The 144179-nt window shown below is 41.3% G+C and overlaps 3 protein-coding genes across 5 annotated transcripts; 1 reads left to right on the forward strand and 2 right to left on the reverse strand.

The window, feature by feature from the left end:
* Positions 1–24392: 24392 nt before the first annotated feature.
* On the reverse strand, positions 24393–120186 carry LOC109423081 (E3 ubiquitin-protein ligase RNF181). Its single transcript, XM_029859921.2, has 3 exons — positions 119699–120186; positions 24767–25097; positions 24393–24650 (listed from the first exon to the last, which is right to left on the reverse strand). The coding sequence occupies exons 2-3, from the start codon at positions 25073–25075 to the stop codon at positions 24516–24518; spliced, it is 444 nt and encodes a 147-aa protein (XP_029715781.2). The 5' UTR covers positions 25076–25097; positions 119699–120186; the 3' UTR covers positions 24393–24515.
* On the reverse strand, positions 78303–104842 carry LOC109423080 (serine/threonine-protein kinase OSR1). 3 transcript variants are annotated; one of them, XM_029859919.2, is made up of 2 exons: positions 104682–104842; positions 78303–89361 (listed from the first exon to the last, which is right to left on the reverse strand). In XM_029859919.2, exon 2 carries the CDS (start codon positions 89188–89190, stop codon positions 87616–87618), a length of 1575 nt encoding a protein of 524 aa, XP_029715779.1. In that variant the 5' UTR covers positions 89191–89361; positions 104682–104842; the 3' UTR covers positions 78303–87615. The 3 variants fall into 3 exon arrangements, with proteins under 3 accessions (XP_029715779.1, XP_062701473.1, XP_029715780.1); XM_062845489.1 differs by lacking the exon at positions 104682–104842 and adding an exon at positions 94931–94952; XM_029859920.2 differs by lacking the exon at positions 104682–104842 and adding an exon at positions 89750–89774.
* A 20796-nt stretch (positions 120187–140982) lies between the features above and the next one.
* Positions 140983–141528, forward strand: LOC134285717 (small ribosomal subunit protein eS10B-like). Its single transcript, XM_062847041.1, has one exon. The coding sequence runs from the start codon at positions 141029–141031 to the stop codon at positions 141482–141484; it is 456 nt and encodes a 151-aa protein (XP_062703025.1). The 5' UTR covers positions 140983–141028; the 3' UTR covers positions 141485–141528.
* Positions 141529–144179: the final 2651 nt, after the last annotated feature.

Genomic DNA, 144179 nt, shown 5'->3' on the forward strand with positions numbered 1-144179 from the left:
GGGCAGTTTTTGCCAAATGACCTTTTTCTGGTTGGTGACTCTTATACTAGAAAACATTAAATATTCGAATAAAAATTCTAGAACATAAAATTCGAACGCTCCCCTTATTTTGATGCCCTTGATAGTTGACTTGGGGTCTAAACTAAAGATTAAGGCCGGGGACATAAACTTTCTCTCGGGCAGTTTTCGCCAAACCACCTTTTTCTGGTTGGTGACTCTTATACTAGAAAACATTAAATATTCGAATAAAAATTCTAGAACATAAAATTCGAACGCTCCCCTTATTTTGATGCCCCTGATAGTTGACTTGGGGTCTAAACTAAAGATTAAGGTCGGGGACATAAACTTTCTCTCGGGCAGTTTTTGTCAAACCACCTTTTTCTGGTTGGTGACTCTTATACTAGAAAACATTAAATATTCGAATAAAAATTCTAGAACATAAAATTCGAACGCTCCCCTTATTTTGATGCCCTTGATAGTTGACTTGGGGTCTAAACTAAAGATTAAGGCCGGGGACATAAATTTTCTCTCGGGCAGTTTTTGCCAAACCACCTTTTTCTGGTTGGTGACTCTTATACTAGAAAAAATCAATTATTCGAACAAAAATTCTAGAACATAAAATTCGAACGCTCCCCTTATTTTGATGCCCTTGATAGTTGACTTGGGGTCTAAACTAAAGATTAAGGCCGGGGACATAAACTTTCTCTCGGGCAGTTTTTGCCAAACCACCTTTTTCTGGTTGGTGACTCTTATACTAGAAAACATTAAATATTCGAATAAAAATTCTAGAACATAAAATTCGAACGCTCCCCTTATTTTGATGCCCTTGATAGTTGACTTGGGGTCTAAACTAAAGATTAAGGCCGGGGACATAAACTTTCTCTCGGGCAGTTTTTGCCAAACCACCTTTTTCTGGTTGGTGACTCTTATACTAGAAAACATTAAATATTCGAATAAAAATTCTAGAACATAAAATTCGAACGCTCCCCTTATTTTGATGCCCTTGATAGTTGACTTGGGGTCTAAACTAAAGATTAAGGCCGGGGACATAAACTTTCTCTCGGGCAGTTTTTGCCAAACCACCTTTTTCTGGTTGGTGACTCTTATATTATTTAGAAAAAATCAATTATTCGAACAAAAATTCTATAACATAAAATTCGAACGCTCCCCTCATTTTGATGCACTTGATAGTTGACTTGGGGTCTAAACTAAAGATTAAGGTCGGGGACATAAACTTCTCTCGGGCAGTTTTTGCCAAACCACCTTTTTCTGGTTGGTGACTCTTATATTATTTAGAAAAAATCAATTATTCGAACAAAAATTCTATAACATAAAATTCGAACGCTCCCCTTATTTTGATGCCCTTGATAGTTGACTTGGGGTCTAAACTAAAGATTAAGGCCGGGGACATAAACTTTCTCTCGGGCAGTTTTTGCCAAACCACCTTTTTCTGGTTGGTGACTCTTTTACTAGAAAACATTAAATATTCGAATAAAAATTCTAGAACATAAAATTCGAACGCTCCCCTTATTTTGATGCCCTTGATAGTTGACTTGGGGTCTAAACTAAAGATTAAGGTCGGGGACATAATCTTTCTCTCGGGCAGTTTTTGCCAAACCACCTTTTTCTGGTTGGTGACTCTTATACTAGAAAACATTAAATATTCGAATAAAAATTCTAGAACATAAAATTCGAACGCTCCCCTTATTTTAATGCCCTTGATAGTTGACTTGGGGTCTAAACTAAAGATTAAGGCCGGGGACATAAACTTTCTCTCGGGCAGTTTTTGCCAAACCACCTTTTTCTGGTTGGTGACTCTTATATTAGAAAAAATCAATTATTCGAACAAAAATTCTAGAACATAAAATTCGAACGCTCCCCTTATTTTGATGCCCTTGATAGTTGACTTGGGGTCTAAACTAAAGATTAAGGTCGGGGACATAATCTTTCTCTCGGGCAGTATTTGCCAAACCACCTTTTTCTGGTTGGTGACTCTTATACTAGAAAACATTAAATATTCGAATAAAAATTCTAGAACATAAAATTCGAACGCTCCCCTTATTTTGATGCCCTTGATAGTTGACTTGGGGTCTCAACTAAAGATTAAGGCCGAGGACATAAACTTTCTCTCGGGCAGTTTTTGCCAAACCACCTTTTTCTGGTTGGTGACTCTTATATTAGAAGAAATCAATTATTCGAACAAAAATTCTATAACATAAAATTCGAACGCTCCCCTCATTTTGATGCACTTGATAGTTGACTTGGGGTCTAAACTAAAGATTAAGGTCGGGGACATAATCTTCCTCTCGGGCAGTTTTTGCCAAATGACCTTTTTCTGGTTGGTGACTCTTATACTAGAAAACATTAAATATACGAATAAAAATTCTAGAACATAAAATTCGACCGCTCCCCTTATTTTGATGCCCTTGATAGTTGACTTGGGGTCTAAACTAAAGATTAAGGCCGGGGACATAAACTTTCTCTCGGGCAGTTTTTGCCAAACCACCTTTTTCTGGTTGGTGACTCTTATATTAGAAGAAATCAATTATTCGAACAAAAATTCTATAACATAAAATTCGAACGCTCCCCTCATTTTGATGCCCTTGATAGTTGACTTGGGGTCTAAACTAAAGATTAAGGCCGGGGACATAAACTTTCTCTCGGGCAGTTTTTGCCAAATGACCTTTTTCTGGTTGGTGACTCTTATACTAGAAAACATTAAATATTCGAATAAAAATTCTAGAACATAAAATTCGAACGCTTCCCTCATTTTGATGCCCTTGATAGTTGACTTGGGGTCTAAACTAAAGATTAAGGCCGGGGACATAAACTTTCTCTCGGGCAGTTTTTGCCAAACCACCTTTTTCTGGTTGGTGACTCTTATATTAGAAGAAATCAATTATTCGAACAAAAATTCTATAACATAAAATTCGAACGCTCCCCTCATTTTGATGCACTTGATAGTTGATTTGGGGTCTAAACTAAAGATTATGGTCGGGGACATAATCTTTCTCTCGGGCAGTTTTTGCCAAACCACCTTTTTCTGGTTGGTGACTCTTATATTAGAAAAAATTAAATATTCGAATAAAAATTCTAGAACATAAATTTCGAACGCTCCCCTTATTTTGATGCCCTTGATAGTTGACTTGGGGTCTAAACTAAAGATTAAGGCCGGGGACATAAACTTTCTATCGGGCAGTTTTTGCCAAATGACCTTTTTCTGGTTGGTGACTCTTATACTAGAAAAAATCAATTATTCGAACAAAAATTCTATAACATAAAATTCGACCGCTCCCCTCATTTTGATGCCCTTGATAGTTGACTTGGGGTCTCAACTAAAGATTAAGGCCGGGGACATCAACTTTCTCTCGGGCAGTTTTTGCCAAACCACCTTTTTCTGGTTGGTGACTCTTATACTAGAAAACATTTAAATATTCGAATAAAAATTCTAGAACATAAAATTCGAACGCTCCCCTTATTTTGATGCCCTTGATAGTTGACTTTGGGTCTAAACTAAATATTAAGGCCGGGGACATAAACTTTCTCTCGGGCAGTTTTTGCCAAACCACCTTTTTCTGGTTGATGACTCTTATATTAGAAAAAATCAATTATTCGAACAAAAATTCTATAACATAAAATTCGAACGCTCCCCTTATTTTGATGCCCTTGATAGTTGACTTGGGGTCTAAACTAAAGATTAAGGCCGGGGACATAAACTTTCTCTCGGGCAGTTTTTGCCAAATGACCTTTTTCTGGTTGGTGACTCTTATACTAGAAAACATTAAATATTCGAATAAAAATTCTAGAACATAAAATTCGAACGCTTCCCTTATTTTGATGCCCTTGATAGTTGACTTGGGGTCTTAACTAAAGATTAAGGTCGGGGACATAAACTTTCTCTCGGGCAGTTTTTGCCAAACCACCTTTTTCTGGTTGGTGACTCTTATATTAGAAAAAATCAATTATTCGAACAAAAATTCTATAACATAAAATTCGAACGCTCCCCTCATTTTGATGCCCTTGATAGTTGACTTGGGGTCTAAACTAAAGATTAAGGCCGGGGACATAAACTTTCTCTCGGGCAGTTTTTGCCAAACCACCTTTTTCTGGTTGGTGACTCTTATACTAGAAAACATTAAATATACGAATAAAAATTCTAGAACATAAAATTCGAACGCTCCCCTTATTTTGATGCCCTTGATAGTTGACTTGGGGTCTAAACTAAAGATTAAGGCCGGGGACATAAACTTTCTCTCGGGCAGTTTTTGTCAAACCACCTTTTTCTGGTTGGTGACTCTTATACTAGAAAACATTAAATATTCGAATAAAAATTCTAGAACATAAAATTCGAACGCTCCCCTTATTTTGATGCCCTTGATAGCTGACTTGGGGTCTTAACTAAAGATTAAGGTCGGGGACATAAACTTTCTCTCGGGCAGTTTTTGCCAAACCACCTTTTTCTGGTTGGTGACTCTTATATTAGGAAAAATCAATTATTCGAACAAAAATTCTATAACATAAAATTCGAACGCTCCCCTCATTTTGATGCCCTTGATAGTTGATTTGGGGTCCAAACTAAAGATTAAGGCCGGGGACATAAACTTTCTCTCGGGCAGTTTTTGTCAAACCACCTTTTTCTGGTTGGTGACTCTTATATTAGAAAAAATCAATTATTCGAACAAAAATTCTATAACATAAAATTCGAACGCTCCCCTAATTTTGATGCCCTTGATGGTTGACTTGGGGTCTAAACTAAAGATTAAGGCCGGGGACATAAACTTTCTCTCGGGCAGTTTTTGCCAAATGACCTGTTTCTGGTTGGTGACTCTTATACTAACTTAAGTCTATGCTTGTACTAGAGAAAATTAAATATTCGAATAAAAATTCTATAACATAAAATTCGAACGCTCCCCTCATTTTGATGCCCTTGATAGTTGACTTGGGGTCTAAACTAAAAATAAAGGCCGGGGACATAAACTTTCTCTCGGGCAGTTTTTGCCAAATGACCCATTTCTGGTTGTTGACTTCATTAATAATATATGTAGTTAGAATTAATATGCAACACAATAGGGGTAGTCACTAAACAGATTTAATTGCTGCGTAAGCCATGATTTTCTGTTTATTTGAAGTGTTTCATGATTTCGTGAATGAAATAATCAAAAATTTCCTGGGTGATTGCATCGTTTAATCAGTTTAATCAGTTTACGCTATTAAGCGAATACCTTTAATAATTTTCAAGCCGTGCCACATTTAAACCCACATTAATGAGATGGCATTTGCAGATATGCAACATTTTTCATGCGATGCAACAATTCTCATGTTTTGTGCTGTGCAACATATGTGTTTTTTGTGTTGTGCAACATTTGTGTTTTTTTTGTATTGTGCAACATTTGCAATACTGGACGACATTCAAATGACATGAGTATTTTACTAGAAACTTTTTTTAATATCGTGCAACATTTTCAATATCACGTGACATCCAACTTCCGTTGGTATTCTAATGCTGGTGATATTTTTCATGCAATGCAACATTTTTAATATCACGTGACATTCAACCCACTTCAATATTCTTATGGAGCATATTAGCATTCTTATGGAAGTGACATTTTATAGTTATGCAACATTTTTCATGCAATGCAACAATTCTCATGTCATTATTTCTCAGGAGATGGCATTTTGCAGCATGCAACATTTTTTTTGCGGTGCAACAATTTTCATGTCATGCAACATTTTTACCATCGCATGACATTAAACTTGCCGTACTATTTCCCAGCAGGTGGCGTTTCGCCTCGCGTTTTGCAGCATGCAACATTTTTTTTGCTGTGCAACAATTTTCTTATCATGCAACACTTTTAATAACGTGCGACATCAAACCCACATTAGTATTCTACTTGAGGTAACATTTTGCATGTCGTGCAACAAGTTTCATCTCATGCTTCATTTTCCATATCGTGCACATTTTTAATATCGCGTGACATTCAACCTATGCCAATATTCTCATGGAGGAGATATTTTACAGGCATGCAACATTTTTTTGGTTGTGCAACAATTTTCTTATCATGCAACATTTTTTATAACGCACAACATTAAACCTGCATTTGTATTCAACTAGAGGTAACATTTTGCAGGCATGCAACATTTTTCATCTGATGCAACATTTTCCATGTCGTGCAACAAGTTTCATCTTATGCTTCATTTTCCATATCGTGCACATTTTTAATATCGCGTGACATTCAACCTATGCTAATATTCTCATGGAGGAGATATTTTACAGGCATGCAACATTTTTTTGGATGTGCAACAATTTTCTTATCATGCAACATTTTTTATAACGCGAAACATTAAACCTGCATTTGTATTCAACTAAAGGTAACATTTTGCAGGCATGCAACATTTTTCATCTTATGCAACATTTTCAATGTCGTGCAACAAGTTTCATCTTCCATATCATGCAACATTTTTTAATATCGCGTTACATTCAACCTAAGTTGGTATTCTCATAGAGGTGACATTTTACAGGCATGCAACATTTTTCTTCTGATGCAACATTTTTCATGTCTTGCAACAAGTTTCATCTTATGTTTCATTTTCCATATCGTGCAACATTTTTTGATATCGCGTTACATTCAACCTATGTTAGTATTCTCATAGAGGTGATATTTTACAGGCATGCAACATTTTTTTGGCTGTGCAACAATTTTCTTATCATGCAACATTTTTTTATAACGCGCAACATTAAACCTGCATTTGTATTCAACTAGAGGTAGCATTTTGCAGGCATGCAACATTTTTCATCTTATGCAACATTTTCAATGTCGTGCAACAAGTTTCATCTTCCATATCATGCAACATTTTTTAATATCGCGTTACATTCAACCTATGTTGGTATTCTCATAGAGGTGACATTTTACAGGCATGCAACATTTTTTATGCGATGCAACATTTTTGCCGTCGCGCAACATTTTCAGTTGTTGCAACTGGTCGGGCATATGATTTACATGAATAATCGTCTTATCGGTACAAAGTCACTCCATTGTTGAAGTACGGTACAAAAACTGGTTGTTAGATTCACACCAACCAGTAAAAACACGGAAAAATAAAAAAGGTTGTTGGTTGCTGGATGTTAGATTCACGCAAGTGCAAATCGCGAAAACAAAAAGCGAATCACTTCGCGTCTAACAACACTCACGGCGACGGCGGCGTCACTAACCTCCAAATAAAAAACTTATGCGGAACGAACTAACACCGGCGGAAACGGCACGGAATCCGGATACGGTCACACGCGTCGGGTTGGTAAAATTCAGAAGAAAAGATTCGGCACAAACGCACGGAACTTTTTGTTTTGAGGGAACGAAATTCGAGCGAATCGAGCAAGCGAGCTGCGCTGCGGCTAAACAACAACACGAAACGATGAAAGGTTACCGGCAAACTGATCGAAGGGAAGGAGGAAATCCGTCAGGTGCCGGGCGGGAGGGGAAAGAACGAAAACATCGATGAACGCGCGTGTGTGGTTGCAGTGCTGCCAAGTTGGTTGGATTTATTTCGAAGACGTGGAAAATCAAGAATGAATGAAAATCTCGCCGTTTTCTTTTTTTCTGTACACCAACAAATCAGATTTGATTATAATTTTTAAAATATATTTAATTTAATGCAAATATTATTATTAATAATATTATTTTTATCGATCATGCACACTAAGATCAGCTCGGTATTTTTTCAATGTTTTTACTGAGTTCTCAACAGCAGATTTAACTCGGTACGCTCGGTTGTTTCTTTTGCAGATATTCTGTAAATGAGTTACCGAGCTCAGCTAACAAACTGTCAAAAGTTGCTGATGCACGGTAAATATCGTTACTGGTGAACGGTAAATACGATTACCGAGTGTACCGAGATAAATCTGCTGTTGAAAACTCAGTAAAAAGATGAAAAAAATACTGAACTCAGTGAAAAAATTACTGTGCTGGAACATCTGAATCTTAGAGCAAGTTTACCGGGGGCTACTATCTGGGTGAGTAAAATGATTGCCCACAGAGTTGTCATTTTAGTTTAGTTACTCATTTCCACACCGGTCGCTACTATATTTAGTTACCGGATTGCGTACCGGCCGTTGCCAAATACTGTTACGGTATAAACAAAATATTTTGGAAACCTATTTTGGAAAAATGTCTTCTGGGATTCCCCAGGAATTCCCTCTGATATACCAGCATGAATTTTTACTGAGTATCCTCGAGCAATACGTACTAAGATTTTCCCAGGAATCTCTTTCGGAATTTTACCTAAAATTTCTACTGGGACTTCTCATTCTTTTCGGGATTCCTCCTTGAATTTCTCCGGGGATTCCTCCAAGAGTTCCTCCGGGGATTCATTCAGGAATTTCTCCAGGGTTTCTACCAGAAATTCCTCCGGGGATTACTCACGGAATTCTTCCGGGGATTCCTCTAGGAATTCCTCCGATGATTCCTCAAGGAATTCCTCCGAGGATCCTTCCAAGAATTCCTCCGGGGATTCCTCCAAGGATTCCCCCACGAACTCCTCCGGGGATTCCCTCAAGAGTTCCGCCGGGAATTCCTCCGAGGATTCCTCCGGGTGCCTCCGAGGATTCCTCCGGGAATTCCTCCGAGGATTCCTCCGGGAATTCCTCCGAGGATTCCTCCGGGAATTCCTCCGGGAATTCCTCCGGGAATTCCTCCGAGGATTCCTCCGGGAATTCCTCCGAGGATTCCTCCGGGAATTCCTCCGAGGATTCCTCCGGGAATTCCTCCGAGGATTCCTCCGGGAATTCCTCCGAGGATTCCTCCGGGAATTCCTCCGAGGATTCCTCCGGGAATTCCTCCGAGGATTCCTCCGGGAATTCCTCCGAGGATTTCTCCGGGAATTCCTCCGAGGATTCCTCCAGGAATTTCACTGAGGAATCCTCCGAGGATTCTTCCAGGAATTCCTCCGAGGACTCCTCCGGGAATTTTTCCAAGAATTTCTCCAGGAATTCCATTAGGAGTTTCTCCAGGAATTCCTCCGGGGGTTCATTCAGAATTTTCGGATGTTCCTTCAGGAAATTCCTCCGTGGTTTTTTTTTCAGGAATTCCTCCGGGGATTCCCCGAGGATTGCCCCAGACATTTCTCCAGGAAATCCTCACGGAAATTCCTCCGGGAATTCACCTGAGGAATTTTCGGATGAATTTCTAGGGGAATCTTCGAAGGAATTCTAGGAGGAATCTCCACAGAAATTTTATATGAAATTCCCGGAGGAACTGCCGGATTAATCCCCGGATAAATTCTTGAGCAATCCTGGAGGTTTTTCTGCAATAATCTCCGTAGGAATAACCGGAAGAATTGCTGGAAGAATTGCAGGAATGCCAAGAGAAATTAAAGGAGGAGTTTCTTAAGGAATCACAGGAGCAATCGCTACAGGAATCTCTGGAAAAATTCCTGGAGGTATCTCAAGAGAAATACCCGGACCGATTTCTAGATTAATCTCCGGAGGGATGCTTGAAGAAATTTCCGAAGAAATTCCTGGAGGAACTCTTTGAGGAGATTATTGAGGAATCCAAGGAGAAAATGCTGTAGGTTTCTCCGGAGGAATTTCTGAAGAATTTTTGGAGAATCTCCCGGAGGAGTTCCTGGAGAATTCCCCGGAGGAATTCCTGGAAAATTCCCGGAGGCATTCCTGGAGCAATTCCTGGAGGAATTCCTGGAGGAATACCCGGAGGAATTCCTGGAGGTGTGTGAAGAATTAGCAATAAGTTAAAATTCACAAATACAAAGAAATTAAAAAAAAAATCCTGGAGGAATACCCGGAGGAATTCCTGGAGGAAACCCCGGAGGAATTCCTGGAGGAATGCCCGGAGGAATTCCTGGAGGAATTCCCGGAGGAATTCCTGGAGGAATTCCCGAAGGAATTCCTGGAGGAATTCCCGAAGGAATTCCTGGAGGAATTCTCAGAGGAGTTTCTGGAGGAATTCCCGGAGGAATTATTGGAGGAATCCCTGGAGAAATCCTCGGAGGAATTTCTGGAGGAATTCCTGGAGGAAACCCCGTAATTCCCGGAGGACTCCCCGGAGGAATTTTGGTCAGGATGGCCGTTTGACCTAAACCTGTTCCGGGTGGACCGGGTTCACCGAAATCCCCTCGACGTGCAGAGCGAGATTTTCCGTTTCTCGCTCACGCCCCGGGAGACATCCCACAGCAGTGACACTCATTTCTTCCGGCTTGTCCTCCGGTGATTCTTTCGGTGGTCGTACTCTGCCCCGCTTTGACGGAGAGGCTTCCACTCCTCCTCCTCTATTGTGGTGTCGTGCTTCCTTCGTAGAGGCTGTCCCTTCCGTTTGGGAGTGATATTTTCTTTTGATTCTTCGAACACTTCTCTCACCCGAACGCTGCGACGGGTACTCCTGGACATTTTTGCTTGTGATATTCGCAGCAGATTTTATCTAACTGCAAGTGTTTACCAAATTTGTTGCTTACCACTGGTGCGTTTTGTTCGAAACAAACAAATAAAAACAATACAGCACTTTTGACATATATGAAATAGCAATCGTTTCCCGCGCAACTATCGGGCGCCTAAATTTGTGCGCCCGATGTTTCCCGAAAGCCTCGCTGCTATTTTACTAGCCCGGTTAGTAGCCCCCGATAAGGTATAGCGCTATGATACTGCGCTATGTAATTTAGTTTAGTCGCGCACCGGTAAAGGTGCTCTTAGTGTGTGCTCCAAAAAGAAAACGTTTGAATTTGAGTTTCGCTTAAGGGTCTCATTTTTTCTTCAATTCCGGCATCACTTCTTCCGTCATTGCGCAATTTCGTCGATTTTTTTTTCAAAGCATACTGTTCACATCTCATTTTGAAAGAGCTGGCATGAGAGAAGATGTGAGTCACTTGAATCAAATGCGCGCCAAAAATTTAATGATGAAAATTCGAAATTCAAATTTTTAAAATTAACAGACGCAAAATTCTGAACAAATATAGTTGTATTGCAATATACTATACATCATCTATGCAAAGCCGTAGCGTGGGGTTGGCCAGGTTGGCCCCCGCCAAGGGCGCCAGCCTCTAAGGGGCGCCGAAAAGGTAAAAGGCTAGAAGGAATATTATGATGCTATTGTTTTCTTGTATGTTACCAAGACTTCAAAATATCTAAGATTGATCGAGTGTTTTTTACATTACGTTATTCTCAAAAATTCTTTCGCTAGATTATTTATCATGATGTTACCTGGGAATTTAGCTTGTTTTTTTTTCAAAAACTATTTCAGAATTTTCTCAAGAAATTTCTTTTAAAACATTTCAAAGAATTTCTCCAGAAATTCTCTCAAAATCTTATATTAAAAATTATTAAAAAAAAGCAAATAAAGAATTCTTCTGGAGATTCTTACTAAAAATTCTCGAAGAATCCCTTTAGAAATGCCTTCAGGGAGGTTTTCAGGAAGTTATCTAGGGATTTATTCAGGAATCAGTCAAAGGATTCCTCTCGACATTTATACATGGATATTTAATAATTTCCTTCAATGGATTCCTGCAAAAAATGTGTATAAGGATTACTAAATAACCCTTCAATAGATTTCTTTAGTAATTCCTCCACACTCAGAAAAATTAACATTTTGAATGTAAGTGCCATGCACTTAGATTGTGACCAATTGCTTTTGCACTTAAAAAATAAGTGCAGCCCTATCGAAATTTTGTCAACTCAGTCAAGATGAATTTTATGTGCGAACCTTTTGCTTTTTAAAAATCAATCGATTAGATTTCAATCGTCCGGCACATGATTTCTATTAATAAGAATATCAATTTTTTGCCTTGGAAGTTGGCTTTTAAACCATAATAAATGAAAATTTTGGATTATTCGCGATCAACCGATATAAATAACTTTTCAGACCGAGTTTCAGCCCATTTATTTTCTTGATTTAATAGTAAAATTAAGTTTTATTTATAAGTCCTTGGGTGCCAGCATGTATACCGGACACAATGTGCCCACGCCCAGTGACCAATCCCTTGTTGCGTATACTCAATCCGCCGATGCCACGGCCAAGGAAAATAACAATCCATGGAGATCCGGCGCTGCCGCGGTCATTGGAGATGATCATCCTGGAAGGTCCACCGATGTTGCGGCCTATCCGTGACCCCAGATTCACGTTCGCGCGTCTTTTTAAACTCCATCCGGCAGCTCCGAAGTCGTTTAAGTGTTTGCCCTTGATGACGGTGGAGGAACGGTCGACGTTGTGCAACTCTAAAAGAAAGTTAAAGAGATGTACGTAGTTTGAAATGATTTTTAAAGTATGAATAACAAGTTAACTACTCACCATCAAAAACACCAAGCAACTCGGTCGGCTAATTTCATCCTTCAAGCACCCGTTTGAAAGAGAAGTTTTCAATTTTCCGCGACAAAATGATCGTTTCCAGCGCGCGCCATGCTCGTTTCACGTTGTTATGTTAGTGTTTGGATTTTATTTGAACACGGTTGATTTTTATGTTGCCACACTCTAAATTTATTACAAAAAAATTGAAATTCAATAAAGTAGTTTTAATTTTCATTAGCTGCACATATAATGGTTTTTTTCTCTCTCGTTCGTAATCTATGTGCTTCCTGCACTTAGATTCTATCAGTAAATTAGTTTGAGTGTACATACCTAGCCCGCCATATCTCTTGGATCTGCGATTCTTAAGACATCTGGTTTACTACTTATTTAAACATTTTATTGACTTTAAATTGATGTTTCAACTTATTCACTTTTTTCTTTCCTTTCCTTTGCATCATAAAAGTCACAAAGATCTACAAAACAAAGCACGCAAAAAATCTAAAACTGAATAAATAATTAAAAATGCACGGAAAAATAATGTTTCGGAAAAGTGAATGGTTCAAACGTAAGAAAAACAGTATAATATAGTGTTACATAAAAATCGAATGTAAATGTATAGTAGCTACAATGTGCGAAGCTTTTAGTGAACCATTTCATTACAATATACATTATTTTAGCTGGTACACTGTATGGTGCACGAATGGTTTTCACCAAACACCCTATGGTTAGTTTTTATCCGGGTAGGCTTCGCGACTCCGAATTACAGAAACGACTGGTACGACGGCGAATGTGAACAGTTTAAAAACGAGAAGAATGCAGCATGGGCGAGAATGCTGCAACACCGTACGAGAGCGAATGCGGCACGTTACAGACAGGCGCGGAACAGGCAGAACTCAGTCTTCCGGATGAAGAAGCGCCAGCAGAAAGAATGAGATCGCGAAGCGATGGAAGAGCTGTACCGCGCTAAGGACACACGAAAGTTCTACGAGAAGCTGAACCACTCGCGCAAAGGCTTTGTGCCACAAGCCGACATGTGCCGAGATAATCACGGGAATATTCTCACGAACGAGCGTGAGGAGATCGAGAGGTGGCGACAGCATTAGGATGAGCACCTCAATGGCGACGTTGCAAGCGCCAAAGGTGGCGCGGTAACAGACCTAGGAGTACGTGCGCAGGACGAAAAACTTCCGGCACCTAGAGGAGGTTGAGCGGTTGAAAAACAACAAAGCCGCTGGAGCAGATCAACTACCAAGCGATCTTCTAAAATACGGTGGAGAAGCACTGGTGAGAGCACTACAATGGGTCATTGCCAAGATCTGGGAGGAGGAAGTATTACCGGAGGAGTGGATGGAAGGTATCGTGTGCCCCATCTACAAAAAGGGCGACAAGTTAGTTTGCAGGAACTATCACGCGATCCCACTACTGAGCGCTACCTACAAGATATTCTCCCAAGTTTTATGGTACCGTCTATCACCGATTGCAAAAGAGTTTGTGGGACAATATCAGGCTGGATTCATGGGTGAACGCGCTACAACGGACCAGATGCTCGCTATCCGCCAGGTGTTGCAGAAATGCCGCGAATACAACGTGCCCACGCATCACTTGCTCATCTATTTTAAATCGTCGTATGATATTACAATCGATCGAGACCATATATAGCAGATAAAGCACGAATACGGATTCCCGGATAAACTGATACGATTGATCAAGGCGACAATGGAACGAGTGATGTGCGTAGTTCGAGTATCAGGGACACTCTTGAGTTCCTTCGAATCTCGCAGAGGGTTACGGTGGTGATGATCTTTTGTGTTGGCTATTTAACATTATGTGAGAGGGTGTAATAAGGAGAGCGGGGTTAAAAACGAGTGGAACGATTTTCACAAAGTCCGTTCAGCTGCTTGATTTTGCTGATGATATTGATATTATCTCAGATATTATAGCACGCAAATTTGAGACGATGGCGGAAACGTACATCCGACTGAAGAATGAATCCAGGCGAAACGGATTAGTCATTAATGTGTCGAAGACAAAATACATGATGGCAAAGGGCTCGAGGGAGGAATCACCGCGCCCGCCACCCCGAATTTATATTTATCGACGGTGATGAAATCGAGGCGGTTGAAGAATTCGTGTACTTGGGCTCACTGGTGACCGCCGACAACGACACCAGCAGAGAAATTCAGAGACGCATTGTGGCAGCAAATCGAGCTAAGTTTACGATCCACAGAACTCTACGATCGAAAAAAGTTCGCCGTCACACGAAATTAACTATCTACAAAACGCTTTATTAAACCGGTAGTCCTCTATGGGCACGAAGCATGGACTCTACGTGCAGAGGACCAACGCGCCCTTGGAGTTTTCGAACGGAAGGTGCTGCTTACCATCTACGGCGGAGTGCAGATGGAAGACGGGACTTGGAGAAGGCGAATGCACCACGAGCTGCATCAGCTGCTGAGAGAACCAACCATCGACCACACCCACCGTGAAAATCGGGAGGCTACGGTGGGCGGGTCGCGTCATCATGATGACGTATAGCAACCCGAATAAAATGGTTCACGAGAGCCATCCGACCGGTACAAGAGACGTGGTGCACAGAAAGCTAGGTGGGTCGATCAAGTGGAGGATGATTTGCGGACCTTGTTACGGGTATAAATATTTGTTACAATTATAAGACACAATAATTGTTTTATGTGTTATAAGTTTATTATTCGTGCGTTTCTTGTGTTTATTTTAACTTTTCCCATAATTTGCACATTTATAGGGTTCTGGAAAAATAGAGGCCCATGAAATGCAATTCCACTTTGATTGCCAACTTTCAGGCTATTTCGGGCAGCGGTCAAATACTAGAGATGTAAACCTTTCCCTGCCACGGACTTCAAGTTGTTGAGCTCAAGTATCGAACCCTGAAACGGGATGCCCGATTAGGATTAGTTTTCCTAGACAAAACCAAGCTATGAACACAGCATCAAATGCTGTGAACTAAAAGGCAAACTGCCAAATAAAATACAATTCCAGGATGACTGATGGACCCAAACCAATGCATGAAACCTCGTCATCCTGTAATCGGAAGATGTTATCCATCCCGGTCAACCATTTCTTTAAAAATCTTTACATTTATTCTTCATAACGATCTTTAAAGACGTTCATATCAGAAATCGATAGCGATCGTCATCGTTTCTTAAAGATATTTAAATAAAAGCAAAGTCACATCGTTACTTACTTATTTACTGAGTCACACGCTAGTATGATTATTATGGGTGACCAGAGGCATTCAAGTATCGAACAAATTACTAGCCTTTAGTTTCCGAAAGCGCAACAGAACTATTTAAAGATTATCTCTACATTGATAAACTGTTTCTTCGTTGGGCAACCTCAATTGGGCCAATAAATCAGGCTTCACATTGTTCACAAGGATCCCGCCCGGTCAACCACGAGCGCAGGAGTTAGTTTTGCTGGAAGACGGGAATGATCCAACGCCGCGGTGGCGTCCTACTGCCAACAGCAGTAACAAATTTTGAAAACGACGTATAATCAATGCTACACCATTGATTATACGTCGTTTTCAAAATTTGTTACTGAAAGTACCTACCAACAGCATGAATTCCTTCTTATGTTGCTGTTCCGGGGAGCAATCCGGTGAGATGCGGCCTAATCCGGACCTAAAAAGCATTATTTCGCTGAAAGAAACGCGTCGAATAAACCTTGATTTCATTTTTTTCTAATTCGAGCAAAATCAAAACATTGCTCATGTCATTAATAAAGTATAACAATACCTTTGCTCAGCTTCATCCAACGATACCGAGTATAACGGTAAAGAAGCATCGTGACCAATCTTTGTGTTTCGATATCAATATGGAAAGTTACATTGATATCGGAATATGAATATATGTCGACAAACATTCATGAAGAAAACCAAAGTTCCAACGACAACATGGAATTTAACGAAATAAAGTTACTTTTCGGTAAAGGTTGTTATCTTATTATCGATAACGGATATTTTTTAAGTTTGTTTATCAATCGATGAAGTTGATTGAATATATGTGAAGAAATAAGCAGTAAATAATAGTCGACATGAATCTTTATATTTTGGTAAAGAACTTTAACGCAGCTTGTGAAATGGTTGACCGGGATCTGGATAACAGTAAAGACACTGTATGCTTGACAGCATTGACAGCAAATTTGGAATTCCAATTGGAACATTTCGTGTCTTTGCATATATAATCACGAACTGTAAATGCATTGTTTCTCATACTGTATGTGACCATCAGCAATTGTCATTTAACCATTTCTCAGACTGCCGGAGATAACAGTAAGCTAACCATTCCATGTACAGATTTGCCTATTTGACAAACGGTAATCCGCCAAATTACAGTATGTGGAATAGGCGGTTAAGATAGGTTACCATAAAAAATCGCCCATTTTCCCGAACAAATTTTTCGCAAAACAGTAAAGCATACGGTCAATTTATAATCCACTTTTTCAGACAATTCACTGCATAGCAAATGGTTAAAGAGCAGTTAAACAATGAACCATAAAAAAGAATGAACACTGTATGTGGTATTGTTGATTTATTGTCGTCTATGGTATTTGAAATGTATGGTATATGGTTAAATTGTGTTGAAACCGTTAAAATAAAAAAACTAATTATTTCCAGTGATTTTTTTTATTCAATCAAATTTTTCATATTTATTCTCGTATTTATTATCGATCTCATCCGCAAGACCTCGTCCAAAACGCATTACTTTTGTTGAATGTCCTCAACGCATAAATCCAAGCGGTGGATTCTGTGTGCATGAAATCCTCCTCGAGCACCTCGGGTGATTCCGATCGGATGGCCAAAGATGATCTGCTGGAGCTGGAACTATCCGACTTGCGAGGCATCCATATCTGGACCCAGTAGCATTCTATGGCGATTAAAGCCCACTGGGGATCTGCCTCCGATGGGAGCCGATTTCCCATACAATTTAAACATACAGCAGGATGACTGTTTTTCATCTCTCTTTTGCGGAACCCCGCGAAGTTAGCGAACTCTGTAAAATAACTGATTTCATACCAACAAAAACAAAATAAAATAATCACGCAAAACCTACCCCTGTTTAATGCAGACCGCTCCGCAGGCGCTTCAAACCGTTAACCGCAGCAAACTCCAGATTGTTTTTCACCCAGCTGGCAAGCGACCTCACGAAAGATTTTGTATTTTTTTTTTCAACAAATCTGAAAACTGCAAAGTCCGGACGTTACAAATACCAATGTATGCAACTATTTGGCAAACTGTCGAATTTATGTGGCATACAGTGAAATACACATGTGTAGGTGTGTTGCGCAAATATGATCACAAACCGTTTGAGAAAAGGTTATTCTATATTGCCACCATGCCTCCCAAGTTTTCATCCTTTTATTATTTGACAATTTCTGCACAATATGATATGTTGTTACAGATTGGAATGGATGACATAAACCGTTCTTTATGATCGAACACTTCGAGTTTCATAGTTTCAACAGAAAAGCAACAGTTCGTGGTACAGTAATAGTAACAGATAAAGGAGACATACTGTGTGGACTGTAATACAAATTGTATTTCTCTATGCGGGTAGTGTCTTTAGATAACAGAGCAAATTTATGTTGTGTCGTGTTATGTCAATGTGTGATGTTTCTTGTTTGTGCATTTTTAAGGCTCTATGTGTTCGTGATATGTTAATCCTTTGTAGTATATAATTAATTTCTTTTATTTTTGTAATATGGCACCCAACGTAGGGCCCTTGCATTTGTAGGGTTCCATGTTGTGTTTTGTAACAACCTTTCGCAGAGTGCGGAACTGGAGACGCATAGCCATACACCGAGTAGAATGGAGACGACTCCTACGTACACTGCCTATGATCGCATAACTGTCCCATATGAATAGGTAACCCAGCAAATATGGAACTGAAATGCGATCATAGGCAGTACAGCAGAGGGCACTCAGGCCTTAGTCTGACCGGTAAGGTAAGGTATCATTCGTCCATATGTCCGTGCTTATCTTCTATCTATATATATATAAATAAAAATGGGAATGGTGTTTGTATGTCACAATTTGGCATAAAACCAGGCCAATGGATTTACCTGGTTCTTTCACTGTTGTACTCGCCCAGAATTCCGACGTGTTCGTACGGTGAAAAATAAGAAAATCCACCAGTAAGGCCGGAAAACTGCGAAAACGGCCGAGAAGTCACTTGAAAAAATCTCTGCATCAATAACAGTCGGGCAATTGTGTTGCAAAACCAGAGACAGCTAGTTTTTAATAAAGTATTTTAAGGCCCCTTAGCGTGTCAGCTCAAATTTTGCTCTTCTTATTTGATTCTTATTCCAAACAATCATCAAGCACGATAGTAGTTGTGTAGCCTTTCCATAAACAAACAAACAAAAATAGCGCCTCTTTGTCTCGGTACTTCCAATGTAAACATTTCGAGAATATGAATCATTTGAAAGCAACTAAAGCAGTAAACTACTCTACTTCAATGAATAACAAGGAAACATATCCAAATGTCACGAAAAATGTTAGATTTTTTGTGTAACTAGCCAGAAATGATCGAATTATTTTGGTACGCTCTCTCACTGTATGTTTGCTGCAACAGCAGTGCTGGCGGACCGCTTTGTGAAGATTTCGAAAAATTATAATGCTTTACTTATTTCACTAACAATTGTGGTAAAAAAGTTAAAAATAATCACCCCACAAATTATTTTTGATTTTATGACGCATAACCTATGGGTTTTGACTGGATTTTTTAATTGATTTCGATCAATTTCATTGATGCTTTATCCAGCAGGATCGACATCACTGCGTGCAATGATCGATGATTGTGCATGAGAGAGAGAGAGAGAGAGAGAGCATGAGATGACCGTACAATTCGTAGTTGCTACTCCGTTACTGACCAGAACAGTCAACATTGCACAGGGAACCAAATGGATGAGGCCTGGGTGTAGCTTTCCATCCTCAATGTGCAATTTTGAAGGTTCAAAACTTTAAATTGTCAGTACCGGCGCCGGCCACGTCCTTACGGTCATCGGGGAAGGGAAGGAATGTTGGTGTGACATCCGTTGCTACTAGAGACCGTGTGTACCTCCGCATCCCCACGGTTGTCACAGGAAGGAAGTTTGTTAGTGGGAAGGGAAGGGATAGAAAGTTACATAGATCTGGATTCACATTGGTAAGTGATGTGAGCTATGCAACCCTTGATATGATTTAGTCTTCCGCCAGCCGGCTGTCGGAAGAATACAATAATTTTATTGTATGTTTGTGTATTAAATTTAATTATATACCGGGTATGAATAATTTTTAAACCACGCTTATGTCGGATCAACTCGTAATAACGCACGTTTTAAGGGCTATTCCCATTACACCGGGCCGGGACCGTGCCGGGCCCCGGCCGTGCCCCGGTCATCGATTTCTTACATGCGATTACTATGGCGTGTTTCACATCACACCGTGCCGGGGCTCGGTCGGGCCCCGGCCGGGCTAGTGAGAAGCACGCCATAGATATCGTTAGAAAGAAATCGATGACCGGGGCACGGCCGGGGCCCGGCACGGTCCCGGCCCGGTAAAGTGAGAAGACCGCTTTAAGCTTATCGTTTCTCAGTCAGAAAATGAACTGTATGCAATTCCGTTTAGTGTTACTGCCAATGCTGTAAAACCGAAACTCGCGCCGTAGCTTTAAGAGAAAACTGGACAACTAAACAACTAGAATCGTTGCTTTTGAGTTTCATCTATGTTCTTGTATTTTTTTTTCGCGTTCCCGTGTTAATAAGATTGCGGATAATAAAACCGTTGTACATATTTATTATCCGCGAATGTTCGCAACGCGTAATATAAGTTGAAGGTGTGATGAACAAAAATACATTATCGTAAATGTTCTAAAAAGAAATCGAAATTATGAAACTCGGCACGAATAAATCGACGCGGACGTGGTCTACTTGTCACTGTATCGTACGGTAATCTTGACCAGAGAAGTTGTTATAGAGATGCGCGAAGACTGAAACCAAAGGTTCCAATTGAACCGTCAAACGCGGTCCCAATCGAGCAAATTCAAGGAAATAGAAAAACATGGGAAACAAAGCGCAACATGAAAGCACATGAAAGTGTGTTAGTGCAAAGCATGACGTCACTTGTATGCTTAACATCTTATGGGCAGATCAAACTAACACGCACGCGAAAATATAATTTTGTTCACCACAAAAATTGATTGTTTTTGGGCGTGATGTAAATAAACATAACCTAAATCCTCTTCGCGCTTCTCTATAACAACTTCTCTGATCTTGACCTTTCTAAAGAAAGAGATACTTCGCCGTTTTGATCGCTGATTGCCTGCATGTAAATCTGAAATAGAAAAAAGTATTAAATTGTGATACGTTCTCCACTGTTAGATTTTTGTAAATTGTTATTTATATATAGTTTAAATTTACCTCCATCTCTCTGAAACAAACGGTATATTAGCAGTGAAAAATGAATAGAATAAAAATAAATAAATAAATAGTGTAAAAAAGTACACCAAATCTTGATCCTGGAATGTTCCTGCATTTAAATAAATCAGGCTGGAAAATAGCAAGATCAAAACTTGAAATGGTAGATTTTACACCGTAACGCACCATTCCAAGGTGATCTACCCACATTACGGGGCAATGCAATGATCGATGATTGTGCGCGCCAAAAGACATCACCGCGCTGCCGTCGTCGTCGTTGGTACTGCGGTGGGTGGTAAACACCGCCAACCACATTTTCAGTGCGGTCGAAACAAATCGTTAAAAATTTCTACTTTCGAGTGAAATAATGATTAGTAATCGTGATTACTTGGAAAGAGGCTTGTATTTGAAGTAGTGTGAATACATTTTTATGCCGAATATCTCGCGTGAAATTGATTATTTTATAGAATAAGATAAGTGTCGATTTTTTTACAAATATGTATTGGTGCAATGTTGTGTAAAGTTGATTTCGGTCAATGATTTTGAAGAAGCCATTTTGCGATGACACGCTAAGGGGCCTTAATTGGTGTTGTTGTCGTAATCGGGAGTTTGTCATTACAACATCATGAAATCCACTACTACATGGTGCCTACGGATCAATTCTCGAGCTCACTCGTTTGCTGCAGCAACCTATTCGTCAACAAATTAGTAAGAGCAAGATGCAGCAACTTCATTGAACAGCACTAATGTTCTCCGTTATCAAGTCTGTAATAAAGAGTGATCGGTCAAAATTTGGTCACACAATTTGTTTCATAACTTGAGACTGCGTACACCAAAACAGCTGATTTTTGGACCAGTGCACAATGGTCCGAATCCACGTTTTAGCAGGAATCCGTATCTCTGTTTTCGTTAATTTTAGGCATTTGGTGTCTTCAGAGAAGTTGTTTGAATTTGTTTGCTGCATCTTTTCCACAAATTTTTTATTAGGGTGGTCCGCGCCTTAACTCAAATCTGGAATCAAACTTTTAAATTTCAAGTCATACGCGATCGAGTTCTTCAGCAAAGTTGTAGGCAATGCTATTTTGAGCAACTTTGCCGAATACGCCGTTTATCTAGCTCTTAATTTGAATATAGTAGGTCAATTTTAAGTTTTGACTTAGGGTGAGCCACCCAAAAACGGTTTTTTCGCAATAACTTTTTTATTTGATTTTTTTCGACGATTAGAGCTTCGGCTCGAGCTTCGGAGCATTTGAAGAGCAAGTAATGACGCATATTTATTCTGAACATTGCACATTGCTAGGTCTTGTCATTCAAATGTTATGGGCAGTTTTGACTTAAAATCAACGATGTCTTCAAATGCTTATATCTCGAGGAGCTGGTAAAATAAAAAATGTTCTTTAAGCGGCATTTGGAAGGTCACATATAAAGCCAAATTTGGATCAAATATTACAAGAACGTTATTTTTTAAATTGGAATAAATCGACTCCAAACATCCCCTTGAAAATTGAAAAAACTACTTATAACTCATACAATTTCAAAGATAGAGTCAAACTGTCTTCAGAAAAAATGTAGGTTTTTACCATGCCTACAAGTTTCCCATACACGATTTTTTTGCAAAACGTGAAACAAAAGCTTGAAATTGATAATTTGATTCTTAAGGGTACATGCTATGTTTTTCTAGGAAATCAGCACGATTATATTCTCTAAAAACAAACGATCAATTTCAAGCTTTTGTTTCACGTTTTACAAAAAAGTCGTGTATGGGAAACTTTTAGGTATGGTGAAAACCCACATTTTTTTCGAAGACAGTTTGACTCTATCTTTAAAATTGTATAAGTAATAAGTAGTTTTTCGATTTTTCAAGGGGATTTTTGGAGTCGATTTATTCCAATTTAAAAAATAACGTTCTTGTAATATTTGCTCCACATTTGGCTTTATATGTGACCTTCCAAATGCCGCTTAAAGAACTTTTTTTATTTTACCAGCTCCATGAGATATAAGCATTTGAAGACATCGTTGTTTTTAAGTCAAAATTGCCCATAACATTTGAATGACAAGACCTAGCAACATGCAATGTTCAGAACAAATATGCGTCATTACTTGCTCTTCAAATGCTCCGAAGCTCACATCTTCGAAAAAAATCAAATAAAAAAGTTATTGCGAAAAAACCGTTTTTGGGGGGCTCACCCTAAGTCAAAACTTAAAATTGACCTACTATGTTCAAATTAAGAGCTAGACAAACGGCGTATTCAGCAAAGTTGCTCGAAATAGCATTGCCTACAACTTTTGTCAAGAACTCGATCGCGTATGACTTAAAATTAAAAAATTCTTTTCCAGATTTGAATTAGGGCGAGGACCACCCTAATCAAAAATTTTTGGAAAAGATGCAGCAAACAAATACAAACAACTTCTCTGAAGACATCAAACGCCTAAAATTAACGAAAACAGAGATACGGATTTTTTTCCTGCTAAAACGTGGATTCGGACCATTGTGCAGTGATGGTACATTATATGTAGCTTACACCATAAAATTCATCAAAATCGGTTAAGTATTTGCGGAGATATTGTCAATCCTGAAAACTGCAATTTTTAAATTTTGTACAAAGAGGATTAAAAAATAAAAACACATTTTGACTCTTTTATTTATAGAGCCAGAAATACTGAACCAATTTCAATGAAAATTTTTCTGTATGTAAAGTATATATATCAAAATGTTGTGTAAAAATTTCATTCAATGTGATCCAGCCGTTACAAAGTTATATTTGTTTAGGTGGTCAAATTTTGTCAAGTCAAGTCAAATTTTGGTCACACATTTTTTTTCATAACGTTAGACTGCGTACACCAAAACAGCTGATTTTTGGATCAGTAATGGTACATTATATGTAGCTTGTACCATAAAATGTTCATCATAATCGGTCTAGTATTTGCGGAGATACTGTTGAACCCTGAGATCTGCAATTTTAAAATTTTGTGCAAAGAGGATTCACAAATAAGAACACTTTTTTACTGTTTTATTTATAGAGCCAGAGATACTTAACCGATTTCAATGAAAATTTTCCTGTGGGTGAAGTATGCATATCAAAATGTTGTATAAAAATTTCATTCAATTTGATCCAGCCGTTACAAAGTTATATTTGCTTAAGTGACACCCGGTCAGTTGTTTTCATATTCAAACTGCTACAACTTTGAAAGTATTCATACAAAATGGCTCAAAATTTTACTAAGAACATATTTTCATAATAGTATTATACTGTAAAATTTTGATAAAAATCGGAGCAGTATTGGTAGTTCTATAATCAAAATTGTGCTTCACTGACCTTAAATTTCCGAAAATTTACTATGGAGCGCCTTTGTACAAAATTTTAAAAAGGTAGGTCGATGGTTTTATCTATATATCAATCAATACTTAATCGATTTTGATGAAAATTTTATGGTATAAGATACATATAATGTAGCATTACTGGTCAAAAAATTAGCTGTTTTGGTGTACGCAGTCTAAAGTTATGAAAAAAATTGTGTGACCAAATTTTGACCGTATCACCCTTTATCAACCAGGAAGAATTACTCCAGATGAAGACCTGAAATCTATTCGAAATGCTTTAAGGAAGCTGCCCGAGTTTCGAAAACGTCATACACGGCAGTTTCGGATTAGCGTAGCATAATAGAGAAGACATCTTCCATGATACGTTTAATTTATTGAATCCATGACCTTTGACCACAAACCGACACCGCCTTGTTAAGATAAAACCGGAACCATACCCAAAACAGATATTTCACGCCCTGTTTGGTATTGTTACATCAACCGTACATGGAATTATGCAACTCTTCGATCTCCTGTTCCCGTCTGGCGGCGCGTTCTCGGAATTTCTTCTGCTGTTCGTAGTTTTCGTCATCGGTCAACAGCTCATGTCTGCAAAGTGGACAGCTGTTTGTCTGTAGGATAAAATAAGATGAAAAGGAAAAAGTGACAAGAGTTAGAGTTAGATTTATAAAAATTTGAAGAAAAAGTATTCTTAAGTAACAAACAAAACATGTTATAGGAATTTCACCTTTTCCAACCACGGCATAATGCAGGACTTATGAAAATCGTGCTTGCAGGGCAGCACCAGGAATATCTCGTTCTCCTCTTCGTTCGGCTTGATGCAAATGGTACACCGTTCATCGTCCTTGGTGACGACCTTTTCCGGTAGATTTTTGACCACTTCTTTGGAGGCCGGTGGCGGCAGCGTGTCCGACTGGAACTCATCGGCAAAGAATCCGTTCTGCTGTAGGAAGCGAACCATCAACATCAACTGATGGTTCTCGGATTGTTCCACTGAAATCGGCTCGCAGCCAAGCTCTTCAAAGTAATCGGCCATGGCGGTCTATCGTAGCTTCAATCTAAGGGGGAGAAGACAATCGAAGAAGTCCTAATTAATAAGGGGTGAAATTAATGTCGATCACGTTGAACAACGCAGCAAGGACATCAATAAAGACATCAACCAACCCCATCGAGGTTTACGATTTGGTTAATGAGGCGTGAATAATGACACCGTTGATGGTAACGACCACTTCCAATTAGATGTAGGTGGAACACCTTTGGTGATCTTCAAAGAGTGCATACGCACCTGCAGGACCGGTTAATTACACAACAACCGCGTGCTCATGATTCTCTCACTTTCATGCGTCATCAAACGGCACACAATCGAAAAGGAGAAATCGGTGCATCGCAGCCAGCAGCAGTGTGAAAAGTTAACGGTCCGTGAAATATCCGGCGAAATCGTGATTGCAACTATTAATCTGCGTGGTTTACAACTTGCAGCTGGAGCCACAAATTTACCCGACTGATGCACTTCGTTACGGAGTAGCATCTGGAAATAGACCGCACGTTGTCGTTCTCGCCTCACGTCTACCTGGACCATATTTCAGAGGACCTCGAGGACAGCGTGATTGTTTTTGTGTCATCGTGAAATTATCTTCGTCACTTGAATCGTTGAATCCCATGGATGAGCAGCATGCAGCTATCTAAACCTGTATACATTAACAATAATAGCTGGTTGCTCCATTTGAACCGTTAGACAGGACAGACCTTCAAGGTAAGGTAGTAGAGAATTCCGTCTATCTTGAATGCTTACTGACGGTTGACAATAATGCGGGTCGTGAAATACGAAGATGACACGCCTTCGTATTTCACGACTCACAGTGGAAGTCATGCATTTCATGGGCTCCAAGACGCTGAGGTCGAAAGAGATTCACCCGTCTCAAAATGTACCATGAACAAAACGCTAATAAGCCCAGTGGTTCTTTACGGTTACGAAACATGGATCATGTCCTGCACTTAGAGTTTGCGAGCGACGCGTACTAAGGACGATATTTGGCGGTGTGCTGGAGCATGGCATGTAGCGGAAAAGCATGAACCACGAGCTCCTTGCATGCTACGGCAAACTCAGTATCCTGAAGATGGCCAAAGCTAGCAGGATACGGTGGGCAGGGATGGTTGCAACACTAGTTTTCCCAAGCCAAAATATAACTGGGCAGCCGGGACTGAAGTCCAGGGACTTGACGAACTCTCCCTTCAGCGAGTCAGGTGGGAGACTAGGATTCTTTTCTAAGCGAACCATATCCACACACCAACTAGTGTGTACTTACCACTTTTGGTACCGGTAGATGACCGAGCACCGGGGCATACGGATTGCTGAAGCGGAGTAAGCCTAGGCGTGGCGGGGGCCCAGTAGTGGGCTCTGCTGGGCTTCTTCAGAAATTCCACACATTCGTAAGCAATCTGTAGAAGCGATACGGTACCGCTTCCAAAGTGTCACAGCTCAGCTAGGAGTGCCTAGGACACATCAGGACTGACGCCAGTAATTACCTGATTACGGCATACTGGTCTTGCTCTGACACGGTACACGATATACACGGTAAATACGCACAAGTGAGCTGGTAGCGACGGCATTCTATCCTCTGAGTAAGGTTGGGTGACACTGACTTGAAACGGCGGATGGGCTAATGTCGGCGCTGTTTTCCTTCCCATAAAAACGTGGCGTGGCCTTAAAGTACGTTCCTGACTTGTACCCAACTTAGGCAACTAACTGGGTGGCAGTAGGTTTAGATGAAGACTCCTTATTTGCGCTGATCCGTCTCTGAGCTCAGTCCCCTTAAAGGCTTTTTCCAACACTCCGGTGGCCTCCCTGCTTGCATAGATCAGTATCATTGGTGACTACTCCATTGGCAGTGAGGGATAGCGGCTCTGAGAGGAACTCAACAGCATTGAGTACTAAATTCCAAAACCATGTGTTCGAAAACGAAACAACAGAGGGAACGGCGTCCCGGTGAACGTTGAGGGACTGGTGTACTCAGCAGCGAGAAAGCTGCGGGATGTTCAACAGGAGGAGCACGAGGCGGCGCAGCGCCGGCAGGGGAAGCGCAGATGATCGGCGTGGACCTAACCCCGGTGCGGATCCGCAACAAGAGCGGGCTACCAAAAATGTTGATGGCTGCCGAACAGCTGGACGGGCTAATCGGCTTCACGAGCGGTCGGACTAACATTAGCAAGGACCTGAAACAGGAACTGCAGAAACGCCACGAATCGCTGGCTTTGGCACAGAAGAAGTAGGATCTCCTGATTGAAGAGCGGAGTACGGCTGACGCGAGCAGGTAAGAGCGGTCCACCCAAACGGACAGCATCTTCTTTGCTGGCAACGCGACAATGGCGCATGAGACCATGTATAGCTCGCCGGAGCCGTAGCAGAGAGATCAAATTAACCTGCGGCTCGACCTGCATGGCCGAAACTTGCCGAGGATACGCTGCTCGCGGGAAACACGAAGCGTCCGTTTGGCGGTAAGCCGAACAAAGAGATGGCAAGCGTTAGCAACCAGGGTACAAGGGAAGGAGAACCCTTGGATTACGGTTGAAAAGAAGGTGGCGTTAAGAAAAATGAAACCAGCCCGCAAGCGCGAATGGAGGAACGCGCTATTCTTCAAAAATGAGGTGGAAACATACGCCTAGCACGCGGATGTAAAAAGCATCCAGAGCACCAGCTCAAGAGGTATTTGGTGAAAAAGTGCAGGTGAGAACCCTAACGGCGCAGGCGATTCTCCAGTGCAAAAACCTGGACGAGATCACCGACGCAGCGGAACTCGCAGCCGCACTTAAGCAGCAGCGCGAGGTAGTGCATCGGTCCGCCTGCGAAAGGGTCCGGCAGGCACGCAGATCGCCACGATCAAGCTCCCTGTAGGGCAGGCAAACAAGGCGACTGCAGTCGGCAAGATCAGAGTAGGCTGGTCAGTGTGTTCGCTCTGCATCTACGAGCCGCCAGAGGCGTGTTTCAAGTGCTTCGAGCAAGGGCACAAGACGCGGGCGTGTGAAGTCCCCGACAGGAGCAAACTCTGAAGGAAGTGCGGAGTGGAAGCCCACATCATAAGGGAGTTCAACTCGGTACCAAAATGCCTGATTTGCATGGTGACCAAGGGTCATTCGACGGGCGGGCCTAAACGTCCAGGCACGCGAGGTGGTCGAACCAACCGATGACAATGCAGGTTACACAGCTAAACCTGAACCACTGTGAAGCCGCACAACAGTTGTTGTGCCAGTCAGTTTCGAAGTCAAGTACAGACTTCGCAATACTATCGGATCCATATTACCGCATACCTCCCGATAACGGAAACTGGGTAGTGGCTAAGACCAAGCTAGCGACGATCTGTATAACCGATCGTTTTCCCATCCAGCATATTATTTCCACGTCGCAAGAGGGTTTCGCAATAGCAAATATCAACGGGGTGTACTACAGCAGTTTTAATGCTCCCCCAGGAGGCCGCTGGACCAGTTCTTGCCTACGCTGGATTCGCTAGTGGGATTGAGTCCCGTGGTCATCGGTGAAGACTTCAACACCTGGGCGATTGAGTGGGGTAGCCACTTGACTAACGCGAGAGGTTGGGCTCAACTCGAAGCTATGGCTAGACTGAACGTGAATATCACTAACGTAAGCGACAAAAAAAAAAAAAAACTACAGGGCGGCTAAACTGGCAATGAACAAAGAGATTAAGACACGATAACGAGCGTGCTTCGAAAATCTCTGCTAAACAGCCAATACGACACCCTGGGGGATATGCCTACAGAGTAGTCATGGCTAAAACGAAAGGAGCGTCAGCACCCCGGAACGCTCACCCCAGATGTTGCAGAGGATCATGGAAACGCTGTGCTCGCGCCATGATATCAGATCATGGGCTGCCACGCTACCTGGTCGAACAGACCAAGGGAAGGTAGCACCAGTGACGAACGAAGAGCTCATCGCAATAGCGAAGTCGCTCGAGTTGAACAAGGCTCCGGGTCCGGACGGTATCCGGATGGTAGCCATCAAGTCGGCCATCGAAGCATGACCTGATATTTCAGATTCTAGTTTAATTTAAAAACACTTCACTAATACTTTACTTTTGCAAAAGAAAATAAAAAATGAATAACTCTTTTAAAGAAAAACTAGAAAGGACGAGCAAATTCCTTTTAATTCTACTACTGTGCTTATCTTCGGACAGATAGGCCTATTTCGTCTGTGACTTACAGACTTCTTCAGTGTCAAGTGCTCGACTGCACTTGACACTGAAGAAGTCTGTAAGTCACAGACGAAATAGGCCTATCTGTCCGAAGATAAGCACAGTAGTAGAATTAAAAGGAATTTGCTCGTCCTTTCTAGTTTTTCTTTAAAAGAGTTATTCATTTTTTATTTTCTTTTGCAAAAGTAAAGTATTAGTGAAGTGTTTTTAAATTAAACTAGAATCTGAAGTAACAAGTTCTACTAAAAGCTCTAAAGTAATAGTAAAATGACCTGATATGTTCAGAATGGCTATTCAGATGTGCCTGGACAAAGCCGAATTTCAGGAGAGGTGGAAAAGGCAAAGATTGGTTCTATCGCCCAAACACGGGAAGCCAGCCGGCGACCTGTCGGAATACAGACCTATCTGCCTTCTGGACACCGCTGGAAAACTGTTGGAACGGATCATTCTGTCCAAGCTGATGGTCTATACCGAGAAACCAGATAACTCTGGGTTTTCGGATAACTAGTTCGACTTCCGGAAGGGTCGATCGATGGTGTGCGCTATTAGAGATGAACCAAAAGGCCGAGATAGCGCTTCAAAAGAAGCGAATGGTTATCCATTATTGCGCCGTCGTCATGCTGGACATGGAGATTGCGTTCAACAGCGTCAGCTGGGCCGCCATCGAGTACGTGATACACCACTTAGGAGTCCCGGATAGTCTATGCCGGGTACTGGAGAGCTATTTCCAGAATAGGGTGCTAATCTATGACACCGAGGAAGGGAGAGAGGAGCTACAACATCACTGTGGGTGTACCTCATGGGTCCATCCTTGGCCCGGTGCTATGGCACGCGGCGTATTGAGGCACAAACTTACACCGGGTGTAAATCTGGTTAGCTTTGCCGATGATATTACCCTCGTGGTATACGTCGAGTCGATAGAGGAAGTGAACTGACAGCAATGCACGCAATTTGCCTAGTGGAGGACACGATGAGGTCGAGACAGCTGGCACTCACACATCACAAAACGGGTGGTGGTAAACAACCCCAAGTCTGAACAGTAAGCAGTGATCACCAAAGCCGAGTGCACGATCAACTCCAAGCGCTCACTGAAGCAACTTGGGGTCATTATCGATGATAAGCTGAAATTCGGAAGCCACGTGGAATTGGCCTGCAAAAGGGCAAGCATGGCGATATTGGCATTGTCGAAGTTAATGTCAAATAGCTCGGTAATAGTCACGAGCAAGCAAAAGCAGTTCGCGACAGTAGCGGCCTCCATACTACGGTATGGCGCCCCGCGTGGTCGAGTACGTGAAGCGACTCGAGAGTACTCACAGACTGATGTGCGTTAGGGTGGTCAGCGCATACCACACGGTCTCAAAGGACGCGGTATGTGTGCTAGTGGGCATGATGCCCATAGCACTAGTGGTGGCAGAGGACGAAGGGTGCTTCGAGCGACGTGACATAAGAGTCGCGAAACGGATCGCCAGAACATCGTCTATGTTGAAGTGGCAGAGGGAATGAGATTCCTCCAGCAAGGGTAGATGGATGCACACAGGCTCATACCGAGCGTATCTAAATGGACGAACGAACTATTAGTTCTGAGACAATAGGACTAAAGAATACATACTAAGCTTCCGACTATATTTTGGCTGTTTTCATAGACAGAATCATGATTAGGTTCAGATTTAGAGTGGCATAAGTATCCAAGCACTCGTCATTCGCAATGCTCGGAAACGATTTAGCCTTCAATTGGAACAATCGCCCACCAATGTCAGCTTATGGGAACATCGCGATCATGCATAATTAGTAAGCAAACGGTGCCACCACATGGACGTGTGTGATATCCTTCTCTATGATTTTCGCGTTCCACTTCCATATTGGATCCACACTTGATATGGAAGAAATCGAAAATTCAAACGATCCATTCGCGGAAAACTGTCCCTCGCGAGTTGCGACTATGACAACGATGCACGCGGTGGCATCTGTCGCGACTAGGAACATGTTCGCGATATTTTTACAAAAATGCAGCAAAACTATTCCTTGCTATAGTTGCGAAACGGCTCCCTACTTTCGGATTGGAGCTCGTTGTGCTCCGGCAGCGTTGCCTTGCCATGCCATGGCGTACCGCAGGCAGATAGAGGGCAACTGGACTGGATTTATGCACCCAACACGACAACCTAGTCTAGTGGCTGGAAACAGACAATGTAACATTGAAATTCGCCAACGTGTGCAGTAGTGTCATCTATGATTAATTGCCTTCCACTTTCAAATGAGCGCTGGTCCATTAACAATCCACAGTTAACCGAACTACACAGAAAAACGATTGGTTGTCGGTATTAAAAGTATTGAAGACCGCTCTTATGTTCACGTAAGGTCGTAAGGTGTAGATTTCAGATTTTTTCTGTGTAGAGTCGTGTTTCGAATATAACGCTACCACGTATTCATCAACGAACACGCTGGCACTACACATATTATGTGCGAATCCACTGATGGCTGATGGAACAACAGTGATAATTGATGCGTGTGGTTTAGAATGATGACACCGTCAAATATTACTTTTCCCTAAAGAGCATAGCGAGAGCCAACCACTACTGCACTACATCGTTCAACAAACCGGATTCGCGCAAGCATCGGAGTCTATCCATCTGCCCACCATAAAATCCACCGATCTGTCCGCGGCAGTCATCAATGGATTGAGTGGAGGCACGAACGCGTGAATTATTCGCGGAAATTTCTTGTTGCAAGCAGAAATAGTTTTACAGTCCTTGCAAATTTACGCAACAACCGCCAGTCCTGGATCAATCGCAGGCAGGCCGCGCGCGACCACCGGAGATCATTTGTCAGAAAACGAGCGCCAACGCTGCAACGCGACCACACAGTAGTGCTTTACGGCGGCGGTGGCAGCAAAGAAAACGACCACGTGGTTCTAGGTCGGTTAGTTAGTCGAAATTGAAAGCGGATTTTTGGTAAATGAATTAGTTCCGGCCGGTTTCATTGTGCCGGTTTCTGGCTTAGTCTGGGAGAACCATACTGCGACCAAGCAACCAACCAATAACGGACGCAGCAGAAGAACCTGCGATGCAGTATAGCGTTCAAGCGTCTATGGTTGCATAGTGGGACAGTTGAGGAAAAAAAACGACGGTCAAAACTTGGATAGGTTGGTCCTCGTTTTCTGATCGATTCAACCCAAGTTTTTCAACTCCTATCCTTCTATTGGAGACTCAGTACATGGAATATCAGTGGCCTAAGACTAGTCAGCTGCCGTGACCTTTCCGGAAGCCGAACTGGTTATCCGAGAGACAGCCTCGACAGAATGATCCGTTTCAAAAGTTTACCGGCGGTTTCCAGGAGGCACATAAGTCCGTATACCAACAACGGGTCGCCAAGAGGCTTCCCAAGTATAAAAAAAAGCCTTTTCCACCTCTCCGGAAATTCGCCTCTGTCTAGGTACATCTAAACAGCCATTCTGAACATGTCAGGGCTAGCCTCAAAGACCGTCTTGACGGCTACTGTCGGGATAACGTCCGGACCCGGAGCCTTGTTCTACTTAAGCGACTTCGCTATTGAGATGAGCTCGTCGTTCGTCACTGAGGCGACCCCGCTTTGGTTGGTTTGGCCATAGGGGACGACGGGGCCCATGGTATTGTATCGTGGCACGGAAACCACATTTCCACGATCTTCTGCAGCATCTCGGGGGAGCGTTCCGGGGGTGCTGACACGCTTTTCGTTTTGGCAATGACTACTCTGTAGCCATCACCCCAAGGGCTTGTTCACAAATGTCATAACGCTGGAGGGGGTGGGTGGGTGTCCTTCATGGTGTTACAGCCCGAACAAATAAAATTTTTCCCCATATAAATAGTGTTACGAAGGGGTGGGTGGGTATCAGGAAAGGCCAATTTTGGCGTTATGAAATTTGTGAATGAACCCCAAGGGGTCGTGTTGGCTGCCTGGTAGAAATTTTCGAAGCCCGCCCGCTTGTGCACCTTAATCTCTTTGTTCAGTTCCAGTTTAGTCGCCCTGTAGGCCTCACTTCGCTCATTTAAGGTGGCGGATGCAGCGAGCACGATCAGAGGAATGGTGAAACAAACGGCGGGTGGTGTTCGCCACTGTAAAACCGCACTTAAGACCGAGATAAGAGCAAGCAAAAAGGCCTGCTTTGAGGGTCTCTGTCAGAGTGCCAATGCGAACCCGAGGGGTGACGCCTACAGGATCGTTATGGCCAAGATGAGAGGTGTGATGGCTCCTACAGAGCAATCTCCAGAGATGTTGGAGGGGATCATCGGAGGGCTTTTTCCGCGTCATAATCCTAGTACTTGACCTCCTTTCGTAGGACAGCCGGGGACTGGGGCTGGCGATGAGGAGAGGGTCACCGATGTGGAACTTGCGGGGCTAGCTGAGTCCCTTAGCGTAGGTCCCCAGATCCGGACGGAGTTCCGAACCTGGCCTTAAAAGTAGCTATTGCAGAGGCTCCCGAGATGTTCAGGTCTGCTCTGCAGAAATGCCTGGACGATGGAGTTTTCCCAGAAGCTTGGAAGAGGCAGAGCCTGGTACTATTGCCAAAGGCGGGGAAACCACACGGAGACTCGTCGGTATGTAGACCAATATGCTTGATTGACACGGCGGGGAAGGTGCTCGAAAAGATCATCCTCAATAGAATGTTGAGGATCACCGATGGTGAAAATGGCCTTTCGAGCAACCAGTACGGCTTCCGGAAGGGGAGGCCCACCGTAGACGCTATCTTGTCGGTTACAAAAATCGCCGAGAAAGCACTCGAGCCTAAGAGGAGGGAAATTCGCTTCTGTGCGGTAGTGGCTCTGGATATAAGGAATGCGTTTAATAGCGCCAGCTGATCTGCTATTGCCGATGCGCTCTTGCGTCTGGGGATACCGCGGTACCTGTACAAGATTCTCGAAAGCTACTTTCAGAATCGTGTACTAGTTTACGACGCGGAGGTGGGTCGGAAGTGCTTTCACATAACCTCAGAAGTCCCGCAAGGCTCCATCCTGGGGTTATGGAATGTCATGTACGACGAGGTGTTGAGGTTGCCGACGATTTGCCGACGACATTACGCTCGAATTCTACGGTGAATCGATCGAGGAGGTGAAGTTGACTACCGACCACTTGATCAAGGTTGTGGAGGCGTGGATGCAGTCCAGGAAACTGGAGCTGGCTCACCACAAGACTGAGGTGACGGTTGTTAACAACCGGAAGTCGGGGCAGCAGACGATTGCACTATCCTGTCTAAGCGCTCCGTCAAACACTTTGGTGTTATGATCGACGATAAGCTTACCTTCGGTAGTCACATCGATTATGCCTGTAAAAGAGCTTCCACAGCTATTGCGGCACAGTCCCGGATGATGTCCAATAGCTCTGCGGTGTACGCCAGTAAGCGCAAGTTTCTGACTAGTGTTGCTACGTTCATACTAAGGTATTGCGCCTGGCGTGGGGCACTGCGCTAAGTAGAATGCTACCGACGGAAGCTAGAAAGTACTTACAGGCTGATGTGCCTGAGGGTTGTGAGCGCGTACTGTACCGTGTCACACGACGCGCTCTGCGTAATCTCTGGTATGGTGCCTATCGGCATCCTTATCAGGGAGGACATGGAGTGCTTCGAAATGCGCGGCACAAGAGGCATACGAAGGACATACGCCAGGATGGTCTCTATATGGTCAAATGGCAGCGCGCGTGGGACAGTTCCACCAAACGAAGGTAGACCCACAGGTTGATCCTGAGGGTAGATAGTTGGGTTAACAGGCGCCATGGGGAAGTAACATTTCACCTGACCTAGGTTCAATGCGGTTTCTCCCTAATGCAAGGTTTGTGGAAATTGGCTAAGCACCAGCATGCTACCTTGGTGGACTCCCCAAAGCGAGTAATCGATATTCGTTGCTGCAGACTACGCAGCTAACCTTGAGGGTGCGATGTGCACTAGCCCCTCTCTGAAGCAATGCCTTCTTGGTGGTTCCGGAGAGACGTAGGGTTTGGCGACCATGGGAATGTTGTTTAATCGGTCGAAGAGACAGTAGACCTGGCTTTCACTATTTTTGTAGAAGACGGTCCTTAACCCCACACTACCTGGACCTCCCTGTTGAGCAGATTATTCCCCCATGGTTTAGAAGAAGAAAAATAGGTTAGCCCGGTTGGAAAACCGATCGTGGTCTTAAAAGTAGCAACAATGTTCAAATGCTCCAAAGAACATATGTTCATCAATAGTAAATCGGTAAAACTTAATTCGCATTATCCGAGAATATCCTGATGTTTGATTTTGACCCCGTTTTTCTACATCCATCCCACCGTGAGCCGCGCCGAACCAGTTGTGCTAGCTCGTGTGATAAATTTTATCAAACACAGTCGAAATTCAATAGTTCAATTATCTTCTTTGGCACCCCAGTGCTCTTGCACAGCGTTCCACCGCGCACCGGGTGGCTCGTTCCTGACTCGTGAGGTTCCAATCACCCAACTGCCCGCGACACAAAAAGCGCATCCTAACCAACCAACCAACCAACCAAACCAAGTCCATTGTCCATTTTCCCGATGCCGGTCATCCAAATGTGTACTAAATTAATTAAACAATGTATTGTGTCCTCTTTTCGGGGGCTAGTAGCGAGCATATTCGGTGGATCACCTCGCACCATCCGAATTGGTTTACACAGCAGCATTATCACATCACTGGCTAGGCATAACTCTACAGTCTACAGGGCGTAATCAACCGTAATCGCGGGGCGCTTTGGGGGGTGTTCGTTTTGACCAGTGGGCAGTAGGGTCGTGATGGGGCGTTAAGTAGTGTTTCGACGATGCGGTGATTGACTTGATATTTGCAACAGTTAGCAGTGGGTTACGGGCGGTTTTAGTTGGCATTGTGAGGAGCTATTATTTGATGTGACAATTGGCACCTTTTTGCGTGGAATTTTTAGGCGCCGAGTTGGGCTGCTGTTTCGATGCGTAAACAAGGTGATGGTATTTTTATTATGACCGTTTGTAAGTCGTTCGACTCAACATCGAGCTAAAAGGATTGTCAATATGAATGCATAAAAAGTAGCTCTTTGAGTTAAACAGGAAAACTTCCATTTGAGAATGTGGGGACATTCGGGCTAGAGATTCTATTTTGGACACTTTCCAATTTTATACCGATCGCCTTGAATTGTTGTATGCAGTATTTAGCTCTGTGATAAAATCTAGCCAATTGGTTTAAAAATGACTGAGTTATACTAGGAAAGTTGGATATTATTACTAGTACATTTGGAACGGTGGCATAACTGAAGCAGACAAGGTTGTACTGATAAACGAAGTACATGGTGGAGGACTTCGTCTACCTCGTATCCTTTAACGGCAGACAGCAACGTTAGTCATGAAATACGAAGGCAAATAAGGCAGACGTCGGGCAAAAATCGACCTTCTTCAACACGAACAACCCCCCCCCCCCTATTATCACACGTTTGGTATAGGAGCTCATTACTTTTTGTATGGGTCGTCACGTTCTGTTAAACCCCTCCCTCCCCCTAAAAGCATGGCGTAATTTGTGCACGGTCCCTAACTGCTAAATTGCAATTCGTCCTGATGACAATTCGGCCAAATGACCATTCGAACTAATAACGATTCGGCCTAATGACCCAGCATCTGTTGTGAAAATGCTAGACAACAACCCTGCAAAGCTGGAGTTTACAATAGATTTGGATGGTACAAGGCCTGTACTGGACCGCGGACCAGGTGCAGAACGATTTGGTAAACGTGAGACGCGGCCGAGTATGGAGAACTGCAACCTCAAACCGAGTGTTGTGGGAGGAATTGTTGATTTTATTCTATTGTAATGTAATACTGAATAACTAAAATGGTATAAAGCAAAGCAAAGATAACCGTACACATCGTATTCTACTCCGTGATTGACCAGAACAATAGAAGTTCCACAGAGATCCAATGAATGGTGCTTGGGACTAGCTACACACTCTCAATGTGCACAACTCGAGAGTTCAATATTTTAAAGTCAATAACGGCGCCGGCCACGCCCTTACGGTCATCGGAAAAGGAGAAGGAATGTTAGTTCGACAACCGTTGTTACTATAAACCGTGGAATCCACAGCATCCCCACAGTTGTCTCGGGAAGGAGTATTTGTTGGTAGGGTAGAGTAAGGTGCGGATCTTGGAGCCGCCTTTGATAGGTGATATGATCCACTAGTTATATAAAAATACACGACACGGTCTTCAACCCGATTATGATTTATTTGGTCGCGATAGTAAGGGTAATGCATAATACGTCAACGATCGTTCTATATTAAACGCGTCACCGCATTGATCGTTTACACTACCTTGAAAACCGATCGACTCACGGAAATAGCCGCGCGTTTCCTACAGTATTGAACTTAGTATACGGAGTATACGGTATACGGAGAATAAACTTTCAAGCTTAGATAGCTATTTTCGAATTATATATTTTACCAAGAGTAGTCCCATGTGTTACCTGTGACAGCCGTTGAGGTAATTAAGCCAATTATTTTAAATTTGCTCAATGATTGTTGTGAACTGCAATTACTTTCTTCTAACATTTTTATCGCGTCAATATTAGGCCTACATCAGAACCACAAGATTAATTTGCAAATATTACAGACTCCAGGAGTTCTCATAAAAACGCATAGGCGAAATTACCCCAACTTCTCCTAGTATGTAAAGAAAAAAACACTCGGAATGATATCACCCAGTTCCATGTCGTCAAATGAGCGCAATCACTCCTTAACTCCTTCAATTTTTTGCACTACTGTTTGCTACCAAGTGTGCATCCATTTTTATCACTTCACGAGGAAGGACAATGTTCACCTGCCACAAACACGCGTCACTTTTCGTTTTTCCGTCGATGTCCACTTCCGCTTCCTTTTATCCTCTTCCTATTCTCTTCCACTAAGACTTGACTTTTCAACTTCACATTTTTTTTTGGTTTTCGAACTTTGGTCACTTCTAATCTCTCCAACAGTATTCGAGCAAGTGAACGAGTGGAACTCTAGTCTCTGCCTTCGGGGTTCTTGGCCTGAGGCATCGGTCATTGCCCTTCCATTTGGGGTTCTTGCAATGGCCCCAAATTCGCCCTCCTTATGGCCGCATGAATGATACTCTTCAAGACATCTGGTGGTGGGTTTCTGAAGCTCCTTCAGTGGTAGTCAGGGTGGTTTCGCCTACTAACGCCCTACTTCTATGTCAGGTAGGTCTGCTAGGGAAAACCTGCTCTAGAGCGAAGTCTACTACCTGTCCTATATCCTTTTCCGCATAATCAAACACAAAATCACTTCCACACAACCAATTAACAAATCAAACACTTACAACTATTATCTCTTAATCAGCGAGATACGGCTGCGTATTGCCAGGATGCATCGACAAGAGGAAAAAATCGGGTGCCGGTTCAACACCCGCCAACTGGAAGACGCTGCGTTGAAAAGGTCCTTCGTAGAGGAGCTGGAGAATTGTGCTGCTGATATTCAGGAAGATAGACGCGTAGAAGATCAATGGATAGCCATCATGAACGCCGGCATCGCCACCGGCGAGAATAATTTGGGTGAGCTACGCATTCAGAGAAATCAAAGGATTACAAATGATACCTAGAGGAAGATAGAGGAGCGAAGGAACACCAAAGCCGTGATAGAGCGAACGAAAACATGAGGAGCCAACGTCGTAGCCCGTCTGCGCTATTCGCCTCTCGAGAAGGAAGTGAAACGCTCATGACGGGACAAAAGAGCGTGAGCGGACTCCCTAGCCGACGAAGGCGAGAAAGCCGCAAACACCGGCGACATTCGTTTCCTCTACGATGTTTCACGTTGCCCGTGACTGATCAGTAGAAACGCGCGCTGGTTCGAGCACTTTGGAAGCCTTTTTTAAGTGTCGGCCACGCCATCAACACCTTAGCATGATCCGCCATTGGTTCGACCCGTGTCAACACCGAAACTCCATCAGTGCAGGAGATAGAAACAGCCATCCGTAGCATGAAATCGAACAGGGCCGCAGGGGTCGATCTTATATCAGTTGAGATGCTCAAAGTTGATTCCGTAGTATCTGCACAACTGCTGCATCAATTTTTCTGCAACATATCGAAAACCGCGACATTCCCGGCCGGCTGGATGTAAGGCGTCGTAGTAAAGGTACCCAAAAAGGTTGATTTGACTGTATGCGATAATTGGCGGGGCATCGTGTTATACCCCGGACAGACATGTGATACGAGTGTGATTTCTGTACAACGGTACGCAGTGTCAAGAAAATTTTAACAAAACTTACTTGAACTGAGAGAATTTTCAGTATGGCACTCATTTCAAGCGCAATTGTACAGTGATTCTTGTATCACATGTGTATCATAAGTATTACTGTGTCTCTACTCAAAGTCCTCTGCAAAGTGATCCTTAACCGGATACAGGAGAAGATTGACGTAACTCTACTACGCCAGCAGGCAGGATTCCGCACCGGACGATCCTGTGTGGACCATATTGTCACGCTCCGAATCATCGTGGAGTAAATCAATTAATTCCAAGAATCTCCAAGAATCGTCTCAATCACAAAAACATGTGGGGAGCCCTCAGGCGCAAGGGTGTCCCTGAGAAAATCATCGGCATCATTGAAGCACAGTACGGGGCATTTTCGTGCAGAGTACTGCACAACACGGTGTTTTGTCCGATCCCATCCAGGTCGTTGCTGAAGTGAGGCAAGGATGTATACTAACACCGCTACTGTTCCTCATCGTAATCGACAAGGTAGGTGCGATTGATCGTAAACCTAATCATCGGTTGCTGGGTAAACCCTTCTAGTTTCAGGATAGCTGGACAAGCAGTAGAGAATGTTGGAAGCGTCCAATATCTTGGTAGCCAAATGCGGCCGATGCTGGCACCAAGATCGATTTCATTGCATGTTGTGTCGACGATAGAAATGGAGTAGACGGGAATAGACTTCGAGGAATGTAATCTTATTATTTTGAAGAAATTGTTGTGGTTTTACAACATAGTTGAAAGTTGATTTATGAATTAGTGTTTTGGAATTGAATAGGCCATGAGGCATTGAGAACGATGCAAGAAAATATTTGAACATTATTGGTCGTAGTATCGTACAACGGGAATAAGATCAAAATCATATTCAGATTCCAATGATTAACCTAATCAAATCTGAGACAAATGTGTTCGTTTAAGATCAACTTTACTTTAACTTCGCTGACACCCTCCACCTAGGGACATCAATATTTCTTCATGAAGTAACTTTACTTCCGCCCGTTGTTCTGCACAGTCCGTTGTACTTCACAGTCTGGGCAGGTGTCGTACGGAAAACACCTCTTCGCACGAAAAGTGGACTAAGACGGAGGATAAACGGCGGAGGTTGTTAGTACACAAACATCCCACAGCGATGCGACGATGATGGTGGAAAAATGTCACAAAAAAAAAAACGTAAACATCAGTTGGAAAAAATACGTTGCATTGCTTTGGCTCCGACGCTCCGGCTCCGACCAGCCAGCCAGCAGGAACACCGACAGAAAAGTGACAGCTGCTGCCGGGAATTTCTCCCAGATAACTAATTAAAACACTTTTTTCTTCTGCTCCCCAGCCGCTAGATTTGCTCCCCGGTCCCTAACGACCCACGCTGGCTGATGTTTGAAATTTTGCACCACTTCCATTCGCCGCGTGCGAGAGAGGTGGTTCGGGGTTCGGGTGGTTCATCAAAAGTGCATGTGGATCATTCGCGCAAACGGCAGGCGTCCCGGTAAATATGTCCGTCCATCGACTACACCGACATCCACGACCGACGACGCCGCGCGTTGCCAGTACAAATTAAAAATAGTGCCGCGCCATGGTCCCAAAAAACGACCAAAAGAAACCGAAAATCCATGTGCAGTAGTGGCACCTATCCTTCCTATTCTAGGTTGTTTTGTCCAACCCTTGCACCCCGATTCCGAAACAGCAGCAGCAGCAGCAGCGGAGAAGGCGTAAAAAATTTCCCATGAATCGCTTTCAGATCAAGTGTGCAAATAGAATGATAAATGTTCCGTTTGCAGGACGATTTTCACCTCAATTTTACACGCCAGTCGCTACTGTCCATCATCAGCGCCACGCCACGCCGCGCGCCATCGTTGTCGACGGTCGCCATGTCTCAGAGCCAGAGCAGAGGTCGCCATGAGAGAGGGGATTTTTTTTTTCTGGCCATATGTAGGTGTAGTAGGCATTGCTGCCATGACGGGGTTTGTTTGTAGTCTAATTAGGCAACGCAGTTGGCCGAGCGTGACAAAATTTGGATGCATGGCATACCCAGATCTGGCTAGGTGCTTCCTCTGCGGAGGAAGTGCAATTTGCGCCAAAATAGTGCCCAGCTACCCATTTTGGAAGGAATTATGGTTGCTAGCAAACACGTGAAGGTGGGTACGATCCCCAAAGTATCCAAAAATTCGAATTAAAAGTGTTGTTTTACAAATATGTAGTTACTGAACTGTGTGGGGTGTTTTTTCCTCTCAAAGCAATAGGCTGAACAGTCCATGTCCAGATGGGGTTTAGGACCGCCTCCTGCAGGCAAAATATAAGACAGGGTAACATCCCGGACCACTAAAGACTTTGTCATTGCCGCCAAACCTAACGTCTCTCCGAGACCACCAAGAAGGCATTGCTTCGGAGAGGGGCTAGTGTACATAGCACCCTCCAGATTACCTGCGCAGCCATGCATGACCATCGATTACTCGCTCTTTGAACAGTCCATCAAGGTAGCGTGCCCCTAACAGGAAGATTAGGGTAGTGTGGGGTTAAGGCCGTCTTCTACAACAAATGTTAAAGCCAGGACTACTCTCTCCTCGACCCTCTAAACATTTTCCTATGGCCGCCATACCCTTCGTCTCTCCGGAACCACCAAGAAGGTATTGCTTCAGAGAGGGGCTAGTGCACATCGCACCCACAAGGTTAGCTGCGTAGCCTGCAGCAACGAACATCGATGACCCAGTTTCCCGAGTGGTCCTCGCCACTCCCTTTGTCCTCGGAAGGCGGGCAGGGTCAACCCCGCCCGCGCCCAACTGCTTTGCAGACATCAAGAACTGATGCCCACGTGCAACCCGAACTGACCTGCTGAAGGCAAGGGTATCACTACTCTTCAGGCCCTATGATGCACTAGAAGGTTTCTGACAGCAGGGTCTCCACCTGCCCCGGCCCTTGTCGGGGACCCCTTTCCAACCGCGGATTTGGATCCAACCCAGTAGACCGACGCCACGACAGCAACGCTACAAGGACTTCCTCTCCGCGACCACTTAATCGCTGTAAGGGTCGATCTCGACCGCAGGGCACCGGTATGACCTACGAAGCCGACTCCGAACCCCTGGACCACCTTGTACCGCATCTGAACTAGCCATTCTCCAAGTCTACGCGTCACCTCCTCTGTAGCTCCAAGACGATATGGGTGATAGCCATTGAAACGGTATTCCAGCCAAACTCTTCCCTACACATCCTCTGGACAAAATTGTCCGGAGTTGTGTCCTCTAAACCATTGCACACTGGGCATTCGGGAGAATCCGCATGCCTGAAAAGGTGTAGATACTGTCGGAAGCAACCATGACCTGTAAGGACCTGTTTCAGGTGGAATGTAACTTCCCCATGGCGCCTATTAATCCAACTATCTACCCTCGGTATCAACCTATGGGTCCACCTTCCTTTGGTGGAACTGTCCCACGCGCGCTGCCATTTGACCATGGAGGCCATCCTGGCAGTCCTGCGTATGCCTCCTGTGCCTCACTGATAAGAATGCTGATAGGCACCATACCAGTAATGACGCAGAGAGCGTCGTGTGACACGGTACGGTACGCGCTCGCAACCCTCAGGCACATAAGCCTGTAAGTACTTTCCAGCTTCCGTCGATAGCATTCAGTACTTAGCGCGGTGCCCCACGCCGTGCCGCCATACCTAAGTATGGACGTAGCAACACTAGCCAGAAGCTTGCGCTTACTGGCGTACTCCGCAGAGCTATTGGACATCATTCGGGACAGTGCCGCAATAGCTGTGGAGGCTCTTTTACAGGCATAATCAACGTGGCTACCGAAGGTAACCTTATCGTCGATCATCACGCCCAAGTGTTTGACGGAGCGCTTTGACAGGATTGTGCACTCTCCTACACTGATCTCCGTCTGCTCCGACTTCCGGTTGTGAACAACCGTCACCTATGTCTTGTGGTGAGCCAACTTCAGTTTCCTGGACCTCATCCACGACTCCACAACCTTGATCGAGTGGTCGGTAGTCAACTTCACCTCCTCGATCGATTCACCGTAGACTTCGAGCGTAATGTCGTCGGCAAATCCGACAATCTCCACTCCCACTGGGTACTCTAACCTTAACACCTTGTCGTACATGACATTCCATAACACCGGACCCAGGATGGAACCTAGCGGGACTCCTGAGGTTATGTGAAAGCACTTCCGACGTACCTCTATGGCGTTAACTAGTACTCGATTTTGGAAGTAACTTCCGAGAATCTTGCATAAGTACCCGGGTATCCCCAGACGCAAGAGCGCATCGGCAGTAGCAAACCAGCTGGCGATATTAAGCGCATTCCTTACATCCTTACATCCTGAGTCACAGTAGCGAATCCCCCTTCTCTTACGCTCAAGTGCTTTCCCAGCGGTTTTTGTAACCGACAAGATAGCGTCTACGGTCGACCTCATCTTCCGGAAGCCGTACTGGCTACTCGAAAGACCATTTTCGCCTTCGGTGTACCTCAACATTCTGTTGAGGATGGTCTTCTCGAACACCTTCCCGGCGTGTTGAACAAGCATATTGGTCTATATGCCGACGGGTCTCCGGATGTTTCCCCGCCTTTGGCGATAGAACCAGGCTCTGCCTCTTCCATACTTCTGGGAAAACTCCAGCGTGACTTGGCAGCGTAGACAGGCGCGGCGCAGTTTTCTCCCGTCTCATGTTTGTTCAATAACCAGATGCTATCACCAATCTACCAAACCTACATCACATCAGCAGAATCTCAAGATGGTTTCTGACATTGAATCGTTGCCAAAAAATGATCGATTGTCAATCGGCTGCAACCGAATTTGTAACGCACAAGTTCACTTCCCACGAGACATTCATCAAAACTGTTCCTTCTTCTAGCTAGTAATGACCATCAGACAATAATTTTCAGTAAATATCTACTAGGTACTCTATTGGAACTGTGCTCCATCAGCGCACCATCGCATCGTACCGAATTTCATCGCGCAGCTTCACATCGCTCGTGTCGTGTGGGCGTTAAACCTGACACTCTCTGTCGCTTTCTTTGGTCAACCGGATTTATTCGATGCCGTATGGGTCGGGTGTGGGTACAAGTACACGCGCGAATCTGGTCAAGACATTATTAATTAAAAATAAATAAATACCAACCGACGCTCTGTTGGTTGTAAAGCACAGCTTCTTCCCCCAACAACCACGTTTTCCCTGTTCTACAATCTGGATTTTATCCCCAAACGCTTTCTACTGTCAACTGAGCTGCGAGGCAACAGTGAGAGGGAAAGTTAAATTTGTATAAATATGAAAATGCTCCAGAATCTCAGCCGAACAGTGGAGAATAGAGGTTTTCTCAAAGTATTAGGTACAATTTTTAGGGTCATGTATGGTTTATTGCCTTACTTCAGGAAGAACAAACCCTAACTAAAGGATACACAATATGTACTCATTTTCAGTAGGTTCTATTTATTTGTCTCTGTGGGAAAAAAAGAGTTTATCAAGTTTAGTTAAAAAAAACTTGTAGACCTGACCTATTGAACACACGTGATGGACCGATCGCGCATCCAAAAAGAAAATGCTGTTGTTTTCAAAACGATTTTTGTTTTCGATGGCTGAATATCTTACTTTCGCCCCCGTTTTTATTTCAACCAAGCGAGGTAATCCTGCAGACAAGGATGGGAACACTCACTTGCAAAGAGTTACATTCACTTGCTATTTTCTCTGTTCAGAAGCGTGCCATTAAGAAACGATGTATGGACGACTTTTGCCTTTTGGTTTTGTCTAAAAGTTTGCCGATTAAAGGAGAGGTCGCACACACATATCGAAGTCGTGAGGGAGCTGTGAAGACAACTCTCCACGAGGTGAATGTAAATTACACTCAGCTCGTGGAGAGTCGCTTTCACAGCTCTGTCACAACTTTGGTGTGCTTGTGCGACTACTACTCTATTCGGCAAACTTTTAGACAAAACCACAAGGGCAAGGCAAAAGTCGTCCATATATTCCCGGGTAGAGGCTAATGGCAAACAAAGGACAAAATAATAACTGGTTTTGCCATCATATCTCGTTTTGCCATTCTTCTGTTATTATGAAAAACTAAAAATGGCTAATCAATAGCAAAATATACAATCATAGCAAATCTTGTCATTGATATGTTATTCATGAATAATGCTAAATAACACATCAATAACAAAAATTACTATCATGATAAAACTTGCAATTTAGCACCTTTTATAATGAATTGTATAAAATATCAAAACAATAACATAATTTACATTCCTAGCTAAATTTGCCATTATTTTGATATTGTGCGAAATTATTTATAAACATTAGGCACCATAACATATTTTACTCTTAATATACCATTAACTATTATATTGTATATTTCAAGCATTACGGTGGCTACGTCCATCAAAGTGAATTTGATTTTTAAGTTCGTTTCGTTTTGAGTTTTTAATTTCCACAAAATAAAACTGTTTTTACATTGATTGATGAGCTTAAATTTTATTGAAGAAAAAAAAAGAAATAGCTCATTTTAGCTTTCTTCTGCTACTTTGAATTAATAACTGAATCTACCATTATTTTAAAATTGAATTTGAACAACTAAACCTACCATTATTTTGATCGCCACATAAACAGCTAAATTTATTCTTATTCTGTTATCAATAACTCAAGAATGTCATATTTTGTTATTCACCGATAACAGTTAATTTGGGTCTTATTTTGTTATCAATATCTCAATAATAACTTATTTTGTTCTTCAATTTAATCCGCATGCTTTACCATTACTTTGTTATTACAATGGCAAAATAAGTTATTTTTAAGTTTTTCTGCTACCAAAATTTTGTTATTATTTTTGTTATTTTAACTCTTATTTCAAACAAACAAATAACACATTTTGCCATTCAAACATTCTGTTGCCATTCTTTTGCCATTAAGCTCTACCCGGGTTGTTTCTTGATAGCACGCTTCTGAGCTGAGAAAATAGCAAGTGAGTGTTCCCATCCCTGCCTGCAGGTTGATCAAAAATAAAATGAAAACTAAAACTAGCCAAATTAGGCACTGAATCGACTAATAAAGACTAATTCTATGTACCCGGTCGATAACACAGCGAAACATAAATTAACTATTGGTCTGTCTCTAGAGCAAACTTATGTGTCTCTGACAGATTTTGGGCCGCTGAATCCGAATCCGAGCTCAGATTTGCTACAGCACGTCAATATTTTGAGCTATACCCTAGGGGCGGGACAGTGCCTAATATCGACGCTAATACCGCCTAATAAATATTAATTTAATAATCTTCATGGTTCACCGAATCATTTTTTGTATAGTATGCCATGACTTTTCATACAACAACCAACTGTCACGAATAGAAGAGATGGAGACTAGGATGGAGATACGGTTTGTCGTAGGTTTTTCGTCAATTAGTTCAATTGAAAACGCTAATTTATTTTGAATATGTATTTTAGCTGTGGAAATAACGTGAGTTTTACTGGACTATTGGAGACGGCTCTCGAAAGCCCATGCCGCTGGAATAGAAAAATCAAGAAGGTAGCTTCATCCGAGTCCATCATATGTGATCCGATGCACTTTTATCGCAAGCCTAAGCTCGAGCTGATTGTGGGAAACCGTTGTATACAAACGCATATGCCCAATAAATATAGAAGAAAAACTAAATTGATGAGCTGACTACGTTTTCGAACTGTTCATATTCCCCTTGAATATCAAGAATGTAAAAATTGACATTAACAGAAATGGGAATCTTGCTACTAATGACATTTTGTACTCCAACACCGTTCGAGGCTTAAATGCACTGATAGTTTAAGATTATAGGGCCTAGCTAACTGAATAATAAGCTAGATATTGGCCATATTGAACTGGAGATGGACTCTCGGTAAATTTTAGCTGAAATCATCAGTGTGCTTTTGATGATCGTAGATACAAGCTGTTGGGACGTAGATGTTAATACGAGGTACAACAGTTTGGACAGCGATATTTTCGGATTCGTTGCCCCGGGTGTGAAAAGTACAATAGAATAGCGAAATGCAGTAGATTCCATACAACCTGAAACCAATGAAAGTATGCATTTCTTGTTACTGACATTTCAAATTGAACCGGTTAAATAAGCGTGGCCTACTTCGATCAAAAATGGATTTCGTCTGGTATTAATATTTCTAATACTGTTTAATACCGCTAATGAATATTAGAGCTGTCCCGCCCCTAGGCTATACCTCAATTTATAGGGTAAATTATGCGTTTTAGGGCATTTTTGATTGCAAGCCATTAAGCATGGCAATATATTTTTTTAAGCAATCAAAGGGTAAATTGGCCAATTACCATCTAAACTAACGACTCATGCAAAATATTTCGTTTACAAATTCGAATTTGATGATTTTAAGCCATTTACATATGTTAGGCACGATATTTCCCACACAAGTCATCCTCCAAAAGTTGCATGCAAGTTTACTTACTAACATAAAATATTTAAATCTACCAAATTTGATTTAGTAAAATGAAATATTTTACATGAATCGTTAATTTAGATTAATTTACCCTTTGATTGCTTAAAAAAATATGTCCATGCTAAATGGCTTGCAATCAAAAAAGCCCAAAATCGCATATTTTGCCCTATATTGAGGTATAGCTCAAAACTGTGACGTGCTGGAGCAAATCTAAGCGACCCAAAATCTGTCAGAGACACATAAGTTTGCTCTTGAGACAAAAAAATGTTGCGCTGTGTTTCCGGTAAAATTCCGGGAAGTGTTCTGGGAATAATGCAGAGGAAATCTGTAAAAAAAATATTCTCAGGTGGGTGACTGCAAGAAATCCGGTAAAACTAGAATTGAATGAGAAATATAATCAATAGATCCTGTGGAAATCCCAGAAAGCATTCCGGAAAAAAAAAATTAGAAGAAAGTCTGGGGTAAATTCAGATAAACTCTGAGAGACATCCCAGGACCAACACCGGAAGGAATCTTCTGAGAGAAGTTCCAGGAGAAACTCCGAGTGAAATGCCAGGTAAAATTTTAAAATAAAACCCGCGAGAACCTTTAAGAAACATCCCAAGCGGAAACTACGGTAGAAAACCAGGAAGGCACCCCAGAAGATAGCTCACATAAATTAATTTCTTGAACATGTTACAGGAAAAACCTTGGAAGATATCTCGTGAGCAGCTCATGCAGAAAAATCTTAAAAAGCTCAAAGTTGGCTATCAGATAATTATGCCTTTTTCAAGAATCTTTATAACTTCGTGGAGAATGGCTCGATCTTTCTTTAATTCGGTGTTTTATTTTGTAATCTCATTGTTAATTTGTTCTTGATTTTTTAAAGAAATTTTCTAAGAATTTTCTGAAGGAATTTCTAAGGAAGTTTATGAAGAGATTGACGAAGGAATTCCAAAGAAAATCGATGAAACATTTGTGGAAGGTATTGGTAAAATAATTGTCTGAGAAAATGCTAAACGAATGGTACAATGAATTTTCAAAGAAATTGCCGAAGATTTGAAAAAGAAATTGACGAATCAATGAAATCAGTGTAGTTACTGAATAAATTTTAAAAGCAATTTCTTAAAGAATTGTCTCACAAAATGTAAAGGGAATTTTCAAGAAAATTATTTAAGGAATTTTAAAGATATTGCTGAAGAAATTTTTAAATACAATGCCATTTTTATAGTTCTCAAACGTTTTAATACGAACTTTTTTAAATGAAAACTGGCTGTCCCTGGCAATCATTGTCTTGCCTTCTGCGCGTTATTTTACGTTCCAAGTGCAGGTCCCTGTGTGCAAGTGTATGAAAAATCGAATTTGAAAAATAATCTAAATTTATCCATGTTTTTGCCTCATAAACCTCCCCTGGGTGAGAAATATCAGAATAAAACTAAGGCGCGGTCCCACCCATGCCACTGTATTTTTATTTATTTGTAGATAAGCTGAGATTTCAATGGTCATTTTAGGGAATTCATAAGAATTAATAAAATAAAAAAGGCAAAATTTTCAAAGAAAAAATTCCACAACTACATTAGGCATGTCATTTGAATATCCTTTGAAAGTTTATCAGAAAATTCTTCTGGATACTTATTTTGCCATTTCTAAGAAAAGTATTACCACTAGCCTCTCGGTATATTTTTACGAAATTTCTGTATATGGGTATTTTTTTTTTGAAAATTCCTTCAGTTACCCGACTAGTCGGGAAAACAAAATTGTTACATGTTGTCTCATGGTTAACTCGTTCAACAATTCCGATTAAATATCAGTGGACTTACTAAAAGAATTGAAAAAAAAAATAATGTCAAAAGAATTCTCAAATAAATAGCAAAGGGAATTTTCATAGGAGTTGCTATTTTTTTAAACTGTATCAATCTAGAGTAAACCGAGAAATATGTGTTGTCATTTTTCGCGCTTTACAGATGCAAGAAGCTGAACGTCAGTCACTGATTTCGATAACAAATAAGATGTACTGAGAACGTCAAATGGGCGTGGGCAGCGATTACTTTGGATATGCAATTATTTTAGCAAATGTGGTGTTCCACGCAGCGGACATCTATTGAGTAGTTTGCAAGATCGAAGTTAGAGAGAGATACTGTACCTGCTTTATCTCCGTAGAAATGCCGAATGGTGGCTCCATTGAGGATTATGGTCTGTGCAAGAGGGTTGGTGAATGCAATCCCCGAATTCGGGATAACTCTACGTCCAGCAAAGTCAAAGACACTTTCAGTACAAAAAAATCTTGATTGAATCTAGGCACAATTTGGACCACTGATTCACAACTAATTGGTGAACTTACAGTAAAAATTTGAGAATATTTGATGCACTTTTCGAAAAGTTACAGCTAGGGAACATTTTTTGAAAAATGAAAATTATGCCTGTCCCGATCATTTTGTCTATCCCCTGTACAGACATCCCAACAGAAATTCTTTTAGCAATACCAGAAAAAAAAATCCCAACAGTGAGTGAAATTATATATGAATTCTATAAGGAATTCCTTGAAAAAATCCTGGAAAAAATCTAGCAGCAACTGGTCGACCTGGAGGCATCTCTGCAAAGAAGGCGGTATCTGATATTGGTTGAAAAGATTCGATAGTTAGAAGAGATCAGACATGTGTAGGTTCACCATTTGCCTTGTTTGTCCTTTTCAAATGACATTCCTAGGCATTTAGTATCATCGTGCCTGCCACGCGATATGATAATTGCAAAAGGGTCAATTGGCAAAGAAAGCTCTCAGTCAATAACTGCGGAAGTGCTCATAAAACATTAAGATTATAAGAAGGTTCTGCTCCAGTTGAGACGTAACGCCAGGGAAAAGAATAAAAACAAATAAAATCAATATTAGGTATGAAATGATAATACATAATTAAAAAATTTTTCTTAATCAAAACAAAAGCTGACGAAAACGGGTAATATATTACCTATCTAAAAAGAATGAAAATTGCTGGGGAAAAATTTCAACACGATGGAAACGAAACCAGTCTAGAGTGTGGTGCTGCAATGAACATAACATTTGTCAAGCCACCACAACATGGCAAGACAAGGTTTGCCAGGATGGCTAGTTGTTCATAAAAACTTAAAAAAAGTCGGAGTTGGAGAAAATTGCTTTCCGAATTATTTTAAAATTAGAGATAAAGGACTTCACTTTTTGAAAACAAAAGCTCAAAAATTAATTGCTTAAGTAAAGAAAAACGAGTAATAACGAGTAAGTTCAGATAGATAGACCGATATTTCGTCTGTGATTTAAAAACTTCTTCCGTGATGTCTTCTTCGGAATGAGGACGACTTGACTAGATTTTTTTAATGAATGTATTTTTGAGAGATCGTTTTCTTCCATTATACAATCCAGTGAGAGTTTTGTATCACTGAGAGACGGCTTGCGGTTGGAATTACTATTCTGAAGGCCAATTTAAATACGCAACGCCTCTAAATATGTGTAAATTGAATTTCGTTTAATTCAACAGATTAATGTTGTTAATTTTACCATGGACCCGATTTACAACTAAAAAAAGTTTTTGATAGCAACCGGACTCGAACGCTACTACTCACCAGGCTCGCACGCTACTACTCGGATATCGAACCGGTTAATGTAAGAAAAAAACAAAGAAGCACACAAGAAGCGTTTGTTGGTCGATCATCACCAGAGTTTAAAATATTCATTTTCAATGAGTGAAATTCTTGTTGATTTTCGAAGATTCTCAACTGAGAGATCAAAATAAAATTCATTTTGGTGAATGAATTTTTTCACTTGTTCATTCGTTTTTCTGTCACTGACAATTTTCACTGAGAAACAAAACTAGACCATAACTCCCGATTGAACTTCAAATCATAACAAAACTTGGGTATAGTAATTAATTGGAATACTATCCATCTGTTCCATTTGTTCATTTAGTCAAACTTTGCGTTTGTTAACAGAAATTGATTATTTTACGATGTGCAAGAAAATAATCATGACAGGGAATTGAATGAAAAAAGAGAGGCATTCAGCTGACAATGAATGTGGCGAAGCACGAATGAAAAAATGAGAATGTAAATTTTCATTTTGTATTTTCGAATTTTTTACTCTCTGATCATCACATTTTGCCATGGTAGATTTGAAAACATTTTCATGTTGGTCGGAGGATACCAAACACCCCAAGTAACCACAGTGCTGAAGCCTTATTGCATGCAGATATACGGTGTACTTAGAGCAATCATTACTCTACATGTAAACTTAAGGTTGATTTAAAGTAGAAGTGGGCAATTATAGAATCAAATTAGGATTATACTGGTATAATCTTGAAGCAGTCGCATAATTGCCCATTTCCACTTTAAATCAACTTTAAGTTTGCATGTAAAGTAATGATTGCTCTAAGTACACCGTATATCTGCATGCAATAAGGCTTCAGCACCATAGTTACTTGGGAGCTTAAAAAGAGATAGATGAAGTAAAGCGCATTTAGTTCACCACTGGACTATCGCACTAGTTTTCACGAGTACGAAAACGCAAACGAGAAGTGCGTCCAATCAACTTGGTGTCTTCAGAGCACTTATTCAGCACATACAGGGGATGGCCTCTATGCACTCTATGAAAAGTTACAGCATGTTGAATTTTTTTGTGGGAGTAAAAAAGTTGCCTATCCCAAACATTTTGGCCATCCCTCTCTCTCTCTTCTTGGCGTAACGTCCTCATTGGGACAAAGCCTGCTTCTCAGCTTAGTGTTCTATGCGCACTTCCACAGTTATTAACTGAGAGCTTCCTCTGCCAATGACCATTTTGCATGCGTATATCGTGTGGCAGGTGTGGGAGTCTGGAATACCGCTCGCTAGTGAGAACCACCCAGCATGGCTGCAACGCGGATTACTTCCGTAACTTCCGATGCGTCCGTACCGGCTGATGGACACACGAACAAAGAGGACGTGGAACGGTGTTGCTGCTGCACGGTGACTGCCGCATCGTGCGACTGCATGAGTGTGTGTACATCCGTCTGTCAGTTCGGGGATAACACGCAGATCGCGTTACACATCAAATGTGGATGAATCATAAAGAAGCCCATGCCACACATCCCACTTCTACTCAATAAAAAAAAATTGAAAAAAAAAATCCGCTGCTGTACACTTATCTTGAAATCGCCCTTTTGTAATCAACATGTCTATGTCTGGTACATACTTAAGTATGCATAAGAAGTCGTTGCCTATGCATAGAACATTCAGTACACAGTTATTCTACACACAGAAAACAAGCAACTACACAATACCGTCGGACGGCCAGTATAGATTTACAGCAGTTTCAAGACAATTTCTTATTTTAAGGACAAACGTCTTGAAATTCCGTTTCAATAGTGCATAGGAACTTCAGACGCACAAATCTCAAGAAGCAAGCTTCAAACAACAGTGAATTTCATTATTCTGTTCTTGCTCACTTGTAATAAGCTTCAAATAAAAATATCAGGTACGCTGGTTTTGTTTATGAAGAGATTTGTGCCCTTGAAATCGTGAGTAGGTCCCAAAGTCGGCCATTGTGGCGGCCATTTTGGGATTCTAACAAGTCTGTCCTTAAATACGTACACCAAACTAAGCCGAAATCCAAATTTTGGAGTTTTCAAGTAAACAAAAAAAGAATCCTACAATAAAAACGCAGATTCTGCGGCTACACCCTGAGAAACTCACCTAAATATGAGTATTTTCAAACTCTCTTGAGTTCGCGGCTGTTAGCTCACTGTAAGAATAGGAGATGTGACCTCACATTTTGCTGCTCGTTCTGAGACTCCTCAAGGTAGCCACCATGGTCCACTGATCACTCCTACACAATTCAATGATGCTAATAAGAAATTGAAGGCTCCTCGCTTATCCTATTTTCAAATTAGTTAGATTGCTAAGCCGCTTTCTCCAGTATTAGCTTATCAACTTTGCAGAGTGGCGCGCTAAGAACCGGATGAAGGCAACCCCCAATACGTGTGCCGCTACAACCCTATCGAAAAAAAAAAAACTCTGCTGGACTTCACCGCTATGCGGCATTTGTCTATATTTTTTTTGTTCAATTACGTTATCTCTTTGGGACTTCCATTGAAAGAAGCAACTGTATTAAGATCTAGGCGTTCAGCTGGACAGTAAGCCGTCCCTTCAGCAGCACACATCGTATGCTATCGAAAAAGCGTCCTCTGCTTTCTGTCTGGAAAGAATTCACCTACATCTATTTCCTAAAGCAGCTGTATTGCTCTCTGGTGCGCTCAAGTCAGAGTGTTGTTCGCCGGTATGAAATGTGTGCCCGTGCCCTGTACATCTCAGATGTGTTGACATCAAGGAGCGATTGTCCGGTTTTGCTGAACAATATCCAACTGCATGTGCAGAGTAGAGCTCTACGAAACCACAGGTTTCTGCAAATTTCTATCCGTCGCACGAACCATGCCGCTTACGAATCCCTTAGTGGTCTTCTTAGACTTAGCTTCGACTTTCACTTGTCAAGAGCAGTAATTAGGAATAATTTTAAATTGATTAAGCCTTTTGATAGTAATTGATAAATAAACAAATAAACTAAGCTCGTAAAAATCTGAATTTTCCTTCGCGACAATCACATTTCTGTCATTGTCAATGTTTATACAACGAACGTTTCAACTTGTCAGTATTGTTGCACTTGAAACATGCCCATAGGATAACGTTTCGCATGTCCAGATGAAATGTGATATGTTATGAAACCTCTTGAAATGAAATGAACATCATTCGGCATTCATTATGTATTTAACAACATAGAACTTAAAAGCTTTCAAAATTCAAAACTTGGTCTTAGATAAAAGATTGGCCATTCCAAAGCAATTATTTCAAACATGCTAGATCTTCTCTTGCGTGGCCGTCTCGAACAGAATACCTCTCATGCACAGCCACTCGGGACATCATTTCATGCATGGTCTGAACAATCTTCGGAGGTAGATCATCTTCAGTTCATGGCCTTTCCAAACATGCAACATGCTCAACACGTAAATTCGTCTTTCTCATTTTATGCGTGGTCGTCCCGATCAACACGTGAAACCGTCCTCTTCTGAAGCATAACTCCTGCGATGCATGGCCATCCCGAACAATAAACAACAGCCTTTTATGCGTGGTCATCCCGATCAACACGCAAATTTGTATTCATCTGTAACAGAACACCTTCAATGCAAAACAACTTGCTAAGCTTTTCATGCGTGGTCATCCCGATCAACACGCAAATTCGACTTCCGCTGACTCATAGGCAGAATTCTTTGAATGCATGGTCATCCCGAGCAACATGCAATACTCTTTCATGCGTGGTCATCCCGATCAACACACGAAATGCTTCCTTTGAGACAGAATACCTTCAATGCACGGTCATCCCGAACAACATGCAACACCCTTTCATGCGTGGTCATCCCGATCAACACGCAAATTCGACTTCCGCTGACTCATAGGCAGAATTCTTTGAATGCATGGTCATCCCGAGCAACATGCAATACTCTTTCGTGCGTGGTCATCCCGATCAACACACGAAATGCTTCCTTTGAGACAGAACACCTTCAATGCATGGTCATCCCGAACAACATGCAACAGTCACTCATGCTTGGTCATCTCGATCAGCAAGCGAATCCGTATTTCTTAGGATCATAATATGTTCGAAACATGATAATCCCGAACAATATGCAGAATCTCTTCATACGTGGTCGCCTAGACAGAATACTCTGCACGCATTGTCATTCCGAATAACATGCAACATCCCATCATGCATTCGCATCAAACCTTTCCTGAAATATACCAAACAGCCATCGGAGTGTGCACTCTGTCAGCTGGCGGCACTATCATTACAAAACATATGCCAAAATGGTAACAAACAAGCCACACTAATCGCTAAACTGGGATCCTCGCGACAACCATATCTACCTATGCATTGTCAGCCTGTACAGCATCTCATTCTCCATAGAACAAATAACTCCGAATAGAGCTCAGGAATGGCGGCATATATCACAGAGATTGAAATTTCACAAACTTAGGCACCTCATGCATTAAAAAGTTATTACCGAAGTGTATTCACAACAGTGCCTGCATTTATCAAATTACAATCATCTCTACCTACGCTTAGTGGCTCCAGCATCGTTGCTTTGTAATTGTTTCTATAACCCAAGCGTCACTCTCTGAAACTCATACGATGAAAACCTTACTACATCACTGACTGCTGAACTTCAATCACGTACTGATGTTCAAAGGCGACTGTTCAATTTCAACTGTTATGTCCAATTCAAAAACAATAATCATTACAGATACTGCACGCCACGCAACCGAAACAAACACAATGCATTGATAAGAAGCAAAATTTCAACATCTGCAATCCTAAAACCACGAAGTCATTTCCAATTTCGCAAATTCAAATTTAAATTCGTCAGCTCACCCTAAAGATCATATTCTCAGTTTAGTTGAAAATCGGAGTTTTATTGCGTTTATCGCGACTCTATCGCGTTTTATGCAAGTCACTGTAATGATCAATCCTATTCGAATATCTTCCTCAAAAGGCAATCCAAAAGTATTCATTAGTAGTAAATGTACTCAACCCAAAACGTATTTTTAATAAATACAGGATAACTCGTGGCAACCCACTATAGTGGTAATCACGTTCAAATGTATGCGTGCCTTTTTTGTAGATGTAGTTGTGAAACTGCGAGGAAAACAGTTTTACCCAATTTGATTGGGTAATATTTTCATATGCAATTTGAATAGCCTTTAAATTTGCGTGCACTTTTGTGTGAGGAAAAACTCGCGCTAGTGTTCGTGTGTTGAAATGTCACTTATCTCTATTGACTATTCAATAACATTAATGCTTTGACAATTCAGTTGATAGTCATAAAAAAACGACTACATGCCGAACGAACTGGCCGTGTCCATAAAGAGAGTAAACACACAATGCCATCTTTAATTATGTATCCCTCTGTGCCTTCTGTTACAGCCTCAATGCCACCGCAACACTCAAAAATTTAAAAGATCAACGATTAAGGTGATTTATACATATTACATGGTACCGAACATGCGACACTGAAAATGAATGTCAGGATTCACCTTTGCTAAATCGTCAAGTTCACAGTGTAAACTAGGGTGCATTCAAGTTATAAAGAACTGCAAACACACCACTGCATTCTGCTTCGAAGTCTCGACAGGCTTCATGTATATTTTCAAAATTCATCTATGTTTCAAAGAGTCATTTTCCGAGACGTTTCGTATCACCTGATCGCTTATTTTATGAACAAAAACTTGACAGGAGGCCGCGACATAAGCCAATCCAAATGTCTGTGTGGTAGTGATTTGTGTTCAAAATTCTCCCGTACAGTCAGGTTTTTTTTTTGGATAGGCCTGCATCAGGTTTCGTGAGACATTTTTTTGACAACTTAATAGCCCGTGAATGTCAATATCAATATCAACACTGCTGTCGTTTCGTTAAACAGACTATAATCAGACAAACACAATAATACCATTGCAGTTCATTCTGCTGTGAGCAGGGTTGTTCTTACGATGCCACGAAGCATTTGTAGATCTAAACAACGCTCATGGAGAAATCAGCTTAGTCGAAAATACAAACTTCACAACTAAGAACAAAGCGGCCCTCTTCAATTATGTATCGTACATCTATGGTTTCGAACTACTTGGGCACCCGCGTCAATTCACGGCACCTCATAGAAAAACAAATCAAAATATTTCTTACCGCATATTTTCTAAAACCACTTCCGTGGGTTATCGTCTCCCGCAACATTTTCGCAACGGGATCCACAGTCAATTAGCTACACGTTCACTCTGAAGCCGCACAAGTGCTTAAAACAATCATCACACGCAGGCGACTGCACTTCGTCAGCACAAAGATGGGTGCCGAAGTGATTTCCCATTTGATTTTGCTGGAAGTTCGGCACTGGTGCCGAGAATTGGTACTGGAAAAGGTGCAGTAAACTCGCTCAACTTTCCGGCAGAAAATCTTCGCAACAATCACTGTTAATAAGTTCACGCAATAAGATATTTGATTCAGATGAAAGAGGTGAACGAAAACGGTCGTTTAGTTGTGAATTTAGCTAATAAACAATTTTGTTTACCTGTGGTGCCGGAAATGGGGTCGAAAACCCTATACATGCAGCAAACAGACCAAATTTTCAAAACAAGACGGCTGCTCGTTCTTATTTGACAGCCATCCCCAAACCTTGGTTGCAAGCTGCGCAACACATTGAAAATTCTCATCCACTGCTCTCATAAAATTAATAATTTCTAATTGCACTGATCCCACTTAGACTAGTGGCTCGGACACCAAAATCTCGTCCAAAATCATCATGTTCCCAAAATCGGCGAACTTAAACCGAGTAACACATTCCTCTCCTTTTGTCAACAAACTTCAATGCCGGATCACTGTTCCAGAAACAACCAAAACAAACATCAACTTACCCAACATTTCCGTCGTTTCCGTCAATCATCAAGGCCACGGTACAAAAGAAAACACACACACAGCACTCATAAAGGCGGCCTACTTTAATTTCTCCACTTTCCACTTTCCTGCTCAAAATGAAAACTTTGTTTCGGCACCATCGCGAATTTTGAATCTACCGGGTGGCTCTCACCAGATTTAACTTTCGCGAGTTTGTTTTGCTGCTCTACGGAACAACAAAACCTGGCAGGATCGCCATTGTGGGAGTCTGGAATACCGCTCGCTAGTGAGAACCACCCAGCATGGCTGCAACGCGGATTACTTCCGTAACTTCCGATGCGTCCGTACCGGCTGATGGACACACGAACAAAGAGGACGTGGAACGGTGTTGCTGCTGCACGGTGACTGCCGCATCGTGCGACTGCATGAGTGTGTGTACATCCGTCTGTCAGTTCGGGGATAACACGCAGATCGCGTTACACATCAAATGTGGATGAATCATAAAGCAGCCCATGCCACACAGCAGGCACGAAGATACTCTATACCCAAGGAAGTCAAGGAAATTTCCTTTACGAAAAGATCCTGGACCGACCGGGAATCGAACCCGTCACCCTCAGCATGGTCATGCTGAATACCCGTGCATTTACCGCCTCGGCTATTGGCCATTAGGCCTGTCCAGCTTTTCAAAAATGTTCTCTGATTCTCAAGTCCACCCCCATATTTTGATTGGCATCCTAAAAGAAGTAACTGGTCAAAATTTCAGCCAAATCCGTTGAAATTAAGAGGTGCATCAAATCAATTTTGTGTTTTTCGACTATTTTTGAACTTCAAAAAATCATAACTACTCTAAAACATGTCAAAACTTAATTCTTTCGGCAGAAATTGAAAGCTATACTTGTCTGCTACAACTTCTCCGAACAACGTGTGCCAATAAAATTGAAGGAAACATGTGTAATTATCACATTTGTAATCAGAAAAACCTTAAAAAGTTGATTTTCTGATAGATTTCGTTCTGGAACACCCTAATATACTTAATAAGTTGGATTTTTCAAAACGGCAGCATATTCTCCAATGCTTTTTGGTTATTTGCTTCTTTGACACCAATGCTGTAGGAGTTGAGCAAAAATTACTAAAATTCGTGAAAGTCAAATGTGGCCTAAAAACTAGCTTTTTGGAGGCAATCACGTTGTGGCGCGAAAGTGTACTGAACGTAGTAGCTTTGCTTCCAAGTAGTTTGCCTTGGCTACCCCCTACCACGGGTGATAACAAACAAGCGCGATGACAGGTGTTGGCTATCATATCAGTGCTGACGCGATGCCAATGGCCATCCCCTGTACATCGAAGAAATAGTGCGCCGAAGACATCAATTCGATTTGATGCAATCGCGCAGTTTTATTTACGTTTTCGCACTTATGAAGACTCAGTGCGCAGTCATGTGGTGAACTAAATGCGGTGTTTGTGTTTTACCACTATATTATGTTTGCAGTTCAAAACCGAATTAGCGACATTTTTTTCTTTTGCTTCCGCTGCTTTTGCCTTGCGTTAACACAATGTCGGAAGTGGGGCGCTGTATAGAATACCAGGTGTTCAATACATCGCCCTATTTCCGACATTGTGTTTAACGTAAGGCAAAAGCAGTGGAAGTAAAAAAAATCGCTAATTCGGTTTGAACTGAAAACATAATATAATAATAATAACATAATACAGTAGACGTTCGATAACTGCAACATGTTTACGTTTCAGTTAGCGAACACAATTCGATAACTGCAACGTCAGATAGCTGTCAACAACCCATCAATTGGCGTTAAATGAACGAAAAATTCATTCGATTGTTCATTTGGGCTAACTTGGCGCTCCGTTTTGACGGATAGCGGTGCGATAACTGCAAATTTGTTGCACTTACCGGACTTGCAGTCAAAAAGCATTGCACTTAAACCGTTTGCACCGACCGAACGTCTACTGTATCCCAAGCAACCAAAAGTTCGGACTCCACTTTATGAGCGCACTCCAAAGTTCACAAGTGGTTCAAATCAAGTTGCATACATGCAAACCGAACTTAACGCGTAATAATGTAATAATTGGGATGACTTTATATAATATAATAATAATAACATAATACAGTAGACGTTCGATAACTGCAACATGTTTACGTTTCAGTTAGCGAACACAATTCGATAACTGCAACGTCAGATAGCTGTCAACAACCCATCAATTGGCGTTAAATGAACGAAAAATTCATTCGATTGTTCATTTGGGCTAACTTGGCGCTCCGTTTTGACGGATAGCGGTGCGATAACTGCAAATTTGTTGCACTTACCGGACTTGCAGTCAAAAAGCATTGCACTTAAACCGTTTGCACCGACCGAACGTCTACTGTATCCCAAGCAACCAAAAGTTCGGACTCCACTTTATGAGCGCACTCCAAAGTTCACAAGTGGTTCAAATCAAGTTGCATACATGCAAACCGAACTTAACGCGTAATAATGGGACGACCAGCACTTGTTAGAACTCAAAAGTTTCAAAAGTTTATTTAAACGCTAACCGCACTTTCAATGAACGTTGACCGAACCTCGGAGAAAACGAAAATAAAACACCACGAGAGGAAAAAAAAAACACACAATCATTGGGATGACTTTATATTTTCGCTTCCACGATAATTTGTAAATTCACTCTATAATTCAATCACACCTACCTTTATTGAAGAGCTGAATCGTTATTCTATGAGGAAAACCGGCGAACTGAGCCTTTTTTCTACTGCAAAACACTGAACAAAGGCCGGAAGAATGATCACTTTTCTCGAACAGCAGCCACATCAAATTGATCACCACATTATGCACCAAGTTATGCACAGCCTCCGTGTTGCATTTCTCAGGATGCTCAGTCCTTCAGCACACCCGTTCGGCACCACGAAATCACCGTTGAACACAATTTATCCTCACTGCAACTAATTTTCTTTGCACTTCCAAAACATGAAGAAATATATTATGAAACTGCACCTGCACGAAAAAAAACAATCGGAGAAGGTGCCTGAGGAAGTGTCAAATATTGAAGTTCACTTAGAGTTCGGTTTGTTTAAAGTGAACTTCTAAGAGAATCTCATGTTGTGTGACATTGAATGTGAATAGAATCAGCACTTTCAGTAAAATTATGTGCTGTTACACAACACGTCCATGGAGCGGTGGTAAGAAGCCTGATTGCAACGAGGAAAACTCGAGTTCGAATCTTGGTGTAAGTAAGTTCTTTTTAAGCTGAATAGCTTTTTTTCCAACCACATACATGAACTGATTGTGAACTCAAGTTCGGTTAATTACTTAAAATGTGGGCTGCATATAATACTATTCGTGAATCGTTCATTAGCTGATTAAGCCAAAAAATGAACTTTTGTCCGAACTTTTGGTTGCTTGGGATATAATATGTATACAATGATGTAATGACAAATGTATCACAATACGGCAATCATTTATAATGAGCATTAGGCGTCTGTAGAGTGAAAGAAATTTAAGCGAAGAAAGAATTATAGCGGTAATATGATGCTGATGTATGTGCTAGAGAAGCACAAATTGCTTGAATTCAAGCGTTTTTAAAACACTTGTGGCATTCCACAGTTTTAAATAGTACCCGTCTACCCCCGTTGGATTGAACGATACCTCATGCAAACCAACGGGGTAATTTTTTAATTTGAACTTCTAGTAACACTGTGGGCATCCAAAAACACATTGATGATAACTCTTTTTGCTGTTTTGTTTTGATTCTGCGTTCCGTTTCACCCCGTTCCATGAGTAGAATGACTTTTGAACCTTTTTCAGTTTGAACGATGTGCAGATTAGAGGGGGTCAAATTAAAAAGTGTTCAGATTAGATGAGGTCAAACCAACGGGGGTAGACTGTAGATCGTTTAAGGTCAACAGGACAGTTCTTCAATAGTTTAATCTTAGAAAAATGTCTACTTGGTTTGAATTCTAAATAAAATAAATTCATCAAGGATCGCGAAAGATGTTTTTTTTCCTTCTAAACCATAGGAGGAAAATCTGCTCAACAGACACCCGAACAGGAAGGTCCGGATACTCTCTCTTCGACCCACTAAACAACATTCCTATGGTCGCCAAAGCCTTCGTCCCTCCGGAACCACCAAGAAGGCATTGCTTCAGAGAGGGGCTAGTGCACATCGCACCCTCAAGGTTAGCTGCGTAGCCTGCAGCAACGAACATCGATGACTCGCTTTGGAGAGTCCATTACCAGAGAAGAGAAGGCCATCTCCGGAGTCAGAAATTGATAAATATTTCATGCTGTTGGTCGCGACACCTAGCGGTTGAAATCACACTTTTTACACGGAAAATTCCTACTGTGTTGACACGCAAAAGCAAAGTATTTCGGAGGCAGGTACACCAACTCAAAAACGGATTCGCAAAAAGATTGTGTTTAACTTGAATGTATTTCGGGGACGCAGTCAAAGTTGCTTATCTCTTAAAACCGTAAATATGGTATGCGATACAATAGTGGTGGGAATATGTATAATATCATTATGATAATTAAGAATATTTGGTAAAAACACCATAATTATGCTTTATAACAGCCTGCAATTGCAAAAACGTCTTTGGAACGTCTTTCATGTAATTGCAATAGGGGTCGAAACAACAATTGATATGCTCTCAATGAAACAAAATTTTGAAAAATAAGAGAATTAATCATCGATATGACGTCATTTATTCATTAATTTTGACTATACCTGAAAGTAATCAATACACTTTGAGCCATGGTCTTGCTTTGACGTTTATGCACGATGGAAACGAAATGGGCAGAAACAAAATGAATTGAGTCGATTTTTCACGCCAAAAATTTATCACTTTTCGTGTGGTTGATTTGCAGAGCCGTAGCGTGGTCCCTTGGCGCCCTTGGCAAGCATCCAGATTGGCGCCCCACGTGAATTGGACATTGTTAGTATGCGAAAATTTCTAGTTGTTTATTTTTTGTTCAAAGTTTGTTATAAGTTGCATTTTGGTGTTTCGAAGGAACATATACCCCCATATTTTTTATATTATCTTATAGTGTTAATTTCTAGAGTTTATCTCTAGGAATTTAAATGCATGTAATCCACCAATTTTCCAAAATGAATTTCTTTTATACGAGTATAAAAGTACGAACACATTTTGCATTTCAAGAATCTCATCAGATTCCTAACATAAATGATGCATAAATTTCTTCAAGCCATCTTCCTTACAGTACTTTTCTTATTCTCTGGATTTTTATTGTTTAACTGAATTTTGGTTTCAATTTTCGACGATTAGTTCAATTGGTTTTACCAAAATTTTCTAATACCTCTACCAAGTTTCTACTGAAGTTTTATCAAAATGTTTTCCAGAAGATCTGTAAGAAAATTGTAATCATTGGTTGATTGATTTGTCTTTATTTTAGACACTTTCAGCCCTTGGCTGGTTCGTCTCTTTTGTAATCATTGAACAAACCATGGACACTCACTTCAGCAAGTATTTCCAATATAGAACTCGTGTAGTAATTCATGCAGGAATTCCTGGAATAGTTCGCGAAGAAATGTCTGACTGTGTGCTTGTAAACATTTATGGAGAACCACTAGAGGAATTTCTAAAAGAATATTTAGTGTTTTTTTTAAATCCCCTGCAAAAGTTGCTTAATGAATCTCTTGAGGGCATTATTTAAAATATCCCTAGAAGGCTCTATGAAAAAGTCCCTGAGAAGGAATCCATGGCATGGAAGGCTTTTGAAAGAATCCTTTTGATATTTTTTGTATAAAATCATTGGCAGCTTTTCCAATGGATAAACTAGAAAAATTTCCGAAGGAATCCCAAATGTATGGTTTTCTGGAGTAATGTATGAGAAAACTCATGAAATGTTTTCTAGGGGAACTTTGGTATAATTTGTATATAAATCTTTAGGCGATTTTCTAAGAAAATATCTGTGAGAATTGCTGAAGGAATCGCTGGAGGGATTTCTAAAGGAATTTCTGCAGGATTTTCTAAAAGGATATATAGAAAAATCACTGAGATAATCTTATGAAGGATTTCAAAGAAATCCTTCAAAATATTTTTGCAGGAATCTACATAAGATTTTTTTTTAATTCTGGAAAACTCCTAAAAAACAATGAAGATTTTCCAGGCGAAACCAAGGAAAAAATGTGAAACAAGCATTAGGAAATAGAATCACGAAAAATTTTCGAAGGAATCCGTGGAGGAATTTCTGAAGATATCCTTGAACAAAATTTACAAATTTATCACTGAAAGATATTTTGAAAGAAAGATAGAATGTTTTGTCAAGAAATTTGGCCTTGACAAGATTATGGAAGACTATCGAATAGAATCCTTTAAGAAATATCAGGAGGAATTCTTCGAATAACTTCGAAATAAATTCTTAGATAACTTACAGAATTTCTAAAGAAGTATAAGAAATATTCCAATTAATGTGAAGAAAATCCTCGCCTTCAAGACATTTCCCAAGTAAGAATGTTTAGGAAATTTAAGAAAGAACATTTTACAAAAAATTTGAAAGCAGGTTGTTTTTGCTTTGCTAATTTAAAAGAGAAGTTTCTGAAAATTAGATAAATTCCTAGGTTACATCATGGTAAATACTTAAAATAAACCAGAAAATTGTGATTTTTTTATTATCCGGAAAATGTTAAAAGTACATTACCAATCTGAAAATAGTGAAATCTTTATAACATTCATGCAAGATTAGCATTATCCTGTTTTCTTCAAGCCTTAGGCCTTTTCGGCGCCCCTCTGAGGCTTGCGCCCTTGGCGGGGGCCAACCTGGCCAACCCCACGCTACGGCTCTGTTGATTTGTTCTGAGATGCCCTTCTCTTCTCTGCCATTACGGTAGCATCAGCGGCGTCATGGTCGCGATTTTTTCCGCAGTCAAGTTCGCCGATAACCAAACCAATACCATCGTACATAACTATCGCTGACGAAATCACGTCAGTTACTCATTTCCAACAAGTTCGCACGTGTAAAAACTGCGGAGATAAACTGCATCCAAAACTTCGGTGTTCATAAGCCGCAGCGAAAAACAACATCCAACCGCGCCCCATTAGCACACCACAGCCGCCAGTAACAACAGCTTCCAAACAGCAGCAGAAATCAAACCACGATGAACAATGGCCGTCTCTGTCGAAGTCGGACGCCGCCAGTGTCAAAGCAACAGCACCCAAACAAAGCTAATCTGAAACAAAGCGGCAAAGATCGATTGACTCGGACACAGCGAATAGCAGCCAAATCAGGCCAAACATTTCAATAGGTCCTATCTGCATTTGAGAGTCTCTCTTTGTTCACTTTCTCTTTCAGTTATTGCAATGTAATCCTACACTTTTCAACTACTTTTGCAGTACAAATCAAAAGACGATTGTTTTCATCATCGTTCAATGCAAGGAGACAATCATAATACAAATAAACAGTTGAGATATCAACGAAAGAGAGGGAAACCAAAGAGAGCCTCTCTTCTGCAGATAGGACCTTTAGACATGTTTGGCCTGAAATAACAAAGACGCCCACATCATCAGCCTCCATCGCAAGTGATAGCAGCGATATTGCAGCCCCTGATGTTTCGCCGGTACGCACTCGCAATAGGCGGTCTTCGTACTCTTGGATCGAGGATGTCGAATTGAGGAAGCAGTACATGGAAGAAGACGATAGAAGGATAAACGAATTGTATGCACAAGGTTACCGTTGTAATTAAATCATGTAATCATTTTTATGCAAATTGGCTCCGTTATGCTTTTGAGCGCATGAGCCTGTCAAATAAATGATTAAATAAAAAAAAAAGTTCGCCGATTGTGAACAATCCTCGGTACCCACTTACGTAATTTATGTTTAGTCCTTTACTGTCAGAGCTCCCAGCACGGAGGAATCTGTCAGATCGGTGTAACACGCTAAATATAATTTACACAAAAGGCAAAAGAATACACGGTTATGAATATTATTGGGTACCGGACTGGACACACAAAATTTGATGGTTTTCTTTGGTACATCGAGGTCCTGAAATTAGTCTATGGTAGCATGCTGGCGCTTAGCCAGTTTCCCGAGTGGTCCTCACCACTCCCTTTGTCCTCGGAAGGCGGGCAGGGTCAACCCCACGCCCGCGCCCAACTGTTTTGCAGACATCAAGAACTGATGCCTACGTGCAACTGACATTTTACTTCGGATATGGCGTAGTCCTACGTCAAAAGGTGTTGCTTTTTGAGTTATTGATCTAGGGTCTTGTACCATTTGGGCAGGTGTTCCTATTTCGGGCACTTGCTTATTACTAAATCAGGCCAAACATTTCAATAGGTCCTATCTGCATTTGAGAGTCTCTCTTTGTTCACTTTCTCTTTCAGTTATTGCAATGTAATCCTACACTTTTCAACTACTTTTGCAGTACAAATCAAAAGACGATTGTTTTCATCATCGTTCAATGCAAGGAGACAATCATAATACAAATAAACAGTTGAGATATCAACGAAAGAGAGGGAAACCAAAGAGAGCCTCTCTTCTGCAGATAGGACCTTTAGACATGTTTGGCCTGAAATCATCTCTATAACTAAAAACTTATTTTTTGGGACACGGTGAGATACGTATAGTATCTAACCCAAGGGGTTGGTCACTCGGCACATTGTGCCCGGCACACATGCCGGCACATCTCGGCACATATGCCGGCACATCTCGGCACACATGCCGGCACAATCCGGCACACAAGGGCACAACATAGAAATCCAACTTTGCGGTATGGAATCAAACTGTCATTATATTTACGATTGCAAAAAATCCCTTCATACAGATTCTAGACAAGTGTTCTGGAAGGAGTTTTGTCGGTAAACACCGACTAGACCAACAACATTCGCCAAAAATAGACAGGATTATAATTAGCGCAAAAACATTCTAAGAAAATATTCCACTGGGCACATTCGGCACACCTCCGGCACGTTCGGCACACTTCGGCACACATTGAAAAACAACCGGCACAGTTTAGGCACATATTGGCACACGCTCAAAAATCACGGCACAAATGAAGTGTGCTGAATGACCAACCCCTTGATCTAACCCTATACAAAAATTTGAATCAATTGGTATGAAATGGACTTAGTGAAAGCAATAAATACCCAAAATAAGTACACCTGCCCAAATGATACAATACCTTATCTATAGATCTACATAAACGCTTGAAATCTGCATGTAGAAGATACTCGAAGCTAGAACGACGATATATAGGTAAATCATGTTGTAAGAAACTCTGTAAGTGTTATATGGTTACAAATCAATATTATCGATTGTCGAATTGAATTATTTGAATCGATAAATACTTTTGCGTAGAATTAATTTCTGACTGAAAAACTTTGTTATAAACCGAAAGGAACAACAAGGCAGGAACTCTCTGTCACCACAAGTAGCAGGTGGTATGCCTAGCAGAGTAAGCAGGTGGTGAGCGAAAAAATAATCGCGACTAACCAAATACAAATCTCCAACCACACACAGCTATTCAAATTAATACCACCACACCACACATCATTATCCTCCTACTTACTCACTCGTAGATTGGCACTGATCCGTGCGAACTCTCATAAAGCGTGTTGTGTTGGACGGCGACGAACGAGACGGGAAGGATGCTCTTTCGACTGCTGCTGCTGATGATGCGATGCAGTCAAGTGCCGCGAAATAAATTTAAGCGCCATTTCCACCGTTGATGTATGTCGGTGGCTGAAAAATTTGCATCTATTTTCGTCCGAACCAGACGGATTTCTAAACGGATCGGACGAGAAGACACGGGTGACGGTTTTGGATGGTGTTGGGGAAGGTCTGGCGGTTTTGCGATGACCAGCCTTCTTTTAAATAAGCATTTGTCTTGTCGGTGAGTGCAGGGATTCGTAAGCATTTGGTTTGTTGGAAGATCATATGATGGAGAATGGAGAATACCCGCAGAATTTATAATGCGTTCAAAATCTTATCAGGAAGACTGCTCCAATGACATCGAGGAATTTCCCTTTCTGAATTCGGCGTACGCGTACTGTAGCGTGTCCTGTTCAACAGACTAAGATATCTAACCAACCCACCATCTTTTTTTTATTGATTTCACAGCAGCGTATGCTTCAGCGAAAAGAAATAAGCGATGGCAGATAATGTCAGAACATGGTTTTCCGTCGAAACTAATTAGACTGATAAGCGCAGCGATCGATGGATGGATCAAAATTAAGTGTTCGTATCGAAGACGAAGTTTCTACCACGTTTATGACTTTGGATGGACTGAAGCAGGGTGATGCTCATTTAAATTTACTGTTCAAATTTACAATAGAAGAAATTATTATGAGGTCTGCCGTGCAGAAGTATGACACTGTTACATGCCCTTCGGCTGCAGACAGTTTTGTTCTGGGCTTGGATTGTATGGCTTATGCTCCCCTGAAGAGGGAGACAGCGATCTGAATCCCTGAAGGAGATCCGTATGACTAATTTGAGAAATTGACGAGTTTCTATTAGGGAAGTGGAACCATCTCTGCAGGGGTCCTATTTTCGGCACTTTTCTGCTATAACTCTAATTGACCAAAAGAACCAATAGAACCAATTGACCAAAAGAACGCGATGAGATACGTATAGTATCTAGCCGTGTACAAAATTTCAAGTCAATTGGTTTGGAATTGACTGAGTTATAGCGAAAAGTGCCCAAAATACCGGCCGCTGCCTAAGTGGTTCGCTACCCTACAGTAATATGTTTGCTCTTTAGGTTTTAGTTTAGGCTTTTAAAAAGGCAGCACACATCAAATGAAAATGGTTGAGAACCACTATTCCAACAGAAAATCCCCATGAAGTCGACTGTAACAGTTCTTGGATGCAAGGCACCGCTACTAAATGCCACAATTAACCGTAACCGTAACTAATGTTTACCGAGTGGTTGTAAAACGACCATTGCGGAAGCCTGTTTACAGTGTTTACACTTTGTGTGCAGGTAAACAATTCCGATTGCTGTGGCCTAGCGCCGTACTAGGGTTACTGTGTGTGAGGCATTAGGTAGGTATTTGGATATGTGGAATCCACGTATGTGACAGCCCTAATCCCACCTAATGCATCTGACAGGAGCCAACATCTATCGTGTATCCACAATGGAATCCTTTGTGGATACACAAATGTTTACATACAAGATGTTGGATTCTTAAAAATGGCGGCCTCGCACCCTGGTGGTGGAATCTATACCTGATGGTATCAGCTATGCACGATGCGCACTAAGCATCCCTGTCGCATATTTGTGCACCACGTGCAAATATCTTTCCAATTAATTGCTCGTAAAGTGCGCTCAATAGAGAAACGATTGATCCCGGGCGCCGCGGCAGTATAGCGAGGCGCGAGGGTGATAATCTCTTCGCACCCATGGGACCGCTGCTCCTCGTTCGACATCGAAACGTGCAAGCAAACATTGAAATTTGATTCCTACCAACAACACTAATAGAGTTCGGTCGCCTTTGAACTAACTTTCATTTGCTCGTTTGGTGGCTTGGCATCGGATTGGCGATGGACTGTTTGGTTGATTTTTGAATTTGGCTGGATGGCGAAAATCTGCGTCAAATGTGCTGACCTTGTTGGGCGGAGAAAGGTAAACGAACTGAAATCTTACTCAAAAGAGTGATTGTTTGAAAGTTTGTTTCGAATCAGTTGCACCGATATACCTTGCAACTCAAAATGTATGCTATATTGTAACTCTTGAAGTCAATTATCATTTTTTTATGTTGTATTAAGCCTTCGGAACGTGAAATCTGTGCTGCTATACGCCAGTGAAACCTGGTGTGTATCAGTGGAGAACACGCAACGGCTGCAGGTCTTCATCAATAGATGCCTGCGATATATTTTTCGTGTATGGTGGCCTCACAATTGGATCTCCAACATGGAGCTCCATCGTCGATGTCATCAAAAGCCGATATCGCCAGAAATTCGGGAACGACAGTGGAAGTGGGTCGGCCACACTCTACGCAGGGGCGGAAACGAAATCTGCAAGCAAGCGTTAGATTGGAATCCAGCAAGACATCGCAGCAGAGGCAGACCCAGAGGCTCATGGCGGCGCAGCCTCAACAACGAAAACAAGCAAGTCGACAGAAATTTGACCTGGCCACAGGTCAAGGCAACGGCTCGCAATCGCCCAGAATCGAAATCTTTCAATTCAGCCCTTTGCACCACCTTGGGTGCCCAGGACTGAAAGTAAGTATGAAGCCTTCGGGCTGCAAAACGGTGAGTCGATAAGGAGAGCGTCCAACAGTACTCTGGTCCTCACAAGTTCCTACTTCATGCTTCCACGGATCAAGTGATGACAAATACCGCCAGCTAAGAGTTGTGTGCTTAGCTGGTAGTGAAGCCTGGGCACTTTGGTCCTTCTGACTTCAACTAGATTGAGGAGGTTCGTCCCGAGTGTCTGTTCACCAACGAGGAGCAGCTCAAACAGCGCCTGTTCTGGCATCCAGTGGCTGAGTATGAAATGCTCCTCCACCGGAAGCTATACCTAAGGTGACAGCTCCACCTCGGTGGGTAGGGGACCTTAGGCCAACCTCTCTCTCTCTCTCTCTTCTTGGCGTAACGTCCTCACTGGGACAAAGCCTGCTTCTCAGCTTAGTGTTCTATGAGCACTTCCACAGTTATTAACTGAGAGCTTCCTCTGCCAATGACCATTTTGCATGTGTATATCGTGTGGCAGGCACGAAGATACTCTATGCCCAAGGAAGTCAAGGAAATTTCCTTTACGAAAAGATCCTGGACCGACCGGGAATCGAACCCGTCACCCTCAGCATGGTCATGCTGAATACCCGTGCGTTTACCGCCTCGGCTATATGGGCCCATAACTGTAGGCCAACCTACTGTTTTCGAAACCCAAAAACGGTTACAGAAACCTAAAATGCAAGATTACAACATGATGCGACGGCAACGACTTTTAGCGCAAAACAACGGACAAGAATTAGAACTAGGAATGTGTTAACTCTAGCCCAGCAGGGTAAACTGGCACAGCTAGCCAATGAGGCGTGTCGTATGAAGCTTGAGATCCTAGGACTGAGCGAAGTCCGTTGGCCGAACTTTGGAAAACACAGATTGGCGTCGGGCCAAATTCTGCAATACTCTGACCTACGAGGCGAACACGCTCCTCGCCACCGTGAAGTCAGTTTCCTGCTCAGCGCTCACACCCACGCTGCGCTCATGAAGTGAGAACCTATAAATGAGAGGGTAATTGTAGCCAGAATCAGAACACGGGTTCGAAACCTTACCATGATCCAATGCAATGTTACGCGCCAACCGATGCAGCCGAAATGCAAGACAAAGGGAACTTTTACAGCCACCAGAGCGCTATCGTTGACAAGATTCCGAAAGGTGATATAAAGATCCTCATGGGCGACTTCCAAGGCGACTTCAACGCGAAGGTTGGTTCCGACAACTCGGACTATGAGGCATGAGCACGTCATAGGACGGCATGGTCTCGGAGAAATGAGCGAGAACGGATAACTGTTTGCTGAGTTTTGTGGCAACAATAATATAGTGATTGGGTGATCGCTCTTTCCTCATCGACCAGTGCACAAAGTGACATGGGTTTCCCCTGATGGCGTCACGGAAAATCCAATCGACCACATCTGTATCAGCCGAAAATAAAGACAGAGCCTTCTTGATGTACAAAACAAATGTAGCGCCGACATTGCGCCTGAAAATCATCTCCTAATCAGCGAGATCCGGCTGCGTATTGTGAGAATCCATCGACAGGAGGAGAAAATCGGGCGACGGTTCAACTCACGCCGACTGGAAGACGCTGCGGTGAAAAGGTCCTTCGTCGAGGAGCTAGAGAACCGTGCAGCGGATATTTCAGTAGGTGAAAGCGTAGAAGATCAATGGAGCCCCATCAAGAACGCCTTCATCGCCACCGGCGAGAATAATTTGGGTGAACTAGGCACCTGAAGAAAGCAGTGGATCATAGATGATACCAGGATGAAGATAGAGGAGCGAAGGAATTCCAAAGCAGCGATAGAGCGAGCGAAAACACGAGGAGTCAAAGCCATAGCCCGTCAGCGCTATTCGGCTCTCGAGAAGAAAGTGAAGCGCTCATGTATGAAGGTGCGACAAAAGAGCGTGCGCGGACTTCCTAGCCGACGAAGGCGAGAAAGCCGCAAATACCGGCGACATTCGTCTCCTGTACGATGTATGTCTCACTCCTCCAGAATTCTGAAAAGAGTTCCTCTAGAATTATGTGAGAGATTTCTTCAGAGTGCTGAAAATAAAAAGAAAGCAAGACTCTTCCGGTATCTTGGTAAAAAAAAACTCCCTGAATTAAGGATTCCCCTAGAATCCTGAGAGAGATTACTCCATATCTATGAGACGGGATGTCTCAGAATCCCGAGAGGAATTCTCCCAGAATCTTGTGACAGCTTATCTCAGAACCCTAAGACAAGCTTCCCAAGCAACCAAAAGTTCGGATTCCACTTGAAGAACGAACTCAGAAGTTCAAGTTCGGTTCAATTCCAGGTTTCGTTGAACTTAATTCTCCAAAAAGTTACTATTGTATTGTTTATGAACTTGGAAGTACATGTACAAGCTTTTGACTTCTCTTCAAAACGACATTAAAGTCGAAAAAAGGTTCAAAAAGAACTTATGTTGAACTTTAAAACAGAGTTCAATCAAATATTAACCGAACTCATGTTGAACTTTTGCGTGCCTTTAAAATTCAAATATAGTTCATTTGAACATATTCCAACAACTTGAAATCATCCGTTCTAAACTTGTTTCGAACTTGTTTTGAACTTACTACTGAAGTTCGGATAAATATTAACCGTACCAAAAGTGAACTTCACTTGAACTTCGGCGACAGCGGGGCCGGGGAGAAGTTCTCATTCAATTAAATCACTCGGAAATCGATCCCAGCAGCCACAGCTTGTGTTAATTTCACAAGTACACTTTGTTCCACTATAATATTTGAACGTACTTACTTGTAATCAACGCAAAGGACCCGTATTGAAAACTGCTCCCACCAGGATGCCGCCGGGGGTTTTTCGGCTGCGCACAAAAATTGTCCAGCTTTGCTGGATGTTTTCACACCCGTCTCACTTGTCACTGCAGTGCACCGGTAATCGACGCAATCGTATTCACTGAAAACCAAGCTGAAAACTTATAATCTTTTCTTGAAGTCGATACACTGGCCTTAATTTATTGCTTTGCACTGCGAACCACAACAAACTGAAAATGTCAAACTGCGTAAGTTCACAAGAAGTTCCACGTGAACTTCTTTCGAACTTTCGACTTCAAAAACTATTCCAAGTTCAGGGAAAGTTCACACGCGAACCTGATTGAGCTCTACTATATGATATCAGCACATTGAGTAAAATCCCACAGTGCATAACAACACATACATGGAGTAGTGGTTAGGCACCGACTTTCAACGAGGAGATCCCGAGTTCAAATCTCAGTAAGTAAAAAACATCAAACATTATTTCAAGGTATTAGTCAATTTGGATTCCACATGAACTAATGGTTCTTAATAATAAATTACTTTTGAGGACTAAACAATTTTTTTTTTCATTTTTTCGAAGTTTATTTTTAAGCTGAATAGCGTTCCTTTCAGCAACACAAGTGTACTTTTTGTGAACTGAAGTTCGGTTAATTACTTAAAAAGTGAGCTGAATAGAATGCTATTCATATACCTTCGAATAGCTGATTAAGCCCAAACATGCTATTTTATCCGAACTTTTGGTTGCTTGGGTTTGCCTTGGGATGCTCCCAAAATGTTTCAAAATCCTAAAAAGGGTTATCCAAGAATCCAAAGATGAATCTTCCCAGAATCCTGTGAGGAATTCCAAGAGCGGTTCTTTCACATTTTTGAGACAAATGCATCTAGAATACTTAGAGAGATTCTCACAACAGATTTTCGGAATTCTAAGATAAATTTCCCAAGAAACTTAAAAGATACGATCCAGAATCCTGAGAAAAGTTAACTCAAAATACTGGACAAGACTGCCAAAGTAACTGAGATATACTCTCTCAGAAATCTGGGAGATGGAATTCCCTGAGAATTCCTCCTGAATCCTTTTAGATATTCTCCCAAATTTCCCCTAAAATCCTGAGTGGAATACTTTAGAATGCTGAGAATTGTTCTACCAGAATCCTGAGAGCGATCATAAGACGGGTTCTTCCAGATTCTTAAGGGAAATATATCTAGAAACCTAAGAAGGATTTTTTCCGAAAATCTGATAGGGATTCTTCCTGGAAGGGCTTACGAAAACTTCTAGAGTGGACTTCCCCAGCATCCTGAGAAGGTTTCTCTAGAATTCTGAGCAAACCCTGAGGAAAATTACTGCAGATCCCAGAATTTTTGAAAGCACTTCCCTAAACTCCTGAAAGGGATTGTCCCAGATATCTGAGCGCGATTCCTCTAGAACACTTCAAATTGTTACAACAGAATCTCAAGGGAATCATCCCATAATCTTGTCATGGATTTTCCATTAATCCTAAGAGGGACTCTCCCAGAATCCTGAAAGGGATTTCTGGGAGCAACTGCTCCAGAATACCGAAAACATAATTCTACTGAGGCTCTCGTAGAATGCTGAGAAAGATTTCTTCCGAAATCCAAAACAAAATCTATGCGAGGGATGCTCCAAAATCCAAACTTATCTAGAGTATTTTGCCCAGAATCTCGTGAGAGATTCATCAATAATTAAAAATTCTGAAAGAAAGTGCCCTAGAATTTTGAATAATATAGCCCCAAAATCCCAAGGATTTCCCCAGAATCATGAAACAAATTCCTAACAATCTTGAGAGAAATTTCCTCAGAATCCTGACGGGGATTACCCCAATAAAGCCGAATTTTCAGAGAATCTTGGGAAGAGTACCCGCAGTATACTTACTGATATTCCTCCAGAATCTTAAAAGGATCTAACCTTGAATCCTGGGACGGATACCACTAGAATCCTGTGTGGGATTCCTCCAAAATCCTAAGAAATATTCCCCCAGAATTGGGAGAGGAATTCTACCACAATTCTAAGAATGCTGAGAATGATTTTCCAAGAAATCTGACTTCCTGAGAATGTTGAGAAAGATTTCCTCAGAATTCGGAGTGGGATCCTAAGTGAGGGTCTTCCAGAATCATTAGAGGAATCAACTTAGCTCATCCAGAAATTTCTTAGAGTCCAGAACGCGATTTCACCCTGGTAGGAAATACCCCAAGATCTTGAAATGAATTCCATTTGAATCCGAAGACTTCCTAGAATTGTGATAGGTATTCCTATGTAATACTTTTTATTTCTGTATTAACGAGATTTTTAGCCCTAGGCTAGTTCATCTCGGGACCCACGCTTTACTTCCCTTCCGAAGGAAGAACTCACATTTTGCGAGTTTGTCGGGAGTGGGATTCGATCCCAGGCCCTCGACGTGATAGTCAAGTGTTCTAACCATCACACCAGGTCCGCTCCACCTATGTAATACTGCTAGAAAAAATCCTCCAAAATTTTCAAAGGGACTTTTACTTAACTTTGAGGATTTCTCTAAAATTCTGTGAGGGATTTCTTAAAAATGCTGAAAATCATCACACCAGCATCCTGAGAGATCTGATCCCAGAAAAGAGAGAAAGACTTTTCCAATAGGAATTCTCCCTGCATTCTATTAAGGATTTCCCTAGAATCCTGGGAGGGATTACTCCAGTTTTCTGAGATGGATTCTCTCAGAATGTTTAGTTGAATTCTTCCAGTATCCTGAGGAATTTCTTCAGATTCCCGAAATGGATTCTCCCTGAATCCTGTGACGGATTGCCTCAGAATCCTGAGAGAAGTTTTTCCTCGAGATTCTACCTGAATGCTTAGACGGATATCCCCACAACATCTTGGCGGATTCTTTCAGAATCCTGAGAGGGGTTCTCCTAGAACACTGAGAGAGATTCTCGTAGAATCCTGAGAGAAATTCTACTGCAGTAATAATATACATTCCATTAGTGTCCTGAAAGAGATTGCACCAGAATCCTGAGAGGGATCCTTCACATTATTAAGAGAAATTCATATAAAATCCTGAGAGGGATTCCCAAAAAAAAGTTCGGAATCCAGAGATGGACTGACCTAGAATCCAGAGAAGGATGCGGTAGAACCCTGAAAGCGACTTTGTAGACCTGTAGACTACTCCAGAATCCTGAGAAAGATTCACTTAGACTCCTGGGAGGGATTGCCCTGAGATATGCAGGTATGCTTCGATTTAGTAAACCCTAGATTATATAGACCCTCGATTTTATGTATATTTTTTTAATGGGTTTATTCTACTGTACATTCTGAAAAAAAAGTTAATAGTTTTTAATCGAAAGAAAAATCGAATGTAAAAAATCGATTTTTTGGTCGATTTCGTGGGGCTTCAAAAAATCGATTAATCGGAACAAAAACATCGATGTTAGCCTAGTGGTTAAGGCTAGGAATCGCCAATCCAGAGACGGGTTCGATTACCGTTCCGGTCGGGACAATTTTCTCGACTCCCTGGGCATAGTGTATCACTGTACTTGCCTCACAATATACAAATTCATGCAATGGCAGGCAAAGAAAGCCCTTCAATTTATAACTGTGAAAATGCTCAAAGAACACTAAGTTGAAGCGATGCAGGCAAGTCCCAGTGGGGACGTAGAGCCATAAAGAAGAAGAAGAAGTCCCTCCACATGGTGTGCATTAATCACGAAAAAGCTTTCGACAGTCTCAATCATGAAAACATGTGGGAAGCCCTCAAGGGCAAGGGTGTCCCTGAGAAAATCATCGGCCTTATTAAAGCACAGTACAGGGCATTTTCGTGCAGAGTACTGCAAAACGGTGTCTTATCCGATCCCATCGGTGTCGTTGCTGGAGTGAGGCAAGGAAGTATATTATCACTGGTATTGTTCCTCATTATAAGCGATGAGATTCTGGTAGGTGCAATTGATCGTGAATCGAATGGTGGGTTGCTGTAGCAGCCCATCATCATGGAGCACCTGAATGACTTCGAACTGACTGATGACGTTGCTCTCCTAGATGAACAGTGCTCTGATATGCAGAGTAAGCTTGATCATCTAGCCGACTGCTCCTCGGTGGTAAATCTTTTACCACCAACGTTAAGAAGGCTAAATCGTAGTATGTAAGCACGGTCAACCCTTCCCCTAACCATTCCCAGCAGTTGAGTCAACGCACCAAAAACCGAATTTTCAAATCAAACGTAAAATCTGTGCTGTTGTATGCCTGTGAAACCTGGTGTGTATCAGTGGAGAACGCTCAACGGCTGCAGGTCTTCATAATTGATGCCTGCGATATACTTCGTGTATTCGTGTGGCTTCATAACTGGATTTTCATCGTCGATGTCATCAAGAGTCGATACTGACAGAAATTCGGGAGCGAAAGTGGAGGTGGGTCGGCAACAGTTTTGCAGGGGCTGTTAGTCATGCAAGCAGAGTTATCTCCTTGGCACTGGTTTGTGTATTGTAGCTAATCTGGCTGCTAGAGTAGCAACGGCTGCGAGCAATCAATGTTCATAAAGCTCAAATATCAATCGATCATCATTTTACGCGATTAATAATAGGAAATTCCATCGACAACTCAACATTTGTCCCATCTATTCAAACCACCCTCATGATACCAAATACACCAGTGGATATGAGCAAACTTGACCGGAGGTTTCGCAAATAAAACTCATTTGCAGTTCTCGCCGCGTAAATATTCATGAATCTTTATCACCATTCGATCTGCGTCAATGAGCCAGCTACAGCTAGTATAGTATATCTCTAGAGTAGAGAGCGAAGAGGAGGAAAAACATCTATCCCAAAACTGACGCCACCATCGAGTTAAAGACAACCACCAACCATCGGTGGTGGCCCGTGGTGTAAACAGTCACACACGCAGCTCACATGCTCTTACGCAAGCGCCTTCCCGCCGCCGATGATCGTCGTCACCACCAGACTAGGCCTTCCCCGAGTTGCGTGCGACATACCACCACCACGGGCCACCACCGCCGTGGTCTTCAACCAGAACAGGTATCATCCTCAAGGAGAGTTTTCGGCATGACTGGGTAAAAAAACCGCGCACACACAAGACACCTTGTTCATTCTTGCTCATCAACTATTAGATGCTGTTTTTTTTATTACTTCTTGTTTTGTATTTATTTTTGTTTTTTTTTCTTCTTCTCGTTCTTATGTTTGTTACCGCATTCTTTGCTGCTTTTCTTCATTTATAATTTTCGACTATTTTCAGGAGGGGTGTGACTCGACGTCTACCTATCGCTAAATACGCAACTGCGCGCACGCTATATTTGTAGTCTGAAAGTAGGGGTAGTTGTTTAAAATACGGGATATCATCGCGTCAACCGGTGTTCTTTTTTTCCCTGCGACGTATCGTACTAGGGTGGGTCATTGTGGCGTGTTTGTATTCCTTCTTTAGATCAACGAGTCGTTTTGGCTATGAAGAAACTCACCTTGTGTGAAATCGATTCAATTCATCAATCATAACTTGAATAAAATTAACTTTTTTGTTTACATTTTTTTTGTATGATCCAAGGAAGTTCTAAATTTATGAAAATTGATTCCTTTGTGACCTCTTCAGTTTTTTTAAGTTACTTGAGTGCCATCCATAACTAACAACAGGTACACTGATATAGCTCTTGTCACAGAACTTGATTCAGAAATTTTTGAAAACGATTTTGATAAAAATGTATATAAAATGAGCAAGGTTATTTTTAAATTAAAAATATATATATACACACAACTGATGAGTGATGACCTCAAAGGTTATTTTAGAGACCAATTTTGCCAAAAAGTAACTAAATCGTAATTTTGGCAATAACAATTAAAATTGAAGAGTTGATAAAAAAAAATAAAAAAAAAAGTTTTATAAAATATACAAAAAAAAAAACTTTTGGTATACTCCGGAATCAGTCCGGTAGGGAACTATGCAAGACATTTGTGCTTGTCGAATATCGAGGAGAGAAATCTCGATTGAATGAGATGCCATGCAAATCGAATGAAGAGTCATCTCATTTGAGTCGAGATTTCTTACATCGATATTCGAATAGGACTGGGTCACATCACTGCATTCGCAGAATGAGCACAAGTTTCATAGACGTTCTGGGCAGAAATACTTAGCGAACAGGTTTCAGTGCATATAATAAGGTTTTCAATTTGGGAAATACTTAGTGTTTCCTAATTTCTGAAGAAACTGTTCTGTTGTAGCTATTTTGAATTGGGATTTTTAGAGAGAATACCAGATCGAATTCCATGAATAACACTAGTTTACAAAATAAAACAAAAGTCTTGAACTTCTGAAAACGGCCAAAATTTTTGAAGCATAATTTAGCGCTGATTTCGGAACCGGGCTTAAAAAAATTTAAAGTAGAACAGTTTTTGAGTTTTAGCTCAATATCGAGTTTTACAACTTTTTAAAATATGGAATTTAATAAATTTCAAATATCTTGCGTTTTGTTCAACCAATACTAAATCTTTTCCATAAATTAAAAGCTGAATATAATACCAATCGATCATCTGAATGCAGGTTTTGCGTCAGATTGATGACATTCAAGATATTGGAGAGATTTAGGGACGATCTCCTTAAATTTTAGCAAAATTTCCAAAAATATATGAAGAAATGTATTTTTTCCAATAAGAAAAAAACTATTTAAAAATTCTTTCTCAACGTTTATTTGACATATCATATGTAGGCGAGATACAGTAAAAAATTCAGCTCAATCGGAGCATTGATTACGGAGAATGAGATGTGTGAAGTGAGCGACTTTGCTTAAATCGATTTCAAATGATCAGCCTTGTATGGAAAGTCGAAAAAATTTCCGCTCTTCTGTAATTTTTTTCCTTCGCGTTTTCGAACTCAGGGCATGATTCTACGCCAAAAACGATCATCAGCTTACCAAGTTCAAAATACAGCATTTTACAGCAAATTACAAATTACAGCAGTGTAATTTGCTTTTATTTTTTTTATTTTTAAAATTCCTAAAGTTTAAAAACTTGACTGAATTTTTTCAGGTTTAAGGTTTATGAAAATTAAATTCCAGGGTATTTAATATTTCCTTAATAATTTCAGAAAACTAGTTTACGATACTGGTTTCCAAAATGTATGTATGCATTTTTTTGAAAAATAGGAGTAGTTTTGTATCAAGCGGAACTGCTACTATATTGCCTAGCAGAACACCTAGAGTATTTGGAACAACTTTCGATTCGATCAAGACAGGGTTGAACTCACAAGAAAGATTTAAATGGTATTGAAAAGTTATTTTTCAAGTCAATTTTAGGCATATTTAAGGACGAATGCCCATAGATTTTTTTTATATTTTTGGCTTTTTGAAGAATTTATGATGGAAAACTTCAATTTTTCTTCAAATTTTCTCAAGATACATATCAAAATTGCCATGATACCATTGCTAAAAGTTATGCAAATTTAATTTTTCCTGAGGAAATATTTTTATATTTTGCCAGAAAACTCTCAAAATTAAAAACCAGGTAAAATTTTCACCAGGGCCTTCTGAATGCCATCAATGGATTTAACCCTCTAATACCCAATCCCGCCTTTAGACGGGGTATAGTTTGAGCATTTTTGTAACTTTTGTTTCGTGGAGAATCATTTTTTTATATTTTTGGCTGATATTTAGGACTGTTCTGTATATCTCAAAATGGTTTTTGGTGTATTTTAAAGCGTATTTACATTTTTTAAAAATCATTCAAAAATTGATGTTTTAGTCACCTTTTAGAAGTCATTGTTTATTTTGTATTGAATCGCTACAATTAACATATTTTAAATTTTTCCCAAATCATTCTATCCTTGTTTAATAGTTTAAGGGAATCAAATACACTCTAAAATTATTTTCCTTAAAATTACACGGAAAACTAAATTTTCTGTGAAAAAAAAATTAAAATAATAATATTTCAACAATAATCATTAAATCTCAAAATGTTTTCATCTCAAAAAATCCGTTCCCCAAATTGGCTTCCAGGAAAAATATAAAAGTGTGGGGATGTTCAAAAATAAAAATTAGAAAAATCAAAAACTGAAATTCACGAAATCGAGAATTGAAAAGAATCATCTTCCAAAACACGTTTAAATCGATTTTAGATGACGAAAAATGATATTTAGATCAAAATATAAAAATTGGGTATTAGAGGGTTAACAGTTTTTCTTCCATGAACAAATAGAAACTGTTTTTTAAGGAAAATATTCTAGGGTTCATGAGAATACGACAGAAATTCACACACAAAATCTCAGTAAGTAGTTTTGATGAAAGTCTCACATTTGTTGAGCACGTGACCATCACGCCGAAGATCTGGTATCGTATCACCAAATGTGAGTTCACCTTTCGAAAGGGAACTGAAGCTGTGGATCCCAAGATGAACTTAGTCTAGGGTTAAACATCTTTTTAACACAGACACAGCTGAAATTAATCGGAAGATTCCATGCAGCTTGTTCTTCCAAAAATTCGATTTTGTCCAGATATATTCAACAATCCGAAGAATACTTTCATTAACTCCATTTTGGTTTCCACTATTATCTCTTTTATGAATTCTGGCATCATGTATTTCAATGAACTTACTATAATTCATCATGCACCTTTAGAAAAAAAAATACGGTTTTCCTCAAGATTGTTTCCATAAAGATTATGACAATTAATTCATTGCTCTTGCTGTATCAGTCGGCCAGTATGTTCTGTGCCCTAGAAGGTTAACGCGCCGGACTAGCGATATGAAATCGTGGGTTCAAATCCCGCCAAAACAAGTGACACCTTTTTTCACAAATCTATCTTTTAATTTGTCAATTGAACACGTTTTGTTTTCAAATATTTCTAGCTTTTACGTCTAGTAAAGACTGTCTTCGAAAAAAAAATGAGACACATTAGGTCGTATGGATAAAAAGTAGTTAACATTTTCGGTAGTATGTAAATGCTACTTGTGGACTTGTGGAGCATGTTCTTTTGAATAACCTAGTTTACCACACTGTAACTTTCGAACATACTACAAACAGAAGATTCGGTATGAATAAAAGTCGTACTTATCTACTACAACTTTTGAGTAGGTAACCCCAAAGGCTGCCACTAGTGGTGTAAGTAATGTTGGGATTTCAATAAAAGTCCAACGAAAAACTGAAATATATGATAACATATTAAAAAATTTCAAGTAGCAACGGACGCCACCGATTGCTTTGGCTATTCCGATATATGCCAGTGAACTCTGTTAAAAACACATCTGTTCTTTAGAATTCTTTCCATCAAAGATTTGCTTGGAAATCTATCCAAAACTTGAACTTCCTTGAACTTCTTTCAAGCCTAACTTTACCAAACACCGTATCTAACAAAATCCACGAACGGAGAAAATCGAAGGGGAAGTTCGCTGTTCCCATAGCAACTCATACATTGCACATTTCGGAAACGTGAAAAATCCGGGTATTTCTGGTCATCCTCAAAGGTGAGTGATATAAGTAGTTCTCAACGAAATTCAGCTCTTCATGTTAAAATATCGTTTTTGTTTGCATATGTTACATACGGTGTTTGCTAAAGTTAGGCTTCCGCATCGCATTTATTTCTTTATTATTTTTACAGTTTCTCACAGAATTAATTCAACGAATCATTTCTTGAAAGGACTTCATCCAAAAGGTTATCCGGAGATTTTGTATTTCTGGATCTATCAAGGTTTTATCCTGAGATTTTATTCGAATTTCATCCCATAGTACTTTTCGTTTTCCGGTGTTCCTTCCGCAATTTCTAAGAGTTGTTCCTGGACTTTTCCCAGAGTTCATTCCAGAATTTCTGCAAAAGTTTTTCATGGGATCTTTTCAGAAATACTTCCTGAAATATCTGCCATAGGCGTTCCCGATACACTTCCAGATTGTTTCCGGAGATTCTTTCAAAATGCATATAAAGTTTCTTCGGGAATTTCTCACGGTGCTTTTCCGGGATGCATTTCCGATAGTTTTTACCAGGAATTTTTACTAGTTTTATTGCAGAAGTTCTTCTAGATTTTTTTCTCAGAGAGTTTTATGGAATTTTGCTAGGACTTTGTCTCCTGATTTCTTTTAAAGGTTTTCAGACTTCCTCGTTAAATTGCCGAGATGTCCCAGTTATTCTCCGGATTTCTTCCGAAGTTTCTCTCGGGATTTTTTCAATAGTTATTTGCGGAGTTTTTTTTACAAGATTTCTTCGGATTTTTTCCGACATTTTGCGAGGAGTTTTGTAAATTATTCTAGGAGGTCTTCCCCGAGAAACACTATTTGAAAAACAAATCCTTACAAGAACTTGCTGAGAAGGACTTTGGTAGTAATCCCGAGAAAACACCACAGCAAGAAATCCTGCAAAGAACTACTAGAAAAAACCTTGAAAAATCTATGTAAGAAACCACTGAAAGAACCTCATAAGAAACATCAGCAACAGCTCCAGCAGAAATACTAAGAAACTCCGGTTTCTTCCAAAATTTTATCTAAAAAAATGTTTTTGGTGTATTTTCCGGTGTTTCTTCCACGATTTTTTAGAGTTGTTCCTGGGATTTTCCCAGAGATCTTCTCAGGATTTCAGCAAGAGCATATCACGGAATCTCTTCAGGAACACCTCCCGTGTTTTCTCTCAGAGGTTTTCTCAATATGCTTCGAGAATTCATTACTGGATTTCTTTCGGAGATCTGCCAAAATATGTATAAATTTTCTTGAGGAATTTCTGTCAGTGAGATGGCATTCCGATAGTTTTTCCAGGATTTTTTTATGCAGATTTGCGAGATTTTTGCAGAAGTTCTTGTAGAAAATTCTCTCAGAGTTTTCTAGGACATCGCTTGGATTTTGTCCCCTAATTTCTTGTGAAGCTTTTGAGAGTTTCTCGTTGAATTTCCGAGATGCTCCAGTTATTCTCAGTAAGTTCCTGTCGGGATTTTTTTACAAGATTTCTTCGGGATTTTTTCAATATTTTGCTAGGAGTTTTGTAGGTCATACCAGGAGGTTTTGCGAGAAACACTATTGAAAAACAAAAATCCCTAAAAGAACTCCGGAACCAATTATTAAAAATTCCACAAGGAACATCCTGAATCTCGGGACAATTTCCGATAGGGATGCTGGGAAGGACTATGGTAGTAAAACCCCGAGAAAATCTTTAATAATTGTCTCAGTAGGATCATAGCAACATATCTTGTAAAGTAGAGATAGCATGCTCCTCAGTGTGACTGCACGGTTTTAATATGAAAATGAGCTAAACTGTGCACATTTTTCGTGCGGAATGCTATCCCTGTTGTAAAAAGATCTAAGCATGAGGAAAGACCTTGAAAAATCGCGGTCAAACCCTCGTGAGAAACATCAGCAACAGCTTCTGCAGATATCCTAAAAAGAAACTCTAAAAGAAATCCCTGAAAAAAAAAGATTTTGAGAGAAAGTCCCAAATCCAGAAAACTCTGAGAGACATCCAGGAGAAAAACCGTAAGGAACATTCCAGCTAAGTAAGAGAAGTCCCGGGAGAAATTTCGAGAGCAATCTGGGGTGAAACTTCAAGAGAAATTCCACGAGAACCATTAAAAAATATCACGGAACTCATGCCGAAATCCTGGGAAAAACTTTGAAAGAAAACTCACGGAAATTACAGGAAGAACTTTCTCCCGCAGAAAATTCGTTAAAAAATTCTCAAGAAATCCTTGAAGGAGCTCGTGTAGAAACTCTGGGATATCTCCAGGGAAAATATCCTGGGGAAATCCGTAACTGATAGCAATCGCGATAAATTATTTAGGAGGAATCCCGGGAGAAACTCTAGGAGAAATTCCGAGGCAACATTTGAGAAATATCCCGTGAGAAACTTCTGTGTATACCCTGGGAGAAATCCCACGAATTTTCCTGGGTAAAACGCAGAAGGAACTCCGGAAAACATCCTGCGAGTGGCTCTGAGAGCAATACCGGGATACTTCTGAGAGAAAGTCTGTAGGATCTCCACGGAAACTTCTAAAAATCAATCGAAATTCAGGAAATCTGGAAGATTCTCGAGAAATCCTGGAAAAAACGATCGAATCTAGGATAATTCTGGATAAAAATCCGTGAACAAAAATAAGTCGACGTCTTGTAAGAAAACCTGCATGACATATACCAAAAGGTATTCCAATGAAGTGACGGAATTTCTGGAGCAATCATTGTGGAGGAATTTCTAGATAGATTTTAACTTCCAGATTCATCCGCGTCCACGTAGAATTTACAAGATCTCTTCTCTTGGTGTGCGAGTACGGTTATCCAGATTTCTTCTAGATTTAACTTGCTTTTTGAATAATTATCCGAAAGAATCTTAAATTTCTTAATGAAACCGCAAGCTTCCTGTAATAATGTTTAGCATTACGAGAAATACAGTTCTCTCTCTCTCTCTCTCTCTCTCTCTCTCTCTCTCTCTCTCTCTCTCTCTCTCTACTACACATAGGTAGTTCGTCAGGAAAGGGATATGGGTTGCTGCCTAGGTAGGTATGCGGAGTGTGAGAGTAAGTTTCGATACTATATAAACAATTCGTTCTCACTTGTAATTAAAAAACAAAACCGCGAGCGTGCTGGCTTGGCATCTAAGCCGAAAGAGAGATGCAATAGTGGAAGCTCAGGAAGTTTTGCTGTGTATTCCACAGAATCGTTGCCTGTTCTATGGCTTAGTTGGTTTAAGCGCCGGTCTAGCGAATACGGAGTCGCGAGTTCGAATTCCACCAAAACACTTTTTTTTTTTCACAATTTCATATCTCAATTTTCCAATCAATCAACATCTTTTATCTTCTAATCTTCTTCTCAAGAGATTTCTCGAAGACATTTTACCATGAAATCCTTTAGAAAGTCCTTACCGTGAATATGAGCAGTACATCCAAGCATAAAAAAAAAATGTAAAGCGCATTGTTCAAATGGAAACTTACTCTACTTTCCAGCTACCACGCCCCTCACCGCTGTAGTATACTATCGGGAAGCATAATTATCTAGCTATCTGTCGATACTGATGATGTGCGTCCCAGAAGACTCAAAGTCTACCACACAAACGTGTTTGTTCTCAAAAAGCTGATGCAGCCTTTTCCTGTTGATCCTAAAATACTGTCGGAAATTCCCCCAAGGATAGTCTCTCTTAGGAATTATCCCAAGAACCTGTTGATTTCGTCAAAAGAGCATTTAGAAATTCATTGCTCTCGTCTAACATAGTGAGAAATCTAAGCTTTAAGAAACCATAATTTTGTACATAGCTTCGATCAGAAACTGCCCCTAGTGATCTGCCAAATTTAATAATTACAAAAAATAAAAGAAATTCCTTCAAGAATGGTTTTTTTTTTAATTTCACCAAAACATTTCTGGGAATATCTTCATTGGTCTGGAGCTGTTATAATTTGAGTGTTTAATGAATGCAAATAACTAACAAAATCTAGAACAGAAGAACACAAAATTCCCAAACATACCCCTTGATAAAATTATTTATCACTAATAAAACTTCCCCAATTGCCTTTAGAATTCCCTGAAATTCTCTGAGAATTTCAGGTTTCAAAGGTTATCCAGATAACGAACATCTTAGATAATCCAATTCCCAGGAATCAATTTCATGCGAACCGACGAAGATTGCATCATTTCACCCACTTCCAACAATGACCCACCCTAATATCCATCCATCTTTCCGCGCCGTCATCACCACCGTATAGCGTGCGTTGTTCGGTCGTGTCATGTGCTCGATTTTCTCAACCGATTGCCTTATCTGGTGGTGCTCGTGGGTTCGTTGACTACGGCGCGGGCGGCGGAACATTTCACCAGTTTTTCCATACCACATTCACCATTCACAGCAGTTATAATAAAGTTCTTGGTTTTTTTTCCTTAAATTCAGTGTCGATCAATTCGTGTTTTGTGTTTTCTCCCTAATTTGCGTTTTCAGTTGTAGATCATCACCACACGGTGCACGGTCGCGCGGCGGCAAATCGATAAAGGCTACTTTCAACATCACTTTTCGCTTTAGTTTAACATTGAATAAAGATATAGTTTTTTTAATGCTCCACGTACTACTACAATATATAAGGTAAAATCTGTGAATAAAAGCGCGAACTTTCGTTGGAAAACGCTAAAGCACTAACTTACATGCCCCTCTAAAATTCCCGGGAAAGAAGCAGTTGGGTTATTTCATGCGACGACTTTTGCTTTGTATTGTTGCCTTTAATTTCTTCTTTTGTTTTCGATAAGGATTATAAGGGTATAGAGCGTTAAATCTAAATAAATTGCTATTTATTGTTATCATCGTTTTTTGTATTAAAACTATGTAAGAAATCGAAACACAGGAATTGTTTTTGTTTTCAGTTCAGCTCACGATCGCACTGAAACTCATACACATAATAGAAACAGGCACGCTCACACTTACGCGAACAAATAATAGGGTAAACTTTTAATATAACACGACAAGTCACTTAAGTTAATCCGTGATGGAAATCTGTGCGAAGCCGATGAGGGATTTCTCGTCCGGCTGCTCGCCACTGCCGAAGCCGGAGTTCAGCTGGAAGGTAACGGTTTTCAACGAGTTCCGCTGGTCGATCAGTTTCTGCAGGTTCGCCGCCATGACGACGATGTCGCGTCCATCGACCAGGCCCGCACCGACCAGTTCCGAGGCGATGCCCTCGGCCGAATCCTTCCCGACGGCAAACTCGAACCGGATGTCGTTCAGTTCCCGGCTGGCATTTCGCATCCGCAGCACAAGGTTGATCGGAGGAAGGTCGTCCAAATTCAGACCGCCGACTGCGTTGGTTACATCGGTCGTGGTAACCTCCGAACCGGTTGGAGCCGTTACGGTGACCTCGGACTGTTCCGACGCTTCCTCCGTTTCCGACGCGGACGAGTCCATTTGCTCCAGGCGATTCATTGGTCGCTCTTCGGATTCCGAATCGGAGGAATTCTTACCGTTGTCTTCTTCCTCGGATGACCAGACCCATTCGCCAGTAACCGTGCGATGTAGACGACCGGAAGCGCCCGGTTGTCGCTTGGCAGCTTTGTGGACACGCGTGGCCATGGACGGGCCAGTGGCTAGCAGGGTTTGCGTTAGGTATTTGCGATCTTTCGCCTTCTTGAAGAACGGATGTTTCAATAGCTCGCTGGCTGTGGGACGTTTCGAAGGTTCCTTCTGGAGGCACTCGACGATCATTTTCCGGAAAGTTTTTCCGTACGCTTTGTACTGATCTTTCTCGTCCGCACCGGTATCGATTGTCGGTGGATCGTTCTGGAGGGTCAGCATCAACACCTTCATCGGAGGATATTTATGATATGGCGCAGTTCCGGTGGCCATCTCGATCGCCGTTATACCAAACGACCAGATATCAGCCTTGAAATCGTATCCATGGTCCTGCTCCATGACTTCCGGTGCCATCCAGCAAGGAGTTCCCACGAAAGTATGTCGTACTTTCTGCCGAGATAGATCGCGACCCGTTGCCAGCCACGCACTAACACCGAAATCTGCAATTTGTACTGTTCCTTCATCGCCTAACAGAATGTTTCCAGCCTTGATGTCGCGATGGATCTGCCCATTGCTGTGGAAGTACTCCAATCCTTTTAACACTTCCTTCAGTACCGTGGCTATCGTGGCTTCATCGAAAACTCCATGCTTACAGTTGACCGTTTTCATCCGGTGTTTGATGATATCCAACAAGCTGCCACCTTCCAGCAGTCGAAGTACCAGCCACAGTTCCTCTTTCACCACAAAACTGGTATGATACGTTACGACATTCTCGTGGTTGCAACTGCTCATCGCTTGGATCTCCTTCAGCAGTTCATCCATCGAAGTGTTCCATTTCTCCAGATTGATCCGCTTGATGGCACATTTCTCGTTGCGTGGTATGCAGTAAGCTCCGTGGACCACCGCAGTAGCCCCGACCCCGATCACTTCCCGCAGTTCGTAATCGTCCTTGCTGTTGGGCCACGGTGTGTTCACGGGCGGTACCGGAGCGGCCAGGCTGGCCGACGACGCCGAAACCGAGACCGTTCCGCTATTGCTGGCCATCGCAGTGATATGCTAGGTCTTGCTGCTGCTGCTACTGCAGAGAGAGTATCGCACTCACCTACACGCGTCCGTCCGGATGCAATCGCGACGTTCAACTGTGGAGCAGACTCTGGGTTCCGTCCCGTGCGGAATGCGCCAAACGATCAAACTAACCTATCCTCTCTCCACGCGCTGTGTGATGCGATGATTCAAGGTTCCACACGAGGAAGAATGTGAGCGCGAAAGCGAGTACCGAAAAAGAGAGAGCGAGAGAAAGAAGAAACAAAAATCAGTTTTAGTTGACCAAAAACAAACTTCAGCGGTTGTCGTCGTCGTCGGTTCATTACTCGATTTATGATGGTAAAAAGTAATATGTACGAACGTGTATGTTTTAAATTAATATGCAGGCCGGTCGACACGCGCGAGTCGATTACGCGCCTCGCGCGCGCTGATGATGGTGCGCAGCGTACGACCGAAAGAGAGCAAGGGCGAATGAGAGCAACGCAAAGTCAAAAAACAACTTTCCCGAACCATTTACATCTTATTTGAGCGTTTAATTAACGCGGTCTGTGCTACCTACCTACATAGATTTCCATCTACGGAGGTGGGCTCCGCGGAAGTTAACATGTTGTAGGGGCCTCGAACACACTCTGTATAGCCTGTACACTGTAACCAAACTAACCAGCTATCTATATGGACCGACGAAAGCATACAACACGCATGGACGGTCTGCGTATAGTCTTCTTTCTCTCCTGATGCACTTGCGTGTGCACTCTCACCCATTCTAATTGGTAACACCTCGCTCTCACGGTCTTGCACTCTTCCTCATCATGCATGGGACTAGTCGAACTAGTATGACAAACTCTGATTACTATCAACAGGGATGTTCAAATTTGTCATTTGTTTTTTCGGGGCAACAACATTTTACTTTCCATGAAATACGTTCTCTAATAAACTTGAGACTTTTTCAAGTAGAAATAAACCCAGGCAACACTCACGGTATATATATGACAAATGAGTGGGCATAGAGTTTTTCTATAATGACTTAAGCAGTGATAATTCGGTTTTTCAACGGTATTTTTTTGCATAATTCGATTCTACAGTCGGAAATGAATTGACATCCGATAATGCATACATTTTGGATGGTCTGAAAATATTTTTTAAAGTGTTTTTGAAGTTTGTATGGGATTTTATGGGAGTTCTCCGTAGCAAAAACAAACGGCAACACGAATAGAGTGGGATTGCTGAAGCGTAGTAAAGCATGGATCGGAACGATATGCAGACGTTTTATGCCATTGTCAATGCGGTACGCGGCACAAGACTGCACTAGTGATAGACGAGTGCACCTCAGTGGCGAAGTTCATTACCTCCGAGAATTTTGACACTGCATCGGGGTACACTTCCACCAGGGACTTACCCAGCCAAAAATTGAAATATTTAATTTTGCTTTGTCTTCTTAACAAATAAGTCGGAATATCATTACATTACATACATAAACTAGTTGCAAATGCATTATAGTGCAACATTATGTCAGAAAACGATGAAAAAAATTTAAAACGGGTTTTGCTCAGAAAGAAATTTGATGACAGACAGAACTATTGTGGCAGCCAGACGAAAGGAGCATTTTGAAGATGAATGAATGGTAACTGTTGACTATGACACATCTAGAAATCCCAACTGTGCAGACCCCAGTTATACTTATACCAATGCGCTTCACACCCCTCGAAATGGATAAGACTGCTGTCATGGTAACAAAGAAACTCCAACAAAAGGATTGATGACCCAAGTAACCATTAAGCCGTAAGAATGTCATTAAGTCGGCTCTATAGTTAAGTGTAGAACCTGGCTAACAGAGCTAATTAGGTTCTTTAGAGGTCTCCAGATTATTTCATAATCGGATTCTCCGCCCAAAAGATAGTCGAAATCCAAAATTTCATAATTTTTGGAGTTCGGGAACTATTTTTAAAATGCATTTAAAGTTTGTATCAGGTATCAGAAGGCCGGCTCCAGAGGCACTTTATCCTTCTTTTGGGACATTTGTGCCATCGCCATACATATAAGCCTATTACATCATTTACCTGAGAAAGAATGGGACAAGGGATGGAATGGGATTAGGAAAGGGAAAGGTGATGAAATAGGAAGGAGTGCCCTAGAAGAGGGAATGAACGCATAAGCGCAAACGAGAGCTCATAGCCCATACCACAACGGGTTTAATCAGTGCCCTGAAAAGGACACTGCAAAACGCATAAGCGTAAAGAGAGCCTCTAGCTCATTGGAGGAAGCTTGTGACGTCATGCAAATTTCAATATGACATTGAAAGACATGCCATCGAAAGCATCCTCAATATTCAAGAAATCACCCAAGCAAAAACTACGTTTGAGCGAGTACTTTCTTGAAAACGTATACAACTTTGTGAAAAAGAGTCACTGTGAACATCCCACATTGGAAGACATGTGAGTTCACATGAATAGGCATGTCAGCCACACGAACATCACAGATGTGATAATCGACAATGCGTTTCAAGCATTTCAGAAAGAACGAGGTAACCAGATTAATCTGGAACTCATTCCTTCTTTCTAACAACGCACGCACCCTTTCGGGATAAAACTATCAAGTAATTTCACGCCTTGAAAATACCCAATAAAAACTACAAGAGTTCAAAACATGTTTGAAATACTCAAATCCCTCTGGAGAAAAAGAGGACAAAACCCCATTTGCTCCTGGAGATTTGAAGTGAGCAGAGCTTTTTAGGGCCCACTAAGTCGATTATATAGCTATAATTCTCGGGCGGAAGCTAGAGATTCGTAACTATACAACAGAATGGTTTATCCGAAGATATTTTGAACTAACAGATCAGAGTTCCATTCAGGTATACCTCTTGTGATCCGCACAGACCGCAGAGGACAAGCTTCTTTCAAAGCAATAGTTATGGTATACCACAATGGAGGGCATTGTAATGACAAAACCACAATGAAAGTCTCTTGGAGTAGCAATGGAAGCGAGTTATCTATAAAATGTGGTCGCAACCAATTAGTACAGGTTCCCCCATTTTTGAGCAGGGACGCCTGAATACGCAAAGTATGCGAAAGAACACTCAAAAGTACAAAGAAGGTTAAATGAAGACTCTGACACATGCCAATCAGTCAACTCATGACAAATTTCTGCTCATGCAGAGTTGGGTTAGGTGCAATTCTATGTTAAGTTATCCATGAACTGTACCACCTAAGTAATCCATCAAACTGAAGCATCTCAAATTAATGTTAGAGCTACTTCAGATGATGGAATCATCGTAGAAATACTGCCAAATATCAGCAAAAAGATACTGAATACAAGAGCTTGCTTGAAGGCATCCATGAGGAAAGGTTGAAACATACTGTTAACGTTATTCGTAGATATAGCATGCTCGAGGCACGACACTTCATTTATAATGAAAACAGCAAAACTGGGTTCACAAGGTAACCTACACAGAAGTTACCCTACGAAAATTAACTTTTCGAAGTAGAGCCACTTGGGCTACGCACGCTTCTTACGCTGAAAATTGATCTGAGGTTTCCTAGCCATAGCCACTACCCAAACTAAACAGGATTACACTCCTCGCAATCACAGCACAAAAAGGAAACATCAACGACAAACCAAATCGGTGTCAATTGAAAAACGCCAATGGCGAAAACGCATTAAGCGAACCCATATAGGTACTAATGTAAGCTAAATTACAACATTTGAATAATCCCGCCCTTATTTAGCCTCAAATTTGAGACTTAAGAAGGACAACTGATTATCTCGGAGAAACGCAAGGTCCACTGCACTATTGCTCCGGTTAGCGCAGTAAGGGCAACATACTGTGGAGGACGCCCTAATTCTCTACAGGCTCCGTTTGTGGTTAGGTTTTTATTAGACCCCCCTAACCATTCATTCCTTGGCACGGTAAGCATAAAGCCGCATAACACCATGAATTAGGGGTCACCTGTTTAGTGGACTCTTACCTCTGGATCAGGCGGTCCGTAGTGTTATTCTTAGCCAATTGAGACAACCGCTACCGACACTACACAGCTATCTAGGCTGATCGGGAAAAGAAGTTAACATTGATGGTTAACTTCCAAACGAGCCCGAACAGCCCACAATTGACTGCACTAGTGATAGACGAGTGCACCTCAGTGGCGAAGTTCATTACCTCCGAGAATTTTGACACTGCATCGGGGTACACTTCCACCAGGGACTTACCCAGCCAAAAATTGAAATATTTAATTTTGCTTTGTCTTCTTAACAAATAAGTCGGAATATCATTACATTACATACATAAACTAGTTGCAAATGCATTACTTATAGTGCAACATTATGTCAGAAAACGATGAAAAAAATTTAAAACGGGTTTTGCTCAGAAAGAAATTTGATGACAGACAGAACTATTGTGGCAGCCAGACGAAAGGAGCATTTTGAAGATGAATGAATGGTAACTGTTGACTATGACACATCTAGAAATCCCAACTGTGCAGACCCCAGTTATACTTATACCAATGCGCTTCACACCCCTCGAAATGGATAAGACTGCTGTCATGGTAACAAAGAAACTCCAACAAAAGGATTGATGACCCAAGTAACCATTAAGCCGTAAGAATGTCATTAAGTCAGCTCTATAGTTGAGTATAGAACCTGGCTAACATAGCTAATTGGTTCTATATCCTCTTACAGAGCTGCTCAAAAGCCACTTTTGGCGAATTATTCGGCTGATGGAGCAAAGTTGTCAAAAGTGAGACAAAGAAAAAAGAAGAAAATTGGGTATCGGTTTCCTTATTAATCATGTGGCTCCCATTTTCATCCTACGAAAAGGAGATTACTGATGATGAAACACATACCCTATTTTGTATATCCCTTGTTGTTTTCTAACTCCTTCCGCTTTCACTAAAGCTGCTTTTTTGCTACTTCATCCAGATTCTAGCTGTTGTTTGGACATTTAGCCGGTTCAAAATGACATGGGAAGGCGTGATTTAGCGGTAAGCTTGGTGGTGACGAATGCAGAAATTGATGCAGGACAAGCAATATTTATATAAATGGTCGGAGAACGTTTCAGAAGAGGAGAAAAATGAGCTGAAGTTCGTCTTAGAAAAAAAAAACTATGAAAATCGTGTCTAGAATAATCACAATTACTTAAAAAAAATTGAAATATTGAGAAAATCAGATTCCATTATCTATTAAACAATATCATTCCGAGCAGCATGCGCCAAGCCCTGTGACAGCACTGACAAACTGCTTTACAGCTTGTAGGCTTAATATAGGCTTACAGGGCTTATTTTAGTTCTTACTGTTTATAATGCCTATAAGCACAGAAAAACAGACGTAACACTCTTTAAAACGGCTTGGCACATGCATTTAACGATCAATTCAAATTTCATTTGATTTGCGCGATCGTTCCACCAGATGCGTTAGTGTTCGATCGCTTTGACGTTTGCCAGTGTACACGTTGCTGAATGATGCAAACGAAAATTATAAGCAATTTGTGTAGTAGTGTGCGTGTCAGCAAAACGTCAAATCTATCATGGTCGACAGTATCGCGCGCGGTTCTACCAACAGGTGGCAGTGTGCTCATGAAAATGACACCGGGCAAATGTTTTTGATGAATTTCCTCTGCTCAGAACAGTGCTTAGTGGTTACCTAGGTAGCATGCACTGAGATCGAATAAGGGCTGGAACACTCAACTTATTCTCAAAGTGCGCCGCAGTACTTTGATAGTATTCAATTTCAAGTGCTGAATCGTAATAATTACCTATTAGATTTATTTCCGGTCGGGGAAACTATCGAACCGTTGATCACTCTTCATGCCGATCACCCCGCTTTGGAAGTTTGTGTCAATCTTCCGATCCGTCTTTGCTACGATAGCGTTGAGGATGTAAATGGTTTTGACTTCCGATGTAGCGGTCCTGCCGACCGAAGGAAGCATTTCCCTCCCTGTATCGAATAAATCTAAAGATCAATGATCACCATTGATCTAAGAAAGACCCTTTATTTCCTCATGGTGCTCCACGCAATTATTGGATTACATCACATGTGGATTTCACGGTCATGTTTATAGACCAACGCCGGTTAACCAAGAAACAAGCGATGCAAGCAGAGAGAATGCTTACTGCTTGTTGCTGGTTGACCTGGTGATATAACCACAGAGAACAGACATCCAGGCTACAACAAATTTCATTCGGAAATTTGTGTAAGGATTTGAATCTTTACTTGAGTAAGGTTGCAAACCAATACACGATGACAACACTAACGCCACCAAACACCATATTGCCACAGTCAGTGGTGAATTGAAACATTTCAAGTGGTGAATAAAATTAGTATGGGAAATTAACCGATTGCAGCGCCACGCTATTGCCACTTGTGTTGCCGATTTCAAATGGCCGTTAAATTTCTTACACAGTTTCGGAACTGGAGTTGGATGTCTGTTCTCTGTGATATAACGTTCTCGCTCCAATGCCGGAGAAATGTTTTTCTTTTAATTTTTGTTTGTCGCCCGGCAGCGCTGACTGAACCCCAACAAGGTCTCAGTCACACGGCCGAACTAATGAAGCCAGAGTGGACGACGCCCGTTTTGGCTTTTCTCTTTTCTCTCATTTCTTTTCAGATCGGGAGAATGAGTTCTTGCGACGGCAAGTTAAAAGACCCGCGATTGACGCCGGGGCGGCGTTGTATTGTTGTGGTGCCGTTACCCGGGGCTGTGGTGTATTGCCCTTAGAACTTGTGTGGACCGTCGGCGTTCGTTTTCGTCTCTCTGCGGTGACTTATCGGTGGTTGATCGTCGGTCGTTGTTTTGGTGGATGATCGTAGTTAAGTGTTAGAAAGATAAGTTTATAGGAAATAAAGTGCTTTAATTAATTGTGTGACTCGTTGGTCGTGAGAACAGAAAAGAAAACCAGTGCCGTGCCGCGACTTTCGCCTCTACACCGAAACGCCAATATTGTCGCGTTTCAGATTCGCTCAACTAGATTGACTGGCACTGCCTAGAAAGTTTTCCTAGCGTTGACGGAGCCGTAGATTACTTCACGGAAGTTGTAAGTCGAGCAATATTAGAGAATGTACCTGCACGTAGACCACCGGCAAAACCAGTATGGGCAAATGCACGGCTTCGAAGCCGGATTGCATCGACGCGGTTTAGACGGATCTCAAGGCTACTTTCGATCGTTTTGACCATGGTATTCTATTAGCTAAACAGGTCAGCTGATAGAATACCATGGTCAACACGATCGATAATAGCCTTGAGATCCGTGTAAACCGCGTCGACCTGCAACTGCCTAAACTGGATAAATTAGGTTTGTCACGGGTTTTGCTTAACTGGTTCCGATCATACCTCACCAACCGCAAGCTATGCGTGAAATTCACCAGGCATCCCACAAGGCAGCAACTTAGGACCAATGCTGTTCTTGATATTTTTAAATGACGTTGGATTGATTCTCCCTCCAGGATGCCGGATATTCTATGCTGACGATGTCAAGTTCTACATGGTAACCCGGAATCTCGATGACTGTATACATCTGCAGAGAATGATCGATAGCTTCGAGGAATGGTGCAGTGACAATTTCCTGACTTTGAGTGTGAACAAATGCAGTGTCGTCAAATTCCACCACAAGAAAAGCCCTATCACAAACAAACAGACGTAACATTGAAATCGACGACGTTTTTAACGATTAAATCTTCTTAGTAGTGGCTTTCACAACCAGAGGCGCTCACATCGTTTTTCTTCGCGATTGACGACGTTTCACCCTAGCGCCTTCTGTTGGAGATATTGCACAGCGCAGTGTGTCGTGCAACCTGCCCCTTAGGGGCCGTCCATATACCACGTGGACAGCTTGGAGGGGGGAGGGGGTTAGCGAAAAGTCCACGCTTGTCCACGGAGAGGGGGGTAGGGGTTCGTCAAATGTCCACGTGGACAACATTATCATATAAATTAGGAAACAAGAATCAACAAACGAAACAAATCATGTCGCATTATTGATGGAATTCTCTTCAACAGTTCTTTCATACATTTTATTTTATTATACAAAAAAAATATGGTACTGATTCACAGACTAATTTGTTTTAAATTATCAGAATTTCTAATTACTTAGTTTTCTTCATCGAGGAATATACTGGAGATTTAAAATGGAGTGTAGACCATGCAAATGTTGGTGTTTCAGTCAGAAAATTTTCTTTGAAGTTCTGTATGAATTTTTCCAAGTTTCATATAAATTTTTTAAGCTACTTCAAAGTTTCAAAATACATGTAGGGATTTGCAGGCTTATCTCAAAAACTTTTTTTTTGTAGGTTCATTTAAAATTTAAGATGTTTCTAATGAATATTGAAGTCTAAGCCTCACCAATACAATTAAGTTGCTGTAAATTTTGGTTTTTGTAAGAATCTAAGAAATATAATCTTATCTCAACAAAAATCTAAGATTTAAAATTACCTTATCTCAACAAAACAATCAGACAATCATAGATTGAATAAATCAGGCCAAACATGTCTAAAGGTCCTATCTGCAGAAGAGAGGCTCTCTTTGGTTACCCTCTCTTTCGTTAATATCTCAGCTGTTTATTTTTCTCCTTGCATTGAACGATAGTCAAAACAATCGTCTTTTGATTTGTACTGCAATAATTGTTGAAAAATGTATCATTACTTTGCAATAATTAAAAGAGAAAGTGAACAAAAAGAGCCTCTCAAATGCAGATAGGACCTATTGAAATGTTTGGCCTGAAATATTCTAAAAAACACCGTCTTCAACCAGAGGCTGTACAGACTAAACATTGAACAATCACTAACATTAGGCGATAGACATTACACGAAAAACACCCATTGAAGAATTTCCGTTTGACGAAAATTTTTCACCAACTGGAGCAAAAATCGAACCCACACTCTCACAAACATTAAGCTGAATTAAAAACAATGCTGAAAACTTGTAGGTACCTATTTTGTGCTACTTGTTTGTATTCTATGTAAAGCTATAGAATATATGTATTTTATAAAGTTTTCAATTATATTTAAGACATGATATACGAAAAAAAAATTAAAAAAAAACTTTTCAAAATCACTTTATTTTTTTAGAAATGTGAAAAACTTTTTTTCTGATGTCCACGTGGACAATGGGGGAGGGGGGCAGGGGTCAATGAAAAATCCACGCTTGTCCACGGGGAGGGGGGAGGGGGTCAAAAACCATGAATTTTCTGTCCACGTGGTATATGGACGGCCCCTTAGATGATGGTACCGTGCCATGCCGTAATACCGTGTGCCTCCTAATACCGTGTATTTGACAAAAAACTCAAATATTTTACTAAGTGTATTATTTTTTCAACTGGGTAACTAGTTCAATCATTAGCATATTAAACCTTCTTAAGTTAGGCGTAATAAATTTGGCACATATTTACAAAAACAAGCAATTAAAAATATTTACAAAATGTGAGTGCGAAGTACCAATACACGGTATTAGGGCATGGTTCCTTTTGTGTTCCAAATACCGTGTTTCGGCTAAAACTGCAAACTGAAAATATTATTGATACTTTATTACTTTATGAATCATTTGTACAAACCTCTAGGCAACGTTTAACGCACAAGTTCTTTTAAGTATGAACTTAGTATGATTGATATAGTGATGATTCAAAGGACCACCAATGTACGCGGGTCACATACACGGTATTAGGCAAAATGCTATGTTTTACCATTTTGTTTTAACAATGGTTTAAACATTTGGAATACCATTAATTATATTTATTATACATTATACACAGAATAAGCAATAATATAGCGTTTGAAAAATCAAGAAACACGGATAATTGATTTTTACAGGGCTATTTGAAGTGAAGAGCATCCTTAAGGTCACGGTATTAGGGCATGGCACGGTAGTGTGAACTGGACGATCGATTTTCACGAAAATTGGTCTAGGTGTTACGTCTGTGTGTCTGTGGCCCTATGCTCAACGAATATTCGACGAACAATCAACGCCTAGCTCGTATCAATGATGTCCGTGATTGAGGAATAACTCTCGATGAAGGTCTGACGTACAAGCAGTATTAAATACCAACAATCAATACGAAACTGGAAATTCGCCCGTGACTCCAGTTTCATCAAATTTCAACGACCCAAATCCCCCACTACATCATTTTTGAATGACCAAAAGGAGGCGGCGCTTCTAACATTTTTGCTGTCAATCAATTTACACATGTTTTTGCGACTTTTTCGTTCTTTTGTTTTGTTTTTTTTTTCTTTGCAATGCGTTTTGACTGACCCAAGGTTTGGTCGTTTGGTCTTTGACTGACCCAAGCAGTTTTGGAGGGTAAAAAAGGTTGTCCCAAGAGTCCTGATGTGGATTGATTAAACAAACAGTGCGATGAGGCCACTCCCCGACAATGATGCCCGAAGATAATAAAAAACTTCTATAACGAACTGCCGGAAGTGGCCAAGATGACGCCGGAAGAAGTGAGTGAGTTACGGACACCCCATTGGCGCCGATTCCAATCCCAGTACAGAGGTTCAAGCAGGCACAAAAAAACCTTCCCCGATTCTGGCCCAGACTTGGCTAGTGCTACTCAACGTCGAAGATCTGATTGGATTTGATCAAACTGGAACCCGGAAAACGTTGGCTTCCTATTGCCGGTGTTTATCAACATCGAGAGCCAACAGGTTTCGCGAGGCGAAGCCCCGGGTGCTAGTGATAGCACCAACTCGTGAACGGACCGGGCCCAGCAATTGGGAACGTCCATAAATTACGTCACGCAAAAATCGACCATTTTCAACCAAAGTCTACGTTCCATACAAATTTTCTAATTTTTGCATGGAAAAAAGTCTACGAGGGGGGATGGTGGGTGGGGGTTCTGAGGGCAAGTGTGGCGGGGCTGTCGAAGTTATCGATAATATACCATCACCTATCTGGTATTGGACGAGGCGGATCGTAGGTTGAACATGGGCTTAGAATCGTAAATTCGACAACTCTTTCTGGACATCCAGCCCAATAGGTAGACCATCACGATGTGGCCACCGGGTGTTCACCGGTTGACACAGAGCTACATGAATATATTATGGTTCAGGTATACGTCGGAACGCTGGATCTGGCCGCAATGCACACTGTCACCCAACAGATCGAGATGAGTACATGCGGTGACGAACTTCGTGACCAACATAGGATCAAAGATTTTTAAGTACAAGATAACCCACTCTTGGATTTCTCATACTATCGATTTATTATATTTGATAGGATCCAATGACAATTCCATCATCTTTTGCGGGGCGAGGGCCGATGATCTGTCGAGCGAGTTTGTATTAGCTTGCACGGCGATCGGGAATAGGCTGACCATGAGCACGCCCTGGACGGGTGTGGCCTCACGAGGGCTAGACATCGAGGGCATTTCACACGTTGTGAATTACGACTTCGATTTGACGTTTTGCTAACACGTCAAATTGCCTGTAATTTTCGTATGCATCATTCAGTAACGTATACACTGGCAAACGTCAAAGCGATCGAACACTAGCGCCTCTGGTGGAACAACCGCGCATATCAAAAGAAATTTGAATTGATCGTTAAATGCATTGCCAAGCTGTTTTAAAGAGTGTTACGACTGTTTGTCTGTGGTTCAAGTGTGCGTGGAGTAAATAAACATCAAAATTTGGTTGCGATGTTGGTCGCTTAGATCGACGGGCGAAAAAGCAGATGAAGTTACGGCGTCGCTTCAAGCGAAATTACAGGCAGGCGAATATACTGGGGGAGCGAATGGCGTCATAAAATCGTCCTGATTTGTTCCTGACATTTATATCTTGATGTTAAATCTATGGTATTACGTCAGAGTTACGAAAGCCAATAGTTAGTAGTTTCATGTTTAAGATAGCAGTTTCTTTGCCTTAAGGTTTTTGGAGTACAAAGCTGACATTTTCTTGAGCAAAAATCTAGAGAACCGTCAAACGAATTTAACTGAAAATGTAACTCAATGTCTACTGCATGTGAACAAGCGTCAAGTAACATTTTCAGCCAGACCCGTTAGACGATTCTCTAGATTTGTGCTCGAGGAAATATAAGCTGTGTACTCCAAAAACAAGACGCTAATAAGACCGGTGGTTCTCTACGGACTCCAAAAACATTGTCCTTAAAGCCTTATACTGCGCTCTTGTCCGATCGATCTTAGAGTTTGTAAGATCAGTCATTTGGTGCCCATACCACCTGACCTGGATTGCAAGGATGGAGGATAATCCTGAAGAAGTTTGTACGCTACGCTCTGCGGTTCCTTTCTTGAAATGATCCCACCAACCTCCCTCCGTACGGTGATCGTTGCCTGTTACTTGATCTAGAAACACTTGAACAAAGACGTACTATTGCACAGACTGTATGTTCGTTACAAAAACATGGACCGACGAAATCCAACTTCCTACACCTTGAGGCTCGATCGGTCGATTACGCAATACACGATCCCATTCAATTTGATTGATTTGTCTTTATTATAGACTTTCAGCCCTTAGCTGGTTCGATTTAAGTATGCTATATTCAACGGTTCTTATGAGCAATTTGAGTTTAACAACAACACCACCACATCTTTTCGCGGAAGTGTTCAACGCCAATTGCTCAATAGGCAGCCGATGCATTAAGCTTGAGTTGCTATCAACTGCAACACTGGTGAGAATGTTTTCAAATAACATAGCCAGGTGGCAGCGGTGGATAGGGGACATTACCCTAACAGAAAGATATGATACAACCCTTTCGGGCTATCATCTTGATCATACACGGAATGTTACAATCATTCACCTAATCGTCATTGTATAATACATTTTTAGATCGGACTCAGTTCTGCTATACTCTGTTCTTCGAGGCGATTCGAGGCGAACATGCTCCTTGTCACCGTGGAGTTGGATTCCTGCGCAGCGTTCACGTCCAAGCTACACTCATGAAGTGCGAATCTATTAACAAGAGGGTAATTGTAGCCAGATTCAGAACACGGGTTCGAAACCTTACCATGATCCAATGTTACGCGCCAACCGATGTTGCCGAAATGCAAGACAAAGAGAACTTTTACTGCCTACTGAATGCTGTGGTGGGCAAGATTCCGAAAGATGACATCAAGGTCCTCATGGGCAACTTCAACGCGAAGATTGGTTCCGACATCCCGTTTTGGAGCACGTCATGGGACGCCATGGTCTCGGAGATATGAGCGAGAACGGAGAAGTGTTTGTAGAGTTTTGTGGCAACAATGACTTGGTGATTGGGGGATCGCTCTTTCTCCATAACATGGGTTTTTCATTATGCTGTATCAATAATTCTGCAACATATGGGAAACCACGACCGTGCATAAAAAGGGTGACCTAACTGTATGTGATAATTGGCGGGGTATCATATGCATCGTTCTCAAAGTCCCTCTGCAAAGTGATCCTTAACCGGATACAGGAGAAGATTGACGCAACTCTCCGACGGCATCAAGCAGGATTCCGTGCCGGACGATCCTGTATTGACCATATTGTCACGCTCCGTATCATCCTGGAGCAAATCAATGAATTCCAAGAGTCTCTCTACTTGGTGTTCATTGATTACGGAAAAGCTTTGGACCGTCTCAATCACGAAAACATGTGGGGAGTCCTAAAGTGCAAGGGTATCCTTGAGAAAATCATCGGCCTCACTGAAGCACAGTACAGGGCATTTTCGTGCAGAGTACTGCACAACGGTGTCTTATCCGATCCCATCCGGATCGTTGCTGGAGTGAGGCAAGGATTTATACTATCACCGCTACTCTTTCTCATCGCAATCAACGAGATCCTGGTAGGTGCGATCTTGCCAATCGCTCATCAGCGGCAGGTTTTACCATCAACGTCAATAAGACCAAATTGGTGGATGTAAACACGGTCAACCCTACCAGCTCCCTTCCTGCTGGGCAAGCAGTGGAAATTGTTGAAAGCTTCCAATGTCTTGGTAGCCAAATGGCGGCCGATGGTGGAACCAAGATCAACATAGGTGCACGGACCAAGAAGGCGAGGGCTGCTTTTGCGAGTTTAAGAAATGTATGGAAAACAAACAGATTAATCGATGCACCAAAATCCAAAGATTCAACTCGAACGTGAAATCTGTGCTGCTTTAGGCCAGTGAAACTTGGCGTGTATCAGTGAATAACACTCAACGGCTGCAAGTCTTCATCAATAGATGCCTGCGGTATATAATTCGTGCATGTTGGCCTCACATTTGGATCTCCAACGTGGAGCTCCATCGTCGATGTCATCAAGAGCGGATAGCGACAGTAATTCGAAAGCGGGAGTGAAAGTGGGTAGGCCACATTTACGCAGGGGCGGGAACGAAATCTGTAAACAAGCGTTAGATTGGAACCCAGTAAGACATCGCAGCAGAGGCAGACCTAGAGACTCATGGCGGTGTAGCCTCTATAAGGAAATAAAGGAAGTCGACAGAAATTTGACCTGGCCACAGGTCAAGGCGATGGCTAGCAATCGCCCAGGATAGAGATCTTTCAATTCGGATTTCTGCACCACCATGGGTGCCCAGGACTAAAAGTAAGTAGTAGTTAGAATTCAAATGTTCCAAATATTCAGTCAACGTTATGGGCATCCCTATCACAAATTGCTCTACCGGCGCGACGCGACGATGAATGAGTAATTCATTCACGTACGCACTTCCGTACCTACTATGAAATCAAATAGTAAATGTAACACCACCCAGTTGAAGTACCATCAGTACAACTGCTACGATTAAACGGAGCACCTGAGCTAGCGCATTGTATGTACTTCGAAAACCTTGCTTAGGCTGACGTCAATTGTTTAGCGGCCTGTGTGTCGTCGTTCGCGTCTTATCACACAAAGTAAACACCAGATACCGAAAAGAAAAGTCTCCCCATCGGCAAAGAATGCAACTTTCTTGTCTCCGAGAGAATTCAAATAGTTCAGTGGTTTCCAACGTTTCATAGATATTCTAGATATTTATACGTTTGGACTTCTGCATGAATTTATGCTGACCTGCTAGCTTTATGGTTTCCAGTTCGATCGCGGTACCAAAATACTCTATGTCTGCATTTGCATTACTTACGTTAAGATCCTGGACAGACCTGTACTTGCAATCAGCGTAGTCTTACTGAATACTGACGGATTTACCACTTCGGCACTTGAAGAGGGAGTTATCATGCATAGTTTCTACCTTTCCTTCGTCGTTGAGAACTACTAAAATAGCTGCTGCGCTACAGTCTACCTATGTACCTGCCTGTCGCTGTGCACTAGTTGTTTGTACTAGTCGTTGACGTTGCAATCGCCTCACGGTGGCGTCGCGGCGGCGGCAATGAAACGACCGACGACCCACTATTGCTTGGCTATGTGGGTATACCTAGCCAGAGCAGAGACGAACGTGTTGGTTGTTTGTAGGTATGATAAGATAACTCAACCGTGTCATCAGGTTGTTCAATTCCACGGAGACTGAATGAAGGGTTTACCTTGAATTGTGGTGAATCGACGAGGATTCACCGACGACAACGCGATGGGATGACACCTCGAGCTAAGGGCTTGCTGTTGTTTTTTTTCGTACATACCAGGCTTTGCGGGGTAATTAAGCTGTATTCTATGCCTCACCGCGATGGTAGCATTTTGTGTGCACAGGTAACTATTAGTATTCGTCACGTTCCGTCCGGTTGTCCACGTACGAAGTCAAAGGAAAGCGCAATACACATACCTATCTGGCACCAACCAACAACCGTACGTACCAATCGTCGGAATTACAATCGAAGCGATATGGAATGGAGCGATCGAGAGCGAGAGAATGTCGAAAGAAGGAGGAAGGAAGTGATGCAGCTTGAGCGGTTCAGGCGGAGGAAGTCGGCCGCGGAGCGCACGATGAAATAAAACTAAAAATATTCGATTTTACTGCATTCGAAACAGTGACGAGGAACGTTAACGATTGTTGGCTGTGCCTGGTTGAAGTGGTAACGATATGACCAACGCTGTATGCCATATGAAAACTGCGCCTAAACTTCTAAAAAACTGCGCTTGAAACGCTTTTATCAATAAAATGTAGGGTACTGACGGCCGCCTTGGAACGATTTAGAGCAACCGAAGCCAACGGATATTGCCATTACGTGAGAGAGGTTGAGCTGTGGCTCTTCTGGTGGAATGCTGGAGTACAGCCTAAGCAGCTATCAACAATACAGTTGAAAGCACCGTCAGGGGGAACGGAGTGGAACAGTTGATTTGACGAGAAGTGCAGAGAGATTTGGACGAGAAGGAGCGATACAAACAAAAGTGGAAGCAACGGAGAGTGCGGAAACGGAACTGCTGTTACATACTCCAGAATAAGGAGGAGTATTTGAAAGGACGGACGCGAGGTGATTGAAAGGTGGAAGCAGCACTTTGAAATGCGTGGAAAACGTAGACATGGGGGATCAAGGCAACTACGCGTGCATCAACGCATGCACTGCCCACACGAAGGAAGACCTGATGACGAGAAAGAAGCGTTCTACGCGCAGTTGGAGCAAACATACGATGGTTGCTTGCCGCGTGACATGAAAATCGTTGTCGGCGACATTGAACGCGCAGGTAAGAAGAGAGGAAATGTACAGACCGGTTATCGGGCGAAACAGCCTGCACGCCGTATCGAATGATAACGGCCTCAGTGATGCGTAAACTTTGCAAGCCCCCCGTGGTATGGTAGTTCGAAGCACTTTCTTACCCGCAAAGATATCCATAAAGCCACCTGGGGATCACCCGACCATCAAACAGAAAATCAAACTACCAAATTCTAATAGATGCTAAATTCTTCTCGGGTATAACCGGGTATGCATGCGCTCACAACTTTCAACAGTTATTACCACGCGTCGAAATCGACCGCCGCAGCTCAACATCGAGCAGCTAAGTAACGTAGAAGTGGCTCAAGACTACGCGCCAGCAACTAGCAGTTGCCCTACCAACGGAAGAGCAGCTTGGCGCAGCTACACTTGAAGATGGCTGGAGAGACATCAGATCTACCATAGGTAGCACCTCGGCTGCAGCACTAGGCTTCGCGACTCCGAATCACAGAAACGACGGGTACGACGGCGAATGTGAACAGTTGAAAAACGAGACCGTACGAGGGCGAATGAGGCACGTTATAGACAGGCGGGGAGCAGGCAGAACTCAGTCTTCCGGAGGAAGAAGCGCCAGCAGATCGCGAAGTGATGGAAGAACTGTATCGCGCTAAGGACACACAGAAGTTTTACGAGAAGCTGAACCGCTTGCGCAGAGGCTTTGTGCCACAAGCCGACATGTGCCGAGACAATCACGGGAATCTTCTCACGAGCGTGCGTGAGGTGGTCGAGAGGTGGCGGCAGCATTACGATGAGCATCTCAATGGCAATGTTGCAAGCACCGAAGGTGGCGTGGTTACAGATCTAAGAGTAGGTTGGCCGGTTGAAGAACAACAAAGCCGCTGAAGCAGATCAACTAGGCACCAAGCGAGCTTCTAAAATACGGTGGAGAAACACTGGGTCAAAATTTTAGAGAAGGAAGAATTGCAGAGGAATGGATGGAAGGTATCGTGTGCCCCATCTACAAAAAGGGCGACAGGTTGGATTGCGGGAACGCAAAAATCAAAATCAGGCTGGATTCATGGGTGAACGCGCTACAACGGACCAGATGTTCGCCGTCCGCTAGGTGTTGCAGAAATGTCGCGAATACAACGTGCCCACATATCACTTGTTCATCGATTTCAAATCGGCGTATTATACAATCGATCGTGACCAGAAATGGCAGATTATGCATGACTACAGATTCCCGGATAAACTGATACGATTGATCAAGGCAACGCGTTGCAACGATGGATCGAGTGATGTGCGTAGTTCTAAATAGTATCAGGGAGGGGTAATCTCGAGTCCCTTCGAATCTCGCAGAGGGTTACGGCAAGGTGATGATCTTCCGTGCTTGCTCTTTAACATCGCTTTAGAGGATAACTATGAAACAAACACATAATTTTAAACGGACTAGAAACAGCAGTTGACTTTCAAATGTCAGATCTTCTCCAACAATTTTAGGCTTCGTTCCACATTGCCAGAGCTCTATCTCGACTCGAGCCGTTTTTTTTTTTGCTGCTGCTGATACTCATCCACCTCTAGTAGCTAGCTAGGTATAGGATGCGGTCGGTCACTGTTGCTGTGTTGGTAACTTTGATAGGCATGTCGCAAACGCAAACATTAAGGTGACGACGACTGCGGCGGCAGCGGTCTGGTCTTGTCTGGTGCCGCGCCGTTCAAGTCCAATAAGTGCGGGCGGGAGAGACCGGCAGCAGGGCGAATTGCCGGATGCGCGCGCGGCGCTAGAGAGCCACGATGCCATTTGGCAAAATGTTTTGCGTATTTTTGGGGAGTCACTCACTGGGAGCGATTATATTTTTGGGGAAAATATATGTATAGATGGCTATATTGAAATTGTTTAAAATATGATTTTGTTTTCCTTCGCTTCACTTTTATTTTGGAAGGTTTTGTGTAAGCCAGAGACAGATTTAGCTTTGCCGTAGCGAAGTGACGACGATGTTCCAAACACCACTACCCACAGTCAATCGCACTTGCAGCCAGTGGTAGTTCTAGGGGAGGGCAAGTAGTAAAAGAATGTTTGGCGAAACATATGGCACCCTGTGAGAAATCGAACTTCCAGCGCATCGAGATATAAATTATTAATTTAGTTCAATATCAAATTCATGATACAGTCGACTCTCCACATGTCGATGTTCTACATCTCGATAGGGGCCGGATCACAACGTCCGAGGCCATACAGTCCTGGACATTAGGTCGCGTTTTTTTGCACAATAGCGTCCAAAAGTTTGGATGCGTCATAATATCCTATGTGCCTTCTTTCCTTGGACTTCGTGTCGTATCTGCAAGTTCGGACGTTATGCCCCGAAAAAAAGCGCCATAAAGTCCTGGGACTTTATGGCCTCGGACGTTATGATACTGCGCCCATTGAAAACCCGTCAGTAACTAGGAAAAACCGACAACAAACAGATGTCACTTTACCTTCCCAGAATGTTTTGCACTTAAGAAACGAGATCTTATCATTATTATTAGCTTTATTAAGGAGATTTTCAGCCCGCGGCTGGTTCATCTCCAATGAAACGAGATCTAATAACCTGTAAAAACGGGCATATCGACATATGTAGAGAAAATCCAGAAGAGATATCGAGATGGCGCAGTATCATAACGTCCGAGGCCATAAAGTCCCAGGACTTTATGGCGCTTTTTTTCGGGGCATAACGTCCGAACTTGCAGATACGACACGAAGTCCAAGGAAAGAAGGCACATAGGATATTATGACGCATCCAAACTTTTGGACGCTATTGTGCAAAAAAACGCGACCTAATGTCCAGGACTGTATGGCCTCGGACGTTGTGATCCGGCCCCTTTTCAATGTAGTGTGCATTATAAATTGGATCTAGAATTCGATCTCTCCCTATTTCGATGGTCCCTTCAATATCGAGATGTAGAGAGCCAACTGTAACACTGTATCAACAATTTGCCGCCATATTGATTTGCAACTGCAGTGATCTCCAACGTCGCTCGCCAGATCACGCTCCACCTGGTCCGCAAATCGTGCTCTCTGCGCTCCACGCCTTATTGTACCAACCGGCTGTTTGACAAACACCAGCTTTGCAGGGTTGTTGTCCGGCATTCTTGCAACATGCTCTGCCCACCTCATCCGTCTAGCTTTAGCCACTTTCAGGATGTTGGCTTCACCATAGAGTACAGCGAGCTCTTGGTTCATCCTTTGCCGCCACACATCGTTCTCCTGCACGCCACCGAAGATCGTCCTTAGCACGCGTCGCTCGAAAACTCCTGGTGTTTGAAGGTCCTCCTCGAGCATCGTCCATGTCTCGTGTCCGTAGAGAACCACCGGTCTTGTTAGCGTCTTGTACATGATACATTTGGTGCGGGGTGAATCTTTTTTGACCACAGTTTCTTCTGGAGCCCGTAGTAGGCCCGACTTCCACTGATGATGCGCCTTTGTATTTCACGGCTCACGTTGTTGTCAGCCGTTAGCAAGGAATCGAGGTAGAAAAATTCTTCTACCACCTCGAAAATATGCCCGTCTATCATAACATTGCTGCCAAGGCTTGTCCTGTCTTGCTCAGTCCCGCCTACCAGGATGTTCTTTGTCTTAGCCGCATTCACCATCAGTTAGACCTTTGCTGCTTCACGTTTCAGGCGGGTGTACAGTTCTGCCACCGTTTCAAATATTCTAGCAATAATACCCATATCATCCGCAAAACAAACAAATTGGCCGGATTTCGCGAAGATCGTAACCCCGGTTGTCGCATAACACCTTCCAGGGCGATGTTGAATAGTAGGCAGGAAAGTCTATCACCTTGTCGTAGTCCCCGTCGAGATTCGAATGAGCTTGATAGTTCATCCGAAATCCTTACGCTGTTCTGCACACCGTCCATCGTTGCTCTTATCAGTCTGGTAAGCTTCCCGGGGAAGCTGTTCTGGGACCTGGTATTCACGGCATTTCTGGAGGATTTGCCGTACGATGAAGATCTGGTCCGTTGTCGCCCGGCCGTCGATGAAACCGGCTTGGTAACTTCCCACGAACTCATTTACTTTAGGTGAAAGACGACGGAAGATGATCTGGGATAACACATTGTAGGCGGCATTCAAAATGGTGATCGCTCGAAAGTTCTCACACATTAACTTGTCGCCTTTCTTGTGGATGAGACAGATTATTCCTTCCTTCCACTCCTCCGGTAGCTGTTCGGTTTCCCAGATCTTGACTACTAACTGCTAGAAACAGGTGGCCATCTTTTCCGGGCTCTTCTTGATGAGTTCTGCTGCGATACCGTCCTTACTAGCCGGTTTGTTGTTTTTGAGCTGGTGGATGGCATCCTTAACTTCCCTCAGCGTGGGAGTTGCTTCGTTCCCGTCCTCTGCTGCACCAACATATTTATTTCCTCCGCTGCCTTGGTCCTCCGTGCCTACATTCTCTTCGCCATTTAGGTGCTCGTCGAAGTGCTGCTTCCACCTTTCGATCACCTCACGTTTGTCCTTCAGGAGGCTCCCGTCGTTATCCCTGCAGATTTCGGCTTGCGGAACGTAGCCTTTGCGGGATGCGTTGAGCTTCTGGTAGAACTTTAAGTTCTACATAATATGTGTTCCTTGTGAACGGCACAGCAGTTCCTTTTCCTCGCACTCTGCTTCTTCCAGGCTGCGCTTGTCTCCCGGAAGAGACGGGTCTGCTGCTTCCGCTTCTGTCTGTATCGATCCACATTCTGTCGGGTTCCATGCTGCAGCATTACCGCCCGCGCTGCGTCCTTCTCCAGAACCGCTCTGCAATCCTCGTCGAACCAATCGTTCCGTCGACTCCGTTCCACGTACCCGATGGTGCTCTTGGCTGCGTTGTTGATGGTTGCTTTGACTGTACTCTAACAGTCCTCTTTTTTTCCTTCTAAACCATAGGGGGATAATCTGCTCAACAGACACCCTAACAGAAGGTTAGGGTAGTGTAGGTCTGACAGGCCGTCTTCTACAACAAAAGTAAAATCCAGGACTACTCTCTCCTCGTACCCACTAAACCATTCCTATGGTCGCCAAACCCTACGTCTCTCCGGAACCACCAAGAAGGTATTGCTTCAGAGAGGGGCTAGTGCACATCACACCTGTAGTATTCGCCTCCGCCTCCGTCTGTCCCTGACTAATCTCCTCTCTCCCCCTATCGCTACCTGTCAATCTCTAAATCAAGGTCGTTCATGTGAGGTAGGAACATCTGGTCTCTTTGCTAGTATTGGTGTTGTGTGATTAAGTATGACGTAACGTGTGAGAAGGTTGAGACGTTTAGTGCTAATACACTACAATCCCCCCTTAACAATAAATAAAGTGTACGTCAATATGACCGAATCTAAATACATACATCTAGGCGAAAAGCGCAATACAGCATTAGAGCAGCTCATTTATGGTCAGTTGTAACTATTCCAAGTCCCATATGATACACTACATAATTTTAAAAATACATTGAATCACTTGCAAATCTGAATAATCAGACATATGCGATCATCCAAGAAACACCTCATTCATCTAACAACAAGTCCAATCTTTAACCCCATCTTGAACTTATCCTCGTCATGTCTACAATTATACGAATCGAATTCCAACCAATAGTCAACGTAAACATATTGCAGTTATTAAACGTCTACTGTACTTTGATTCCCCCATAATCTCTCTTCCTTTTTTTTTCTTTTGATCGTTTGGAGTTGTCAGTACAAGTGTCAGTAGCGTTCTGCAGTAACTACATTCTTCAAACCATTTCAACTTCCTTCTCTTCATGAAAATGTCTCGTGCGAGATACGAAATATAACAATTAACCAACAAATGGCTTGGTAATAATCACAAACACATATTGCTGCAAGACCACAAGCCTAACGATGTCAATACCATTCCAAACCAAACCATTTGTTTATGTTACTTTGCACCTCTCCCATTTTTTTTCATTTGTCGAGTTCAATTGCTTCGTGTAATAGTTTTTTCAACGGAGACATCGATAATAGTAAGTAACTTATTCATGCCACATACATTTATGCCAATTTATCTCTTTGCTGTCCTGTGATGGCACGTTCCAAGCCTCACGTTTGTAGCCCTTGATACACTAATCAAACTACTTTAACATCTTGTCTGATGCAAACCACTCTCACCACACTGAGAACTGCTTCTCTACTGGTTCATCCACTTAACACCCATGTCAGGATACCACAAGCTGTTAATTTCATTAACCCTTTGGGGACGGATGGGTCGTATGTGCCCAGCCCAAAAATCGAATATCACAAACGTAGTCTAGCGAGGTTGCATCCAGAGAGGTGAAAATGCCGTCTTCAAGGGTTAAGGTAATTTAATCATCTATTGCTGTTCTTCTTCTAAAGAATATTACAATTCTAATTTCCTTCTACTCGTCACAGCACTAGCCGGCAAAACACGATCAGATTAAGACTTACACATAAAATCACTGGTGGCAATCTTCAAACAATTTATTTAAAAATTCTCTGTGAATTGAAACTTTAAAAATTAGCTACCGGATTCTGAAGTTTGTCCAGTGTACTATTAGCCCGTAACATTGTATACCACAAAAGATTATTCCAGTACCTAGTTACACTGTGACCAGAATCAACGCTTCTAAGGTTATCAGATATTCAAATCCTTGTAGATTTTTCATAAGGCTTCGACGTTCAGCTGTCCGGATTTCCAATGACTTCTAGTACGAATTAATAATCACTGCTGATGAGCTGTCGACCTGTATCAGGACCTCCAAAAATATGAAGACTCCAACCTTCGATAAAGTTGATAAAGTCCTACATCTGGATTTTTTATTTAGTGTTTGGTTTCGAAGACGAATTTAGTTTTTGACGCAGTCAATTTTTTTTAAATATTCATTCAAAACCAAACGTGCCAATTCGTTATTTGATGTTTCGGCTTATTGGCTCCCAGAAAAACCCAACCAGCCTTTCTTCAACCCTATCTTCTTTGTGCACTGTCACAGTTACTAATTGAAGTGCCTGCCCTAACCTACCATTACGTGTAATTGCATATTGTATTGTAAGCCACAATGAAGCCGAAAGCCTTTTTCGACCGGAACGAGAGTCGAACCTGCAATCTCCAGAATGACAAAGTGATTGAGTTAAAATAGTAATTCGCTGTCAGTGAAGCAATAAGCATGCGAGCATCAGTGACAAAAAGGTCCAAACGTAGGCGAAGATAACAAAGTAGTCGACGCAAAATTTATGACTGAGGAGCCGAAACCCACGTGACATACGCTTCTCAACTATCAATATCATCAACTAATTCTGGTCATCTTCCACCATTTCTCTCACTATTCTAAGAGCTCTAGATTAGAAAATTTATTAGCTAACCTTCCCCATTAAGCTGAATCATATTCCGTTCAGCAATGCAGGCGATATCGCCTCATCTCTTTATCACCTACTCCATGTTGCAAAGCCACAATACATCTTGTGCAAATCATCAAGTTGGGACCACGTCAACCTAACACTTACTAATGATTCAACATTTGCACTATCGTTCATTGCCTCTATCATTTTTCCAAATCAATCTTGTATTTCTAGGTTTCCTGATTTTCGTGAGTATCAAACAATTATAAGGTTACAACTCCTTACTGATTGATGAATCATTACTTTGATTCATTTTCTCGATGACACCACGGTTCTAATGTAACCGAACTAGCTCCACAGTTCAGTGTATCATGAACTCTATCGCTATTATTTACAGAGATCTCTCTTTGCCTATCACATTTGTTTTTTTTTTTCATCCTGTAGCGTGCCACCTTATTGTGTGGTGAAAACACTCTATGTTCAAGAATGTCAAATAAAATTCCATGAAGAAAAGTTACTTAAACATTCTGTAGCCAAGGTACCCGCAATCTAGCTAAATGCTCGTGCGTTTACGCCTTCGACTATATGGATCCTCCAGTACCCTCACGATTCTCTTAATTGGAGAATTATTCCGTATCTCTGCCACCCAAAGGTGTACTTTGTATTTACGGTACTTATACGCTTCTACATGCCCGTGGCCAATTCTTTACACCTTCTGAATCCTGGCGATTCTTGCAGCTAGAAGATCCTTCCAACCTCCATTAACATGGTGATTCTTCAAGATTTTCGTTACTGGATAATCCTTCCGATCTTGATACTTAGAATAGTTCATTATTTTTGTAACAAGGAGACTCCTCGAGTTACTCACAAATAGAATCCTTCAGATCTTACGAACTCTGTCCACGAGGCAAACGCAATCCTTGCAATCGAAAGATGCTTCCGATCTTCGCAACTCAAGAAAATCCTCCTGATTTTCAAAACACGGAGAATCCATGCGATTATCGCAACTGGAAGATCCTTCCGACCTTCGCAACCCAAGAAAATCCTCCTGATTTTCTCAACACGGAAAATCCTTACGATTCTCGCAACTGGAAGATCCTTCCGATCTTCGCAACCCAAGAAAACCCTCCTGATTTTCTCAACACGGAGAATCCTTATGATTCTCGCAACTGGAAGATCCTTCCGATCTTCGCAACCCAAGAAAATCCTCCTGATTTTCTCAACACGGAGAATCCTTACGATTCTCGCAACTGGAAGATCCTTCCGATCTTCGCAACCCAAGAAAATCCTCCTGATTTTCTCAACACGGAGAATCCTTGCGATTCTCGCAACTCAAAGTCAAAGGTCCTTCCTGATCTTCGCAATCGAATAAACTCCGCTCCATCTAACACCACTTTCTTCCCTTTGAAACAATTCTGCACCGTAGACGGTCAAGAAACAAAAATTCGACATTCCCCTGTGATCCATGAGCAAACCTCAAAATGCTATTCGTTACCACTGTACACTACTAATACTGTTTGATTAACGAATCAAAAGCATTCTACATAGTACAAAATTACCAATGTGTCATCCATCTGCTAGTGAAAGTTCAACAGCTTTTGAAGATTGACCACCACTCCTACTTCCTCTTATATTATTAACAGATGCGCAGCAATAAGACGCTCAAGAGGTATTGCTGCGCACATTTTACCACTTCTCCCTTTTTCATACAAATTCATGCATTTCACCCCTCCTTGCATTCAACCCACCAATGGGCGCATATTAGCACTTTACTGGGTGACTTCCCCTCATCGTGCAAATGACGAGCATCAAAACAAACATTGTTCCGCCGGCACTGGGAACCGCGGAACCGCCCTTGCTTGGTCAAATCCAAATCGTGCAGATGAATTTCTTACCTGGCTGCTCCCCTTTTAATCCGGAATCCAACCGCCAACGAAACAAACAACAATTTACCGTGATATTCGGACTCCATCCTCGTTCGCCAGTTGTAGTATTCGCCTCCGCCTCCGTCTGTCCCTGACTAATCTCCTCTCTCCCCCTATCGCTACCTGTCAATCTCTAAATCAAGGTCGTTCATGTGTGGTAGGAACATCTGGTCTCTTTGCTAGTATTGGTGTTGTGTGATTAAGTATGACGTAACGTGTGAGAAGGTTGAGACGTTTAGTGCTAATACACTACAACACCCACAAGGTTAGCTGCGTAGCCTGCAGCAACGATCATCGATGACTCGCTTTGGAGAGTCCATCACGGTAGCATACTGGCGCTTAGCCAGTTTCCCGAGTGGTCTTCGCCACTCCCTTTGTCCTCGGAAGGCGGGCAGAGTCAACCCCGCCCGCGCCCTACTGCTGAGCGGACATCAAGAACTGTGCCCACATGCAACCCGATCTGACCTGCCCGCAAAGGAAGGGTATCACTACCCTTCAGGCCCTATCAGATGCATCCGTAGGTCCTCTAGAGGGGCCACACCGAGCACACCCTCGTCCGGCCACGCTGCCTCGAGATTCTGCGCGTATGCGGTGGCGGCATCCGGTTGCTTCAGTCGCTCTAGATCGTACCGGAGCGGCCGCCGGTACTGTACATTGTTAATAACGGAGAGTTTTGGGCTCAGTTTGGCCATCACCAGGTAGTGATCAGAGTCGATATTAGCGTCACGATAGGTCCAGACGTCGATAATGTCGGAGAAGTGCCGTCCATCAATCAGAACGTTTCAGAATTGTTATTCCGTAGATTCAGGTTGAAAATCCGTAGATTTCCCGTAGCTTTCCGTATAAAAATCGCGTTTTCCGTAGATTTTATCTACGGATCCGTAGTTCCGTAAAATAAGCGCGATTCCGTAGATCTTCGGAAATTTCCGTAGATCTGGGGGGTATACATGAAGTACGTCACGCTTAGAGGGGGGAGGGGGGTTGGCGAAATGTGACAAACAATGTATTAAGTATGGAAAAACCCCGTACGAAGGGGAGGGGGGATCAAAAATTCCCAATTTTAGCGTGACGTACTAAATGGATGCTCCCTAAAACGCTGCTCCCGATGAAGTTGAGAGTGCGTCAGTTCCACGTACCGAGCTTGACATAACTCCACTACCACAGACGAACAGCCGTAACTCTTAGAGGAAATTCATCAAAAACTTTTACCCGGTGCCATTTTCATGAGCACACTGCCACCTGTTGGTAGAACCGCACGCGACAGTGTCGACCATGATGGGTTTCGATTTGACGTTTTGCTAACACGCACAGTACTACACAAGTTGCCTGTAATTTTCGTTTGCATTATTCAGCAACGTGTACACTGGCAAACGTCAAAGCGATCAAACACTAGCACATCTGCACGCTAGTTCGGGAATACCCATTAATGGGTACTTTAGTACCCATTTCGTGTCGGAATCGTCTTTGGAAGCAGAGTAAAATACACTGGAACCTTCGTAAAAGCGTCTTTATTGTAAGAAAAACTTATACAGAATGACAAAATATTGAGTCGCAGATGTCAAACAAAATTCAAATAAAAAATGGGTTACTGCGATTGCACATATTTTCAAGTTCAAACATCGCAATGCTCCCACACTCCTCCTCGATGTTTACTTCATAGTTTTCATACAGTACACTCCATTTATAACATTTCCTACTAAAATAGCTCTACCATCCTTTTTGACATGACATTTGCCTGAACAAAATTCAACTTGTGCTTTTGATTCTACGACACGCTGAACTGAAATAATGTTGCAGTTAAGATCAGGAACAAACAAAACCTTCTTAAGCTTTACTTCGACAGGATTTCCTACATCGTCGATGCCAGTAATGTTTCCTTCTCCTACTCCTACAATTTTCGACACTTTCCCATTCGCCAAATAGAGCTTATCCGATTTAGCTTCCAGCTGTGTGAAGAACGATCGATCCGAAGTTAAGTGATGTGAAGCACCAGAATCAATGATCCATTCACGTGTCGGACTTCTCTCCGCAGCCAAGAAACAAACTGGACGATCGGTTACCTTCTGCTCAGCAATCTTCGCCTTTCCTCCAACTGTAGCATCTGCGCGGTCGATTCCTTGCTGCTCCGCCAGCTTAGAGAGGTACATGTAGCAATTCCGCTTTATGTGTCCCGGTTTACCGCATTCAAAGCAAACACGCTGGTCATCACTTTTGTCAAGCTGCTTACCGGATGTAAACCTTGATCTTGATACGGCTGCCTTCATTGCCTTCTCCTCCTGAATCCCAGATTTGTGCTGACGTTTGTAGTATTCGTTTAACAGCTTTGTTTTCACCGTCCGTTCCGTAAGCTTTCCGTCGCTGCCTTCAATCATTGTCACGAAACTATCGTACGATTCTGGTAGACTGGCCATGATAAAATTGCATTTCATCTCCTCCGCAATGTCACATCCAACTTCCGCAAGTTTATCGAACAACGCATCCATCGAAATCATATGCTCCTCCACGTTGCCGCCTTCTTCCATTTCTAGCCTGCACAAACGTTTCACTAGACCGACTCTGCTGGCGGAAGACTGCCTAACATGATACTCACGCAAAACGTTCCACGTTTCCTGGGCCGTTGTAGCATTTTTGATCAGCTGCAGTTGACTATTCTCCACAAGGTATCCAATTGTAGCCGCTGCCCGCTCGTCCTTGTCCACCCATGCTTCGGTTCGGCGGTTCACTGGTGGGAGGTCATCAGCAATGACGCGCCACAGCCCCTCTCGGATCAATAATTGCTTCGTTCGTTGCTTCCACAAATCATAGTTTTGGAAATTCAAGCGAATCGTCGCTACTTTCAGCTCCATATCCATTTTCAGCTACTTCACTGCCACGAACCACTAAACTGTTCCTTGAATCACTGTTCACTGTTCCTCTAGTGTATATTGTTACTCCGCCGGGCTCATAACCTGTCGGAATCGTCTTTGGAAGCAGAGTAAAATACACTGGAACCTTCGTAAAAGCGTCTTTATTGTAAGAAAAACTTATACAGAATGACAAAATATTGAGTCGCAGATGTCAAACAAAATTCAAATAAAAAATGGGTTACTGCGATTGCACATATTTTCAAGTTCAAACATCGCAATGCTCCCACATTTCGAACTAAAGTGGCTTAACCCATTAAATGGGTATTCGCCGTTTACCCATTAATGGGTATTTGACTCAAACTTCAAAAAATGGGTAAAAATGTCCCATTATTTTTCAATGAAAAATGGGTGAAAATACCCCATTTTTGAATTTTTTTCAGCCACGCCAGCTCTTTAGGGATAAATTATAATAAAATAAATTGAATGTCGTTTCCATTACGTTTGTTCTTAAATTTTATTTGAACGAATAATTTTGGATACAATCTTAACATATACAATCTATGAAATAAACCTGAAGATGTTTCTGCCATGCAGCGGCGGGGCCGGGAAGCCGGTAGGTAGGCAGCTTCATAGTACACTCTTATGCCCAATGTTTTGTGAAATATTCTACGATGTCCGTCCTCAGGTTGGCCACTTGGCTGCCCCTCATTTCGCGTTACTCTGCCCTAAAAGTTCATACAAATAAGCTGAATGATGGACTGAATGCGCTGCAAAAATGATCAAGAACTTACTTTCCAGCTCCCGGAATATATCGGCCTGCCTTTGGTGTGATCCGTTCATTATCAAATTACACCCGAATTTCTACGGTGCGGTTTGTTTGCAAACCATAACTACGCACCTGGTTCAAGCTGCCTTCGGATTGCCACGGATTAAAAAAGTTTTTGGAATAACTTAAGGGCGGACGGGACGGTCGGGGAAATATCCGCCATTGCTCTGTTGCTACTAAGATGGTAATCTCAGATTCTACTTCATATTTTGCAACAAAAACTTATCACTGTGTATGCTCACTTGCAGTGCATATGCTGATTGTTTTTCAGCATCTTCAGTGCGATAGAACCATCTTCAAAAACGCGAGGCAAATTGTTAGAAAGAGAGGCAAGATAGGAAAAATAACACGGCGTCCCGTTTCACCTTAAACACTTAACTTTTTTTTAAGATGATCTCGAACATGGCGGCGTTTTTCGTGAAACTTGTCCATGGGTATTATTTACCCATTGTAGGGTTGTCTGGCTGTACTCCAACATGTGGAAAATATACCCATTATTTGAAGTTTGAAAAACACCCATTATTTGACAGCCCAGTACTAATGCAAAAAATGGGTACTTGAGCCCCATTTAATGGGTATTCCCGAACTAGCGTGTGGTGAAACGATCGCGCAAATCAAATGATATTTGAATTGATCGGTAAATGCATATGCCAAGCCGTTTTGAAGAGTGTTACGTCTGTCTTGACGTCTGTGCCACTACTGTCACAATAATAAAGCCCATAAACGGTAGCGCCTTTGTTTACATGCGGCAAATGCTAGAAAAGTTTGCTTCATTGATCCATAAAGATTCAATATTTTTGAATCAATAGTTTCCAAAACCTTTTTTATGCATCAGGGTAGATTTTACCCAAATCGTTCACTACGTCAGCAAGCTGTTCCCAATATAATGCATTAGGAAGGGTTAATACTAAGTAATAAGTCTTATTCAATCCCACAAAAATTAAATATTATGATTATTTTCGTTAATTTCAGCCCCTCCCTATCAACCCCTGAAAGCCGCCTATGGCGTTTCCTCCGCCTCCTCAAGAATCGCACTTTCTTCTTGACCCAGTGATTTGTTGTCAAAAATGGTCAGAAACAGGAATGCAATTGCGATGAAATTATGTAATTTAGAACCGCAACCTACCTGCACAGCAATCGTCGAGTGTCCGCAAAGGAACCGGTGATCTGCTGGGTAAATGCTCCGAGCCGCTTTCTGCGACGATATGCAGCTAAATCCCTTAGGGAAAATCAATTCCTTCTCGAAGTTTTATGGCCCTTTCGGCACACTATCTTCTTCTTCCGCACACAAAAATCACCCCAAATCGTAGCACTTTTCCGATCGGATGCTCTGGTTCCGACACTACCGACTGGTACCGTGATCAATTTCCGCAGGAGAACGAACCGAAACCAAAATCCGCACAATCTATTCGCAAGCACTTTTCATAACGCCACGACACACATGCACGGGGGGCAGCCACAAACGAGCTCGAAAATTATTATTCTTCGATACCGAGCGGAGGGAGCTGCTGGCTGATGGGCGAAAACTTTGCGACGACTCTTCTGATGTTCCGTTTTGCAGAGCCACACAGAGGAGGTTGACTGATGACCGTCATCAGTCATCAGTGATGACGGTGATTCGTCTGTTTTTCCTTTTCCATGGACTGTTTTTCTTCTGACGGTCGGTCGGTCGGTGACGACGTTATTGTTTTGATGATTTCAGTACCGGGTGAACGCGAAACGTCAGCTAGGGCGCCATGTTAGCCCTTGATGGGGAGCTGCAGGATGGAAGCATTGAACGCACTCATCGTCGGCATGCATGCCCAGCACGGAGGAAGTTAGGCGTTCGACACTGTTAGGCATTTGTTAGTTATGTTGCTCATCGAAAAATTTTCGAGAGCATAAATCATAACCCCGAATTTATGCTGAATGTTCGATTTTTTCGCGCGTCATTGACAGTTGAGCAAATGGCAGTGGAAAAATACTTTGTTAGTTGCGGTAGCTAAAAAATCGCGTTCGTCGGTCGAGAAAATGAGAAAAATTTGCGCGTCTCAATTAGTTTAAACTCGTAGGAACCATTTCAGTCGTTCCGTCGTCCAACCCGTCAGTTCCTCGTCGCTGCTGCTGGCCAATAAGTTCGGTTCGTTCTCTTCGCACTGTCGCCGGAACCAGTCATCACCAAAACAGTGTCCGATTCCGTTAAGTTTGGCCTCATCGTGTCGGTGAGTCACTTAAATTTTAATTCAATTTCAATTCAGTTTTAATTTAATGTAGATTTAATTTCAATTTAATTTTAATTAAATTTAATTAAATTTTAAATTAAATTTTAATGAAATTAAATTTTAATTAAATTTTAATTAAATTTTAATTAAATTTTAATTAAATTTTAATTAAATTTTAATTAAATTTTAATTAAATTTTAATTAAATTTTAATTAAATTTTAATTAAATTTTAATTAAATTTTAATTAAATTTTAATTAAATTTTAATTAAATTTTAATTAAATTTTAATTAAATTTTAATTAAATTTTAATTAAATTTTAATTAAATTTTAATTAAATTTTAATTAAATTTTAATTAAATTTTAATTAAATTTTAATTTAATTTTAATTTAATTTCAATTTAATTTTAATTTAATTTTAATTTAATTTCAATTTAATTTTAATTTAATTTTAATTTAATTTTAATTTAATTTTAATTTAATTTTAATTTAATTTTAATTTAATTTTAATTTAATTTTAATTTAATTTTAATTTAATTTTAATTTAATTTTAATTTAATTTTAATTTAATTTTAATTTAATTTTAATTTAATTTTAATTTAATTTTAATTTAATTTTAATTTAATTTTAATTTAATTTTAATTTAATTTTAATTTAATTTTAATTTAATTTTAATTTAATTTTAATTTAATTTTAATTTAATTTTAATTTAATTTTAATTTAATTTTAATTTAATTTTAATTTAATTTTAATTTAATTTTAATTTAATTTTAATTTAATTTTAATTTAATTTTAATTTAATTTTAATTTAATTTTAATTTAATTTTAATTTAATTTTAATTTAATTTTAATTTAATTTTAATTTAATTTTAATTTAATTTTAATTTAATTTTAATTTAATTTTAATTTAATTTTAATTTAATTTTAATTTAATTTTAATTTAATTTTAATTTAATTTTAATTTAATTTTAATTTAATTTTAATTTAATTTTAATTTATTTTTAATTTAATTTTAATTTAATTTTAATTTAATTTTAATTTAATTTTAATTTAATTTTAATTTAATTTTAATTTAATTTTAATTTAATTTTAATTTAATTTTAATTTAATTTTAATTTAATTTTAATTTAATTTTAATTTAATTTTAATTTAATTTTAATTTAATTTTAATTTAATTTTAATTAATTTTAATTTAATTTTAATTTAATTTTTATTTAATTTTAATTTAATTTTAATTTAATTTTAATTTAATTTTAATTTAATTTTAATTTAATTTTAATTTAATTTTAATTTAATTTTAATTTAATTTTAATTTAATTTTAATTTAATTTTAATTTAATTTTAATTTAATTTTAATTTAATTTTAATTTAATTTTAATTTAATTTTAATTTAATTTTAATTTAATTTTAATTTAATTTTAATTTAATTTTAATTTAATTTTAATTTAATTTTAATTTAATTTTAATTTAATTTTAATTTAATTATAATTTAATTTTAATTTAATTTTAATTTAATTTTAATTTAATTTTAATTTAATTTTAATTTAATTTTAATTTAATTTTAATTTAATTTTAATTTAATTTTAATTTAATTTTAATTTAATTTTAATTTAATTTTAATTTAATTTTAATTTAATTTTAATTTAATTTTAATTTAATTTTAATTTAATTTTAATTTAATTTTAATTTAATTTTAATTTAATTTTAATTTAATTTTAATTTAACTTTAATTTAATTTTAATTTAATTTTAATTTAATTTTAATTTAATTTTAATATAATTTTAATTTAATTTTAATTTAATTTTAATTTAATTTTAATTTAATTTTAATTTAATTTTAATTTAATTTTAATTTAATTTTAATTTAATTTTAATTTAATTTTAATTTAATTTTAATTTAATTTTAATTTAATTTTAATTTAATTTTAATTTAATTTTAATGTAATTTTAATGTAATTTTAATGTAATTTTAATTTAATTTTAATGTAATTTTAATTTAATTTTAATTTAATTTTAATTTAATTTTAATTTAATTTTAATTTAATTTTAATTTAATTAAAATTAAAATTAAAATTAAAATTAAAATTAAAATTAAAATTAAAATTAAAATTAAAATTAAAATTAAAATTAAAATTAAAATTAAAATTAAAATTAAAATTAAAATTAAAATTAAAATTAAAATTAAAATTAAAATTAAAATTAAAATTAAAATTAAAATTAAAATTAAAATTAAAATTAAAATTAAAATTAAAATTAAAATTAAAATTAAAATTAAAATTAAAATTAAAATTAAAATTAAAATTAAAATTAAAATTAAAATTAAAATTAAAATTAAAATTAAAATTAAAATTAAAATTAAAATTAAAATTAAAATTAAAATTAAAATTAAAATTAAAATTAAAATTAAAATTAAAATTAAAATTAAAATTAAAATTAAAATTAAAATTAAAATTAAAATTAAAATTAAAATTAAAATTAAAATTAAAATTAAAATTAAAATTAAAATTAAAATTAAAATTAAAATTAAAATTAAAATTAAAATTAAAATTAAAATTAAAATTAAAATTAAAATTAAAATTAAAATTAAAATTAAAATTAAAATTAAAATTAAAATTAAAATTAAAATTAAAATTAAAATTAAAATTAAAATTAAAATTAAAATTAAAATTAAAATTAAAATTAAAATTAAAATTAAAATTAAAATTAAAATTAAAATTAAAATTAAAATTAAAATTAAAATTAAAATTAAAATTAAAATTAAAATTAAAATTAAAATTAAAATTAAAATTAAAATTAAAATTAAAATTAAAATTAAAATTAAAATTAAAATTAAAATTAAAATTAAAATTAAAATTAAAATTAAAATTAAAATTAAAATTAAAATTAAAATTAAAATTAAAATTAAAATTAAAATTAAAATTAAAATTAAAATTAAAATTAAAATTAAAATTAAAATTAAAATTAAAATTAAAATTAAAATTAAAATTAAAATTAAAATTAAAATTAAAATTAAAATTAAAATTAAAATTAAAATTAAAATTAAAATTAAAATTAAAATTAAAATTAAAATTAAAATTAAAATTAAAATTAAAATTAAAATTAAAATTAAAATTAAAATTAAAATTAAAATTAAAATTAAAATTAAAATTAAAATTAAAATTAAAATTAAAATTAAAATTAAAATTAAAATTAAAATTAAAATTAAAATTAAAATTAAAATTAAAATTAAAATTAAAATTAAAATTAAAATTAAAATTAAAATTAAAATTAAAATTAAAATTAAAATTAAAATTAAAATTAAAATTAAAATTAAAATTAAAATTAAAATTAAAATTAAAATTAAAATTAAAATTAAAATTAAAATTAAAATTAAAATTAAAATTAAAATTAAAATTAAAATTAAAATTAAAATTAAAATTAAAATTAAAATTAAAATTAAAATTAAAATTAAAATTAAAATTAAAATTAAAATTAAAATTAAAATTAAAATTAAAATTAAAATTAAAATTAAAATTAAAATTAAAATTAAAATTAAAATTAAAATTAAAATTAAAATTAAAATTAAAATTAAAATTAAAATTAAAATTAAAATTAAAATTAAAATTAAAATTAAAATTAAAATTAAAATTAAAATTAAAATTAAAATTAAAATTAAAATTAAAATTAAAATTAAAATTAAAATTAAAATTAAAATTAAAATTAAAATTAAAATTAAAATTAAAATTAAAATTAAAATTAAAATTAAAATTAAAATTAAAATTAAAATTAAAATTAAAATTAAAATTAAAATTAAAATTAATATTAAAATTAAAATTAATATTAAAATTAAAACATTCTCCGATTTTTTTATTAAATATGTTTTGTCCAGCTTTCATTCGAGGCAGAAGTGCGGTTGTAGTAGTGAACGCCGATAAAAGTTCACTACTACAATCACACTTCTTGCTCGGATGACAGCTGGAATGAAAACAAGCAGCATAAAATCTATGCCTAACATTCGTCTAACAGCCCATACTAAAACATGTCTAACGTTAGTCTAATGTTAGACTAACAAACATGTTTCGAATTTGCAACATGTCTAACAAAAGTGTGTCATATCTGTCTAATTTTAGACTAACATTAGGCAAAAGTGAGACAAAAAGTTAGCCTAACATGCTGGCCAGTTAGTCTCACATTAGGCTAATGTTAGGCTAACCCTCCGTACTGGGTGCTGTTTCCGAAAATACTGAACACGTGGTTTCGTTTGGATCATGTTAGCAAAATGCAATCAGTCGGTAATTATTGTGTCCCTTATATGTGTGATTGATATTTTATCTGAAGCCCAAAGGGCAAGAGCCATTCGAGACTTTTTGTTTATGAAGTCACGTCCGGTTTCGCACCATAAAATATGATCAGTGTTGTGTACTGATGAAAAATGGACCTACAGATCATTGCCTATTTGAAGGCGTTTTGCAGCGCTTTTCAACTTTGTAAAACGCCTTGAAGTAGGTAATGACCTGAATGATTCATGTTTTATCAGTACCGTAATACGGGGTAACATTGAACAGTATTTTCAATCTTTCTTCGTTAATAATGTTTTATATTTTTAAAACAAGTACTGGCCCTCCGAGTATGTGTTAAGCTACTCGAAAAAGCATTATGTAACTTTAAAACATGTTTAAATACCTAAGCTTTTAATCTAATTTTTGATTTTGTTGATTTGGGGTTACAATGTGATCCGAATCTATATTCGCACTGCGGTATGTGCGGACATTGGTTATATCCGAGAAGAATTTACCGTCGATTAGAACGTGGTCGATTTGGTTTTCTGTTTGATGGTCGGTGTGGTGGATGCGATATGCACAATGAGAATTATTATAAAAATGTGCCATTACTTCTCTCCGTGTACCATATTGGCACAATCGAGATCGCTCAACCCTATGAGGGCGGCGAGCTTTACATTTGACGTTTGTGCTTGCTGACCTCCGACGCCGTTCAGTGGCGGCGTATAATTGTATTGGTGAAGGCGAGAATGGAAAGTGCGCTTCAACGGAGCGCTGCTTTGCCGTGGTCGATTAACGGACGGCGAGAAAATGAATGAGGATGAATAAGATTGGCGCAAGACCGAGTTTGTGTATGTATGCGTGTGAGAAGAGGGAAAACGTGATCGATCGGTAGAGAAGCGGTTTTGAAAAAAACAGCCTTCAGTCTAGATTCTACTTTTGCGGCATAAAGATGCCAGAATTTTTATGTTCGCGTGCACGCTAATTCACACCGACACAGCGGCTGTGTTGGTCGCTCTCAAATCGACCCTCTTTACATGCCGCACATTTTGTGTGTTGCATGGGCCTTACACATTCCTGTGTTGGGGGGGTGAAGGTTCCACCATGTGTGCAAAACACACATTCAGTGGAACGTGTAGGGTCCACTTCCGGAAGCGACTCTCGCAACGGCAAACTCCAGCTCTCCAGTCCAGAAGCTTTTCTCCGGTCGTTCGGATTCACCAGACTTCCCACAGGTTCGCTGTCCGTCGTCCGCCGACGCTCCACTTCATCGCCACTGTCACTCTACACGCTCATTCGTAACTGCTTAATTCGCACTATCTACACACTCAATATAAACATAGAGAGTGCATGCCAGTACAAACCCTACACCCCCATCTTTCTTTTAAAAAAAATGATAGGAACCTGACATCTAAACAATCTTTCTTTATATAACACTAAAACTACAGACTCCCTTGAATTCAGCAAATTTAACCCATGCTCTGAAATGCAATACCAGCCTTATTATCACTCAGCACCCATCATTTACACTATGCAACTCAATACTTGAAAACAACAATCCACTATGCCTCCGCTGGATTTTGGCCAGCCCAGTCGCAACATTCCATAAGCAATCTAACATCAAGGACCTTCTCCACCTGCTATTGAACGTATTGAACACATTGTGGAAAGCTCATTGATATATCACCTTCAGGAAGTCTCGAATACCTTACGATCGAGACGGGATTCCAACTCAGCTTCTCTGGGTTGGAAATTGCAAGCCCTATATCCATTAGACCAGTGTTGCTCAAACTGCGGCCCGCGGCTTAGACGCTAAAATCTCAATTTGGCTCGAGGTATGCTTCAGCCCAAGCACCACTGCATTGAACTAACTGTAGATCCAACATCTGTCAAACACGAAAACACATCCGCGAAACCAGAAACAACTACCCATAACCTTCCCCTTCTCAATTATCAAACCCCGTCACACAAATTATCAGAACAATCCACAAAACAAGACTGTGTTCAGCAGCTACCATCAATCTCCTTGCATCTTTGCATGCCGGCCCAATTGCTCCCCAACATCAACGTCATGTGACGTGGCACAACTATTTTCGAATAACTTCCCCTTGGCTTTTCAAACCTTTTCCAATTCTTTTTCCAACCTTTTATCAATGAACAACAGTCAATAGCTTTGTCAATAGTTTCACATAATATTCACTTTTCCATGACAAGGAAATAATTTAGAGAAGCCACTCTATTCGTCAAAGCTCGATAGAATTACAGTCCCGATTCGTTCGTTGGCGGCTCGTTAGATGGGCTGTCTCGATAGTTGAATGTTCACTGGTTGGGGCAAAACCCAACTAAAAAGCACTGTCAATGTCAAAATCGATGTCAAAACGAGTTTGACGTCTGACCGCCGTCGCATCGCAGCTCCTATCCACTTATCCGCGAGCGGTAATGGCGGCGGCGGGCATGTCCAACCGGTTCGGATTTTGACGTTTCTTGGGGGAAAGTCAAAACAGTTTCATACTCCTCCTCACCCCTCCACCATCCGTTTGATGGCGCCAACCGATTGCGATCCCCACGAAACGTCAAAGTTCGAATCGGTTATTTGTGCCCGCCGCCGCCATTACCGCTCGCGGATAAGTGGATATACAGAACGTTTGTGCAAGTATATGAGTGTTTCGTGACGTATTTCTCGTCACTTGCGTGTGTCTAGAGCATTTTGATCAGTTGTCAGTTGCCCCAACGAACGAACACGATTCGCTAATTGGGGCGCAGTCGTGACCCAACGAGCGAATCCTCACTGTATATAAGCCGCACTGCACCAATGCGTCAAGCAAGTGAATAAATGAATATAAATAATGTATATGAGAGTTTTTTTTGTAAGACAAATGCTTAAATACAAAGGGAAACATCTGTTTTAACACTCCAAATGTTTTAACTCTTCAACCAGCTGACTGTTTCCATTGGTGCAGGGGTTTCCGGGTCGATGTGAGTTCACACACTTAACAAATCCAAACAAAAACATACCTTAAGGATTTCTTTACCTCCCAAAAATTGCAGTTTTCATGGCACAACAAATCGTAGCCACCCACAATGAACTCAAACCTTGATGTCACTATTTTTTCTTCTTAGTCACGTTTTCTGTCTGTGCCTTATACTCATTTGGTTTTATAGGAGCCACGTGTGTCACTCTCTGAACATACTACACACTGCTTTTCATAATATTGCTGACCCCTTTGGTGTACGGTGTAAGATTTATTAATCATAGACGTCAACTCCTTTCAACACTAGATACTTTATTTTTTCAGCCAACTTCTCATGTGCGCAATTCAATGACGCACAAAGTCCAGCCAAATTTTCCCATTCCAATCCCAACCATCCGCGCACAGATAGCTAGCCAATCTTCAACAACCAAGTTTCAGCAACCCTTGGTATAATAAATAATCCATTCTTGAATCCAGCATCCGGGTCAGTAAACAAAACATGTCTCGCTTTCCCTTCCACTCCTTTACACAAACCATCAAACATCACACGTTCGCTTTGTGTAATTGTGACAACTGTTGCATCAAAACCATCGAACTACGAAAACCCTGTTCTCTTCCAAGCCTGAATCAATGGATCAATTAAGCAAACTTTTCTAGTGTTCACCGCATGTAAACAAAGGCGCCAGTGTATATAAAGTAGACGTTCGGTCGGTGCAAACGATTTAACTGCAATGCTTTTTAACTGCAAGTTCGGTAAGTGCAACAAATTTGCAGTTAGTTACCGCACCGCCAAGTGTCAGAACTGTGCGCCATGTTAGCCCAAATGAACAGTCGGATGAAGTTCACGTTCATCTTACGTCAATTGACGGTTTGTTGACACTGTCAGGCGTTGCAGTTATCGGATTTTCGTTCGCTAAGTGAAACGTAAACATTATTTTGCAGTTATCGAACGTTTACTGTAGACATTAACATTGTGACAGCAGTGGAGTTAGGTGAAACACACAAGGGTACAGTGGCGCTTTCTGTTCGCTTCATAGCGGCCATTTTAGTTATTTTAGTGATCCATTATATACATGTATTATCCATTACAAGTACTTTCAAACCATGGAATACAATGATTCACGCCCGCACGTCTCTCGCAAGAACTATTAGGCGATAGTACGATTTACTTCTAGTGCTCTCAAAGTCTCAACCGCAACTTGGAATCTCTAAGTCAGATCAATCTTCTTAGAGGCATCCTCAAAATATGGAAACACTACACTGCCTTCAAACACAACCTGGAAGGCATCGCCTCTCCATCATCCAGCCAATCATCACCCTGTTCCCAATCTATGGATCCACTAATAAACCCTGGTTTTCTCTAAGATGTAATGGAAGCACTTCCCAATTCCCAATTCCCTTCCCTGAAGGAAGGAGATTCTAAAGCAAATTACTTTATTTCCATGCGCCCCCAGCCATGGAAATGTTACCATGTTGTGGTTACAGGAACTACCAAAAAAACTACCAACTACGGTTGTGTATTTAACGCACCCTTAAGTCATGACAACACAACACCTCGATGTCACCTGATTTCAGGAATTTACGGATCCTTTTCCAGGCGCCCCAAGCCATGGAATCACTACCTTGCTCCCAAGCACCCTGCTCGCAGGAACTTTCAAGGTTAATCATTCTCTTTGATCGGCAACCCGCAACGATCAAATGTTTCTTTCGACCGGCAACCCGCCACGGCCTCTATTATAACCGGCACCCGCAACGGTCTCAATTGTCCTTTCAACCGGCACCCGCAACGGTTGAATTTCCTTCGACCGGCACCCGCCACGGTCTTTTTGTCCTTTTTAACAGGCACCCGCAACAGTTAAATTTGCTTCGACCGGCACCCGCCACGGTCTCATGTGTTCTTTTAACCGGCACCCGTCACGGTTAAAATTTTCTTCAACCGGCAACCCGCCACGGTTGAAAAAAATTGTTCTGATAAATACCGATTGTACCACGCGCATTCAAACTTCTCCACTGAAACATCATACAAGCACGCTCTCTCAATGAGCTGTCTAAAAATTATTCATCAACACCTGCATTTTCAAAACACTGTGTCATCAATTCCGTGGAAATAATTACACTTCCTCTTCTAACTTCACCTGCCGAATTGTTGCACCGTTTCTCCCATCATCACAACACCAACCAACCTGCCAGCAATCCATCTCAAAACAAACACGTTAGAGAGGCCAACAAATATTCACCGTATACGAGGCCTTCCATCCCATCCTCGTCGCCAATTGTAGGGTCCACTTCCGGAAGCGACTCTCGCAACGGCAAACTCCAGCTCTCCAGTCCAGAAGCTTTTCTCCGGTCGTTCGGATTCACCAGACTTCCCACAGGTTCGCTGTCCGTCGTCCGCCGACGCTCCACTTCATCGCCACTGTCACTCTACACGCTCATTCGTAACTGCTTAATTCGCACTATCTACACACTCAATATAAACATAGAGAGTGCATGCCAGTACAAACCCTACAGAACGCTTGGAATATGGAATCCGCTTCCATACTTGTTTTTGTTTTGGGAAGTTGAAAGAACAAAATGCAATTTTCATGATTTTCAGAGATTTTTTCCATCGAATAACTGAAGCAGTTGGAAATGTGTCAAAAACATTTCCATTTCCATCTGCTTTCCAGCTCTTCGATGGAAAAAATCCCGAAAATCCACCTCATGTTTACATGTGCCAAATTGTTTGGCCGCGGCTCGGGAGACGTTTGACTGTTCCGTCGAGTGTTCCGTTTCCACCGAGCCGCACAAAAATGAGTATGAGGCCGGGAACACATGGAATGTGTGTGGCGCACACACATTTTAAACACATTCGGTCATTTGTGCATGTGTTGCAGCGCTCTGTGCGTTGCCAGCACAGCCGATGAGCGAGAAAAAAATAGCGTGTGTGGAATTCAGAATCAAGATTTCGGTTACCACAGTCGGGTGATCTCCAGGTGGCTTGGTGGATATCTTTGCGGGGGAAGAAGGTGCTTCGGACTACAGTCAGTTTTTTTACGCGGGGGATACTCAGTTCAAAATTCAAAAAACCGCGTAAAAAAGTCTCACCATTTCTCGACGAATCATGTGAAAATAAGATGATTTTTTTTTGTATGGAGTTTTCATTTACGCGGCCGCGTAAATCAAAACCGCGTAAAAAAAAGACCTGACTGTACCATACCACGGGAGGCTGCAAAGTTTACGCATCGCTGGCCGTTATCATTCGATACGGCGTGCAGGCTGTTTCGCCCGATTACCGGTCTGTACATTTCCTCCCTTCCTACCCGCGCGTTCAAGTCACCGACAACGATTTTCACGTCACGCGGCGAGCAACCATCGTATGTTTGCTCTAACTGCGCGTAGAACGCTTCTTTCTCGTCATCGGATCTCCCTTCGTGTAGGCAGTGGACGTTGATGATGCTGTAGTTGAAGAAACGGCCCATTACTCTCAACATTCACATCCTTGCGTTGATCGGCTGCCACCCGATCACACGTTGTCGCATCTTGCCTAACACTATAAATCCTGTTCCCAGTTGATTGGTGGTGTCACAGCTTTGGTAGAAGGTAGCCGCTCGATACCCGCTTTTCCACACTTTCTGTCCAGTCCAACAAAGTTCCTGCAACGCCACGATGTCGAAGTTGCGGGTTGTAGTTCGTCGTAGATTATCCTGTCACATCCTGCGAAACCAAGTGACTTGCAATTGCATGTTCCAAGTTTCCAATCGTAGTCCTTATTTTGTAACGTGGGTCTTTGCCGGTTGTTCCGAGTCGTATTTTCTCCTATGTTGTTCGCAATGAGGATTTTTACGGGTGGCTTATTGGGCCTACGCCAACACTCCTGTCTCGCCGGAGGGTCATCGTGTCAGTTCTGTTTAACGTCCCAACCAACACTAGGACGATCACGCTGATAAGGCTACCACCTTGGATCTAGCTGGGCGTGATGCAGCATTTCTTACTCAGCCGCTGGATGCCAGAACAGACGCTGTTTGAGCCGCACCTCTTTGGTGAACAGACGCTCGGGTCGTACCTCCTCAATTTAGCTGAAGTCAGAAGGACAACAGTGCCCAGGCTGCACTACCAGCAACGCACACAGCTCTTAGCTGGCGGTCTTTGTCATCGCTTGACCCGTGGAAGCATGAGGTAGGAACTTGTGAGGACCGAGGCTATGTTGGACGCTCTCCTTATCTAGTCACCGTTTTGCAGCTCATTACCATGGAGCACCTACATGACTTCGAATTGGCTGATGACGTTGCTCTCCTAGCACAACGGCGCTCTGATATGCAGAGCAAGCTCGATGATCTTTCCAATCGCTCCTCAGCGGCAGGTTTTACAGTAGACGTTCGGTCGGTGCAAGCGATTTAACTGCAATGCTTTTTAACTGCAAGTCCGGTAAGTGCAACAAATTTGCAGTTATCGCACCGCTATCCGTCAAAACAGCGCGCCAAGTTAGCCCAAATGAACAGTCGAATGAATTTTACGTTCATTTAACGTCAATTGATGGGTTGTTGACGCCTGTCTGACGTTGCAGTTATCGAATTTTGTGCGCTAAGTGAAACGTAAACATGTTGCAGTTATCGAACGTCTACTGTACCATCAACGTCAATAAGACCAAATCGTTTGATGTAAACACGGTCAACCCTTCCAGCTTTACGGTAGCTGGGCAATCAGTGGAGAATGTTGAAAGCTTCCAATACTTGGTAGCCAAATGGCAGCCGATGGCGGCACCAAGATCGACATAGGTGCACGGATCAAGAAGGCGAGGGCTGCTTTTACGAGTTTAACCTTCCAGGACGCGCGCCATCAGGCAACCGAAACTGCACCGCGCTCGCGCTGTATACGAAAAGCGAGGTTTTTTGGTAGTGTTGTACTTTTTACAACAGCGCGCGTGCTGAAGGGTTAAGAAATGTATGGAAAACTCGAACGTTAAATCTGTGCTGCTATACGCCAGTGAAACCTGGTGTGTATCAGTGGAGAACACGCAACGGCTGCAGGTCTTTATCAATAGATGTCTGCAATATATAATTCGTGCATGGTGGCCTCACAATTGGATCTCTAACATGGAGCTCCATCGTCGATGTCATCAAAAGCCTATAACGACAGAAATTCGGGAGCGAAAGTGAAGGTGGGTCCTCCACACTCCACGCAGGGGCGGGAACGAAATCTGCAAACAAGCGTTAGACTGGAACCCAGCAGGACATCGCAGCAGAGGCAGACCCAGAGGCTCATGCCGGCGCAGCCTCAACAACGAAATCAAGCAGACCGACAGAAGTTTGACCTGGCCGCAGGTCAAGGCGATGGCTGGCAATCGCCCAGGTTGAAAATCTTTCAATAGACCATTCCCGTGATTTTTTTTTATGTGCTCTACGGCTTTCCGACAATTTACTGAGCAAACTTTTCCAAGGAACCCATATGTTTTGAAGGCTCTAACTATTGAAAAACAATGAAAAACCTGCGAAGTAGCACTTAACCCTATCGTCTCCTATATATCTAGATTGAGTTTAAATAAGGGCGAATGTAACATGAGAGAGTTCTCTTCATCGACTCTCTCTTCTGCAAATTAAAGTGACAAGATGCAAATTCAATCGAACTTTTTTACACTTAGACGCTAGATTGCATCGCAACCTAGCGATTTATGACCAAAAAGTTCAACAATACTTGCAACTTGTCACTTTAATTTGAAGAAGAGAGAGTCGATGAAGAGAACTCTCTCATGTTACTTTCGCCCTTATTTAAACTCAATCTAGATATTATTTCACCCCGATTTCCGTCGTACCCCTTTCTCCGCTATGGCGCGGCAGCAACGATGTGGTGAGTTTCTGATTAGCGAACTGTCAGACGGTTGTTATGTTTTGATCGTTTTTTTTTTTGCTTTTCGGCCAAACCAATCCGTGTAAACAACGGGCGCAGGACAGTATCCCATATCCCAGTGGAGCAGGACATTTCCCTGGGGGACAATAAACAGACTGTAGGGGACAATACCCAGGTATCACAGCTGGTGGGCAATATCCGCGAGAAGCAGTTGGAACAAACTTCCAGGATCAAACTTCAAAAACTAAATGAAACGGGAATGAGTAGCAGTGCTCAGTTTCCAACTGGAGAAGCAGGCATTGGAGTAGGACATTACCCAAGCGGAACTGGTGCGGCTGGCGGGCCTGGTAATCAGTAGCCTGTAGGAGGATCCGGTGTAGGTGCTTGTCAATATTCAGGAAGTGTTGGCACAGGACTGGATGTAGGCTCAGGAGAACTACCAGGAGATGTAGGTACTGGAACTGGGCAATACCCGGCAGGAGTTGGCGCAAGTACCGTATCCCGGAGGTGGCGGTGCAGATACAGGGCAGTACCCTGGAGGTGCCGGAATAGAAACAATTTAATATCCAGGAGGTGCAGGCGCTGGTCAACTTCCAGGTGGTAATTTTTGAAATTGTAAGTTTTGTAACTGTAATTTTTATTGAACCCTTTTTTCAGGTCAAGGAAAAACAACAGTAGTGTAGGATTTGAAGTAATTTCCCCCCGGGAGAGTTACAATCAACGGAATTGGACAACGTCCGGGTAGTATCGGTACAGGACATTACCCAGGAACAGGTGTTAAGGTTAGTGCTGGTCATTTCCCTAGTGGAGGGCAGGTCAGTATCCAGGAACTAGTGCAGGACAATGTCCAGATGGAGATTAGGGAACTGAAATTGCACAATACCCAGGTGGCGGCATCGATACGGGCGTTGGACAATATCCTGGTGAAACAGGTACAACAGGTGCAGGCCAAGAGCAGGAACAGGTGCTGGTACCAGTGCGGGTCAATATCCAGGAGCAGCAACCGGTGTCGGTCAACACCCTGTAGCAGGAAGCGGTGCTAGTGCGGGTATCGATCAATAACATGTCCCAGGAACAGGTGTTGGTACGGGTATAGGCCGATATCTTCTGGAGCTAGTACTGCTGTCAGCCAGGAGTAGACACCGCACCGATACAGTTCAATATTCCGCCGCGGACGTTGGTGCTGGAACTGGACAGTACCCAGGAGGAGCAGGTACCGATAGAGATCAATATTCAGATGTTGGAACAGGATACTACCCTGGAGGAAAACTTCCAGGTGGTAGTGTAGGAATTGGAAGTAATTTCCCTGGTGGACCTACAAGCAATGGATTTGGACAACACCCGGGTGGCATCGGTACCGTTACGGGCCATTACCAGGGAGGAGCAGGAACGACTCACCTAGCCGGTCAATAGCCAACAAATGTGAATCAATATTCGCTTATGATTCACCAAGAAACCGGATCAACCGCTGTTGGTGGACCTTCTTTAAACTATTTCATCTTTTCTTAAACACCAACTACCTAAAGCTTTTCGTTGGAGGTAATGATCATTTGGATTCAATCCCTACTTCGAAGTATTTCAAAAGTTCTAAAAAAACGTAAGTGAAATTTGATCACTTAGGTATCTAAGATTTTTTTGCGTCAAACTTTTGAATAGTATTTAGTTGATATTAAATAATGAACTCAATACTACATTATAAGAGATGGTTCACAAATTACGTCACGCTTTAATGGGAGAAGGGGGGGGGGGGGGTTTATAAAACGTAACGAACCATGCAAAAAAAGGTGAGGTCCCATACAAAAAGTGTGACATAGGTGAAAAAGGAGGGTTTCAAAAGGTCGATTTTTGTGTGACATAATTTGTGTATAACCCCTAAGTACGCATGTCAACAGTCAGCAACGTTGAAAGCCTTGCTGCAAGTCGTTTTAAGGCAATAAATATTTGAAATGAACAACCACAATTCTGCTTTCAGGGTGAAACTGATTATTTTCAATTTCAGTGGAATGCTTTTGCAAATGCTGAAAAAGCTTTATGTAACTTTAGGTGCGAGTACACGATTTGCCTGAACGGCAAATATTTGACCACTATTGACATATAAATTTTGGTTTATTGTTTGGCTTTGTGTGGGCTCTGTTCGTTTTTCGAGAGTGACAAATATTTATGTTTGCCCGGTACACTTTGCCAAGAGTGTCAAATATTTGGCCATTTGGCATTGATTAGAAAATTAAATCCAAGCTTTGATGTGATAAATAGTTAGTTACAACTAAATTTGTTAACTGAGCATCCGTTTATTCATTTTTAAACTTGTTCTAGGTATTCCCGTCAACCATGGTTAGTCAACAAATCTATGTACGTCAATCAATTACTAGAAATACTAGCAACCCTTAGCTGGAGCATCCTTTACCGATATGATCTAATCAATGCTTTGTAATATTTTTTTTTTTACATTTGTTCACATATTAATAAAATACTGCGGTGGGTGGGGTGTTTCTATGGTCTCTATAATCCATCCGAAAATTGGTCGGGCTCCTGAACAAGATATTCAAGACGTCTTAATACATACAAAGTGGTGCCAGCGTATTCCATATTAAGCTACAAAGTTATGTCGCGAAAAAAATGTACTTTCGTTCGATCAGATCAAAACGTTCACCATGTCCTCTCAGGTTGCGAGGTGACGCAAACCACTTAGAACTTAAGAATTGCTCCAGTGGTTCTTGAGATATTCTTAAACAATATTAGATTTTGTAGCTAAGAAGGTTCACCATGTCCTCCCAGATTGCGAGGTGACGCAAACCACTTAGAACTTAAGAATAGTTCCAATTGTTCTCGAGACATTCTTCCACATTATTAGAATTTGTGGCATACAAGGTTCACCATGTCCTCCCAGGTTGCGAGGTGACGCAAACCACGTAGAGCTTAAGAATCGTTCCAATTGTTCTTGAGAAATTCTTCCACAATATTAGAATTTGTTGCTAAGATGGTTCACCATGTCCTCCCAGGTTGCGAGGTGACGCAAACCACTTAGAACTTAAGAATTGCTCCAGTGGTTCTTGAAATATTCTTCCACATTATTAGAATTTGTAGTTAAGAAGGTTCACCATGTCCTCCCAGGTTGCAAGGTGACGCAAACCACTTAGAACTTAAGAATCGTTCCAATTGTTCTTGAGAAATTCTTCCACAATATTAGAATTTGTTGCTAAGATGGTTCACCATGTCCTCCCAGGTTGCGAGGTGACGCAAACCACTTAGAACTTAAGAATTGCTCCAGTGGTTCTTGAAATATTCTTCCACATTATTAGAATTTGTGGCTAACAAGGTTCACCATGTCCTCCCAGGTTGCGAGGTGACGCAAACCACTTAGAAATTAAGAATTGCTCCAGTGGTTCTTGAGATATTCTTCCACAATATTAGAATTTGTAGTTAAGAAGGTTCACCATGTCCTCCCAGGTTGCGAGGTAACGCAAACCACTTTGAACTTAAGAAATGCTCCAGCGGTTCTCGAGAGATTCTTCAATAATTTTAGAATTTGTAGTTTTTTTTTTTTTTTTTTTTTTTTTTTTTTTTTTTTTTTTTCTTAGTTAAGAAGGTTCACCATGTCCTCCCAGGTTGCAAGGTGACGCAAACCACTTAGAACTTAAGAATCGTTCCAATTGTTCTTGAGAAATTCTTCCACAATATTAGAATTTGTTGCTAAGATGGTTCACCATGTCCTCCCAGGTTGCGAGGTGACGCAAACCACTTAGAACTTAAGAATTGCTCCAGTGGTTCTTGAAATATTCTTCCACATTATTAGAATTTGTGGCTAACAAGGTTCACCATGTCCTCCCAGGTTGCGAGGTGACGCAAACCACTTTGAACTTAAGAAATGCTCCAGCGGTTCTCGAGAGATTCTTCAATAATATTAGAATTTGTCACTAAGAAGGTTCACCATGTCCTCCCAGGTTGCGAGGTGACGCAAACCACTTAGAACTTAAAAATTGTTCCAGCGGTTCTCGAGAGATTCTTCAATAATATTAGAATTTGTCGCTAAGAAGGTTCACCATGTCCTCCCAGGTTGCGAGGTGACGCAAACCACTTAGAAATTAAGAATTGCTCCAGTGGTTCTTGAGATATTCTTCCACAATATTAGAATTTGTGGTTAAGAAGGTTCACCATGTCCTCCCAGGTTGCGAGGTGACGCAAACCACTTAGAACTTAAGAATTGCTCCAGTGGTTCTTGAGATATTCTTCAACAATATTAGAACCACTGTTATTGGAGATATTTTTCCACTGTATTTGGAACTTAAAAGTTACAATGCCTTAATACCGTGCATTGGTACTGGTCACTCATTTTATCAATATTTTTTCACAACTATTATGTCAAATTTGTCACACCTTACTAAAAATGGTTCAATATGCTAACGTTTTAACTAGTTACTCAGTAAAGAAACTTATACACCTTGTAAAATATTCGACTTTTTGATCAAATACACAGTATTAGGAAGCACACAGTATTAGGGCATGGCACGGTACTTGTTTCACTCGTGGAACGTTAGATAAAAACCCCAAAAACTATTATTTACAACATTTTTTATTTTAATTTGAAAGGTTAGCCAATTGCAACAGCTTACTTTCCGAAGTCCGAACATCTTCTGGTCTCCGTTAAACAGCGCCCAATCCTTCGTGGTGTCACCAACTTCGATGAACTTTGCTCCGGCCAGCAGCTGCATAATCAGTCCGGCAGTGACAATCGGCGAAGTAGTGCTTCCAATCCAAAATGACACTAATACAGTAGAACGGAATGGCCGAATCCGGGCTCATGATGCCGAACTGCGATAGCTGACAGCATACCAGGAAGATGGACAGAGTAATTGCCGTCCATAACACTTTTTTCCGGAATTGGCACTTTCGCGACGAAAAAAGAGGCCACGCAGCAGCTCCTTTGCTTGATGATGACTTTTACCAAAAATAACGTAGCTCCCGAAAATGTGTAGTTATTGACGGCAGGTGTCGGGAGGAACCCGCTCAATGGACTCTCGGACCGTTGCCGTAACAGGTATCAATAGGGAACCGCTGACAGTTGACACTCATCCAACATCGTACTCTCCGTATAGGACCCCTTCCTGCTCAGCCATCACCACCGGAACTATCCGTCTTAATTTTTTCATCACGTCCCACCCGGCGGCGACAACTCGTCGGATTATTTTACTGGAAAAAAGGAACCAGAACTTACTGTATAGTCAATACATCACTTGATCAAAATAGATGTTACCTACGAGTTTTCACGAGGATTTTCACGTTTCACGTCTGAGTTTTGCCGGTTATCGCCGATGAAATCGATTGGGTCGCGGAGAAGCACAGTTTGACATTTCTGATGTAAACAAAAAAAGGGGTCCCAGACGTTGCTAATTTTCTGAGGTGAAAAAAAAGATCACCATTTCAGGGTTGCCAAAAACAGCCAAAAATTACTTCGCATGGCGATTTTTATTTCAAAAAGTGGTGAATTTCCCAGTTTTCAAAAAATTGTATGAAAATCAAGAGTACATATAAAAAAAATCTGAAAGCGGTAATAATCATCAAAAGCAGGTGTCTTTCGAAGAAAAATATAAAAAAGGGGGGTTAGGTCAGACGGGAATGGTCTATTCGGCTCTCTGCACCATCGTGGGTGCCCAGGACTGAAACAACACACACAACATCCGAGACTCAATTGCCGTTGTCGTCGGTTACTCGGTATGGGTCCGCTTCCGCTATGATGGCGATATCCGTCCCCCACTCAGAAGCCGCCTGATAAAGCAATTGCTGAGCTGCGTCACAGTGGTTTAGGTGCAGCTGCGTTACCCGTACTGTGATTTGTTCACTGCGGATTTCTTGAAGGGGGCACCTTGGACCACCCGTTGGGTGCCTGTTGTTCATGGATTTACCGGAACAAATCAAACACGTGGATTGACTCTTGCAGCCTTGTGCCTTATAGCCTTCGACGCCGATTCGCCTGCACAGCTTACTCCTGACAGGGCCTTTGCAGTCCCATGACTTGTGTCCTGGTTCCAGACACATGAAGCGAACTTCCGCTGGCTCGTGGAATGTCAGATGACATACGCAACATCCTACTTTACCTCCCTACTTTTAAGGACTTTTTTACGTCCGCTACAGGTAGCTGAACCACAGCTACCTGTGTCCCTTTCGGCGCCTTCCATAGCCTAACGACTGTGGCGGTTACCTGCACCCCGCACACTCCTGCACATAAAGCGGTTTTTTTCCCGCTTCCTCTTCCGTTCAACTAGTCCGCCCAACATTGTGGTTGCTGAGGGCATAATAACGGTCGCAACCCCCTGTTTTCTTCCATTTGGAATGGGACAGTCTGTCAGACCCACTCTTCCCAGTTTTCTGGGACGCCTGGCTGTGGTCCGACTTAGCGACATAACTGCCGGCTTTCGGGGTTAGTAACCGCCTACGAAGTCGCAACAGGGCCGTTTTCAGGTCCTTACTAATGTTGGACTTCGTGAACGCAAAGCCGATGAACTTGCCAAGCTGCTGCTCAGCCACCTCGATTGCGGGCAGTCCTTCTCTTTTTTGGTTGATAGCCCTCAACAACCACGCTCCGTCCAGTATGTCCACCGGTTGGCTTGCCAAGGAATGGATCGGATCTCCCACGCTGGAACTGCGTGCGCAGCTTCCCGATTCTACCTCCTCGCTTCCTTAACGGAGACCTCGCCAACCCACTTCTTGCGAAGGGGTTAGCTTCGCGCAAGGTCTGTGGAAGATATAGGTTGTATGACTCCCAGTTTTGGCCCAGTGGCCATCCCGGATTTCAGAAGAAGTAGGATTATAGATGTGGGAGCTTTTCAGGCTGTGTGGGAGCAATTCCTACTAAAGCTTTTCCCGGTGGAGAAAAATTTTTGGTGTGGGAGGTTTTCAGCCGGTGTGAGAGGGTGCCGGAGAAGTGCCCCTGCCTGCCTCCCTCCTTCCACTCCTTCCGCAAGGAAGTTTTTTCACCGAGACGCTCCTCCACCGGGAAATCCTCCTCCACCGGGAAAACTTTCTTCACCGGGATATCCTATGCCTACGTCTTTGTGGATTCTGCCACTGCCACAGTTTACATGGGTTTCTCGTGGTCATTGGCTGTCGTCATTGACTTTCAAAGTCTCAGCAGGGCCTGCTTTAGGTCCTTACTTTTCTCTTTCCAGCAATCGTATGGAATTGTTGTAACACATTTCGTGCAAGATGTTTATGCCCAAAGCCCATCGCGTCGCCATCTATGAGTACCTCTTCAAGGAGGGAGTCCTAGTGGCCCAGAAGGATTTCTATGCCCCGAAGCACCCGGAGCTGGAGAACATCCCCAACCTGCACGTCATCAAGCTGAAGTCGAAGAACTTCGTCAAGGAGCAGTTCGCCTTGCGCCACTACTACTGGTATCTGTCCAACGAGGGTATTGAGTACCTGCATCTGCCCCCGGAGATTGTTCCGTCGACGCTGAAGCGTGCCGCCCGTTCGGAGTCACAGCGCGCCCGCGCTACCGCCGGACCCCGTTCCGCCGATGGACCGAAGGAAGGCGAAGACCGACAGGGCTACCGTCGCACCCAGCAGGCCGGAGGTCCGGACAAGAAGGGAGACGTCGGCGCCGGAGCCGGAGATGTGGAATTCCGCGGACGATTCGGCCGAGGACAGAGGCCACAGTAAGGCACGGATTGATTCCATCTTCTGTGTGCATTTAATAATAATAATTTGCGTCCTCGAACACGAAAAGTCAATGATGGATTCAAGCTGCTATGCAGTCGTGAGGCCCCTCAATTACCGTCCCTGCTATTCCAAAGAGTATATCGCGTGGCAGGCACGACAATGCCAAAGAAAGTCAACAAAATTTCTTTTACGAGCCCGACGCCCCCATCATGGTCAATCTGGATACCCACACCTTTACAGCCATGATTATATGGGCCCTCACCTGACTCCACTCTATCTGATAACGGGATAAGTTTGAATGAACACAAAGAAATACGCTTAGTAGGGACGGCGCAAGCTTACGCTTGCAATGGTTGTTCCTGTCTTTTCACATGTTGGTTTAGAATTATCATTTAATCCCTTAAATATTTCGCAACAACTGATGGGTCATCCAACATATTCAATGTCAATAGAAAAATCCAGATGAAAATATGTACGCTGTTTCTGCTCAGCAACCATCAATCCATCGTTACCGCTAGTGCTAATGGAAAGGTGCAGTTCTAGAGAAAATCAAGCCTATACAAAGAGCCTAACGTACTACTAGCATCAAAAGAATCATTGGTAGGTATGTACTGGGAAAGAACCACTGGGCTAATGTAATTCCCTCACATGGCGTAAACTTGATGCCTGTGACTTTGCTATCCTCCATATCCGTCCGATTCCTCCACAGTCAGTGTGTACGTAAGTGTAGAAATAGTGGACAAACGGAAAGGTCCAAATCCCTTCGGTCGCTGTAGGTAGGCAACCGTGTCAAGCATTTACGCCATCCACCCACGTCCCACATGGATGGCAGTGTTCTGCGGGTGGATGTTGCTAGCAGACCCGTAACGGCTAAAGGAGCGTGTATAAAAGTTGATGGCGTTTTTATCCGAACCTAGAGCCCCTTGCAAGGATTTTTATTACTGCTGCTGAGCTCTGAGCCGGGCTGGTTGACGGAGCTCAAGGTCCGACGCTTATGCTTCGTTCGATTGTAATCCGTGGACTAAGCGCAGAGGTTCCCTCTCAAGGTTGTCGACTAGACTGAAAACGGCAATTCTATAAGTAAATTAGTAACAAAAGCTACAAGTAAGCTAAAAAGCAAGAATCAACACCAGAATGAAACGAAACCCACTGAAGCCTTACGGCAAAAAGAGAAGCAGCGATCCAGGAGCCGGCCTTCATATTAAAAAGCGAACAAAATTTCGATATTGTTAAGCTCCAATCAATTGAGAAGCCCTGAGTCAGTGAATATAAATTGCCGTTTTATTTCATCCCCGGTCCCGTTCGATTGAACCAGGGGAAACGAGATTTCCAAGATACATGTCTAGGTCGGTCCAACGTCACGACTGGATATCGAGGGCTTTCCGCGAGTGACAACCGTCTGTTTACATAGCATGGTCCTAATCCTCTTAAACGGTGTACCAAGCCGGCGATTCGGTGGAATGCCAACGTTTCCGTCCAATTGCCAATGGGGGTCCAGTCGAACGTTTAACTTTTGCGATTCCCTGCTTCGGATTACACCTTCCCGCGGTCGCAATAATGCTGGCGGAGAAGAATGCGGAAGGTCGAGCGCGAGGTTATGTAATTGCTCATTTTCATGTCCCGCTAAACGCCCCGTTTGTGCTCATTCCAGCTGTTGACTATTGCTTGCATCCGGGGATGATTGATGGCGGGCAGTAAGGTCCCTTGCCCATGCGGTAGCCAACGGCAATGTTCGATTCTCTCCGATGATGGTTCAGAACCGATATGGTGCAGATGAGCATTGAAGTGAAATATGATCGATGACCAGCAGACGCTTTGCCATCTCCAATTCTCCGATTTGCAGCCCCGTGTGTTGTTGAATGATGCGTTTGGAGGTTAGAAGTTAGGCAGATATGAGCTTGCCGATATTATCGCCCCTGGGACACTGTCAGATTGCAATTCCAATTTTCAATCAAATACAATTTGTTCTAGGGAAACTGCCAACTGACTGACTGGGCCGAGTAGATAATCCGCCCATCACACTGCGGATCACACTGATGTCGTCTCTCCGGGTATGCACTTTAAAGTGGTTCAGACAGGCTGGAGCGGGGCCACTCACTCATTAATGAGGTCCATTTGTCTGCTGGACTGGCATTTGAATGTGGGACAACCTGATGGGAGAGGGTGATCCGAGGTAACAAATATGGCTATGTCCACATGTAATGTCCATGGCAAAAATGGTCCCTGTTCTGTAGCGCTCTGGCACCCTTTGATTCCCCACGCCACCAGCCAGGGGTGGTTTTCTACCTTTTCTACGAATACGTATCGTTGTATTTAATGTGTTTATTTTCGCATGGTTTCCATGCGAAGGGAGCATAGGATGATGCGGCGTGAAATGTAACCCTCATGTCAGAGGTGCGTGGGACTGATAACAGGATTGTGCTATGTATTGCTCTTTTTTCTTCTGTGACACCCAGCTCTGCATCTTCATCACACGGTACCTCTCTATTCCCTTTTACCTACGCGCTTGTTCACTTTTCACAGATTGCTCTATTTATAACGTCATGGTGCTATTTACAGTGGAGGTCACAAGTATCGGGTCAATGGAACAGTATGCTCAACGACCTTGCCCGAACATTTGCCATAACCTTGTACGTTAGGCTGATAAGTGTTGGACGGCGGAGTCATTATCTTTGAAGCGGATCAACAAGGTTTG

The sequence above is a fragment of the Aedes albopictus genome, chromosome 1 (assembly GCF_035046485.1).
Source record: "Aedes albopictus strain Foshan chromosome 1, AalbF5, whole genome shotgun sequence".
Taxonomy (NCBI): Eukaryota; Metazoa; Arthropoda; class Insecta; order Diptera; family Culicidae; genus Aedes; species Aedes albopictus.

Excerpts from the sequence above, each read along its gene's own strand:
- LOC109423080 (XM_029859919.2), bottom strand. The coding sequence starts at position 89,190 with ATGGCCAGCAATAGCGGAACGGTCTCGGTTTCGGCGTCGTCGGCCAGC.
- LOC109423081 (XM_029859921.2), bottom strand. The coding sequence starts at position 25,075 with ATGGCCGATTACTTTGAAGAGCTTGGCTGCGAGCCGATTTCAGTGGAA. Across the intron at positions 24,651-24,766 it reads TTATGCCGTGGTTGGAAAAG|ACAAACAGCTGTCCACTTTG; the intron begins GTGAAATTCCTA and ends TTTATCCTACAG.
- LOC134285717 (XM_062847041.1), top strand. The coding sequence starts at position 141,029 with ATGTTTATGCCCAAAGCCCATCGCGTCGCCATCTATGAGTACCTCTTC.